The 135,910-nt window shown below is 47.5% G+C and overlaps 1 protein-coding gene across 6 annotated transcripts; it reads right to left on the reverse strand.

The window, feature by feature from the left end:
- Positions 1 to 3,401: 3,401 nt before the first annotated feature.
- Positions 3,402 to 81,819, reverse strand: IQSEC2 (IQ motif and Sec7 domain ArfGEF 2). Of its 6 annotated transcripts, XM_037061648.1 has the most exons (16): positions 80,900 to 81,819; positions 57,722 to 57,751; positions 45,043 to 45,138; positions 23,357 to 23,618; positions 21,836 to 22,237; positions 17,859 to 18,754; positions 16,320 to 16,481; positions 15,705 to 15,827; positions 14,565 to 14,731; positions 12,377 to 12,516; positions 11,467 to 11,592; positions 9,315 to 9,414; positions 8,603 to 8,764; positions 6,812 to 6,985; positions 6,278 to 6,327; positions 3,402 to 5,674 (listed from the first exon to the last, which is right to left on the reverse strand). In XM_037061648.1, the coding sequence occupies exons 1-16, from the start codon at positions 81,577 to 81,579 to the stop codon at positions 4,709 to 4,711; spliced, it is 4,536 nt and encodes a 1,511-aa protein (XP_036917543.1). In that variant the 5' UTR covers positions 81,580 to 81,819; the 3' UTR covers positions 3,402 to 4,708. The 6 variants fall into 6 exon arrangements, with proteins under 6 accessions (XP_036917543.1, XP_036917544.1, XP_036917545.1 ...); XM_037061649.1 differs by lacking the exon at positions 45,043 to 45,138; XM_037061650.1 differs by lacking the exons at positions 57,722 to 57,751; positions 80,900 to 81,819 and adding an exon at positions 47,046 to 47,171.
- Between the last annotated feature and the right edge of the window lie 54,091 nt (positions 81,820 to 135,910).

Genomic DNA, 135,910 nt, shown 5'->3' on the forward strand with positions numbered 1-135,910 from the left:
CCCAGTCAGGGCACATGCCTGGGTTGCAGGCCAGTTCCTGGCAGGGGACCCATGAGAGGCAACAGTACATTGATATTTCTCTCCCTCTCTCCTTCCCTTTCCCTCTAAAGATAAATAAACGAAGTCTGAAAACAAATTTAAAAGAAAAAGGATGATATTACTGGATCATATATAACCCATTGAATAAAATAGGCAACCATGAGTCCATGAGGATATATACAAATACGTAAATATAGGGGAGGGGAGAACTCTCCCTTAGAGTGGAAAGCCAACTAACAGAAGTCAAAGGAATGATGGCATCTGAAAATCACCATTTGGCTGCCTGGAGAATCATCAGTGAGTGCCAAAACTGGTGGGTGAAAATTTGAGGAGTAATAGAATATCGATATTGTTTCAGTGTATCTCTCCGTAAGATACTCATTAACTACAAAGGGCAAGATAGTGATTTTACAGTAGAAATATTATGTGGCCCAATGTATCACCTGGTCTTACTCTTGCGCCTACTGAAGTCTCGGGGAGAAAACCTGTGGCAGCAGAGGGATGAGGATGCACGCCCCGCCCACCTTTGTGCCGTCACCCCGGCTGCGCTCTCCTGTTCCTTTCTTACTAGTCCACGAACACACTGCGGACTCCCACACCTTCATGCCTTTTCATACGTAGTTCCCTCTGACAAATGCCCTTCTTTCCCAGGTCAATTCCTACTCAACCTTCAAGACTCAGTGAAAGGGGCAGTTTCGGAGACACTCCCCCAACCTACCCCACCCCACCCCAAGTTGGGTTTTCCTCATCTTTGCACTCCCATCACGCTGCGCTTCCTTCCGGGCCCGTCCTGATTATACTGTATCAGCACAGTCCCACCAGCCTGCCCAACTCCTCAACACCTCCACCCCGTACTGTCTAATAACGGTAGCCACTACCCACATGTGGCGACTTCCATTTAAATGTAAACATTTGGCTCCTCAGTGGTGCTAGCCACATTTCAAGTAGCCACATGTGGCTAGGGGTTCTTGTATTGGGTGGCACAGTTACAGGACACTTCCACCATCATAGAAAGACCATTGGACAGCAATGGTCTGGGACAAAGGTAAGAATCTCAGGCTCTTTGAGTTTCTAGGACCTTTGTACTTTGTCATGTGCTGTCCCTCCCCATCCGCATTCCTAAAGAGACTGGGAGTAGAACCTTTGATGTGAGAACAGCCGAGGGGCTTCTCGACTCCAGCCCCTCAAAGGTCAAGGCAATGTTAAAGAGGTGAGGAGCTGAACTGTGCCCCCACAGTCTGATCAGTGAGAGTGGGGAGACGGAGCAGCAATAGCCCGGTGCTGGGAGTGCAATGCGGAGGGGAGGAGGAGAACATCAGACAGAGCAAGAGGAAGCATGAGGCTGTTCCAAAGGGGCCCCAAAGCTTGGTAGACGGGAGCATCAATCAAGAAATCAACCAAACTTAACTTCCTCTAAGGTTTAGCTTAAAAGACCTATTCAGTCATTCATGCAAATCAGCCGCATTGCAGTGTCCTCTGTGCTGTACCAAGCACCGTGCTGGGCAATGCTCTGGACAGAGATGATTTCAGACCAGTGATGCTCTTGAGCCACTTTATATAGCCCAGTGGGGGAGACAGATAATGATGTGAGGGGTCTCAGAAAATGTGACCAAGGCCACATTCTGTGAGGGATGGGTTCTTGAAGCCCATCTCACGAGAGTGAGAAAACCTTCATCAGGGATATTGAGGAGAGCACACCTGGCAGGGAGCTGGCACAGGTAGAATACAGTTGACCCTTGAACTACGTAGGGGAGAGGGGTAAGGGTGCTGACCTACCGCAGATCAGAAATCTGCATGTAAATGGACCCATGCAGTTCAAACCCATGTTGTTCGAGGGTCAGCTGTGCTGAGTTGGGAGGTTACACGCAGGCGTTTTCGGGGAGCTAGTGGATGTCCAAAATGTGGGCGAGGAACGAGAGGACTACAGAGATTGGCTGGGGCCACACGGTAGAGAACCTCCAACATCAACGCAATGAGCTCACACTTCTTTCTGTAGGTGGCTGGAAACGGCTAGCCGTGGGGTTGGCAGGAGGTAGGCATATCACATGCATCTATTAACAACTGCCCTGTGAGATTCCGATCCCTATTATACAGGTGAAAGATCAGGTTGTAAGGGGCCAGCGGACTTGCTGAAGGCAGCACAGTCAAGTGTGTAATGGAGCCAGGATTCAAGTGGGAAAACTGAACTTTGGGAAAACAAAACCAGCGTGAAACTGAAGGTGGGAGAAGAGGGGCACGATCAAAGGCAGTGCTGCGTGGTCTACCAGGGAAGAAACAAAAGAGTGCGGATTGGACTTAATTTCTGACTCTCCAGGTCGACGCTCTTCAAACGCTTAGGTCTGTTCCTCGAGGAGGCATGAAATGCTCAGATGGCCCCAGCTGCGGCTTTTGCTTAAATGTGCACATGAAGAAGAAAACAGGCACCAGCTGAAGATGCTATAGACGAGGGTCAGCCAAACCACACCCTCTTAGAGGCCATTCCAGACTCTAAAAATGCACCAACATTGTTACTGATTGCTGCTTCCAGGGACCCCCTGCTGTCGCTAACCAAGAGCCATTGCTTTGCCCTATTCCTCCTGGGCTCTGTCGAGGACCAGGACATAATCAGCAGCGCTGGAAACGTGCCCGTTTCATAGGGAGGCCATTTGGGGGACTGGAAAAAAGTCAGGAACCCCCATCTTAACTTGCTTTGTGGCCTTGGGAAAGATCCTTCACTTGTCTGGGCCTGTCCCCTCCTCTGTAAACAGAAGGGAATCCAGCTATTCGTTATCTAACATTCCAAGCCTATGCGCGGAGCTCTTAGAATGTATCCAGCCCTTGCCTTCCGGGCCCAGGTCACCATCCCCCTCAAGGGCAGAAATGTGGCCAGCTGTGGGGAGGGGAGAGGACTGCAAGGCCTAAGCCAAGCCAGCCACAGGAAGGGTAAATATTGATGCCGCAAAAGTAGAAGGAAGTATCCAGCCTGTGAACGGAAGAGAAGGGAACTAACTTGCTGAGCACCTACTCCATGCTGACTGCTTGGCATTTGTTACCTCTGGGTGGCAACGGCTCATCACCCCAAGTTTTAAACTGAGACACCCACTCAGAGAGGGTATCTTTCCCAAGTGCACATACCTAGCAAGGAAAACCCCCAGCACCTGAACCGGATCAACTCCACAGCTCAGAGCCTTGTTACTTTCTTATGCAGACCTTTAGTAAAAGGAAAACCTGCCTCACCCTTACCTCCCACTCAGTCAGAGCATCTCACCCACCCAGTTGCCTGAGCGTCTCCCAATAGGGCCTCACCTCCCAGGGCTAAGACCTCTCTCTCCACGGGCTCCACCATGGGGGAGGGGGCATAAGGAGGAGGCAGAGGCGGGAGGTGAGCACAAGGTCTTTTATGAGGCATCAAATATACATTCTTATATACAAGGAGGAAAAAAGACAATGCCTGAACCCCAGCTCCTCTCCACACGGCCCCTCCCGCTGCCGCCCTCCCCTGTCCCCAGGCCCCACAGTGCCTGGCCCTTCATACAGCCAGGGTCTGTCTGTCTCTACTGCAGTCCATGGTGGAGAGGGGAGAGGGAGGCAGGAGCTGAGAAAGGAGCTGGAGATGCAGGTCCAGAAGAGGAGCTGGGGCTTGTAAAAAATATATTTATAATAAATAAACAGGGGTGTAAAGGGGCTGGAGAGGCAGCGGAGATTTTGATGGACAGAAAGACTCAGGCATCCTGGCTCCCAATCCCCACTCTGATGGCTTCCCTCTCTGCCCCAGGAAGGACCATCTTGGGCTCACGGTGGCCCTCTGGAAGCCTCTGTCCCCAGGGCTGATGCTGGGTGCCCTGCCCCGGCGAGGTGTGTGTGGGCAATGTCTGTAAAGTGCATTGTCTTCCGTTGTAGGAGGGGGAGGTGTCAGGGAATGGGGGGGCATGCAATATGGGTGAGGGAGGGTAGTGCCCTCCTCATCCCAGACCTGAGCCCCCCCCCCACCAAAATATGACTGGACTTTGATCAGGGTAAGAACGTTGCAGAGAGGCAAGGTCCTGAAGCTGAAGAAGCCAGGGCTGGGGCAGGGACTGGCTCTGGAGAGGAAGCACTGCCCCATCTGGGGATAAGCATAAGTGGGGGCCCACCCACCTAGTGCGTGGACAGTCCATGTCCTCCGGCAGGCGGAGAGACGCATGGAAGGGTGTGGTCAGGCCCTGAGGTCAGAGAGAGGGCCCAGCCCTAAGGTTTGGCCACAACTCTACAGAGCTCCCTTCTAGGCCTACATGGCCCGAGGCGCCCTGGGGAAGCCTTTGCCTTCACCCCTCCTAACACCTGCCCTTCCCTACAAGCCAGAGCTGACAGGAAGCTCACACTGGTGGGGCGGTCTGAGGTCACCCAGCTAGACCTGGGTGTGGGGGAGGATGAAGAGAGGAAAAAGAGGACGAGGATCTCCAAAAGGTTCCCCCTAGAGCTCGAACTCTGTGTTCAGGCTTCAAGTGGCAAGGATCCTGGAATTTGGAAGGAAACCCCATGGTGACTGTTAGGGTTAGAGGAAGGGTCCCAAGGCAGGGAGGAAGTGGGCAGGAGGACATTTCTATGTGTACATATATTTTGGAAAAACTGAGGAAGCAGAGAGGGTGCAAGGCCCTTCTCCCGTGGATTCCCCAGACCTCCTTGGGTCCCAGCTCACACTTTCCATTCATCACACCACGGTGCTGATCCGACTTGGCTTGGCCTTAGGGTTTGCAGTGGGTGGGTTGGCTGCGCCAGGGGGCCCAGAGGCGTGCAGTGGGCCATGGGGGGAAGTGGGTGGCAGCGGTGAGTGTGGGGTATGGGGTGAGGGCGGGGGCAGGGGTGGGTAGGAGGGGTGGGGTGGGATGGGTGAGTGTGGTGACAATGGTGACTGAGGGTGGTGGGGGTGGGAGTAGGAGCCCCCTGGTGGCCGGGATCCTGGGCCCCCAGAGGCCCCTGATGCTGGCATCATCTGTGGGTGGTGGCTGAAGATGAAGTGCTTGGGGCCCTGTTTGTGAGCTGGAGGGTGCTGGGGGGCAGGACTGTACAGGGGCAAGGGGGATGTGGGTTGGTGCAGGGGGTGGCGGCCATGTGGAGCAAACTGAGGGTGGCCTCCAGCCCCCCGTCTGGGAGCTCTGCCTGGCCGGCCCAAGGTATAGTGCTGGGGGCCCGGAACTGGACCGTGGGCGTGGAAGTGGCGATGTGGCCCCACAGGTGGGGCTGAGGCGGGAGGTGGTGGAATGGAGCCCAGTTGGGGCAGGGGTGGGGGCTGCTGAGGAGGTGGGGGGAGAGGGGGTTGCTGGGATGGGAGGTAGGGGGGTGGGGCGGGGCCTGGTCCTTGGCAATACTGGGCATGCAGGGCCTGGAGCTTGGACTGCCCATCAGGCAGCACCCCCAGGCCACCGTGGCTGTGACCATGGTGGTGGTGGTGGTGGTGGTGGTGGGTGGAAGAAGCAGATGAAGAGGAGGCAGAGGCCTGGCCTGTTGGCGGTGGTGGCATCTGGAAGGGCCCCTTGCCCCGCTTGCTTCCAAATAGGGAGCCCAGGAAGGATGAGGAGTTGGAGACGGGCCTCTGGCTCTTGTACTCCTCTGGCGGCGGGGGTGGGGGCGGAGGTGGCATCCTCTGGTGAGGGCGTGGACTGCTAATAACGGACCCCTGGAAGGGGGAGGGGGGGAAGTCAGGCCAGTCTAGACGTCCTAAATCCCCAACCTTAAACTCCCCCTGGGCCCTGAGGGCTGGAGCTGGGGAGACAGGAAACCCCACAGCATCATGAAAACCGAGTAACATCCTGTACTTGTACATGGAGCTCCCAGGCTCGCAGAGCTCCGCTGTCACATCCACTATCTCATCTGAGCCTCAGCTGGGAGAGGAAGAGGAAGAATTAGCGGTTCCTCCTCCTCATCCCCATTTTGCAGGCAGACAGAATGTTAGGCGCACAGAGACAGAGTAACTTGCTCAGGCTCCAAGAGCAGGAGTCGGAGGTAAGAGCTCCTCGTGGCCCAACGCCAAGGGCCTTACTACTCAGAGTCGGCCCAGGGGTTGAGAGGGGAGGCTCGGGAGAGTGGAAGACAGACTGAGAGACAGGCAGAGTGAGGACAGACAGAGTTGAGGACAGATGGAGAGAGTGGTTGGCTGGGAGAGGCAGCAGCAGGGTTCCCAGCAGGGAAGAGGCGGGAAGCAATAGGGCCCCTCCTCCTCTGGGGTCCAGGCAGGGCAGGGCTCATGCAGAGGACGAGTTGGGCAGGAGCTGGCACTTACTTCGATGGTGCTGTCCAGCGATCCCACGCTGTTACGCCGCCCCCGCTTCCCTGCACCCACAAGCAAGGAGCCCAGCGTCAGAGTGGCCACCCGCCCTCCCCACCCTGCTGGGCTCCAGAGCTGGGCCCCAGGCCTGGGCCCCTCCCAGGGACAGACACCCCTATTCCCTTTCCCCCCCGTTGAAGAGGGGGGGTGGGGAGGAGGAGAGGTGGAGGAGGAAGAGGAAAAGGAGGAAGAGATGGAGGAGGAGTAGAGGTGGTACTGGAGAAACAGAAGAGGAGAGAGAGGAGAAGTGGAGTAGCAGAGAGGGGCTAAGACTGTGGCCCCACTTCACACTCCCGGGCCCAAACCCTGGGCTCCACCTGCTCTGATCTGGCTCCCAGGCCCCCTACCGCACAGTGCCCGGGCCTCTGGATGAAGGCAGGGGCATGCGTGCGTGGCAGATGCAGGGAAGGCTGGCGGTCAGTGAAAGGAGGCAGAGAGGACACCGGGTCCCACGTCTCCCCAGCCAGGGCAGGGGCCCAGAAGACTTGCCTGCATCCGAGAGGTCTCGCAGGGAACTGCTAAGTGCGCCCCTTTTGAGCCCATCGCCTGCTCCATAGGTGTCCTCCAGGCTGCTTCTGGCCAGAGTGCCATTTACTGAGTCCTTGGCCCCTCCTGGCTGTGACGCGTTAGGCCGCATCATCCCTTTCTGCTTCTCCAGCTCAGCTGGGTGGCAGTGGGGGCGACAGGGATTGAAAGTCAGGAAGAGGAGTGACAGGCCAGCTGACTGACCCAGCTCTCCACGGGCCTTTCCCCTCCTTGCCCACTGTGTCCCCAGGGCTTCTGGTCCGCCCCTTGGACCTCCAGCGCATCCCCACAGCTACATGTCCCAAGCCCCCTATAGCGTCCAGCCCCTTCTCGCACCATCTCCTCTGGCTTGGTCTTTCTTTCCTCCCTCTCAGTGCCTCCTCCTCTCCTCACCCTTCTTGCCTTCTCCGGCCCCTGCCCACTCTCGATTTGGTCCTCTAAACCAAACCTGCCCTTCAAAGCAGAGCTTTACAGTGGCTGGGTCGCAGGAGGGGCCCTTCTAGACTGTGGCGAAGGGCAATCGTTCCAGAATCTGCTCAGTTCTCAGAGCCTTTTCTGCAGAGCAGAGGGCTCCTGGAAGGGCAAGGGCAGGAAACGGACAGGAACCATGGCCTCTAGTATGTGTGTGAGCAGTGTGCTGGGCACTATGTGTCCTCGATCTCTTGTCAGTCTTCACGAGAGTTCGGAGGTGAGTGTTATCATCCACATTTTTCAGAGGGAAAAAACTGAGAATCCGAGAAGTCATAGGAGCTTACCCAGGGTCATATAGCCGGAAATGGGGCAGTCGACATTCTGGAAGCAGGTCTGCCTGAGTCCTGAGCCTGTGCTTTCAGCCTCCTTACACCCCCACCACTCCGCAGAGGTCATGGAGCTGTGTGTCTCCCCTCCCCTTATCTTGGTACGCTTATCCCTGTTTCTGAATGTCTCCAGGATCTGGTGAGCTAAAATGTGTGGTCCTGCCTTGCTGAGGAGTAGAGGAGCCCCTGGAAATGTGAAGGCCTTACCCAGAAGCTGTCTTCCATCTCTTTCTCTCCGTCTCTCTCTCTCTCCCCCTCCCTCCCCACTTAATACCATGTTATGTAACTGTAACTGCTGTGTTTGGAGGAGAAACGACTTGGACAGCATTGGGAAGAGTGAGATGTAATCACACTATTTTCCATTATACATGGTCAAAATGACTTGGTGTGGTCCCTGGGGGCTGGGAGGATGGGTCACTGGGGCCCAGCTGAGGAACTGGCATGTGGGGAGAGGAGAGGAGAGGCTGGGAAGAAGAATATCATTTGCTGGTCACCTAGGATATTCAACACCAGTGTCCTGCTAGCATGGAGGGCACTCTGTTGGCCTTATCTCATTGAATCCCCATAACTCTGGGAAGGAGATTTCCTTATCCCAATTTCACGTAGGAAGACAGTCAACCAATCTGCCCCAGCTCACCCAGATAATAAGTACCGTACCTGGGATCTGAAACTACAGTCCTACCTCCAATACCCTGATTCTTCTCCCTGACGCCTTTCATTAGCAAGAAGAGTTGCTCATAATTAAGGCTTGGAATAATAATCAGAAGTTGACAGGTAATGAGCCCCTTGTCACTGAAGGTATTCAAGCAGAGGCTGAAGGGTTCCTGGAATGAGGGTAGGAACGTTGGGCAAGCTAACCCTCAGCTCAGATTTTCAGAGGACAGGATTCTTGGTGTCGGCATGGTTCAGTATCAGGACAGGGTGAGGAGGGGGAAAGAGAGATGGCGGGGCTACTCACACTCCACGCGGTATTTCTCCATCTCTTGCACCTCAGCGATGGACTCACGCAGGTCAGATGTGAAGCGCAGCCGATCCTGGAGGCTGGGGGCGTTGAAGATGATGAGGACTTTTCGTTCCCCGCCAGGCACTGCAGACAGCAACTTGATCCCAAACTGGTAATCTGTGGGGCAAGGGGGGGGCGCACCCCTCTGTGAGGACTAAATCATGATGGCCCCTATGCAAAACATGTTCTTTCACGTCCAGCTCTGACTGAGCCTCTTATCTGTTTGAACCTCTTCAGTGGTTCCCCTTTGCCCCCAAGAGCCATCTGGGAGTCATGGCCACGTTACTCTCTCTACTCTGGGATGTAAGGGTAAACTCAACTCTGGCTGCCCTCTAGAACCTCTTCCTTTACACCTCTACCTCTACTCACATTGCTCCTCCTGCTCAGGAGGCCACCCAAAAATGGCCTCTGGCTCAGTCTTTTAAAGCGCAGCATCACCGCGATCTTTTCAGCCCCCCAGAAACCATTCACACTGTAGGACCATGAGCTCCCCAGGACACAGAGCCGAGTCATACTCCACCCTATCCTACCCTGCATCCCGGGACCGAGTAGGTGACCTCAGCGCAGTTATCCTGGACTCCCAAACTGGAGGTTGGTCTGGATGCAGGATGAGCATGGGGGCCACGGCATAGACTCTCGGGATGATGGGGTTCAAGGAGGGACTCACATGAATTCTGGAAGAGTTGCATGTGCATTTCCACCAGGGGAAAAGACTGACGGAAGCTGTACGTCACCAAGATCTTCTTCTTCTGGAAAATTTTGGTGACCTTTGGCAGGGGTGGGAAAAAGACAAGAGGCAGGGTTTGGGGTGGGGAATTTCCAAATGGCACCTGTTTCTCACCACCTCTCTCCCCTCCCACTGCCACTGCCACTGCCACTGCCACTGCCACTAACCAGATGTATACACACAAACACACATCCCCACAAACTGGGGAGAAGTGAAGCTTGAGGAGCAGAACAGGAGACAAGAGAAAATGCAAGTTCCTGATGTAATGACTACGCACAAACAGGTGTTTGCAGCTTTCACAGGAAGTAACTGCTTCCTCCAGGAAGCCTGTCCTAACACCCCACACGGATCTGCCCCTGCCTCTCAGAGAGCTGGTTCAGTGCCTTTCACTGTCCTCAGCCTTGAGGAGAGCACTCTGAGTGTGTGAGCACTTCTCACTGGACCAGGAGCACCAAGAGGCAGGAGTCTGGTTTTCATCTATCTCGCCCACTCACATGGGGCCCAGCACACAGTAGTCATCTCCACTGAACCAACATATATAGTTAATGTCTTCGTGTGAACAACACAAGGTCTTTATCAAAACCTTGATATAATCCAGGGCACTCTGGACTCAACGAACACAGGTTGTGAACACCCGAGACCCTCTGCAAGCAGAGAAGTCTGCCATTTGCATTGAAAAGCCAATTATTTGAGCCCTGACTGGTGTGGCCCAGTGCGTTGTGCTTTGCTCCACACACCCAGTTGGGGGGGTGTGAGAGGCAACGAATTGATGTTTCTTTCCCTGTCTCTCCCTTTCTTTCCTTCTCCCTAAAAAGAAAGAAAATCCTTTTTTTTCCTAAAAGATTTCAGGAGGGTTACAAATATTTTGCAGGTAGGCAAAATATTTGTTTAGTCCTTCGGACTGTGAGCTCCCCAAGAATAACAACTAAGGCTCAGCGGTCTCTGTGAACCCAGTGCCTCTTACAGGGCCGGACGCACACAGGGACCAGTGTCTGACAGACGTTGAAACATTTACTCAGCCACTGTACGGGGCCAGGCACTCCTCTGGGTCGGGCTATTCCACATCTGACCTCTTATTTCATCCATAGGAAAACCCTATGAGATAGGAAGTAGCCCAATTTCACAGAGGAGGAAATTAAGGCTCAGAGAGGGCATCGGAGCGGCTTCATCTAACGCAGCAATTCTCAAGTGGGAGTGACTTCGCCCCCCAGGTGACATTTAGCAATATCTGGAGACATTTTTAGTTGAAGAAGTGCTACAGACATCTAGTAGGTAGAGACTAGGGTACTACTAAATATCCCGCAAAACACAGAACAGCCCCCACGACCAAGGATTATCCAGCCCCAGATGTCAGCAGTGCCGGAGTTGAGAGACCCTGCTATAAAGGAGAGAAGATCAAGGGAGACAATTCACTGTCCTCAAATCCCCGAGTGGAGGGAGAACTTGCTCTCTGTGATCCCAAGGGCTGAGTGACCATCGTTGGAGGAAGCCCACCGGGAGACAGACTCCAGCAGTCGGAGCTGTCTGACTGGGAAGCAAGCTGCCGAGGGAGCCTCCTGTCCTCCCAGTCACGCCAGCAGGGCACCGGGCAGGACGCCGCTGTCTGCCCTGGGTCAGCGGTTGAACAGGAGACCCTGAAATTCCCTTCCCTCCTGCAGAGTCCTCAGAGTCCCAGCGGTAAAAGACTTTCATGGTCACTGGAGATGAGCTCAGTTTTAAGAATCACTTCAAGCACCCTGACCACCTGAAGGGCTCAGACTGAGGCCAGGGTCACAGGTTCACCTTCCTCCACCCAAACCTTCAGGTTACTGAGGCAGATAGGGACCTTTCCCACCACTTCGGAGACTGTAAGCCTATCATCTCCCCTGATCCTCACGGTTTCTGCCCTCACGTGGCTGTCACTACCTCCGAATGGATCCAGGAGGTAAAGCGGGGGAGCAGGGGGAGTCTATACCTCGCCCAGGACCGCAGAGAGAGAACACGTGGCGGAGCACCACACCCACCCTATCCGCACTACTGTTGCCGTGGTTCCCAGCGCACAGGGGCCCAGTTCACCACCTCCTCCCCACCTCCTCTCCTACAGTGCTCTTACCACGAGGAGGTCATTGAAGAGGAAGACTTCCCGCTGATGCAACCCTAGCCTCTGGGGGCGGTTTGGATCTGGCACCTCATAGAGCTGGCAGCAGCAAACCAGTCTACGGTGAGGAAGAGACAGGACCTAGACAGGCACGAAGAAACAGGTGTCAGCAAGGGCAGCACGGCAGCTTCAGGCACCTTAACATTGACCGCAAGAGGACATTTCCCCCTGATGCACACAAAGAGCCTAAGGAACAAAGGCCCAGGCTTTTCTGCTGCCTTGCCTTCGTCCCGGGAGCTCCCTCTGTCTGGAATGCCTTTCTTGCCCAGTTTCATATGGGCCACACCCCACTCTTCCTCCAAATCCCAGCTCCAGTGCCGTTTATTCCTAGAAGCCATTCCTGCTCTCCAAGGACTGAAAACGACCTCTCCCTCCTTTGTGCTCCCCTCAACTAACTGTAAGGCAGGCGTATTGTGTCTTTGTCTCACACCCCCTCTCCCCCACCCCGCTCCAAGCCTGAGAACGCCCCCAAGGACAGAGGTATGTGATTCATACCTGCATCCCTGGTGCCCAGTGAAATGTTGGGCTCAGTGGAAAGGCATCCGTCAATATTTGTTGACTAAAAAACTAGAGAGTGTTCTTGACTTTGGTTATCAAGTATTGGCTTGGCTCATCACTTGGGATGGACAGACAAAACCAGAGGTGGGAAGGATGCTAAGATTTAAGCAGCACCCACTGTGTGCCCGGCAGCGCACTAGATGCGTTCCCACGGAGTGACTCAGTGCACCTCGTGACCCCTGAGGAATGCATCCTCGCCTACTCCATTTGGCAAGTGAGGTGGGCCCAGAGAGGGACACTGACTTACCACTTGGTGGCAGAGGCCAACCCAAACCCTGTCTCCTTGGAAGCCACACAAGTCACTTACCGGCTTCTTGCCCACAATCATGCGCTCCACAGCCTGCACCTGGGACACGTGGTCATCATTGGTCCGCAGTTCACGCCCCTGGATCCGCTGGTAGATGCCCACCAGGAGGTCTCGAGGGATGTCTTCACCGTTGTCAACTCCTGTGTAGGGGGAGTAACACAGATATACGGCATAACTGTGGGGAGTGGGTGGCAGGTGTTCTTCACAGCACCCCACACGCAGGCCCGGGCCATAACAATAGCTAGGAGTAGAAGGAGCAGGCACCCTCGATCCTCCGGTCAGGATCAGCCAGGAAAGACGTTGCTCAGCGAGAGAGGCAGTTGCTTTCCTCCCTAGCGTGGGGATTTTGTCTAAACACATCAGATCATATTATGATTAAAACAATCTGATACCTTTTTTTTTTTTGCCTTTCCAACTGGCAAAAATAATGTTGAATGATAAGATCTAGTGTTAGAAAGAGTGCAAGGAAGCAGGCACGTATATTAACATAATTATTTTGGAAGCTAACCTGGCAGGAGCCCAAGCACTCGGTGATTCCTGTTCTGCCCTAAGAAACTCCACAGAGACGTGTGCAAGGACACGTGCAAGCGCTACGGAAGGGAATGTTTTGAAACAATGGGGGAACAGCTAGGTAAAGCGGAGCATTTGTTTAATCAAATAATCTATAGCTATTAAAAAGGTGACATTTACAAAGAGCACGAGAAAATTCCTCTAGTAAAGAGCGGGGTAAGTTGCGTGTAGGATCTTTACTTCATGAAAAGTTACATGAGCATAGGAAAAAAGACTGGAGTACACCCAAATGTCGACCATGATTGCCTCCAGGGGGCACAATTTGGGGAAATGCTGGCCCTGGCTGGGTTGCTTCATTGGTCGGAGAGGCGTCCTGGGCACCAAAATGTTTCTGGTTCAATCCCCGGTCGGGGTACGTGTGGGGCCCAATTGATGTTTCTCTATCACAGGGATGTTTCTCTCTCTTTCTCTCTCTCTCTCCCTCTCAAATCAATATATCCTAGGTGACGATTCAAAAAAGAAAAAGAAAGAAGAAGAAACGACAACATGCCATGCCTGCTCCTTGGATAGGTGCTAAAGGAACATCCTTCATCACACCGCCTTTTGACCTCAGCTGTCAGAAGGGTTAACTCATCGACTGTGAAAACCCTGAAGGTCAGCAAATTTGTCTTATCTGCTTGTTTTTCTGCAATTCTATTTCCCTCCTTTATTTCTGTTTGAATAATCCTAACATCTGTGCCATTTTTAGAAGGCTTCTCTTTGGTGAGGGGCTGGGCCTGACCAGCCAAGAAAAAAGGTGCCATCTTTAACCTGGCACTCAGGGCCTTTGTGTATTGGTTCCAAGTGACCTTTCCGACTGGGTCATCTACCCCACCTCTGTTATTAGCTGGACAATGTTCCACTTTCCTCCTCGGGTGCCTTTGTTATTCTTTCTTTATCGCCACCGTTCTGCCACATTATCTGTGCTTTCAAGCACAGATGACTATGCTTCCTTAAAATGAATACTGCTTCCTCCAGGAAGCCTGTTGGAGATGGGCCCTCCCTCCTCTGAGTTCTGACCGTGCTTTTTGGCCTGCTTGGCATCACGGTCTGATAGCTCTGTTCACTTTCCGCCTTATGCTGTGTCTCTGGTACTGTAAGCCGGTTTCTCCCACAAACAGGAGCTCTCTTAGGGCAGGGACTGTGGCAGATGCCGCTGCACTGCCCTCCGCACCGGTCACAGCACCTGGCACACCTGAGGCACTCGATTAGTGTCAACTGGCTGGCTGGCTGGTTGAGTTCAAAAATAAATGCATAAGGAGGGGAAAGGATACTAAAATAATTGAGTGAGTCTTTTGGGGGGATAAATAAAGAAGAGAAAAAAAGGAGGGAGCGATGAGTGAATGAACACATGAATGACTGGGTGAGTTAGTATTTAGCTCTGTAAGAGTCGGAGCTTTTTTTTCTCTCTCTTGTTTAGGACCCGTTCAGTCAATATTCAGTGTGGGAATGAGTAGATGGACAAACAATTGAATGAGTTCATGAAAGAATGCCCTGGGAACATCCAGCCTTAGCAGAAAGTGAGGGCATCACAGGTTAATTTCAAGGGACCCTTCCCCCCACCCCCCACCCCTCACCCTGCCCACTTTTCCTTCCCAGGGGAAGGACAGGAAAAGCTGACAGGGAGGTGTAGGGTCACCTCTCAGGTTCTTGATGAAGTCATCTAGTTTCATCTTGCGTTCAGCCTTGACGCTGGGACTGTACATGTCAGTATTGAGGAGGATGATGGCAAAAGCAAGGATGAAGATGGTGTCTGGGTTCCGGAACTGGCGCACGAGGGCTGGGTTACACACACAGTACCGCTGGCTGCAGGGCAGGAGGGGTCAGGGCCAGGGTCAGGCACCAGTAATCTCTACCTACCCACCATCCTCCAAGTCTGGCACCACCAACCCTCTCCTTTGAGAAGTAACCCCAAGCCCTCTACGCCTGTCTTTTTTTCTTCAGAGTTTCCCCAAGCCCAGCACATAAAACTCATAATCACTACCTTTTATTGAACTCTGCCAGAGGATTTACGCGCAATGTCTTATGTCATCCTATCATAATCCTGCAAGGTAGCTATTAGCAGCCCCATTTTACAGCTGAAGTGACTGGAGACCCCAAGTGACAAGGAAATTTGCCCAAACTAATAGAGCTGGTAAATGGGGAAGCCAGGATGAAAATCTAGATGCTTCTGGCTGCAAAGCAAATCCTTCTCCCATTATGGGAAACAAGTTTTTAGCAACTCTGTTGTGTCTCCTCTAAATACCCCCAAAGTGGTGGGGCCAGGGTTTATTCCCAGAGCTGCCCGAACCCTGCAGCATTCATAGTAGAGGAGAAGAGCTAAGGGTCATGGAGTCAGACACACTTGAGTTCAAATCCTGGTTCTACCACTTCCCTACGCTGTACAACTCTGGGAAAGTCACTTCACCTGTCGAAACTTCTAACTTCTCATCTGCAAAATGGAAATAATAATAGAGGCACCTACCTTATAGGGTTTTTGTATTCTGTGAAATAATCATGGAAAGTGCTCTGAAACCTGGTAAATACCCAACAGCTATTGTTGCTGATGTTTTCATCACTTACTGGAGGCCCATGTCCAGACGCTAAGCCCGATACTTCATGCACATTACTTCTGATCCTCACAACTTAACTGCCTTGCAAGACAGGATTTATAACTGCCCTTTTTCTGATGAGGAAACTATGAGGCTCAGAGAGGGGATCTGCAGGCACATTATGCTGCCCCCGCCCCCGCCACCCCGAGATAGGGAAAGGCAGCTTCAGCGGTGGGAAACAGGCGCACCTGAAAGCTTCGATGAGTCGCTCCACTTTTTGGGCTTCGCCCTGAACCCGGATATGGGACTGGAACTTCCTGAGTGCATCATCCAAATCCATGGAGGAGAAGTCCATCTCATCCACCACACAGCTGAGGAGCGAAGAAGGGGGGGGTGGCACTCTTAATTTCCTCTGCAGAAAACCTCTGACCCACCCTGACCGGCTGAAATGGACAAACTCCCCCACTGATAGACATCCATGCAATATGGACCCGTGGCCCACGTAAGCACATACGGGGGCAGAACATTTGAAATTAATCCACCTCTGAAAAAATCAGGTCCAGACACATGGTTTCTAAGAGTCTTTTCCATTGACCCACTCACTTCAGAGTGAGTGGGAAAACTGAAGCCCAAAGAGGGCCACAGGATAAGCATGCCTCACCTGGGACCACCCAGACGACTTTAGGAATAGGGTCAAGAGAGATCAGGCCTCTCTGGGGCACAAGGCGTCTAGGAGAGGGAAAGGCTATTTTTCCCATTTTGTAAATTTATCTGAGCAGAAAGGACAGGCTGCCCCCTTCCTCCCCCATGCCCTCCTTTTCCAGGAATCCCTGGCCCGGGCTGCCCCATCCTGGGGTCCTCACTCCAGCACATCTCTGTTGAACTGTTTCTGCCGGTTCCCTAGGAATTCCCCTATCATCTGCCGGCTGAGGCCTTTCCGTTCCAGGATGAAGTGAGCCACTCCCACCGGTGTGTCTGACAGGAAACCCCGCTCGATCAGATACTGGATACCCTTCTCTGGCTTCCTGCAGAAAGAGGGGAGATAGATGAGATGACTGTCCTCCTAGAATGCGGTGCCCTCTGTCCCAGTTCTTGAACTCATTTGGGGCCCAACCATCAGCTCGGAGAAGCAAGGGAGTCAAATACATAATTTGGTTCAATCCCTTTCTCGTACATGGAGGAAAAGGAGAGGAAGCCACTTTCCCATTTCACAGAGCTTCAAAATTCCAAGGCACCCTCAACTCAACTTCCTCCTTCACTAGAGCTACACTATAATGGAAAAAATTTTCAGATTTAGGGAGAGCCTGGTCTGGGCCGGGAGCTTTGACCTTCCCAGTAGGCACTGAGGACTCCTGGGAGAGGGCCTGAGCGCCAGGCTAAGCCCTTTTTTCTGAGTCCTAGACCATCAGATTAGGAAAGAAGTGAAGAGGCTACTTTGCTCCTTATCCTACGTCCCCCCTACACAGGTATTGGCCAGCCTCTGAGCGTGTCTATAGACAAGGCACTCTCTACTTTCCTTCCACTCAGCCAAATCTACGTCTGAACTATCCCATATTCAGAAACCAGGGTCTCAGGATCCCATGATGCTAGAATTTGAAAGACACTCTGGTGGGACAGGAGTCTTAGACCCACCCCTTATCACGCATGACTCGGGACAATGCCCTTTACTTCTTCAAGCCTCAGCTCCCTCTCCATAGAACAGGAACACTACCACTCACCTTGCCGAGTTATTCTGAGAGTGAAATATAGGTGGCAGTGTCTAATAGGCTACATGTAAGGCATTTATTTTCTATTTTCAAGTCACATGCCAGACTCCCACCCCACTCCTAAGCACCTGGTACAGGACTAGGCATCTAGAAAGAGCTTGGTCCTGGTTACTGACTAGCCTAGCACTCCACCATGCCCCCAATACTCAAATATACACACCCTACTAGCTGATAGATGGAAACACTGAAGCCCAAGGAGGGAACCCACCTTGCCCAGGGCTACACAGTGAGTCTGGCCGAAGTCAGGATAGGGTCCAGGTCTCCTGTGTCTCAGAGCAGGGCTCTTTATGTAGCACATTGGCTCCCCACCAAAAGGGGAGGCAGGGGACCCCAGGTTCAGAATCCATTATATAGATAATGAACTGGGGCCCACAGAGGGGAGCATCTCACCCAAGATCACACAGCCAGCCAGAAGCAGTGCTCAGACTAGAAGAGCCTCTGATGGGTGTGTTGGGGGACTTCCTACTCTGCCACCTTGTTTCCAATCCTCCTCACTGAATGGCTGGGGAGAAACACCATCCCCAAAATAAGAAGATGGCAGAGGCAGATCACTGCTTGGAGTTCAGCCCCAGGAGTCAAAGTGCCCAGGGGCAGGGTAGGAAGGGGCAAGGGGGGGCAGGAATGGGAAGCACATACTTATTGAAGAGGTTGAGGCCGATTCTGTAATGCCGCCTCTGCACCACGTCGTTGTTGAAGGCTGGTGAGTCCCAGCTGTGCCTCGTCTCTCGCTGGTAAGTCTGCTTACACAGGCCGGTGGCTGGAGGCTCCCTCAGGCTGTCCCTCGAAGAGGAGCCAGAGCTGCAGTTGATGGTCTCGTTGGAATTGCTGGAGCTTTCAAGGCTCTCGTTATCTCCGCCATCAGAGTTCTCCCCTGCTGCCTCACATTTCCCCAACCTCCGACCCCCAGCCACACCACTGGGCCCAGTGCCACTGTTGGGGGCTGGTGGCAGGGGCCCTGGTGGGGCTGGGGCTGGGCCCTCCGGGGCTGGATAGTGGCGGTGTGGGATCGGGGCCCTGCCTGGTGGCCCCTTGTGCTTTAGGGTCCCATGGGGGCTGCAGCCATCAGCCTCATACACCAGCTGGCGGTGGACAGAGCCGCGATCTGAGCGGTCACTCAGGTCCACAGAGCTGTCACTAGGGGGCTCAATGGTAAGCAGGGGAAGGTGGGCGGCCCGCAGCCGGAAATCTCGACACTCCAAGCACCCAGGCCCCCTTCGAGTGCCTTCCTCACGGCTACCATCTTCCCGGGTCCCTGATGGCCCTGGTGCAGGAACTGGTGGGAGAGGGGCCTGTGCCCAGAACTCAGGCCGGCCCTGGGGTGGGGGCTCTGTGCTGGGCAGCCGTTCAGGGGATGGTGGGGGAACTGGGTCATCCAAGTAGAGGGGAAGGTCACTGAAGGATGTGGCTGAGCTGTCCTCTTGCTGTTCCTTCGACTCTCGCTTCTCCAGTTGGGCTGATCCTGTCTCCTCAGACATGGGCCCCGATGGGTGGCAGTTCAGGGCCTCATCAATGGATTCAGCCAAAGACTTTACCTGTGTTTGGAGGGAAAGGGGAAGAGGGAAAGGGAGAGAAAAAAAGGGAAGATGAAGGGAAGGTTGGTGGGACGGTAGAAAGGTGGGGATGAGGGAGGAAAGGAAGGGAAGGGAATAGGGGAATGTTCTTGGTTGGTCAGCCAAGAAAAGGGATTCCCCACCCCCCACCCCCAGCTCCCAGGCAACCATTGTGACCTCACAAGAGCAGGGAGTAATGGCCACAAGTTTCATCCTCAGATATCCCAATACCTCTTCAATGTCCATATAAACCCAAGCCAAATGCCACGTCCGCCCTCATTCAATCCACATGTCTGCCTCTGCCATCCCATGGGAGAACCAAAATCCCAGCTTCCTCTGGGTTTCCAAAGCCGTCTGTCTCATTCTGTCTTAGGAAACCCATATGATTTAGCCTTGAGAATCCAGACCATGGCTGGCAAGCTCTGCCTCCCTGTGGTATTCAGCCTGTCAACTGGCCTCAATGATTCCTGCCTCCTGGTATTCACACCCTTGTGTACCACACTGTCCTGGGGTTGGTCTATGGGTTTGGTAGCATATGGCAGAAGTGATGACATATCACTTCCAAGAATAAGTTAAGGAAGACTGCAGCTTCTGTCCTAAGGACTCTCACTGGCTTGCGCTTTCTCTCTCTCAGACCCTTCGCTCCAGGGAAAGCCAAGCTGTGCGCAGTCCTATGGAGTGACCCATGTAGTCAGAACCTAAATCCTTCCGCCAACAGCCAAGCGAGTGAGCTTGGAAGCAGATCTGTCAGTAGAGTCTTCAGTGATTGTGGTCCTGCCCTACAGCTTCATTACAGCCTCATGAGAGACCCTAAGCCAGAACCACCAGCTAAGCCACTACCAGATACCTTGCCCTCGGAGACAATATTTGCTGTTTAAGCTCAGTCTTTAAGTTCCGTTTTAAACTACTAACTTTGGGGGTCATTCGTTACACAACAGTAGATAACTAATACACTTCCCCATCAGACTTGGATAGCACTGAGAGCTGGGCCTAGGCCTGGTTCCTTGATCTTCTCACCAGACTGTGAGTCCCTTCTCACCTCTCCTCCTTGAAGGATGGGTTCAGGCCCAGTTTCTCTCTTTCTAACTCAGCTCAACACATTTCTTGACAAAGAAGAGATGTTCCACTGATGTTCATTGTATGAGTGAAGAGACGAGTGAGTGACTTAGATTTTCCTCTAACACTTCTTTCCTTCCCTGTATCCCCCATCCCAGCGCACATCCCTTCACTAGCTCCAGGGAGGCACGCCAGGCTGACGGCAGGGCCAGATCACAGAGGTTAGAGCAGACCGATTTCCTACAAAGCTGTATTCATTCGTTCATTCATTCACCAGTTTACCTTCCTGGGTTTAAGAAGGAAACTAACATGTACTTTGTAGCTTTCACATACCAGGGACTTTTGTATATATTACCTAGCGGAACTGAATCTCCAGAGCAACTCTAAAAGTCAAGTTCTTCCTCCGTTTTATCGGTCATGTTTCAGTGAGGTGAAACAGCTTGCCCAAGGTCACATGGCTGGGAAACGGCAGAGCCGGAATTTGCACCTGAGCAGCTGTACCACCACACGCAGGCCCAGAACGCTCTCCCACTACCATCCCTCTACACTCCCACCTTCCCAGGCTTTTGCTGTTGCAATGCCCGTGTGAGCAACACCCTGCTACCTAGCTTGAACTTGCTAAACCTCATCTGTCACGTAAGGCCCAGCGCCGTTGCTGTCTTCTCAAAGAAGCCTTCTCTGGTCCTCCCAGAAGAAAATTTCAACCTAGTCTTTTGGGTTCCCGTGTGATCCTTCCTCATGGCTCTGACCACATTCTATTTTAGGAGACAGTCATGTGCACATGTGTTGGCCATTAGATCCCTGAGAGCTACTGGCCTGGTGGTTCCTCTGTCTCCCCGACGGTGCCCAGCACAGAACCCAGTCTGTGGCATTGTGGTGTGGGCTTTGGAACCAGACAGAGCTGAGTTCCAATGCAATTCGGAGGAGTCATTGCACCTTTCAGGGTCTCAGAGCCACGGTTGGGATAAGCCCCCATCTCAAAGGTCGTTATGATGCACGCACGGTAAGTGCTCATGACCTGTTAGTTAGGCCTTAATTTGATAGTAGATCAAATTCCAAAGAGTGAGAATTTTAATGTTTTTACATGTTCTATATACCCAGATTTTTTAAAAAATATTTTATTTAGCCCTGGCTGGTGTAGCTCAGTAGATTGAGCGCAGGCCTGCGAACCACACGATCACGGTTCGATTCCCAGTCAGGGCCCATGCCTGGGTTGCAGGCCAGTTCCCTGCAGGCCAACTCCCAGCAGGGGACGCACAAAAGGCAACCATACATTGATGTTTCTCTCCCTGTCCTCTTCCCTTCTAAAGGTAAATAAATAAAATCTTTTAAAAAATTGTAAAAAAAAATAAATAAAAATATTTTATTTATTTATCCTTAGAGGGGAAGGGAAGGAGAGGAGAGAAATATCAATGTATGGTTGCCTCTCGTGCATCCCCTGCCGGGAACCAGCCTGCAACCCAGGCATGGGCCCTGACTGGGAATCGAACCGTGATCGTGTGGTTCGCAGGCCCGCGCTCAATCTACGGAGCTACACCAGCCAGGGCATACACCCAGATTTTTAATTTGCTTGTTCTAACTATATAATTTTTGGTCTTGCCAATTGTTTTCCCACCCCCAACAAGTACCCAGGAGTTTCTGCTTCCCTATGGGCAGGCCCCCTCCCAGAGGGCTTCAGGGTGCGACACTCTGCCTTGGAGAGATGCGCGAGGCCTCCCGACTACCCATGCCGATGAACCACCCTGACCCAAAGGTGACCCCCAAGGGTCTTTAAACTTCTGGCCCTAGGTACCTGAACCCTTGAAGGCCGCAGCCTCCACACCGACCCGTGGTTCCCGCATTTCGCCAATTTGCCAACTGTTTTTCGTTGTTCTCGCAGTCCCTACTGGTCATTGTTCTTAAATGCTTGTTGGGCAACACCTTCTAGTTTGAACTATAGGTAAAAAGTGGTAGGAGTAGCCAGAACATGGGGATGGGAAAGAAAGGCCCTTCCCAGGGATGGCTGACCTGCTTAGAGAAGGAGTCCTCGAGCTCTGTGATGTCATTGGAAAACTCTCCAGATGTGGTGACAGAGCTTCCTCCCCCATCGATGCCCCCTCCACAGGAGCCTCCGTATGGGAGTCCCCGTTCAAGCCGGTGGCTCCGGGCACCAGCCATGGCACCCTCGTCCAGCGAGGCAGGCTTGCCCTCGAAGTACGCAGGGTTCTGTGCCTTCTCGTACTCCTCGAAGGAGAACTGCATCCTCATGTTGGAAAGGATGATGCGTCGGGACATGCGGCTTTCTGAAGCTGAGCTGCGGAGCCGCTCGAAGTTCTTGTTCATGCGGTACTGGCGGAAGGCCGTCTGGATGGTCCTGGCAGCCCTGCGGCTCAGGAAGGAGCCCCCATACTTCCTTTCCAGCATTTCCACCTGGCAGGGGAGGTTCGACAGGAACAAGGTCAGACATTCACTACAGCCTCATCTCCCCAGACCTCAAGGACACCGCCGCTGCCACCTCTGCCACCTCGCAGCTAACTGCCTACAGCTGCCTGAAGGCGCCAGGCTGCCCCCAGAGCATTGTCTTTCTCTCTAGTCTCAGATAGCACTTGTTACATGGGACGGGACTGTGGTTTTTCTCTCTCTCTTTTTTATTTTCAAGAAGTAGACAGTATTCAAAAAAAAGTTAGACAAGATAGAGAAGTCAAAAAAAGGAAAGAAGGAAGGGAGGGGGAGGGAGGGAGGGAAGGAAGGGGGGGGAGAAAGAGAGAGACCGTGAGAGAGACAGAGGAAGGAAGGAAGGAAGGAAGGAAGGAGGGAGGGAGGAAGGAAGGAAGGAAGGAAGGAGGGAGGGAGGAAGGAAGGAAGGAGAAGGAAGGAAGGAAGGAAGGAGGGAGGGAGGAAGGGAAGGAGGGAAGGAAAGAAAAGAGAGATAGAAGGAAAGAAAGAAAAAAGCTGGAAGCAAGAAGGAGGAAGAGACAGAGAGGGGAGGAGAGAGAGGGTGATGGGGAAGGGGAGAGAGGAAAGGAAGGAAGGAAGGAAGGAAGGAAGGAAGGAAGGAAGGAAGGAAGGAAGGTTGGGTCTCTTAAAGTCCCAACACCTAGGCATAACCACAATTAACATTGTGGTATATATCCTTCCAGTTTTTTTCTATACATAGTATTTTGTGCCCCCCCCCCAATTCAGCCAAACACTGTCTTGTGTGCTATATGTGATGCACTGCAGCACACTCTTCCGAAATTGTCGCTTATGTGTGTGCTTCTCCCCTTAGACTGAGATTTTCGAGAACTGGGTCCAGGGCGCACTCATTTTTACATCTCCAGTGCTGAGCATGGAGCTCAAGCAGTGCTGGCTGAGGGAGTCAAGGCTTGGTGACGAGGCGGTGAATGCGTCCCCAACAGGGTGAAGGGGCCTGGAGCCAGTCTTCTCCCACTCCAGTCTCACTATCTCTCCCTGCAGACCACCCCCGGGGGTCACACCCCAGTCCCTCCCGTGGTTCTCTCCTTCCTCCACTCCTACTTTGATTCTCAGCCACAGTCACGTCCGCTGTACCTTCTTGTCCTGCAGGTCTGTGGAGAGTTCATAGCTGTCCGATAGGGCCTTGGAACGCTTTATCTCCTCCTCCTCCTGCTTCCTCAGGGCAACACTGGCTGGCTGGAGGCGGGCCCGCTGAGCCCAGGGAAGGCCCACCCCAGCAGGGGAGCCCCCCATGTGGCTGCTGGTTGGGGGCAGCTGGCTCAGCCGGTAGGGGGGTTGGCTCCCAGGACTATCAACCGCTGTGCTCAGGTCACTGCCTGGGGCATCACCCTCCACACTGCGGGGATGAGATAAGATGAGCCAGGATGTGGGAACAAAGGACAGGTCTGCTGGGCCAGACTGAGCACGTGGACCACATCCCTTCCGGCAACCCCACCTCCTGAAGCGTCTTCACAGACACAGAGACCCTAACAATTAAAGACCGGAAAGGAGTCCTACCCCCCAAGCTGTCTCCTCACTGCCCTCATGTGGTCCCTTCCTTTCAGGCCCCCTTGCCTTTATAGTCCTATCCTCATTCCACGTCGGCCCCATCCTCTCACGGCTCCATCCTCAAGTGTCCTCTCCCCCCTCACAGACCCCATTCCCTCACAGCTTCATCCTCTAGACTCCTTTCCCTTAAGGCTTGGTCTTCTCAGTCTTGGCCCCAGTCCTATTCACCCCCTTCACTGCCTGCCCGCCCCCCTCATGGCCATATCTCATCACAGACTTATCCCCAGACTGGTTTCTTTCTTATCATGTTCCCATAAGCCCCGTTTTCTAATAGTCTTGTCCTAACAGTTCCATTTCCAAATCCTCCTTTCCTTCAGGGACCCGTTCCCTTAGAGCTCCATCCCTCCCCCACACCCCCTTCCCTCATAGCTCTACCCCTCACGGCTCTGTTCCCAACACAACTGTTCTGTGCTTTCCCTCCCTGCCCAATCCCCAGCACGATCCCAGGTCAGCCCTCTCCCCACACCCAGGGCCCACTCCTGGCATCCTGGACACTCAAACTCTCCCTTCCCTGCCCAGCCCTGCCCCCCGCAGCCCCACCCCTGCCTTTAGATGCCTGGACTTGGGCCTGGCCAGTTCCCAGGGTTCCTTGGCTGCTAAGGCACAAGGCTCAGCGACAGTGGGCGGTGCCTCGCATCCAGCATCCTCACAGGTAAAGAGCTGCCCTGCGGGGCAGCTTCCTTTTTCTCCTCATGGTCTCCTCTGCTCAGCTGGGGGAGGGAGACAGGGGTCTCAAGGCTGAATAGTGGCAGGAGCTGGGCACTGGGCCTTGCCGCCCTGGTTACCCAGAGCTGTTGTTCCACCTGACCCGCTCCCACGGTGCCATGGCAACCAGGCTGCCAGGGAACCCAGGCAGCGACAGAGCTCAGACGCCCTGAGCCCAGAGGGCATGGTGCAGAGCCACAGAGGTGGGCAGACAGGGGAGGGACTTGGGAGGGGACGTCTGCTGAGGCCGGGAGGGGGCTGTGGGATAGGGGGAATGGGTGTGGCTGGCCCAGGTAATGGTCTGGTTTGGGCAGGCACAGGGTAAAGGGAGCTATTGGCTGGTGAAAGGATTAAGGGGCCACTTTTCAGCCCCTACTCGGCAAAGGCCAGGGTGCGGGGCAGAGGAGAGCCGAGGTGGGTGTGGGGGAGCTCCCTACCAGTGCAGGAGCTGGAGCTGCAACAGGCCTGCCAGCCTTGCAGAAGAGCAATTTGGGTGGGGTGCTGGGCTCAGTGGGGAAGCTGCAACAGCGAGGCTGAGTCCTGGGCTGCTGGGGAGGAGTGCTGCTTCTCCCTAGCGGGAGCTCCCGCCCACTATTCATCTTCTGTCCTTGCAAGCATTAGTCTGCAACATTATTAGGAGCCAGGCAGAAACAAACTGGAAGGCTGCTCTTCACCCCAAATTGTCTTTCCTCCTGGGCCTCGGGGGCCTGTGCCACCCCCCCTCTGACTCCCCCAGGAGTCAGACTCAGCCCAGCCCCTTGTCCCTTCCACAGGCATCTAAGATGCTTCTCTCCTCCCCCTGAGGACTGTAGGATCTTGCCCAGCACCTCTCAAACCTCTGTCTCCCACTACAAAGCTCCAGCTCAGTTTCGATCAACTGTCTCCTGTGTGCACCAGCTATCCAAAGCTCCCACTGCCCACAGGAGATAGCCCCAGTTCCTTATGGTGGCATTTGAGGCCTCTCTAAGATAATAATTGCTAATGCCTAGAGAGCATGTAGTGTGTTCATGCATTGCCCTTACCACTTCACATATAATAACATGCTTACTCTTCAAAACAACCCTACGAGATAGGCAGTGTTATTTATCTTCATTTTACACATAAAGAAACTGAGGCCTAGAGAGATTGACACATGCAGCTACTAACAGCAGAGCCAGGGTCCAAATCCAGGCAGTCTGACTCCAGAGCTCACACTCGAAAACATTAAGCCGTGCTTCCAGGTTGGCTGCCGGCCCCCCAGCCCATCTACCCTCCCCTCCAGCCTGGCCCAGATCCTGTTTCTTCCCAGTATTCCTCTGCTTTCCACCTCCAAAGCCGCTCACACGGTACCTTTCACCTGGAATGCAGTCCCTATCACTTCTGCCATCTGCAATGTGGAAAATCCCCCATGGGTCCTACGCCACCACTAAGAAGCCGTTCTGAAGCCGCCTCCAACCAGAAATGATGCCTGATCCTGTTCTGAGCTCCCCCACGCAGCATGCCTATTCTTCTTTTTTTTTTTTAACATTTTATTTATTTATCTTTAGAGAGGAAGGGATGGAAAGAAGGAGAGAAATATCAATGTGTGGTTGCCTCTCATGGGTCCCCTACTGGGCACCTGGCCTGCAACCCAGGCATGTGCCCCGACTGGGAATCGAACCGCGATCGTGTGGTTCGCAGGCCCGCGCTCAATCCACTGAGCTACACCAGCCAGGGCTCCCTATCCTTCTTTTATGGTGCAGTTTAGCTTTGGCAAAGCATGACTGCTGTTTGTGGTCATGACTCCTAAAATCCCAACACAAGAAGAGAATTTGAGAATCTCCTAACGAACACAGAGCTCAAGGCCTGGAGCAGACTAGGTGCTCAATAAAAAAACTCCCAGAGTAAGGAAGTCAGTGAATGAGCTCTGTCGGGCTTATCAGGTGAGAGGAGACACAAGCCCTCTCACCTAAATTTTGACCACAGTACCCAATCTCTATCCTGTGGTCAGAGAGAGAGAGAGAGAGAGAGAGAGAGAGAGAGCTTTCTGAAGTACGAATCTGACTCTTTTGCTCTCCCACTAAAACTCTTCCAGAGCTCCCCATGACTCATCCAGCAAACAACATTGAGCACTTTCGCTGTGCCAGGCACGGTGCTGGGGTGCTGCAAATTTAACAGTGAACAAGATGCATAAGATTTGTTCCCTCGGGGAGATGACATTCTAGTGGGAGAAGCAGACTATAAATACACACTATGGTTGCAGGTAGCGGTAAAGTGCTAGGAAGGAAACTACAGCACGATAAGAAAAAGTGCTGTCTTAGATGTGGTGGACAGGGAAGGTCTTTTTGAAGAAATGGCATATAAGCAGAGCCCTGATGGAAGTGAAACTGAGCTGTGTGGTTATCTGAAGCAAGAGCAGTGCAGATGGTTGCGGGGGGCGGGGGGCGGGGGGGAGGTAGGGAGAGTTAGCGAAAAGCCCCTGAGGTAGAACTGCGCCTGGCATGATTGAGGAACGGTTACTCCTCTGCTCTGGTTTGGCTGGAGCAGCGTGATAGGAAGGAAAGTGATATGAAATAAGATCAGAGGAGTAACGAGGGGCCAAATCATGAAGGGCATTGAGCCCACGATAAAGACTGGCTTTTAGGGACACGATCTAACAGGTATTTTAGGAATTTTCATTCATGGGATAACCTCCGGCTTCCTCACCACAGCCACGGATGGCTCTCTTAACCTGATGTCTGCCTCATATACCCTCTGCCCCAATGCCCCAGTCTGGCAACCTCCTGCTCGCCCTTCAGCATTTAGCTGAGGTGTGCCCTTCCATGCCTGCCTTCCCCTTTCACACAGCTTGGTTTACAGGTCCTTCTTTGTGCTGCCGTAGGGCCCTCTAGTCAGTTCGATCCTTAAGGCAAGGGCATTCATTAATTCACGGAAGCCTTGCAACTTACCGAGGCAGGCACCATTGGCACCGTTTTCTAGATGAGGACACTAAAGCTCAAAGAGATGATGTAAAATGGCTCAACGTCACAGAGTCATTAAGTTACGAGAAAGTCAGGATGCAAATCCAAGGTCCAGACTGTCTTTTCAGAAAGTCTCACTGACTCTCTCCACTTCTGGCTCTTTGCTGCCCCCTGGCTCTCCATTCTTTGGCAATTCCCCCCTCGGGAGCTTGCCGCGCAGTTTTGGTTGCAAAGGGAATAGCAGCGGGGAAGTCAGGCTGTCAACTCAGGCTCCCTCTAGAGGGCCTGGCAAAAAGGACAGTGCTTGATGGCAATGCTCCCAACTCTGAGACTTGGGGGCGTGAAATGCCTTAACTCACAGCCCCCCAAACACTCAGGGACATGCTGATCACATGGAAAATCTCTCTCTCTCTCCCTCTCTCTCTCTCTCTCTGTCTGTCTGTCTGTCTCTCTCTCTCTCACACACACACACAGATATGCACCCTCTACTGGGCTATATTCTGCAGGGGAAACTGAGAGCGTCCTCTGCGCTGGGGGAAATAAACCATGTGTCACAAATAACCACAGTACAAAGCTGAAAGTTCTCAGGGCTGGGGAACAGAGGAAGTGTTGGGGGAGCTCAGGAGAGAGATTCCTTCTGCTTGGGGGTGGCTGAGCGGAATAAAAATAAACTCGCACTTACAGCGCACCTTCCCTGTGTCAGGCATTTTCTGCACATTATTTAACCTGCATGGCAAACGTGAAAAAAGAATTAGGATTCCTACAATGCAGGTGAGGAGAAAGGCTCTGAAGGGGGGAACTGACTGCCAAAGGTTGCTCAGCAAGAGGCAGAACAGGGACTCAAAGCCCAGAGCCCTGCTAGTTCCTCTATTGCCTGAAGGCATCCTGGGGGAGAAAGCTATTGAATGGGGACTTGGCTAAGAGCAGTTGATAGAGATGAGGAGTAAAGGACCTTGTGGGTCAAGGCACTAAGATGGGGAGAAGCAGGGCAGGATGTTCTGTCTGGATCCGCGGTAGCCTGCTCATGGCAGAGGCACCAACCCTCCCTGGCTGCTGTTCCTAATGGGAGGTCTCTCTCCCTCCTTCTCTTTATTGGCACTGCCCAGAGCCAGGCAGCCAGCAGGGGATGGGATGAGGATGCAGTTGCCATGGAAATGAATGGGGGCTGTTGCTATAGATACCATAAGATGAGGGCAAGAGGAAGCCAGGGATGCTGAGGACTATCCCCATGACAACTTGGGCTGGAAGGGGGGGGGGCGGAAGTGAAAGACAAGAAAACAAGATGAGGAGATCAGCACACCTAGATGAGGCCATGGGCTGCACGCTCTGGAAGAAGACCGGACAAGGAGATGGGACCTAGCCAGGAGCCGAGGGACTCCAGTCACCTCCGTCTTGTCCCACAGCTCTTTTGCAAACAGTTCCTGCTGTCCAATCCCAGTGCCACAGAGCTTCCAAACCTCAGGTCAGCCTGGCTTGGCACTGGGGCTGGCAGGGGAGAAGGAAGTCATCAAAGGACTAGCTGGGCAGACAGTGGGCAAACAGTCTGGCAAGCACACAGACATGGGTTTGAATCCTAGCTCCACTTCTTTGCAGCTCTAAAAATAATAGTTGCCATTTACCAAGTACCTGCTTTTTTCTAGGCCTAGCAACCCCGCAAGGTCTGGGTGGTTCTCCTGAAGGGGATAACACAGATGAGGAAACTGAGGCGCTGAGAGATGGAATAGCTTGCCCACAGTCTCAAAGCCCAGCAGTGGTGGAGCCAGGAGTCATACCAAGGTTCCTGCTCTTACCACCCCACGCTGAACGGCCCCTCCAAAATGGAGTCCCTGCATTCTCTAGCTCCCCACATCTTCCCACGGGGGCATGCAGAGGGCCAGAGACTGGGTAAATATTTGTGGAGTGTGTGAGTGAGGAGGGTACCCAGGAGGAAAGCCTGAGGTGAGAAGGCAGAAGTGACTGGCTGCGAAAGCAATGGCCCGTGGGTTTGGGTGGCTGAGGGTCCAAGATCCACAGAACTGGGATGGACTTTCTGAACCCCCCAACCCCACCAATCCAAAATGAGGTGCCAATAGTCAAAGTGACTTACCCAGGGTCCCACAGGATGAGAACCCAAGTCCCCTACCTTCCAGGCCAATGCACCCCTTTTAGCTTTTTAGCTGAATCTGCCCAGCCTCCTCCTCCCCAACCTTTAAGCTCCTAGACAAGAGCAACAGCAGGCTAGGTGTACTTCTTAGGATACCGTAAGCTGATCCACACTGCCGTGCCTGGGCTCAGGCTCTTCTTTGGCTTCTTCCTTGGCTTCTTTTGTGCAGGATGCCCTCTCTCTCCCCATCACCTGCAGACTCCACCAGTCTAGGGAAGCTCATCTGCACCCTGCAGCGTGCAGGGCAGGCAAGCCCTCCTGGGAAGTCAGTTCTGACTCACAACCTGACAGGGTCAGCTACTTCTCACTACACACGGTCCTGTTGCAGGTGGTCCTCATCTCCAGCCAGCTTCTGATTATCTACTGAAGTATCCATTCCCCACCCTCTTCCTGTTTCCCTAGGGCAGTGGCTGGTGTGGTTCATCTCTCTGGCTCTTCCAGGCCCAGGCCTGGCACACAGCGAGTGCTCAGCAGCCACCTTGGAAGCGTAAGAGTACAGGTAGTTTTCATGTGTGTCTGTGTGACCATCTTGCGCGACAACTATCATTCTAGAAGCCACAGTCCCATATGCGCAAAAGCCACCCACACACAGTCTTGTGATTATCTCCACCAGGTACCTAAAGTCGCCACCTCATGCAATCAGCCTTGCCCACTCAGAATTCCTCACACCCAGCCTCACACAATCATATTCCCTCAGATATATAGCAGTGCACAGTCTCTCTCACTTCTGTTAGACCTGCCAGGCTCACGCAAAGACATGCACACGAATGCACAGGCACACACATTTCCCTCACAGCTGACAGAATCCCCCCCCCCCTCTCTTTGCACAGCACAGGCCCTCAGCCAATTCAGTTGCCTACACAGGAGTCTACGCCACAGCTCCCTCGATGGCCATCTGACCTTGACTTGCCTTGTCCCTCCATTTAGTTGGACCCTTGCCCCCCTACTTCCTTCTGTCTCCAACCAAATGAAGAATAGAATGTTCTCCTACTCCTCAGACACAGGTCACCTGGACCCAATGCCCAGGAAAGCCCAACAGAGCAATCTACGCAGCATCGCCCAACACAACCCTAGAACTCCCCACCAGGTTTTTGTCCATTCTGTCTCTCTCTCATCTCCTGTAAGATGACTTCTCACCTCTCCATGCCTATTCAAACCCTTCCCAACCTTCCACTCTTGCTCCTTCTCCTCCAGCAAGCCCTCTTGGATACCACCCCCCAGCCCACCTTGATATCTCCCTCCTCTTTGGGTCAAGAACCTATTTTGCTCATTACTAAAGCCGTACCTGCTTAATCATTTCAACCCTTCATGGCCTGCCTACTTTCCCAAAGGACTTCTCACCTCCCCTGAGAGATAGAGGACTTACAGCGAACACAGCCAGTCTTACTTTTGATCCCTCACAGTACTTAGCCTGAAGCCTTGCACACAGTGCCTTCTGGAAGAGTAAATAAGGGAGAGACAAAGCAAGGCAGGGAGGAAAAGAAGAGATAGGTGAGAGTTTGAATGAGCAAATGAATAGATAAGTTGAGTCAGAGTGAAGTCATGAGAAAGGGAATGAGGTGAGCCTCTGGAAAAACTATGGGATCAATGTAATGAAGATACAGAGGGAAGGAGGAAAGAGAGGGGAGGAGGGACTCTCACGTGGGCCTTAATCAGAACAAGAGCCCCGACCACGGTGCACTCGCCCAACCGCCCACCAGACCCTATGCTGGGCTCCTCGTTTTCTTGCTATTCTTCATGACAACCCAGAGAGGTAAATACATTCTCACTGTGATCGGGAGCTTAATCAAGCGCACACAGAAGCAAGTCCTTGCTCCAGTTTACACAGAGAGTAAGTGGCAGAACCAGAGGCAAACCCGGATTCGTCTAACGCCAAAGGCTCAGAAAGGGAAAGTCGGATACAAGCCCACTTAGGGGGTCCCCTGGCTTTGCTGCTAGCACAGACACATGACACAAGACGCGGGTTCTACAGCCCTTAAAGGACACCTTCCATCCTCCTGCCAACAGCCTCCAGGGATTCTTAGAACCAGCTTCTGGCAGGCGCAGGAAACATTCAGGGTCACTGCATCTGGGATGAAAGACAGAGCATCCCCTCAGATTCAGATATCCCGAAAACTGCAGAATCAGAATCTTGAAAGTAGAGAACCAGAGACTCTTAACATCTCAGAAGATTTAAATCACCCCATCAGAACCTTTTTTGAAATGGTAGAATCATGGAATCTTAAAACCACAGTATTGGAAAATCCAAAATTATTCTGGAAACAGAAACACAGCATTGCATGGAATATATCACTGAATTCTATCTTAAACCCATAACTTCTTAAAACTTGTAGCATCTCAGACTGACAGGATGTCAGCGCTGGAGAAGCCCTTGGAGACCCTTCGAGCAAGCCCCCCTCCTCCTTCCCCACAGGGGGGAGCTAGGTGGCAGAGAGGCCAAGTGACATGTCCAAGTTGGCCAGCTCACACTTCCTCAGGCTGACGGGCTGTAGAAGGCGACAGGCTTGCTCGTGGTGAGAATGCCTCACCATTCCTTCATGTATTGGGTGCCTTTGGGGTGTTAATAACACCACAGATTAAACCCTACTCTCTCTCTCCCAGCCTGTTCCCAGCCCCGGAGAGGAAAGCAGGTAAGGCCCTGGTGAAGACAGGGAGAGGGAAGCAGAGGTGGGGTGGAGCATACATCAGACAGAGAGAAGAGATCAGCTTTTATTGATGGAAATTCCTTTGTACACAGCGACACATACTCTGAAAGGCCTTTTCCTCCTGATCATATTTACAGAGCATTACGGGAGTGGCAGGGGGCATGGGACAAGGCCTTCAAGCAGTGGAAGAGATGGCAGCAATGGCCGCAGCAAGGGAACGAGCAATGGGGAACTAGGCAGGCTGGGTCCTGCCCCATCTGGTCCTCTGAGCCCTAGGCACCCTGCATCTCTGTTTGTGCTGACAGAGGACAGAGGTAGGTCCTTGGGGTGTCATTTGGAGACCTCTCCAGGAGTGGCAGGCTCCGGGGTGCCTGGGAAGTGGGGTGCAGGTGCGGGAGGGTCCAGGTTCCAAGCTCCAAGCTTTGCTGCTCCCACATTTGAGGCAGACCTCGGGCTCCAGCATTTCTAATTTGGGGGGCTGGAGTCCAGGGGAGGCAGCAGTAGGGGGTAGGAATTCGAAAAAGGAGGTGGGGGAGGACAGGGCACGATGCTTGCCCATCCGGTTCTTGAAGCAGGGATGGGGTCCCGTGGGGGATTGCGGGAACGGGGACATGGGGGACTGGTTAAGGCTTTTGCTTCTGCATAGAAAATGACCCTTGTCCTCTCAGTTACCGAGAGGAGGGACTGCTGCACTCGGAGGCTGGACAGCAGAACTGATGAGCGTCTTCCTCTTCCTCTTCCTCAGTCTCCTCCTCCTCTTCCCTGGGACCAGGAAGGGCAGGGTAGAGGCCACAGGCGGCGGGTGACAGAGAGAGGCAGAGGCATTAGTTTGCAGAGCAGGGGATATACATGAAGGGCTGGAACCAGGGAGTCGGGACTAGGATGGGGGTCAGAATGGGGAGGCCAGGGCGACGGATTGTCTAGGGCCGCACCAGGCTAGGTCAGAGGATCTCGTGGCTGGTTCCCTCCTAGGACAGCTCCCTCCACCAACACCCAGGCTGGGCTCAGTCTTCAGGTCTTATTCGGAGTATAGAGACTCCACTTGTGACCTGACTGGGGCCCAACCTTCATTGGAATACATAGTAGCCACGTGCTCTCTAGGGCACTTTGCATATACCATCTCATTTAAACACCACCCACCCACCCCCAACTTGCAGCAATGTTGCAGCATTCTAGAGATGAGGGAATTGAAGCTCAGAGAGGGTAGAGAACCTGCTCAGGTCACATACCTGGAGGGTATGTGGAGAATCAGCGTTTAAATCTGGAGTCCCTGGAGACCCAAGTCTCAGACTCATCCCACCAGGGTCTTTGGGCGAACTTGGCACTAGCTCTAGAAATCCACTATGCCCTTGAAGGACAAAGATGTGTACAATATTTCCGGAAGGCTCAGGGTTGGAGAAATAGAAGATGCTTAGAAATGCAGTGTGGAAAAAGCCCACAGCTTTGGACACAAACAGACCTGGCTTGCAATGCCAGCTCTACCAGTGCTTCCAGGTCGTGTCCCCGGGCGTACTCTCGCCCCTCTTGAAGCCTCAGTTTTCTCGTCTGTAAAAATGGGGCTCATACGCCAACCCCACTGGACTGTTGAAAGGACTGGAACATATGTCAAGCGCTTTGCAAATAAGAGCAATGGGAACACGGTGGTGGTTATTGTTCACTGCTCATTAGCTGAATCTAATTCCCAAGGTGGCCGCTTGTACCCACACAGAAGTGCCACAGAGGCAGGGAGAAGTCATTGCAGACACACGGTACCCTAGGGTACTGTGCAGCGGTACCAGGGGCCAGTCTGCATGTGGCAGTCACTGGAACTCCACCACAGCTTCACGGGGTGGGTGGCCAGACAGTGCAGCTGGGAGCGGTGGAGAAGGAGGGGCAGGCGCCTTGGAGTGATGAGCCTGATCTTCTGAGGAGACCCAATGAAACATTATCACCCCACTCCCCAGACCCCTGGGTTTGGGGGAGGCAGTAGGTATGGAATCTAGGAAAGTGGAGGATTAGGAAGAAGTGGGAAGGAAAGAGGATAGGCAAGGGAAGGCACTGCTGTCTGTCTCACAGACAGACAAGCACGTGCACACAGGTGCACACAAACACGCACACACGCACGCATGCACGCACAAGCCTCCTCGTACTCAGAGTTCCCTCTGACACACTGTTCCACAGAACCCCTGAGTCAACCAAATCACATGAACCAGGGCTCATATCCCAAGTAAGCAGCTCCCCCTTTCTGAGTCTCCCATTCCTCATCTATAAAAGGAGAAGAAAACTCTGTACCTCTCAAGGCTGTCATGAGGAACAAATAATCTTCCAGGCCCACTGCTCACTTCCCTCATATCCAGGCCAGGCCCCTGACGCTGCAGCCACTTCCTGATTTCTTCTCCCTACCCTCTCGGCCTACATTAGCCTTCCTAAAGCCCACCTTCCACCATGTATCTTCTGCTCAGACACCCACCTTGGCTCCCCATTGCTTCCTGGATAAAGTTCAGACTCCTCAATTTGGCATTCAAGGCTCCCCCACATTATGGCTTCACCTGGCCTTCCCTGTCAGGTGAAAAAAGCACGGGCTTTAGAGTCAGACAGACCTGCGTTTGAATTGTCAGCCCCACCACCTACTAGCAGGATCAACTGGGCTCCATTTCTTCACCTCTCTAGGACTTACTGTCCTCATCTGCAAAAGGGGGGAAATACCTCTCCTGCAGCGCTCAGCAGGAATAAATTCAAGTGTGCAACACACCTACCACTGGGTAGGTTTGGTGCTTCACCCATGGTAACTGTTGTTAGTACTGTCATCGTCAGTGGGATCAATGCTATCCTGCTCACTCATGCCCGGCCTTCACCAAACTGGCTTGTTCACGAATCCACCAGTATGCCCAGCCTCTAGGCCTTTCCTAATTCTGTTTCTTTCTTCTGCACAGATCTTTACCTCAGGAAATCCCATCTGAACTTCATGGCCCAGCTCCCGCGCCACTTCCTGCAGGAAGTCCTCCCTGATTCCCAACCAGAAGTATTGTTTGCTTCCTCCTAGCTCCAGCAACCATGCCCTTGGTTAGGGATCTCCATGTATTGCTTTGAACCTTCCGGAAGCATTTCTTTCACCATCCCCTCAGTGCCCTTGTATCCCCCCCCCCCCACCACCTCTGCTTTCCTTTCCTATGCTATTTAAGGCCAGTCCCTCCGCCCGGGCTCGGGAGCCCACCCCTGCTACCTCCTCCAGAGCAATCATCCCCCCTCCCTCCTGTATTCCAACCTCTCCCTCTCTCTGCCTCCTTTCTACCAACATTTATAGAAGCTCAACTCTCTTCCATCTGGGAATAAAAAATCCTCTATCTGCCCCCACATCTCCCTCCAGCACTCACTGCCCCTCTCTCCTCTTCACAGCTAAGCTTCTTGAGGAATTTGTCTCCACTGGCCATCTCCATTTCGGTACCTCCCACAAGCTCTTCAACCCACTGCAATCTGCCTCATGTGCCCACCAAGCCATGGAAACTGTTCTCAGTAAGGTCACCCAGGACCTCCTAGTGGTTAAAACCAATAGACTCTCTTCCACCCTCATCTTACTTCCCCAACTGTAACATTTGCCACTCTTAACAAGCCCCGCCCCCGCCCGTGCACAGAGGGCTCTTTCCTTCCTCTGCTTCAGCCAGCCCACTCCCTGCTGGCTTTCCTCCTACTTCTCTGTCCACCCCCAGCTCCTCTTCCTCTCCCCGTTCCTTATGTGTTAGTGCCTCCTACCCAGTTCTGCTCTGGTCCTCTCCTCTTTCATTCCACATGTCCCTGATCTCATTCCACTCCGTAACTGAGGTGTGCCTGAGGACCCCTGGAGCTCTCTCTCTAGCGTGGACTCTCTCCGCGGTCCCCAGACCCATCAAGACGAATGCTTGCTGGAAGCTCCGCCAGGATGACCCTTAGGGACTTCAGAGCTCACGGAACCTCTAACTCCCCATCTGACCACTGCAAACCTATCCTCCTGCATTTCCCCCCTTAGTGAAAGGCACCACCAACCATTCAGTCGCCTGAGCCCAGAACAAGCCTGAGAGTCACCCCAGATTCTCCGTGCTCCCTCAGCAATTCCAGTCACCAAATCCTTCCCATTCTACCTGGTAAATAGCTCCCAAAGGCTATCTATACATCATCTGGCCCCTACTACTTCATTTTCTACTCTTCTTGCCCCCTGTTCAGTCTCCAATCAGACTGGCCTCTCTGATGTGCCTCAGACGCAATGAGCACACGCTTGCCTCAGGGCTTTTGCACTGATGTTCTTTCCCCAGGTGTTGCACCAGACACAGTCTACATATTCAGTTGCTTATTTATGGAGTATCCGTCTCACCCACTGCAAGATCTATGAGGACAGGCAATGGCTTGGTTCAGTGCTATATCCCTAATCCCCAGCGCAGTGCCTGGGACTCAGTGAATATTTTCTGAAGGAATGAATGCATTGCTAGGTCTGAACCCTACAACGTACTGTGAACTCCACCCTGGGTCATCTCCACCCCCCCACCCATTATCTTTTTTTAAAAATCATAGATAAAGTCTTTATTACTTTGTTAGCTGATTGAAATACACCGTTTGTTTGTTTGTTTGTTTGTTTCTTGGAATCAGCTACCTGGGGTGTTCCAAGACTGCTTTAACAACCTCTTGGTGTCTCAGCTAAGAAAGCCCACCTCAGTTCTGCCTGGACGTCCTCCGCAGGTACCTGCTGCTGCTGAGATTGCCAAGTACAGCGGACACCCTTGCTTGCTCGGGGAGGCCGTCCTCCTACGTTCGACCTGGACTTCCTGCTGGGGTATGTGCTGTTCCGTAGTCCTTCTCGAGTATAAGCAGTACCTCCCTTGACCTCCAGCACCCCCCCCCCCTTCTATGTGCCATTCCAGGCAGGCGGGCAGGCACCGAATGTACTAGTCACCCCCTGTGCAAACCCTGACCTCATCGCCTTCCGCACTCCACTGCAGCCCTGCGGAGCGGGGGCAGACGCATGGCAGAGGCTAAGCAAATGGCATGTCCCTTCTCCTCCTTCCCATAATTGCAGCACGGCGGGAAGGGACAACAACTATAACCGACAGGTGAAGGAGGTGGCTGCCAGCCGTGCTAGGCAGAGGCTGAGCCCCCATGCATTAGCTTTTTAGTCTCTAACTCCAGTCCTCTCTTCCTCCCAGCCGCCTCTCAAATCCATCTCCTCTGCTCCATCCCCCCGGCCACTATTTTAGCTTCTCTCTCTCTCTCTCTCTCTCTGATTACTATAACAGCCTCCTTCCTAGTTTCCCTTCATTCTAAAGTGCTCATTTGATCGTGTCATTTTCCCTACTCAGGAACTGCTTGCGGCTCTCCAGTGGCCTACCACAAACAAGAAGCCTGAACTCCCCAGACAGCTGTTTAAGGCGCGTCTGACCTCCGCACAGTCCAATGCTTCGTTTCACCATTTCTCACCTCCAGGCCTTTGTTTATACTCTCAGAGCTTCCTCTCCTGCTTCTATCTCTCAGAATCTTTATAGACTTCAAATGACCAGCTCAAACACTACTTTCTGCAGAAAACTCACAAAGCAGAAGTCATGCCTCTCCAGAATTCATAGAGAAACAACTGTCTGCAATGTCCCTCGGGATCTGCAAGTATCAGGAGCAGAATGGAAGGTAGTAATTATGTCAGGGACCAAAGACTTTGGGTACCAGGCGAGCACTAACAGGGGTACCTTTTTCCTTCTGCATGATTACCCTGGACTCATGTCCCCCCGGATGTCTGCTGACACCGACTCATCCTTGCCTCCTCCTTTTCTCTCACCTTCTATTGGATCTATCTCATTAACAGCTCTCAAAGGATTTAGAGTCCCTAATTTGAAGGTGAAATGCTTATCTGTGAGTGCTTCCCACTGGAGTAGCACAACGGCAGCCCTGTTTGAAGCCGTTTCTTTATTCTAACACTCCAGTTTGGGTCTTCCCACTGACCTCTATGCGTAGAATCCACTTTTTACACTGCTAATATGATGTCTCTAAATCACAAATTTGACTCAACATCTCGCTTATTTAGAATCCATTCACATGACAGTTCTTCACCAGAAACACTGGTCCTTAACCTTTTCTGAGAAACACAAACCCTTTATGCATTTAATGAGTCATTAACCATCTTCCTGACCCCCCCCCCAAAAAAAAACAAACCATACACACATCTATACCCACACAACATTTTTCATTCAATTTCAGGAGGTTCATGGGCCATGAAGCCCAGCTGGGATTCATACACCACAGGTTAAGAACCTGGCCCTACCAAATAACATCCAGGTTCTTTTGCATATGCTGTTCCTTCTGCCTGGAATGTTCTTCCACACTTTACCCTTCTGTCCCTGGCTAACTCTTACTCATCCCCTAAGGCTTAGCACTTAGGCTCGGTTGAGCTGCATCAGACCTAGATGGGGCCAGATCCCTTCCTGTGGGCTTACACAGCCCCCTCTTCTCTCCTTTGTTACAGCCCTTCGCAGTCTCCCCTACTGACTGGGAACTTGTCAGAACTTGTCAGAAAGGCAAGAACCATTACTCAGCATAGGCTGGGGCCACAGCAGAACTCCATGTGTCTACTGAAGTGCATACTAATAACCGCTATGCTTTTTTTAGTACCCATTGTGTGCCAGGCACTCAGCAAGGTGAATTCTATTTATGATCTCATCTACTCCTCTATAAACAAACTCCATGATGTTGACGGTATTGTGTATTTTTTTTTTTTCACAGAGAAAGAGCTAGGCGCAGAGGTGTGAAATGAGTTGTGTAAGGTCACTCAGCTAGTGAGTAACGGGGTTGGGATTGAAATCGAGATGTGCTGGCACCAGTGCAAGTACTGGACTGTGGGATTCAGAGATGGCACCAACAAATGAACAGGACCAAGAACCAAGGCCAGAACGCCCTGCCGGGGCTCCATTTCCCAGAGCCACCTCCTTTGGCTTCCTCTCCTGTGTCACCTTCACACAAGGCTAGGCACCTGGCTCTCCCTTCTCTCGCTGCAATCCCCCTCCATTCCCATGTACCTGTCTCAGCTTCCTCCTCCCAAAGCCCCGCCATGGTCCGCCCCACCCTCTTCTCCAGAGCCGTCCCTAGACACGTACAGTTTTTAGATCCAAGCTAATCTAATGCTATGCATTTGGCCATGAGGAAAAGAAAACACAGATAGTCCTTGCCCTTCGAGAGTTGAGAGTCACCCAGGAGTTTTACATATATTGTTTCCAATCCTAAAATCAGCCCTGCGGGGTAGGTAGGCATTGTCCTCATTACACAGATGAGGAAACAGAAGCTCCGAGGTTAAATGGCTTGTCCAAAGTCATAGAGTTAGCAAGAGGCCAAACTTGGACTTGAATAAAAGTACTGACTCAACCATCCCCCCCCCCATTAGGTCATCCCGCTTCGAAGAGCCAAACGTGGGCAACTGTTTCTGGCAGGGCTGGGGGAAGAAGGAGAGCTATTACCCTTTCAACACTCAATACACACGTCCCGTCCCCCTCTGTAGGTGGACGGATAGGGTTAGGTGCACCTTCTCTGGCAGCTCTCTGAGCCTAGTTGTGTCTCATCCCAAACCACACTATGCTGTCATTGTCTATGTGTCTCTCTCCCTTCTAAACGTAAGCTTCCTAACGGTAGAACCAGATACACTTCATTCCCGTATCCCACTCAAGGTTCAGTGCAAAGCCTAACAGAGAGCAGGAAGGACAAATGCTTGCTAAATGAATGGGGCGGCCTCTGAGCTAGTTATTCAAAGAAAAGGCAAGATCAAAACACTGGATGCGGGGGAAAAAGAGGAAGAGGGAAATAAAAGGGCCAGTACTTTTGACACTGTGACAGGGTATGAGAAAGCTATTGGCATTGTTGTTTGGGGGTTGTTTTGTTTTCCTTACAAGAATGGGCTCATGTCATAAGCCCCGTTTTGCAACTTGCTTTTTTCATGTAACAGTAAGTTTGGAGGTCCTTCCATGCCAGTATACGGAGATAAATCTTCTGCTTTTCATCTGCGGCAGAGTAATCCACAGTATGGATGGACCATGAAGGGAAAGCAGTTCCTTACTGATGGACATTTAGGTTGCTTTAATTTTTCACTACTACAAACGATGCTACAATGAGTATCATTGCATATGTCTGCAAGTAGGTTTTTTTTAAAGATTTTATTTATTTATCTCTAGAGGGGAAGGGAAGGAGAGAAGGAGAGAAATATCAATGTATGGTTGCCTCTCGTGGGTCCCCTGCTGGGAACTGGCCTGCAACCCAGGCATGTGGCCTGACTGGGAATCGAACCGCGATCGACTGGTTCACAGGCCCGTGCTCAATCCACTGAGCTACACCAGCCAGGGCTGTCTGCAAGTAGTTTTGAAGGACAGGTTCCTAAAGAATGAACTGCTGGGCCACAGGAATGTACATTTTATTGAAAATGTAGACAAAAGTCATTTCTATTGCTTTAACATTTTTACAAACGAGTGAAAACTAAAGAGTATTTCTACTTATATAATCCTGTTTTTATTTTGAGAGGGATATGGCAGGCAACCTTTTCATTAAGAGTTGGCTGAGAATGCTATCCTACAAAGCCCTATGATAAGGAGTTGCACGGTATGATTTATATTTACAGTTGGAATTGAGGTATTTCAGGAAAGGCCTCTGCTGGCCAAACTGGAGTCCACCTAGTAGTAAAGCGGTGGCAAAATCTAGCTTCCAGACACGGTTCCCTGCGTGGAAGTATATGCCATTTAAGATTCTGGTGACAACTAACAAATTGTCCTATTTTTTTAAAATGGTACCAATTTGCACTCCAATCAAGGTGAGGGGTTCTGTTTCCTTACAACACTTTCAATAGTTGAAATTTTGGCACTTTAAAACCGACACTTCATTGTTGTTTTAGACACATTTCTTTAGCTATTAGTAAGCTTGAACATCCTTTCTCATTCATTAGCTAGCTGTCTATTTCTTCCCTGAGTTGCCAAATCATGTTATTTCTCTATTTTTTAATATTTTATTTATTTATTTTTAGAGAGAGGGGATGGGAAGGAGAAAGAGTGGGAGAGAAACATCGATGTGTGGTTGCCTCTCACGTGTCCCCTACTGGGGACCTGGCCTGCAACCCAGGCATGTGCCCTGACCGGGAATCGAACCAGCGACCCTTTGCTTCACAGACCCGTGCTCAATCCACTGAGCTACACCAGCCAGGGCTTATTTCTCTATTTTAAATGGGTTGCATGACTTTTTCTTATTGATTTCCAGGAGACCGTATAGCTACAGACAGAAATATTAACCTTTGCCTGATATCTGTATAGCAAATACTTTCTCTTCGCCTGTTGTTTGTGTTTTAACTTTGTGTATAGTATCCTTCTATCCACAGAAGTTCTTAATTTCAATGTAGTCAAAATTATTGCTCTTCACTTGATGGCTTATGCATTTTTAAGTCATGTTCATAAAAGCTTCTCTACCCTAATATTATAAAAAATATTCTGGCCCTGGCCCTGGAGAGAATCATACATTGATGTTTCTCTCCCTCTCTCCTTTCCTTCCCCTCTAAAGAGAAATAAATAAAATCTTTAAAAAATATGCTGGATTTTCTTTTGGCACTTGCGCATCTCTTTTTAAAAAAATATTTTATTTATTTATCTTTAGAAGGGGAGGGAAGGAGAGAAATATCAATGTATGGTTGCCTCTCGTGAGTCCCCCGCTGGGAACTGACCTGCAACGCAGGCATGTGCCCTGACTGGGAATTGAACCGAGATTGTGTGGTTCGCAGGCCTGCACTCAGTCCACTGAGCTACACCAGCCAGGGTGCGCATCTTATTTTTTGTATTTGTTTATGTATGAGGTAAGGGTTTAACCTAATTTTTCCCCAAGTAGTAGCCAATAATCCCATCCCATTTATTGACTCCCCACTGATTTGAAATGTGTTTTTATCATAAATTCAACTCCTATATGAATATATGGATGTTTCTAAACTCTTTACTGTTTCACTTATGTATTCTTCTATTTCTGTGATGATAAAATATTTTAATGACTGTGGTTTTACGATAATTTTTTATATGTAATAGGGCAAGAACCCCTCACTGTTCTTTTAAAAAACTTTCTTAGTAATTGATGGGCATTTACTCTTCCAAATGAACTTCAAAATCCAATTGCCCAATTCTCAAAGAAAATATCACTGAAAGTTTAATGAGCAATGCATTGAACCTTTTGACCAAATTGGGGGGGAAATGTCATTTTTACCATGTTGAATCTCCCCATCCAGGAATAGGACAGGACTCTTGATTTACTCAAGTCTCCTTATAGCCTTTGATGAAATCTTACAGTTATCTATAGAAAAGTATTCTACATTCCTTGTAAATTCCTAGGAATTTTATTTTTTTTGCTTTTGTGAATGAGATATTTTTCTATGTATTATGTCTTCTAATTAGTTATTGCTAGTATTCAGAGGAGCCAATACTTTAAGAGTTTACTTATTTTGTATCTACCCATCTCACTGACTTTTCTTATTAGTTCTAATAAGTTTTTACCTTATTCTGCTTGATTATCTAACTAGACACCCATATCATCTTCAAATCATGCTAACTCTGACTTTGTTCCCAATATTTATACCACTTATTTCTTTTTTAAAAGATTTTATTTATTTTATTTTTAAACAGAGGGGAAGGGAGGGAGAGAGAAACATCAATGTGTGGCTGCCTCTTGTGCGCCCCCTAGTGGGGACCTGGCCTGCAACCCAGGGATGTGCCCTGACTGGGAATCGAACCAGTGATCCTTGGTACGCCCAGGCCCGTGCTCAATCCACTGAGCCACACCAGCCAAGGCTTATGTCTTTTTTTAATCCCATAGGTTAAACTTCCAGAAAAACAATGGTTAATGACAATGATAGCAGTCATCTTATTTGTTCCTGAATTTAATGGAAATTTATCTAGTAGTTCCCTGTTACATTTGATGATTGTTTTTGATTTCTGACAAAAAGTCTTTAGCAAGGTAAGGCAGTTTGCACTGATTCCTTGTTTACTGTACTAGTTATCTCTTGCTGTGTAACAAATTACCCCAACACAGCAAGACACTCACTAAGACTTTTTAAATTAAAAATGAATATGTAATTTTATCAGATGATTTTTTTCAGCATTTATGAAGGTAGTTACAGGATCTCTTCTGTTTAATGTATTAATGTAATTAATTACAATGACATCTTTCCTAATGTTGAAAAATCCCTGCACTTCTGGAACAAAGCTTCATTTGTCATGACACATTCTTTTCATACACTGATGGGTTTGGCTTGATAATTAAAATACTTGTTACTCTATTAATATGTGAGATTAGGCTATAGTTTTCCTCTTTTTTTATCAATATATGGTTGCTTCTCTTGCATCCCCTGCAGGGAACTGGCCCCTGCCGGAAACTGGCCTGCAACCTAAGCATGTGCCCTGACTGGGAATCGAACCACGATCGTCTGGTTCGCAGGCCCGCACTCAATCCACTGAGCTACACCAGCCAGGGCTTTCCTCTTTTTTAATTTTTGGTCTAAACCTGTCCGGTTATAATAACCTTATGGCATGAAGTGGGAAGCTGTTGATCTTTTCTTGTCATCTGATCTTTCAAGATTCAATAGAACTTCCATAACACCAAATGGGCCTGGTACTATTTCTGAGGAGAACACTTGGGCCATCTTTCAAATGTATTCTATACTGTTATATTCTGCCACTCCTTAAGTCATTTGGTAATTTATATTTTCCTAGAAAGCCACCCATTTCATCTAGATTTTATTGGCATAAAATCACACAAAGTATTTTCTTATGACTTTTTTTTTTGTCTCCTCAGATTCTGTAGTTAAATCCTTTTTGTCACACTTTATTTTATTTATGTTTTCTTCCCTTTTTCTCAGACATACCTGCCAGAGGATGGTCTGTCCAGTTTACTGGTCTTTTGAAAGACCACCTCTTAGTTCATGAAATCTTTTGTTTTCTATTTTATTAATTTCTGGTTTTATCTACAATAATTACTTTATTCCGCTTTCTTATACATCCCCTGCTGGGAACTGGCCTGCAACCCAGGCATGTGCCCTGACTAGGAATCGAACTGGGATCCTTTGGTTCATAGGCCAGCGCTCAATCCACTGAGCTACGCCAGCCAGGGCTATTCTGCTTTCTTTTGGTTGTTCTTTTTCTACATCTTGAATGGAATAATTAGTTCATTGAATGTGAACTGTCTTGTCTCTAATAGGAGCATTTAAGACTACATATTTTCTCCTGGGACCCCCATTGGTCGTATACCATAGGTTTTTATATGTAGTGTTGCCCTCGGCAGTTATTCTAAACAGTCCATAAATTCCATTCTTATTTCCTCTTTAGGATTAGGATTTTTAAACTTTCAAATGGACCTAGTCTTTTTGCCACTGATATTAATATTTCATTTTATTGCATTATAGTTAGAAAATGTAACACGTGTTTTCCAATTAACCTGGCAATAATGTTGTTTTGCAAAGGTGTGAGCAGATTTTTCCTCACGCTTAACGCCCTTCCCCATCCTATCTAACTGGCAAACTCTTACTCATCCTTTAAAACAGTTCAAACATTACATATTCTAGGGCCAACCACTCCTGCTTTTGGCAACAGGTATCTAGGGAAGAACTTTTAAGGAAGGACCAACTATGAACAGGTTCTGAAAGTCCTCGTTGGTTTCCTGACCTGCTCCCCCAGTCATTCTCCTCACATGCTCAGACACCCATTCCACAGTCACTCCAGGGGCTAGAGGGAGATGGGGAGAGGGTCTGGCAATGATATCGCACATTTGTCTGAATGGGTGAAGGATTGGGGGAGGGATGGGTCTAGCTCTTACCTGCTCTCTGCCAGCCTGCCTGAGGGGGGAAGCTTCATGGAGTCAAGGACCTGAGTAGGACAGCAATACTGGTGTAGAGTATGAGACGCTGTGGACCTGAGAGACAGCGAGAGACAGAGAGAGAAAGAGAGACAGAGAGAGAGACGGGGGGAGGGGAGAGGCAGGGTCGGGGATGGGGGACAAGGATGTGAGAGTGAGTAGGGGGGGAAGGGAAGAGTGAGAGGAATGGGCGGTAGGGGATAGGTGGAGGAGGGGGAATGGAAGAGGGGGGTTGGGAGGTAGGGAGGCAAAAAGGAGGGAGGAAACGGAGAGAGGAAGGGAAGTAAGGAAACGAGGAAGGAAGGAAGGAAGGAAGGAAGGAAGGAAGGAAGGAAGGAAGGAAGGAAGGAAGGAAGAAAAAAAGAAAAAACCACAAAGTCAAGAAAGAGAGGACGGCACTCGAACCACAAACAGAACACAACGACAACAGGGGGCAGCAGAGACAAAAGAGCTGGGCTGGGCCTCCTGTGTTCCAGGTGACTCCGTGGGGACCTTGGCCACGGAGACACTGGCACACCACAGCAGGAAGGGGGAAGGGAGCCCTCCTCACACCAGACGCCACACGAGTAGGGAAGAGGGATGGAGGAAGTGGGTATGAGAGAGAAAGGCAAAAGATGTAGGGGGGCTCCCCCTTATAGAATACTCCTCACAATAAGGGAGGGAGGGATGGAGAGAGGCAAAGCTCTGGGTCAAAAGAGGGGGATGAGCCCAGGCCAGGTGGGTGGAAGAAACACTGTAGGGGGAGAGGAAGAGGACAGCCAGAAATCGAAAGAGACAAGGAAAGGGTGAGACAGAACTGGAGAAAGACAGAGGAAGAGGAAGACAGAGAAAGGGCCAGACAAAGGACACAGAAAGAAGACAGGGAGAGGCAGAGAGTGCAAGACAAGAGGAGAGGAGAGGAGAGGAGAGGAGAGGAGAGGAGAGGAGAGGAGAGGAGAGGAGAGGAGAAGAGAGGGAGGAGGAGAGCTGACAAGGTCTCAGTGGTCTTGGTGACAGGATGGGACTAGGGAGTACGGGCAGGTGGAGCCCAGCTAACCAGAGGACAGGGTAGTTCCAAGGAGCAGAAGTGTTTGCTGCCAAGGCCAGTGCTGCACCCCCACCCTAGGAGAGGGCCCACGTTTTGCCCCCCAGTGCTGTGTACCCACCCCTAGTGCAGGGTCCAAAGGCCCCTCTGTCTCCTGCTCCTCGTGATTAAAGTCCAGAGAATGGAAAGGGAGAGGAGTGACAGCAGGGGAGTGAGGCTGAGGGCCTGGTCCCTCCCCTACCCAGCACCGGGCAGATGCTGGTAGTGGGGCTGGTCCTTCCAGGTCAGCCAGCCCCTGCCCCCAACAACCTCTGAAGGGAGCTTATGGTCAGAGCCCGGCATCCAAGAGCCCAAATAAAGGCCTGAAGATGTGGCTGCAGGCCAGGCCGGCTGCCCGCTATCTCACTTTCTGCAAATGTGAGGATACCCAAATCTTAGAACACTGCCAAATCTTGGAATCTGAGACTTCTTATCAGACACTCTGAATCATCATCATCATGAAAATGACTGTTTCTCAACTGCCATCTATGTGCCAGTCACAAGCCCAAGTCCTTGACTCATTATCTCATTAAGCCTGAGAGCCACAGAGACCCTAAGGCTGAGGGAACATTGGTATCAGCGAATCTCTGTGGCTATCTGGAGTCCTGCAGCGCTGGGCCACACTGCACCCCAGGGCAGCCACCAATCACACTTCTCCCAGGCCACGGACTGCGCTACTCAAGGCTCCAGGGTCTTAACGGTGCTGGGCACCCTGATGGCCAAGGGCTTACCCACTCCAGCTGGCTCCCTCCTCCAAGCCAAAGGCCCTCCTAGAGTCCAAGAAGGGAGCCAGGAACCAGGAAGCCAGGAGGCTGCTGAATCAGCAGCACAGGGACTAGGTCCAGGCCTGAGCAGGGAGGGAGGGGGTCAGGCTGCAGGGGTTGGGGGGCCAGATTCCTACCTGCTACTCCTCCTCGGGGGCTCCATGGGTCTGGACCTCTCCCGCGGGCAGGCCCCCTGGCCCTGGCGGGCGGTGCCTCCACCGTGTCACCAAACCCTCCTCCCCAGCCCGTCCCTAGAAGGAGGAACCGAGGAGGCGGGGCCAGGCCAGCTGGGCTGTAGGCCAGACTGCAACTGGAAACTTTGCTCCTGCCCCTGTTCCCCCAGGAGGGCTGGGAAGTCCTGGTAAGAGGAAGCAGCTATGAGAGCTCGCAGTGACTCCTCTGGGCCAGACCGTGGGCTGGGCTCCCTATGTGCACCTCCACCGGAATCACCCCAAGCACCCTGTCAAGTACGTGTCCCTAGCCCTGAAGATCTCCTGAAGACGAAACCGAGATGGAGAGATGTTAGGCAACACAGCACAAGGACTACAGCTGGTGAGTGGCAGCACTGCAAGATGAGGACCTGCTTTGGCCATTCCCAAACCTGTAGTCCATCCCCTCGGCCATATTGCTGCCTCGTGCACACAGAAACCTTTCCACAGAAGCTTTTCAAAACATCCAGCTATCGGAACCATTTGGTTGTTGTTCTGGGATAGAACAAAATTCAAATCACTCATCTTGGGAAATCAAGATGAGGCCCTGGCCAGTATCCCTGACCACAGCAGAAGTTCTCACTCTATTATTCTGTGTTGCTTTCTGGACTGCTGAGAGAAGAGCTCCCTGAAGAGAAGAGCAAAAATCGGAAGAACCGCCATTCACAATCAAGAGGCTGTTTTCCCAAGGACGTTTCCCTGCCTGAGTTTACGGATGGGGAAATTGAGGCCTGGAGAGGGGAAGTCCTATTGGAGTTCATGCAGCCACTCGGACTAGAATCCAGATGCCCTGACTCCCCAGCCACCGACTACAGTAATCTCTCCCCCCCGCATGGGTGGGGCTGGCAAAAGGAGAGAATGTGGAGGATCTGAGGGATGTGTGGGTCCTGAAGAGTACCCCAAATCCAGCTCACAGCATTCTTGTCCTTTCATGGCCCCAGAGCCCAGGCCCCTGGCTGTTCTGAGCAGAAGGCAGCCCTGGGAGGGGCCAGGGGGCCAGTGATCTAGAAGGAATAGGAGCTGACAGGCAACAGGCCAGCCTTCCTGCCTCCCTGCCGGGGCAGCTGGTTCCTCTCAAGAAAGCCAAAGCTGCGGAGAGAGATAGGCTCTCCGGACCACCACAAAGTTGGCATCTGTGGGCCCTTTGTGGCCTCCTCTGCCCTCCTCCTAAAGCCCCCTGGTCCTCAGGACTTTGGACTCAGCCCCCGCTCTTTCCTGTCTCCTTCAGTACCTCTCCTAGTTCCTGCCGCAGCTGCACCGGGTGCCCATTTACAGTTTTTGTGTTAAGAGCTACACCTCTGGCCCAAACCTTCCTCTTGGCCCGGCAGGAGTTGAGAGACAGAAATTCTAGTCCTGGCCCTAAGGCTGCTGCTGTGTGACCTTAGGCAAGCCCCTTCCCCTCTCTGGTGAGGTCAAGAGCCTTCACTTTGGTGCCTGGTGGAGCCAAGTGCAAGTCCCAGGTTGGCCACTGTTCAACTGGTAACCCCTCTGAGGCTCAGTTTATAAAAGACAAGTGGCAATTCCTCCCTCACAGGTTCTCGTGAGGATTCAGTGAGATGAATGTGCACATGATGAAGGTTCTCGGCCCCAGCCTGACAGAGTCTGACCCCTCTCCCGCAGAGGCAAGGGACAACCATGGGAAGGCTGTTGGCTCCAGGGAAGTTTCTAGGAAAACATCTCAATCTGGACCATTCCTGGAATTTAGACTGTCTGAATAGGTTCGGGAGACTCACGTGAGGAGGGCCCACCAGGGACGGAAGGGAAGAAGGAGGTGTGGATGGGGAGCTTGACCTGGCCATGGGGCACTGCCGAGGCCTTCATTCACTGAGTTACAGATGCTGCGGGCCAGGCACTGAACTGGGGGATGGACACAGCAGTGACTAAAGGTAGCCGACGTCTTGATCTCACGGAGCTTATACCCAACTGAGAGGAAACAGACGTTCAACAACTAATGGAATTAAAGCTGGACAAAAGTGGAGGTAGCAGGGGAGAATGTTCCAGGCGGAGGAAACAACTTGGGCAAAGGGCCCGAGGGAGTATCTGTCTCCCGGAACGGCAAAGAGGCCAAAGTGGAAGAAAGCAAAGGGAAGAGAGGTGAGACTAGAGATGTAAGCAGGGGACCCAGCTTCTGCAGCCTCAGAGGCCACAGTAAAGTTTCAGTATCCATACTAAGAACAATTTGGCAGCCAGCGGTTCATGAATAGGCACAGGGAGTGTCTCTGAAGCCCCTGAAGTTGTATGACAAATATTCATGAATGACGGTATGTATCTGAGGAGAGCACGGCTTTCATCAGATCCTCAGGTGGCTTTGTGATCCCAAAAGAATAGGCAAGCTAAGCTCCTTGTATGAGTCAACGCACAGGTGCTTACACTGAGCTAGTGGCAGGCATCCTAGAACCTTCTCTGAGCTGGCCCCTCCCCCTCCCCTCCAGCCAGTCTCAGCTGCCCGCCCCATCTTCACCCTGCGCTCCGCCCAGGCAGAAGTGCTTGCATTTCTCTCTTGCTCGGCTGTCAGCCTGTCTTTGCCCGTGCCGTCCCTCTGCCCAAAAGGCCATTCCCCATCACCCTGTCCCCACTTCCACCTGCCCACGTCTTTAGCTCCCCCTCGCTCTTTGCAAGCTAGCTCAGAGGTTGTGGGCTCTGAAGCCGGCTCTGACCCCTCCCTTGTGTCTTTTCCACCGTGTGCTTCTCTCAGCACTGTCTGTTGCCTCTTCTGGGCCAGGAACTCTGTGAGCAGGGACTGTGTCTTATTCATCTCAGCGTCCCCAGCATCCAGTACAGGGCACCTAAGTCACACAAGTCAGTGTGAGGAGGAGACACACAATCCACATAAGAGGTGCAGGCTGCAAGATGGGCTGATGGACACTCGAGGGCACTGTGAGCACGGAAATCATGGCCTGATGCTGGCCGGGCTGGGCCCCAGGGCCTGACATGCAAACTGCCTGTCTCCGGAGCCCAGAAGCAGGGAAAATGCTGTTGAGTCTTGCAGCTCCTCAGCTTGCGGAGTAACTGACCGGGGTCCCTGTTCTAGCTTCCCAGTGTACTTTCTGCCCGCCTTCCAGATCACGTGTCATGACAGGGCCATCACACTGCCCATACGGCCTTCGCAGGTCACTAACACAAGTGCCAAACACCACTTCCACCGACCTGGCATACACTTTGGCTCTGCCTGCAACACTCTCCACTTTTCCTCATGCCACCCCGCCCCACCCCTCACCTCACTAACTTCTACTCATCTTCCAACTCTCAGCTTAGATGTCAGCTTGGAGAAGCCTCCATGACCCTCAGGCTGGGTGGGGTATACTTCCCGGTATAGCACCCTATACTTTCCCTGTAATTCTCTGTAATTGTTTCCTTGCCCATTGTCCTCCATGACAGTGAGTTTCCTCAGAGCAGAAATCTGTTATTACTCGTCATCGTTATCCACCGCAGTTAATTTAGCACATCCGTGCCTGCTGGCACGTCTTCCGTGAGTGAACGATTGAATAAATGGGTGGACGAATGGATGGATGGCCTCTCACAAGTCCCTTTACCTTCTCTAGCGTCGTTCCCTGTTGGTAAAGTGGCTGTGACCATCACTACGTGGCAGGGCGGCCAGGAAGATCAGAGACAATGTGTGTTCAGGACTCCTGCACAGTGCCTGATACATAGCAGACACTGTTTGAACGGAAGCAATTCTTAACATTTGGAATTGTGAAAAAAGGGGAGGAGCGGAGCTGGAGACTCTGCCACGAGCCTGGGGTGATCTCGCCCACTTGGGTTTACCATGTACATGTGGAAAGATGGCTTTAACAATAATCTAAAAAGTATCGTTTTTATTAGAAATAATGGCAGCAGCTGCTACGTGCCACAGCAGACACAGGAGGCCCCAGAGAGGAAGGTGGGCAGCCTCCAGTCTCGGCCAGGAAATGGGAGGCCAGGACTGAGGCCAGAGCCGCGGGCACACTGCCCCTGCGTCTGGAGAGCAGTTATTACGGCCGCAGCTGGTTCCCAACTCTTTACTCACAGGTGAAAATTTGTCTAAGGGGTCATTAATGCCCTCTGTAATTAATGGAAAAACTGCAGGGTTTGTATTAATGGAAAACTAAGCTCAAGCGTCAAGCTGATAATATTGATAATGTGCGCTTGTAATTATAGACTGCAGATAACTATAAATTCAGTCCTGGCACTCATAAAATGTAAAAATTCCCGAAGCAACCAAGAACCTGGTGGCAGGTGCACCATGAGTAGCATTATGCCAGTTGTTCTGAGGCTCTGAAAATCCCCACATACTGGGAGCAGTGGTAATAGTCACTGTGCACTTAAAAGCACAAAATAAGGGGAAATTTTTAGATAAAACAGGGCGTTTTGATGCAAGAACATGAAATTTGAAAGCACTGTGAGCAAAGGTCAATTTGCATTACAGTAGGAAACAAAACCTTGATGGAATCTTACAATAATGGGCCTCTGAGCAGACTGCCGCCCAGGCTCCGACCTTCCTGTGGGCACAAAAACTGCGCTCACGGCAGAAGGCCAACCATCAGGTATTTGACCTCTCTACCCTCGTCCGCTTTGAAGGGAATCGACTCCCACCTACAGCGCCTTGCCACCTCGTGTTCCCACAGGCCTGACAAAAACGCTGCAGTCATGTGGCAGTGGACCCTGAAGCTGGAAGGTCACGTTGCTTCCAGGTTGGTGGCCACAGCAGGCTGTGTGAAAGCAGAGGAAGCCAGTCCAGAGACAGGAGTCAATGACAAAGAGATGACAGGGACCAGGCAAGCCAGGAGAGATGACAGAGATAGAGAGAGGTGCCAGAGATGGAGAGACAGAGATAGAGATAGAGATGATAGAGATAGAGATGATAGAGATAGATAGAGATCTCTTGATTTCTTGGTCCCATTTCCAGTGGGTGAGGCCTGGCTATACTTCATTTACTATTCTTAGATTCTGTGAGATGTAGCTTCCTAATAGTTCCCCCCACCCTTTATTCTTGAGCGAATTTGAGCGGGTTTGTGTTCCCTGCCACAAAATGCACCCAGACTAAGACAAGGGAAAATTGGAGATATAAGTGCAGGGCTTGCATAAGCAAAAATGCAAAGAGAACACTTATGTAGGGAGGGGTGAATGTAATTATAAAGCATTTGTGTTTGTTCACCCAAATGGTCCCTCATTTCCTGACACTGTCTACCACAGACAAACACTAAGGCCACACACACACACACACACACACACACTGTCTCTCTCTCTCTCTCTCTCTGACATCCAGTGGTACACAGAAACAAAGGCAGCAACGACCAGATTTGCTCCTATGCAGACACCCTGACACGCACGGACACGCACTAGCCTGTAGCGCTGCCCCTGCACTCCTCACACCCGCATGAACAGGGCTGGCCAGCCGGCAGCAGTGTACCCACATGCGTGAACACAGTGGCGTTGCCCGCAAGGCTCCGTTTGAGCCAGGAGTGGAGGCTTCACTGGGCGCTGAGCAGCCTCCCTCCCCAGCTGCCAAATGACTCATCCCCAGGGCTGCTAATTAAAGCCAGGACAGAGGGGACAGAAGCAAGGGGAGGGGAAGAGGGAGTTTATTTTGGTGCCAACCAGGCACTCAGCCAGCTTAGGGGTCACCTACTTCCTGGGGCTGGGCCAGGTGGGGGGCAAGGGAGTGCAAACAGGAAAGAGAGGGAGTACCCTCTTGCCCCTTCTTGTCTCCTGCGAGCTTCCTGGAAAGGTACCTTCTTTGGGAAAATTACCCAACTTCCCCCGCCTCCCTCCTCCTCTACTCCGCTGTCAGATTCCAGCTCCACCCCTTCCAGACTCTTGTCCTCACAGCTGGCTTCTCCGCAGCAGCACACTCCCCTTTGGGCTTGCCAGAACCGGCTTATCTGTGTCTCTACCCCACTTCTGCCCCAGCTCTCTCTTGCCCCAAGGACCACACAACACAGGCCTGGTACGTAGGGGAACGCTCTGTGGTACTTCTGGGATATGACTGGGTTAACTCCGGTGCAGCACCACGTGGTGACTGCAATTCTGGTGGCCTGGATCCCTATCCTGGTTCCACCACAGGAGGAATCATTTCAGCTTTCTAAGCCTCAGTTTCCTCATCTGTAAAGTAACAAGAATATGTACCCTAGAAGGATTATCGTGAGGATGAAACGAGAAAATACAGAAAAAGTGCCCAGCATGGGGCCCAACATATAACATAGCTTTAGTGATCAGCTGCTAAGCGCCGCCGCTGACACTCACCCCAGGCCTGGCGCGGCAGCCCTTCCATGGAGCCAGGTTCCAGGCTTGGCTCCACCACATACTACCCAAGGGACTGCAGACAAGTCACATAAAGCTCTCAGAGCACTGTCTCTTATGTACAATGGGATTTGCGACATGACACCCTAGATTTACTGTAAAGAACAGGTGGCAAACACAAGGCCCGTGGGCCTCGGCCCTCCACCTCGTTTCTACCCGGCGGCAGTGATGAGCTGTTACTTAACTGTTAAGGAGTAGTTACATGTATAGAGTCCTAGAATTACCTTCGGCCCTTTGACAGCAAGAGAGAGGCTGATGTGGCCCCTGGTGAAAATGGGTTTGACACCCCTGCTGTAAAGATTTCAGCCTGTCAAGCATCCTGCGGGGAGCCCAGCTCTTAGACACAGCTTGACAAACTGCAGCAGTGATTACAAAGGATAGCAGGAGGAGCTCCGATCTTTGCAGCCAAAGAGGCCCAGGAGGGAGGAAGCAAGTGGGGAGGTCTTCCCACAGTGGGCAGGACTGGAGTCGCGCCCCCCAGGGTGCTTTGGGCAGGTAATAAATGACAAGGTTCCAGACAAAGGAAGTGATTGCAACAGGCAGCTGGACAGGGCAGGCACGCAGGCTGTTGCAAACGGGAGGCAGCACGGGAGGGGAGAGCCAGTACCGCTGGGGCCGCTCTGGGGACGGCTAGCGCCTTAGACGTGTGAATGGGGGAATCATGGAAGGTCGTCTGTGAGCTCTCAGCCACCCTAGATTACCAGGAGGTCAATACAGGGAAGAAGTTTAGAGATTATCTAATCCAGACTCCCGATGGACAGATGGGGGCACTGAGGCCCAGAGTGGGAGGCCTCCTCTGGGAGCAGAGCCAGCAGTGGCTCCTCCTCCCACCTCTCCTCCTGAGATTGCAGCGGCTCCAGTTGCCATGGGGACATCCCTGGCTCCTCAGGGTGTCAGCCGCTCCCCACACCCTCTCTCCTTACCTAGCAACAGGCCACCTCCTCCAGCTCTTATCTTTGTGTGCCTAGCAACCCCAGCCTCGTCCCTAGTCCCCCCACTACTCACTTCCAGCCTGACCCTAACTGCAGAGGCGGTCGCTCTAGGACTGGGCTCCTGCTTCTGGTGGCCGAGGTATGACTGGCCCCTCCTGCCCCCTCTGTTTTCAAGTTCTACACTTCACATTCCTCAAGCTTGACTATTCGGCATAGGCAATGGATTGGGTTAGGGGAAGGCAGAGAGCACTCCAATGTGTTATCCACTATTTTATGCTGAGCTTTGCTTTACTGTACAGGTTGTCTCATCACCCCACAAAAGTCGGAATTATTGTCCTCATTTTACCAATGAGAAAACTAATAAGGACCGGAGAAGTTAAGTGACTTCACGAAGCACACACAACTAGGAAGCAGGCTCTGCTAAGAGCTAGCTTCGTGACCTTGAGCCATCGCCAGTCTCTTTCTGGACGTTGGCTTAAGGTGCCTGGAGGTTTGACAACTTCTCAAGAATCTACAGGAAGTCCAGGCACCTTCCTCTACCCACAGCCCTCCCGCAACACAAGCTGTTCAGCTCTAATTAGACTCCACACTTCCGCTGGCACCTCGTACTTGGAAGCCCTCAGGCCTGGGCCTTGCCACGGGGGTTTTGAATCCACCAATTCTGCTCACTCCTCGCTGTTCTGCTCCCAACACGGCCACCGCCTAACGCTTCTCCGTGGTGTTTCTTCTATCTGTCTAACCTTTCCCCTTCACACACACAGACATGTTCATTAGAGGGAGACACTGGGGTTCCAAGGGATGAACAGATTTCTCCAAAGTCATGTATGTAGAAAGTGACCTAGCCATTAATGGAGCCCTTTGCTTCCCTTGCTATGCTGCGGAGCCCAGCCTCTCCTCCAAACTCCCTGGGCTCCTCACTGATGACAGAAGGTATCTGTGACCCAACCCTGACCAGCGTTCTGATCTTTAACATTCGAGCTTTTTCCCCTGCCTCTTCCACATCTGTTTTAGCTCAACCAACTGCCAACATTTCTAACCCCACGCTCACTCCCTGGGTACAGCGGTTCTGCTTCCGGCGATGCCCTCCGTATGCACAGTCCTCCACAGCCCCGCTTAGATGCCGCCTTCTCCCGGAAGCCAACCCTGATCCCTCACTGAAGTAAGCTCAAGAACTGAGAGCATCCTCCGACAGTCCCACCTGTCTCTTGTTCCCAGTTAGTCTTCCTGCCATGTTTGCAAGATCTTTCCCCACAAGTGGCATGTTTTAGGTCTCTCCCAAGTCTAACCTTTACTTCTCCAACTGCCGAATCCTCACGGCCCCTGTAGCTTCCGTGACTGTGGACCAGCATGGATGCTGGGAACACACACACTGGCTCTGGATCCGGAGAGCCCAGCGCGTGAGTCAGAGTGATGCCACCAGGCCCCATGGCTCTCTTTGGGGCAACTCACTGACCCTCTCAGGAACTTCATACTCCTCATCTGTAAATCAAGGATCCTAATATACATCTAATGGGGATATTGTGAGCATTAAATAAGAACATGTTCAGAGTTCTTAGAATGGGAGGAGCAAACGATCACTGCTATTATTACTAATATTAGGATGAGGAAGAGGATAATGAGTACTATTATCTGCAAGGCTTCCAATAGCTCCCACAGGGATGTGGGCTGGGCTCTGGGCTTTGGGCCAGGCAGTCCCGGGTTTGAATCCAGGCTCAGCCAAATATTAGTTGTGTGGCTGTAGGCAAACCAGGCCAGGCCACAGTTTCCTCAACTGTAAAACAGTGATGACAAGGCCAGCCCAGATTCCACCTACAGTGTCACTGGGAGGGTCAAATGAAAGAAAGTCCTTGGCAAGTGCAGTACGTAGTAAAGGCCCAGCGTGTGTCACCATACGACTTATGATAATTACTAAATACCGTGGGCTACACGTCTCAGGAACTGCTCAGAGTTAGAGACACCTTCAATCTGTCCCTCAACGAGTACCAGGCATATCAGCAGGAATGCCTGGGGGCCTGTGCTGGGGGTCAGCCCAAATTGCCTTTCTCTGAACCCATGGTGGGACAGCGGGATCCGTGTCCTGTTTGAGACTAGTCCGTCCCTAAATGCTAGAACAGGCTGTGCCCATGTCCCATCCTTCACTGCATGCATGGGCAGGGATGAACTGTGTCTTCTCAGGGACACTGGGCCTGACATGTGGTCATCACATGCCTCTTGGTTGCCTACTGGCCCAAGGGTGCTCCCGCTCCCACAGCCCCTACCGTGGCCCTGGGCCCCTGCCTAGGATGCTAGGGTACAGTGTATCTCATTATGCACCTCTGTCTGTATGCTGGGTTCTTCTGCCCCCTCCCATACCCACTGCCTGGATGCCAGAACTCGGGCTGCTGCATTCGGTTGGACAAGCTGTGCCCTGCACAAGGGTTCGCAGCCAAGAGGGCATGCGTGGGGGCTGAATCCAACCTGTGCTCTGCTCACTGAGCCAGAAACCCTATTGATGGGCTGCAGTAGCCCATGGAAAGGGAACATTCCTCCAACTGACACACTCAGTGGATTCTGCTCTTCACGAAGGTGCTGCATGTGCTAGTCACAGCCCTGCCCGGGGCCTAATGCACCCAGCACCTGCCTCTGTTGCCTGGGCCCATCTCATCTTACATGCCCACCCCGTCACCCCTGACCCGAATGCTAAGACTAATGGGCCCTCTTCTGAGACCCCCCTGATAATTCTCGCTTTGTCCCTCTACTTGTGAGGAACTGCTTCCTGATGGGTTATTGCACAAGAAATGCACAAACAGCCCTTGTCTCTAACCCAGTTTTATCCCTGCCTCTTCAAGTGGCAAATTGATCGCACCCTGAAAACGTACTGAAGCTTGTAAACCTTTTTACCAAGCAAACAAAAAAAAAGTATGTGCCCTTGTCACCATGACGTACATTTCTAATATGTACAATGTGTCACACCGAAAGTCCATCCAAATCCCACTACCCAGAGCTCCCGTTGTTCAGGGTGGAGCATGAAAGCCAGACCAGGGAAGCCCCACATTTATCGTGCCCTCTTCTCCTAGGAGGAGACAGTTGGAAAGGTCCCAGGGCCGGAGCTGGACTCTCTCTGCAGGTCAGCTTTCCCATCCGGGCAGCTCCCGCGAACCCCTCCGGGGTTCAGCGTAGCCCACAAGTCAGCTAGGGTCAGAAAGACTGAAGAACCGTTCCAGCCCCTCCCATGCCTGCCCATTCACCCCAGCCCTCTCACCCCACTCCATACCCACCCCTAATAGCAATGGGAAAAGACCCTTGGAGTTGGTCCCCACCCCTACCCACGGACCCCGAAGTAACAAATCAAAGACCCCCCACCCCACTCCCTGCCCCATCTCCCAACTACTAACCAAGAAAGGAGGTACTGACCTGACTGTTCTGGAATTCTCACCATCAGATCTGAATGGGAAACAGAGAGAGAGAAAAAAAAAAACGACAGTCAGCATACAGTCTCACCTCTTCTCCCTCTACCCTGTGCAGCGGCCTTGAGTCCTAACACACAACATGACAAGGAGGAGTAAGGTATTTCAGGCAGAGCAAAGAGCTGGTGCAAACGGCTTGAGATGGCAAAGGGTCTGCACAGTTGTTGAGACAGGGAGGAGGACGGCATGGTTGAAGTGGAGGGAGGGAGGGGAAGAGTGGTCAGAGGTGAGGTCAGGGAGCTGCCAGGAACCAGCCATGCGGATCTGGTGGGTCAAGGTGAGGAGTGAGGTCTTCCATCCGTGTCGCTGAGTGGCAGCCGGCAACTGTGGGCAGGGGCAGAGTTCAAGCTTTGAACTCAGACAGACTGAGCCTCAGATATCGGCTCTGCCACTTTCTAGCCCTGATACCCAAGCCAGTCACTTCTCCTCTCGGAATCTGAGCCTCAGTCTCCCCTCTCGTAACATAAGGCCAGTTCTCACAGGGCTGTTGGGATGATTAAGTCCTTCAGAATTCAGCAGACAAATGTCAGGTATTATTAACAACATAGAAAAGGCTTTGGCAATTGCCTGGTCCAACCTGCTTATTTTCCAGCTGAAGAGGACCAGGCTGAGAGGGTGAGTGAGTCAGCTGCTGAGCTCCTTTCTACTACATTGGTCTGCCTTCTTCATTGTGAGCCCTCTCGGAGGCAAAGGAAAGGCAACAAAAGAGAATGGGATGGGGAAAATGAGGGAATGAGTGAAATCTGAACCACACCCCTCCACTGCCCTTCCCAAGGGACTGTGGGGGGGGGCAGGGCTGTGCAAGCAAGGGAGTGGGGAGTAGGAAGAATCTTGGTGCATTGTTGCTTTGGGGGTGGACAACAGCAGGAAGAAGGACCAGGGCACCTGGAAGAAGTGGGAGACTCTGGGAAGCGCCTTCCTCATGCCCTGCCATTTTCCTTCTCCCCCCTTTACTCCCTCCCCCAACCATTACGCACTGCAGAGGGGAGAGACATGAACACATTGCAGGCCCTGTTCTCAGGTGAGAGAACCATGATGTGACCTTAAGTGAGGAGAGCACCATCTACGCTGAGTGCAAAATGAAAGAGGGATACACAGGAAGCAGGTGGACCTCAAAAGAGAGTATTTGTTGGAAGAATGAGTGGAGGTGGGGCAGGCAGGCATCAGGGTGCTGGAGCTCAGACGGTGGGTGAGTACAGTACTTCCAGTTCTGCTACTTACTAGCCACATAATCGTAGGGGAGGCACTCCCCTCTGCCCAGCCTCAGTTCTTCCACTTGTAAAGTGGGTGTGGGATGGTAAGAATCCCTCCCCTTGTGGGCGAGGCTGTGAGGCTTGGCCTAGCACAGTGCCTGACAGTGGGTCACACCTACAGGCTCCACAGCCTTCTCCGGGGGGGGTGGAGGACCAGAGCCACAGAGCGCCTTTTCACATTTATGAAAACTTTCCATCTGACTCTACAGCAACAAGATTGCTTCTGAGGCCTGGCCCAATTATTCACAGGTACTAGGTCAGAGGGTCCTAACTTCAGTGACTCCCTACCTACCAACAGAATGGAGGCCAAGCCCTTCAGTCTTTCTCCCTAACATTAACCCTCTTCTCCAGGCAGGCAGGTCTCCCGGCTACCCGACCCCACCCGCAAACCCCAGCACACACTTACGCAGTCTACGGTCACCAGGTCCTGACTGGGGAATACAAACCCTCAAGGAGCTCTGGAATTGGCCCCCCGCCCCAATCTACTTTAGAGTGACATACATACTCATCTCCATTCCCACGCAAACCATCCCTAAGCACCTACGGAGTACTGGGCAAGGCGTCAGGCTCTTTTTGTATGTTATCTACTTTAATCCCGTAAACTGGAAATTACCCATCCAATTTTAAGATGATGAAATTGAGACGAAGAGAAGTTCAAATGACTTGTCCCATGTCACACAAGTAAGGGGAGCTTGGTGTGAACCTACCAAAGCTCGTGCTTTTACTACGCGTTCCACTGTACTTGGAAAGGGGGTGGGGCTTGCACACGGTTCAGGAGGCTTTCCTTACCCTGGTTCCCCCATGTCAAGACGGACCCTTCCTCTCCAGGGCCCTTTCTTCTGAGCAATGTTACCATCCTCGAGATGGCAGCTAAGGGGAGCCATGACACAGAGTGAATTAGTCCGTTCTCCCGGCAAACTGATTTTTACTAGTTTTAGGGGTACACCATATCATGTGACCCTCAATGTGGGGTGCTTCCACCCCAGGGGGTTGCAGCCCCTTGTGTACTTGCTATATTTTTAGCTCTGCATAGATAATCATCATCACGAACACCTCTGTGGGGCTCATGCCCGGTGGTCAATCCACCTCTTACGCCAAGAAGCTACACCGTCCTCCTGTTGGGGGGGCAGCATAGACTCGTAGAAAGAATGCTGGGTTCTATTATGGCTCCTTCCCTAACTGGCAGCGTACACAGACTTGGACGAGTCACTGCTCTCTGGACATTCGTTCCTCATCTATAAAACAGCGAAGCTGTGTTAGCTGAGTTCCAAACGATCTTCGGGCCTAAAACATTTCGTTTCTTCAGAACCCTAAAGTGTCTCTCTTTGATCAACCGGGTTCAGCTGTCTAACATGAAGAAGCTAAGACCCAAGTAGCAGGCCTCGCTTTATCGATCCACGCCAGGCTTAATTCACAGACGGATTTCTCCTGCTAGTCCCACAGCTTTCTCCTAAGGAAAGGCCACTCAGGTCCTCGGGCTTCTCAGAGGGTCAGCTACGCCAATTCCCATCCTGAGGAGTGATGCGCACTAAACAGCAGTGTGTTGAATCCTGTGAGTATGGCGACCATCTTTTCTGAACTAAGAACACAGGCATGTAACCTGACCAAGGACTTCGATGTTGCTACTTCCAGATACAAGGAACAATCTGACAGATGGAAGAATAAATGGCAAAATATAGAAAGCTCCTGAACCTTTGGGGGACTTATGGGGACAACAGGGCAGAATAATTGAAAAGAATGTAGGTCTGTGAACCCCATACTGGGGTTTCTGTCCTCGTCTCCTGACTGGATTCCCCGCTTCTGGTTTTGACCCTCTACACGACCCGTAAACAGGACCTGGGGAAACTATAAAGCACTCTTCCCCATAAGCTTGAATTAGATAAACAACGTTGTCCTCCGAGAACTCAACTATTTTTTAAAAATAAAGTGCATCAGAAACAAGATGTGCATAGTGACCTAAAAGAAACAGACTGGTCCTCTAGCCAGGATTTCAGTAACCTGTCTAAAAAATCAGGTGTCCACCGGAAAGGAGATTGGACACCAATGAAGGTCGATTTTCTAAAGGAGACTGGAAAGGCAACCGTGGACTGGACACCTCCCAGAAGTGTCCCAAAGAGAAAGAGGTGGACACCCTGACCCAGGAGTCACGTAGGTCTCTCCAAAAGCTGACAACCAGTCCGGGGGCAGGCCGGGCAGCTCCGCTCCCAAACATCACTTTATCTGACTGCAAGTCTCTTCCATGGACAACTACCTTCTCGAAAGTGCCAAGCAGCTGGTGTGGTTCTCCTGATTCCTTCACTTGGAAATTTCCCCCCTGACGTTCCCGCGGGTCAAGCCCAAGCTGCCCAAAGCTCTAAATCCCACTCGGCCCCTTCCATCTGCTTTTCTCTTTAAAAAGCGCATTTAATATGTGCTACCTGGAACAGTCTTGGTCCTTTTTAGAGTCTTAGAATTGGTTTTAATTTATTAAAGTGATACACGAAATAGGCTAAAAAGCCAAATTGTAAAAGGATCTTAACAAAAATAATAGTCTTTTTGTGAACTATTTTAGTTCTTTTTTCCCCTGAATTCATGTTCCTACTTCTAAAGTGGATGCTCATGTTGCTAAGCCGTCCTTGAAATTTGTGTGTGTGCTTTTTTGAAATTTTATTTTTACCAAAATAATACACGTATATGGATTTCCATGTCACACTGCATCACAAGGATTATAATAAAACCCCACAAATTCCCCGCTCTACCTGTCCCCCCTTCCACTCCCACTCTCAGAGACAGACAGTTTTCAGATCTTTCAACTGCTTGTTCGGTATTTACCTCCTTGTTTCTAAAGAACACACTTGTACTTCTACATCTTGATTTATGTCTTCGTTGTATGTATTATTACGGAATGCCTGCTATTCAGGGAGGGTACAGCTCCGTTACACACACTTCCACCTCCAGCCCCCAGTACTCACGAAGGCGTACACATCCCCTCCTCTCGTTTTCTCATTGTAGTCCTATCACAATGTTTTGATTAAATCAATATGACTGTTTTCCATTATTATGACTTTCTCAATTACTAATAGTGGATTAATCGCATCATATGCCATGATTACATTTACTTTCCCATACAACGTTTTCTTTTCCCTGGTGTTGAGTAATATTATTTTTGCTTGCAGAGTTTTCTTCGCACATATGATCAATTCTCCCCAAATTCTGTCGCAAATGCAATTCTTCCGTTTTGACATAGGCAATCCATCAGATATATGTGTTTTTTTCATTCAAGACATTGTTCCTGTTACAATCCCGACTAGCTGCTCTCTAGACCTGTACAAGGTTGCCCTAAGGTCTTCTCCATTCCTCATAACCCGGGGGTTCTGTGTTGGATTTCCTGTTTCCTAGATTCCTTGGCCTTTTTTCTGAGTTCAAGTCTGCATTTCGCTGGAGCCCTTTCTCCAGTGCTTCCTGAGGAAGGAGGCACAGGACATAAAATCTTTACATCTTACGTGCCTGAGAATGTCTTTCTTACACCCTCATCTTTGATTTGTAACAACTGAGTATAGACTTCTAGGTTGGAAGTTACATGCCCTCAGAATTTTGAGAATACTACTCCATTGTCTCCTAGCTTCTAGTGTTGCTCTTGAGAAGTCCAATGTCACTCTGTTTCTTTATCCTTTGTACACGACATGGTTTTCCTCCGGAAGCTTTCAGGATCTTCCCTTTGTCCCTGGTATTTCACAGGAGCTTACCTCGGTATGGGTCTTTTTTATCATTTATTTTGTGGGTTACTCAGTGGGATTTTCGTTCCTGTGGTTCTGGACATAGTCTTGCCTCATGGCTATGATCATTTCTTTCCTGCTGTTTCTTCCATTCTCAATTTCTGGAACTCCTATTGTTGGATGTTGAACTTCCTCAACTGATCCTCCAATTTTCTCATCTTTTCTCTTTCATTGTCCCATCTCTTCATCTTGTTATCCTGCTTCCTAGGACAGTTCCTCACCTTTTATTTTCTGGTCCTTCTGTTGAGATCTTTATTTTGGCTCTATCTTTTATCTCCCAGGTTTCTTCTCCCCCCCTTCATTACCTCTGTTCCCTCCAAGTTCTTTTTTTTTTTTTTAATGTTGGCTTGCTTGCTTACAGGTTGATGATCTTCCTCAAACAGCCTTGGACTAGCTGATCATCTCGGGCTACCTAAGGTTTGGGGTTTTTTAATGTCAGTTTAATTTACAGAAAGTGAAATATACCTATTTTAAGGGTCCTTGAGTGATGTTCCTTGGCAATCAGTCCCCATGACACTAACAAGCTGATGGGAATCTCTGTGGGTAGATGGTGTTTGCCAGGTGGTAGGCTTCACTACGGGGTTACTGAGTTGCAAGCCTGTTGTTGTTGTTGTTGTTGTTGTTGTTGGAAGACTGGCAAATTTCATCTTTTGGAGGCCCTTTAGCTCTCCAGAGAAGACTCCTTTGCCCTTTCCTGTGGTCCTGACTTCGGGGTCCTGGATGTAGATCCCTTTGCTTGCGGCCTTGTTTCAACCCCTCCTCCATCGTGCCTGGTGTCCCCAAGCCTAGAGCTTCTTCAATTTCTCCAAAGAATCGACTGCCAGCTGCAGAGTTAGGGGTGGGGTGGGAAGAGTCCCTGACTGAATGGGGTTGGGGAAGGGCCAAGAGGGTCTGCCAACAGATTGTTAATATTCTCCCTGTTTTCAGTTCCACACCTCACCCTACCTTGGGAGTCATAGCATCTCTGAGTCCTGAGCATTTATGGAGCTTTCTGGACGGAATAGTTTACTTCCGATCAGCATTTCCAACCTGACGCATGTCTACCGTTTTTTATTCTTGTACTCATATTTCAATGGGACTTAGGGAAGCCACAGAGATAAATAAGCTAATTTCACTTGTATTTAACAGGAAGTTGTGCCTTCTTATTCCAGCCAACTCCTATTCATGCTCTGGTGACTTATTTAAGCAAGACCTTCTCCAGGAAGCTTGTCTTAATGTCCCTAGGCTGGATGAGGCGCCTTTCTTCTGTTGTCCCACAAGATCCTTTTCTCGACTCTATCACAGCCTTGATCAAACTGTTCCAAAAGTGTCCATGTTCATGTCTGCCTCTTCCTGCCGACTGGGAGCTCCTGGTGGTCTGGGGTTATGTCTTCGTCATGTCCATACTCCCAGTTCCCAGCATCTGGTCAACAGAGGTGCAGAGCAAATATGTGGTGATGGAATGAAGGAATAAATGAATGATTATAAGGATGAATCAGAGCAGCCAGAGGGGCCACCTAGGAAGGGAAATAAGAAGCTGAATACAATTGTTCCTATACAAGGTCAGTTTCCAGAAAGTTGTAAGTTCCCTAAAAGCAGTATGTACAGAAGTACCCACTGTAGCACGATTTAAACTAGTAAAAAAAAAAAAAAAAGGTGGGTCCAGCTTCAACACTCAACATTCAGAGGATGGTTAAATACATATGATAGATCCTTGCCATGAAAAATTATGCCATTAAAAACTATGAAGAATGTGCAGTGGCATGGAGGAATGCTCAAACAGGAACGGCAAGCCCTGACCAGTGTGGCTCAGTTGGTTGCGTGTCATCCTGCAAAGTTAAAGGTCACCTGGTCAATTCCCGGTCAGGGCACAGGCCTGGGTTGCAGGTTCAGTCCCCAGTATGGGTGCATGTGAAAGGTGACTGATCAATGTTTCTCTCAGACATTGATGTTTCTTTCCCTCTCTTTCTCCCTCCCTTCTTCCCCTCTTTCTGGAAATAAATAAATAAAATATCTTTAAAAAGGCAACAAAATATTGTATGTGCTATGTCATTTCAATTATATGAAAAGAAGGCAGAGAATGAGGGAAATGCATGAAATGTTCCAAGTGGCTGCTTTTGTGTGTGGTAATGATGGACAACATTTTTCTCCTACACTTTCCCAAGTTGTCCTAAATTTTCTAATGGAAGAATACATTAAATGTATAATTTTAAAAAGTCCCCTAAAAAGGAAGATAAGTTTCCTGAGAGTGCCATGAACAAAATACTCTGAAGGGGACCGAAGGGTCTATGTGCACATCTAGCAGCGCTTGCTGGGAAGGCTCAGTTCTTCACCGGCCAGAGACCCTGGAAGCCCTGGCCCATGGAACACCACCCCATCCCCGCTGCAAAGCAGGACCTAGCTCAGGAAGCCAATGGGGCCCATGAAGCCCAGCCCAGGACAAATCACAATGTCATACGCTATGCTGGGAAACAGAGGCTGCTATACCGGTCCCCACGCTTTAGAGGCCCTTCTCCATGAGCTAAAGGGTCTTGTGGGGCACAGGGAATATGTCCATCAGGATCTTTGGCCCTCTCTCTTCCAGACTCCACTCCAGACACCCAGGACCCCAGAATTCCTTGTCCATGGTTCTTGAGCTTACTTGAAGAAACTGTATGGTCTTATTATCCAAGTGCACTTGTGAAGCCCAACGGGTGGCCAAGGGGAAGGAGAAATAGATGGGGCTCAGCCGTGGACTAGGGTGTCCATATACATCTAAGGGTTCCATATGAACCACAGGTGGGAACAGAAGTGTGGAGGGCCAAGGGCCTTCACTGTACCCTGCCTGGCCCCCCAAAATATAGATGCAGGCAAGTCCATAGGTCCCTGCTAAGCCCCAGGGTTTGTAGAAAGGCCTAACCTTGAGTGTTGGACAGATTAGGGCTCAAATCCATTTATTTGCTATGCAACAGTGGATGAGTCCATTCCCCTCTCTGAACCTCAGTTTCCCCAACAATAAAATAGGTATAATAATTCCAACTTCATAGAGCCATTATGAAGCTTGCTGGGAGCAGAAGGGCTTACGGTCGTGAGCACGGGCTTTGGGTCAGACAGGCTTAGGTTTAAATCCCAGCTCTGCCTCCTCCTAACTATGTGATTCACATCTCTAAGGCACAGTTTGTTGATCAATAGTATAGAGATGATAATATCACTAACCAGATAAAGTTGTTGGAAGGATTATGTTTGTAATGAATATGTAATAACATTGGAACATGCTTGAATTTTCTTAGTAATGGTCTTGTGAACACCGGCTACGGTGGAGCTGGCCGAGCATCTGCACTCCCCACTCCCCCGCCCAACCTTATTTTTCTCCATAGCACTTACTGCTACGTGACATATTCCGTAGCTTCTTGTTTGTTTCTTTTCTGTGCCTGCCCCCTACTTTCACACACTGGAATGTGGGCTCCTGAGGGCAGAGGTTTTGTCTGTTTGGTTCACTGTTTCCCAGTGCCTGGAACAGTGGGAGTGTGAAGGTGTTCTTCAGTCGCCGAGCAGATATGTGCCCTGTAGACAGGGACAGAAGGCATTCTTGGCCTGGGAAACGGCTGGAACACAGGCATGGACGCACAAAGAAGTCCGCCACGCTTAGGAAAGCCTAGACAGCTCAGCGCAACTTGAGTGCAAGATCAGGAAGGGAACAGGGTGGCTACAAAGGTGTGGGGGGCTGCGGTCTGACCCAAAGGTGCTCACAAGAGCTTTCCTAGAACCACAAGAGGTGTGGAGACCTACTTGTGATGGCCAGGAAGTGGGAAAGCACTAGGGGAGAGGCAAAGTTGCCTCCCAAGTTTAAGTGCCACCTAGATCGTGACTATGTGAAAGGTAAAAGTAAAAACCGTGGGAAAGATAATTCAGGTGGAGAAAAAGGCCCCTTTCTAGGGGGCCCATCTGAGCTGGGAGTCAGACCTAGAAGTGACACATAGGCAGGTACTGAAGTCCAAGTGGAAGACGTAATGGTTCCGTGCATGAAAATCTTATAAAGATTCACTGAAAGAGAAGAACAACTCCATGGACCACAGGACCAATCAAAAAGCTTGCTGACACTGCAACTGCTTTCAGCAATGGATCCGCACAAGATCAAGACTACGAGGACGGTGGTGGTGCAAAATGAAGGCCATGGTGCTTTCAGCTGCGGCTTGTCTGTTTGCTTCCGACTACGCTTCCCATAGTCTCTGTGACCACTACTCAATGGGCAAGTTCTGGGATGGTAAGGATGGTGCTGCTGCTGCTGCTAATGACTGCTGTACATTTGAAAAGAAACACTTGTCTATCACTTTTTAAATTTCCTTCTTAGTAAATAAAGAGGCAAGCATCACTTCACATTCTTTTACAGAGAAGAAAGACAGGCAGAGACTATAACAAAAAGAGCCTTGAGTAGCAGGCAAGACGGGAGCAAACTTCATTGGGTAATTGCTGGGGAGCCTTTGGGGGGGTTGGCCCAAGGAGTGATAAGGTCAAATGCTGTCTTCCCTACCGCCCCGCCCACTCCTTTCAATCACTAAAGCAAGCTTTATTTGGTCCTTTGTATATTGTGCCTTTTAATAATCCAAAAAGAATACAGTGACTATTTATTAAGCATTTACAATAGTCCAAGACTTGTTATTACTTCCTAACAGTTGTGCTTGGTAGTTATTCTTCTCACTGTATACATGTGAGAACTGAGGCTCAGGGTAGCAATGTGATTTACCTAGAGTCACACAGCTAATAAGCAGGGCAGCTGAAATTCAAGTCTGGGTTTGTCTGACTCCAAAGCCAATGCTTTTAACTGCTCCAGCGGTGGCTTCCTTTTGCCACGTCAGAGCTAAGCGGTACTTTATCTCTCAAAGCAGCCTGTAGGCTTGGCCCCTCTTCCTTGCCTGGCTCCGGTCTCTCCTCCACACAGCACAGCCCATGGTCCCCCATACCATGAGCATTCAGGGAAGGCTTCTGGAAGAGAGAATCATTCCAGGGTGGAAGCGGGGAGCACCAGAAAGGAAAGGTGGGGTTAGGTACAGGTACTGCAGCCCAAATCAGCTCAGCACTATGACAGAGAGCTAGAGATAGATAGATAGATAGATAGATAGATAGATAGATAGATAGATAAGGAGGAAGGGAGGGAGGGAGAAGACAGGAAAACAGAACTGGCTTTTGAGCCCTCCCTTCCTGCCTCCCTCGGCTGGAGGAAGAGGGATGGAGGTGCAGCCATGATGGGAAAGAGAGTGGGTGGAAGGGGGAGCAGCTAGAGCAGCCTGCTGTTGCAGAAGCCTGGGCTCAGCCTCAAGGCCCCCTCCTGTGCACTTGGGGTCCGTCTCTGCCCCACCTGCTCCCCGCTGCCTGAGCAGAGGGTTTGGGCTGCTCTTCCAGCACTCACCCAAATGCTGCCAAGGCACAGCTCACAGCGGACCTAGACCCTCTTCAATCACAGCAAGGGCATCCTGAGAGGTAGCGGGGCTGGCCCAGAGGTCCAGAGGGAGGCAGTGGCAAGGCAGGGGTCAGGACGCAGGTCTCCAGTTCCTCAGCTGAGGACTCTCCAGTCTGCCTGGTCTAGATGGCTGAGGGTGAGGAAAGGGGGTGCTCCGAAGGCTGCCACAGAACACGCATGACAGGGCTGGAGCCAGAGGCAACACGTGCCAAAAGGAGGCCACGCAGCGTTGGGTATTTGGGGGCTTCCTAATCATTTCCACTCTCAGTCCGGATTGAGAAAACAGAACAACCATTTCTAAAGGTAGCTTTAGTCTTAGCTTGGACCTCGAGAGCACAAATGTGTGTATCTCCCCTCCTTCCCAGGACCCCACTAACATGGACGTAAAGGAATAAAATGGGGTATGAACTCCGAACAGTGAAGCAGATGCAAGGGAGAGGGTGATTATCAATGGGTGCGAGATGTCCACAAATTTCTGGAAGCAAAAAACAAGCAGAAGACTTTTTACAGTCGGAGGACAGCGAGGGACACCACTCAGGGGCTTACAGCTGGGGAGGGAGCCAGTCGGGCCACCAGAGGCCGGGGAGACTCCAGACTATAAGATGGTAGGTATGAGGGAGGGGCTGAAAAATGGTGCGGGGGGTGGGGGTGATAAACTGAAGGCAACTACAATCTCCGGAGCACAAACCGCCTGGCACTGATCCTCAAGCAAAATATCAGAGGGCTTTTAGCTAAAGAAATGAAACTACCTGGGATGAATTAGGGTACCCAGTGACATGTGGGTACCCTCCAAGTAAAGTGCTTTTTTATTCTGCCGTTTGGAGGACCCACATTACAACAACCAGCTCCCTGGTGATCCACCTAAAATAAAGCCAGTGAGGGAACAAACCAGCCCGGATAGACGGACATCTCAGTCAGACCTTCTAACTCATTTGTAAAGTATACAATGGAAAAAATGAGAGAAAAGGTGAGTGGCCTAGAGGATCAATCTAGGAAGTTCAACATCCAACTAAGTCGTTCCAGAAACAGAAAATGAAGGGGAAGCAACTATCAGAGAAATTCTGTGAGAAAACACAAAGTGCATCAAAAGGCAAGGCCTCACTGACCACCAGGTGGGGCGAATGACAAGCAGACCTTGAGCCGAATGCTGGTTATATAAGGAATAGTCGGCAGGTAAAAAATTGACCAAGTCATTCATTGGTGATGGGACCACTTTTCTATGTGCATGGTATATTTCAATGTGAAGTTAAAAAATGCTCTCCTAAAAATCTCCAAGTCAAATAGCTCCCCAGAAGATATGTTATGATTATCTCGTAGATTCAAGAACTCCACACAGCAGTAAGCAACCAAGCAAATAAATAAGAAGAAAGGAAGCCCAAGAGGGAGGGAGGGAAGGAGGGAGGGAGGCATAAAGAGAGTCCTGGTTCAAATATGAAACAAAATAGAGAGTGGTGTCATTTGGAGCAATTTGTAGAACATAAGAAAGGAAATTTCATTTGCTCTTGAAGCTACAAACATTTTCCTGGGAGTACAGAGGTTGTGACAGTGGACCTGTGGGAAGTGATGTGTAATTACAGTGCATTTACTGGGTCCTGCGATGAATAATATTGACATAGTCATCATCATATAAACACAGTGTCTTGGTGTTCAAGTTTTCAAATCAATTTGTCTAGCTAAAGCACTTGAAACCTAATTATTGTTACAGCACAGGATACAAATGTCACCAGCTTCACTGGATGCAAAGCTACTGAACACAGAAAAGCGGGAGGTGGAAGGGCCGAGGAGCCGTGGAAGGAAGGATGGGGCCCTGGTAACTACGTCTTACAAACGGAGTGCTCAAGACATATTATGGAAAATTGATGGAACAACTAATCACCTATTAAAATACTATTTAAGCCCTGGCTAGCGTAGCTTGGTGGATTGAGCGCAGGCCTGCGAAGCAAAAGATCGAGGTTCGATTCCCAGTCAGGGTACATGCCTGGGTTGCAGGCCAGTTCCCAGCAGGGGACACATAAGAGGCAACCACACACTGATATTTCTCTCCCTCTCTCCTTCCCTTCCCCTCTCGCTGAAAATAAATAAATAAAATATTAAAAAAATAAAATACTATTTAATAAGGTAACAAGGGTCACTGATAGAGGAAAACACAGTAATATAATTATCAAATTTTAGGAGGGGGATGAGAAAGAGCCAGTTGTTATAAATAAGTGAAATTCTCATTTGTCATAGCAGGAAGAATGCAATAGATAATGTTTACAGTTGATAAATGAAGAAATAACCATTGGAACATGTTATTTAGAGACTGGAAGTTACCACCAGAACACTGAAGTAGTGAGAATGGTACTTCTGGGGACTGAGAAGTGGAGGCATTGGCATTTTTTACAATGTATGTCCTTGTGTACTATTTGCCTTTTTAAAAAATTATTATACCTTTTTAAATTTACTTATTTATTTTTAGAGAGAGGGGAAGGGAGGGAGAAAGGGAGGGAGAGAAACATCGATGTGTGGTTGCCTCTCACATGGCCCCCCACTGGGGACCTGGCCCACAACCCAGGCATGTACCCTGACTGGGAATCGAACTGGGGACCCTTTGGTTCGTAGGCCAGCACCAATCCACTGAGCCACACCAGCCAGAGTATTTGCTTTTTAAACAATTTTTATTTATCTTTAGAGGGGAAGGGAAGGAGAGAAGGAGAGAAATATCAATGTATGGTTGCCTCTCATGCATCCCCTGCTGGGAACTGGCCTGCAACCCAGGCATGTGCCCTGACTGGGAACTGAACCAGGACCCTTTGGTTTGCAGGCCCGTGCTCAATCCACTGAGCTATACCAGCCAGGGTCAGAGTATTTGCTTTTTAAAAAGTGTGTACATAGACTGCTTTGATTTAATTTTAAAAACAAGTCCCTCCTCTTTCTTTGGACCTCAGTCGCCCACACGGTACTCGCCAAAGGAGGAGGAGGAGGAGGGTTCCAGAGGGAGTTGACAAGAGGACCTGTTCTCCAATCGATGCTTCTTTTCAGAGCAGGAGCAAGACAGGGGAGTGAAGGACTGGCTCTTCCCTAACTAAGCCCTCAACTCCTCACGGGACCACAGTCACCCACGCAGATGCAACCTTCTCACTGCCCCAGCCTGCACCATCCTCTGGTCCTCTTCAAACCCCACCATTGCCAGTCTGGCCTCTCCAGCCTTCCATTCATTCAGCTATTTACACCCATTAGTTATTTATACCCGCCTGAGTCATTTGAGGTGAGGGAGAAACCAAGATACAATGAGCCATGACAGAGTCATATTAGGAAGGAGGAAATACACCAGTTTTCAGAAGAAGCAAATCTTTGCCAAGCACTGGATTCTTCAAGTCATTGTCCATGGGAGATTTCACGAAGAAGAAAATGACTATTTTTGTTTTGTTGTGTTGTGCTTTGTTTCTTTTCAACTTTGTCTTATTTGAATGATATGCTATTTAAATATTTGGATGAGTTATCTCATTAAAACTGAAGAATTCCTGCTAATACCATGATTATGAAATGAGGTACAAGAGCATATGCTTTAGCATAATTGTGGATTTTGTCACTGGTGTTCTTCCCCCCTGAAATAATTCTTTATTGAACACCCGAAAGACCATTCCAATGATCTTGGGTAACCCTGAGAATTGGGCATTGGCGTCCCATCTTACAAATGAGGGAACTAAAGCTCAGAGGAGGTAAAATGACTTAGCTGAGGTGGTCCAGCGCGTTGGAGCAGAGCCCAGATTCAAACCTAGGATCTGTCTGCTTCTAACACTCATTCTCTATGTCTCACACCATGGGGTCTCAAAAACAAATGCACCCAGGCTGAAGACACCCTGCCTAAGGTAATGGGGACACACTGATGACCGATACAGGCCTGCCCTCTCCCATGAAAACAGAATAAAGGGGGGCGGGGTGACAGGTTGGCTGTGGGGCCAGAAACTGCCTCTGAGCTGCCTCACTTACTTTTACCTACACGAGGATGTGTAAGGCAGAAAGCAGCAGAAAGAAGGCTGGGCCTGAGTTGAGGAAGGGAAACCATTAAGCCCAGCTATGAGTCTAGCAGGTCTGATTTCGGAGGGGCTGAACCAGGGCAGAGGGTCTGTCTGCTGTGGCAGCAAGAGAGCCTTTATTTAGGTGACGCCTCCTCTCCATTGCTTCCTCCCCCACAAATCAGCTAGCCTCCTTGAGCCCCGGTTTTCTCATCGGTAGAACACAAAGATAATGATCCCTGCAACCTGCATGGCATTTCAAGGCACAAAATCGTTCGTTTAAGGGATGATGCTTTGATCACTGGCATTAATATGAGAGTGACTCATCTAATCAGAGCTCCTCTGCTCACACACGCAACAGCCTTTCACAAATCCTTCCTCTATCTGGGCCTCAGTGTCCTCATCTATGAAATGAACAGCCTCAGCTAGATGATTTCCTTTTAATTTAATCCTTACCTGAGGATATGTTCACTGATTTTAGCAAGAAAGGAAGAGAGAGAGAGAGAGAGAGAGAGACATTGATGTGAGAGAAACCTCAACTGGTTGCCTCCTGTAAGCAGCCTGACCTGGGATGGAACCCGCAACCTAGGTATGCGCCCAATCAGGAATCGAACCCACAACGTTTTGGTGTGTGGGACAACACCCCAACCAGCTGAGCCACCCGGCCAGGGCAACTGAGACGGATCCTTTTTCAGAGTCCTTCCAGCTGCAACTTTCTTGACTTTTATGCCAGTGTTATTAAAACTCTTCTGGTCATGAACGGTCACCACTCCTCTGGATTCTGGAAGTGGATTGCACTTCCCTCTGTCGCAGCACTTGTCATTGTGTTGTCACGGCCTTCCCCCCTCCCCAATACATTATCTTTACTCCCACTGCCCAAGCTCAGGCCTTAGCACCTCTCATGTAGACTCTCACATCAGCCTCTTCCCTGGATGCCCTCCGAGCTACCTTCCAAATCGCCCTCTTAGTGCGATCTCTCCAAACATGATTCTCAGCAGTTCACCCCATACTCTACATTGCACACCTTTCCCCTCAGCTGAAAAGCCGACGTTGGCTTCCAATTCCCAACAGGATAAAGCGCCTGACCCTGCTCTTCAACCGTCCTCATGATCTGGGCCGGCCAACTCTTCGGACTCTTCTCCAGACACTCCCTGCCTCCCTGTGTGTGCTCTAGTTTGTACTGACTGGGTAAAAGTACTCCCTCCCCCCAACCCCTGCTGCTTCCGTGCCTCTGCTCTTCTGCTCATGCTGCCCCCTCTGCATTCACCTCCTTTTTGCCAATTCCCACCAACCCACACACACACCCCATCCTTCTTCACCTAGCTAGCTCCTACTCATCCTCCAAGCCTCAGTTCAGGCATCACCTCCTCCAGGAAGCCCCCCGCCCCCGACAGGATAGATGTTGCTCTTTTCGGTACCCAGAACCCCCTAGCTCCCCTTTGGCATAGCACACCTAATATCACATTGCAATCACCTGTTTCCACGACAATTTTCTCTATCCAAATGTGAGTGCTTTGAGGCCAGGAACTGTGTGATGTTAATCAAAGGACCCCCTGCCTACAACAGCACGCGGTGTGCCACATACTAAGCGTACAGTGTTTACTGCACTGACCTCTCTCTCAGAGATGCGGTAAGTTCCTACATGACGTCTCCCTCCTGCTAGTCCATGGCAGAGTTTTACAAAGTTATTATTCATCATAAAAAAAATGCCTGGAACTGCTGAACACTTCATATGCGTCATCTCTTTTAATTCTCACAACAATCAGGTTATTTATGAATTGGCCAGCACATCAGATGTGCACAGGTCTTTGCGATGCCTCCCAGTTCCACATGAACATTTGGGGGGAGGAAGAAACTAGGTGCTTTTTATTACAGATACAATGACCATAATTCTAAAGTGGTTTTGTAGAGGAGAACACTGTTTTTACTCAGGTGAATGCAGGATACTGCATTTCGGAATCCAGTAGGAAATCATTAAGGCCCAGATATACAATCACATTGTCCCTTTTAAAAAAAAGGCATAAAAATCAGCTACAAATAAATGCACTTGATATTAGTGACATGGCGCTTCCAGAGTGATAACTGTGATCGACTCTCTTCTAACACGTTAAAGGAGTCACCCCGGTCAGCATCCGTGTACCTCTGGTTTGTTATCTTTGTTTTGAAAAAGCAGTGATGCAATGATCTTGGCTGGGTTGTTTGGGTTGCTACACTCCACCTCTAGGGGGCAGGGCAGCCTCACATACTATTTTCCATCCTTGTCCCTCAGCTTTCTATCCTGACCAGGAGGAGCCTGAGGAGTGTGCTAGGCCGCCGCGGAATTTTCTGATACATTTTTGTAGGGGGCAACATGAGTCTTGCGTGTCAGAAAACACACTTGCATCCCCGCCTCTGACCTGAGAAAACAGAGGCCCTGAAAGTTAAGTGACAAACTCCTTTCCCAGCAGCACACTTTCTGTGAACGCTAAGTTCCCAGAAAACTTCAGTTTCTAAGTGCTTGAGAATGGGCTTCCCTGTGTAAATGCTTCCAACATGGGTGCTCGGAGAGAGACCCAATGCCACGAGGAAGTGAGAGTGACTAGCAAATGATCTTGCTCGAAATGAGTTACCTCAGAAGAGGAAATAAGTCACGCATTCTTCATTTTCCCCTGGGACCAGTGTTGACTATTCTTTCAGGAAATACAGCAGGGAATGAGCCACAGGGGCCGAGTCTTATTCTGACTCCAAGATACTGTCCCTGGCCCAGGGTCTGAGCCCAGCAAAGATCTGATGGACAAATAACTAACTTCTTGCTGGACTGGAAGGACTGTACGGAGGTCCTATACAGGTGTCTTTGCTCCTTTCAGAACAGAATATTCTTGCCTTGAGGGTCAAGACCATGATAGGACATGGCCACAGCACGAGACGAAGAAGTAACCACAGGAGATGGGCCTGAATGTCTCCAGAGTCTCATCTGCCTCTGTGGCCCTGACAGTCTATGAACAGGGAGACTGCTGAGTGTGAGGAGCATCAGAGAGCAGAGGCCAAACAGTATCAGGGAAGCTTGAGGGAAAAGCCACAGGGAAGCCAAGAGAATTCTGAAGTTGAGTCATCTCTCTCTATAAAAGTCCTGGAATGAAGAAAAGCATAGGCACCTATGGCCATTAGTGCACCAGGACTTAATCCGGCAGTCACTTGTCTACTCAACATTGATCAAGCAGCTACTATGTGCTCTGCTACGTGTTTACAAGCCTCTAGCTCCTTCATTCATACCCAGAGCACCTAGCATAGATACAATATGCACCCAACGTATGTCAGTTACATCACAGTCTGAAGGGGCTCTCGATCTAATAGAGAGGACACAAAATGTAAACAAATAACCATCAAGGTATAAAAAGGGCCAAAAGTGCTCATTTCAAGGGACAGGGACAGAGCAAATATCAGGAGGGACCCTCGAACAAACATGGCAGAGATGCCAGCAGAGCCAAGCCTGGGAACTGAATGGAGGAAACGCAGAAGAAGGGAACAGCATGAGCAAAGACCCGGGGGCTAGCAGAAGGCCCAGTGAGCTAGCAATAGGGAACACAGGCCAGTCTGGCTGGAGCGCGGTCTGTGTGAGGGGGGCTGTAAAGAGATGAGAGGTGAGAGGTAAGCTGGGGGCTCATCGAAAGAGGCAGAAGAGTTTGAACATTTCAATTCTCCTGCAGGCCGGAGAGAGAGTGAAACCACAGGAGCCCTGTGCAAAGCCTAGCCTGACCACACTTCATCAGAGGCTTGGCGAAGCAAGAGCGGGAGGGGTATCTATAGGGAGACCATGGCAACAATCAGTGAGCCAATTAAGAGAGGGAGCCGGACTGAGACAGTGGTCCCGGGAGCTCTGCTGCGGGAAGCCCTGAGCCGGACCCGGACTGTCTTGCCTTTACACCCTGCCAGCCTCCGGGAGGTAACTGTGGAGCACAGGCTCGGGAGCCAGACGCTTCCGGGCTCCAAGCAGTTGTGTAACCTCAGGCAAGTAACCACATCTCTCTGATCCTCATTACCTTGTCTGAAAAATGAGGATAATGCTAACATCCACCTGGCAGGGACCCTGTGAAAATGAGGTAAGAGGCAGTACTGGTTGATGGGTAAGAACACTGAGGACGGACTCTGGGCTCCTAGCTCCTTCTCAGTTTTCCCCCTTATTCATTGCGTAACCTTGGGTGAGTTATTCAACTTTTGTGGGCCTTGGTTTCCTCATCTGTAAAATGGTTTTAATAACAATATCTACATCAAAGGATTCAGGTGAAGACTGAAGGAATTCATGCGTGGAAAGCACTCAGACCAAATAATGCTTGGCACACAGTAAATGCAGTAAAAGTATGATAACTATTATTACATAAAGCCGCATAGGGTGGCGCCTGGCATGCAGAAGGCTGAGATTCACTGAGCACATGTGTGGCCCCCTCTCCAGGTTCCAGGACTTGACTGTGCTCCCGGGAAATTCGGAAGCCACAGCAGGCAGGGGTGGGACAGATCGAAGACCAGCCAGGGCAAGCTTGCATTCAGTCTTCTTCACACCTGCCCCTCCAGGAGACACCCACTCTCTTCAAAGCTGCCCCCCGCCCCCCCTCACCCCATCTGAGTCCTTGACCCTGGCCTGGCCTATCCTGATCCTCTGGAAAATCTCCACACCTCACCAGCCTTGCTACGCATTTTGTCCTGGGCTCCGTGGTGATGGGGGGGCTCCATGTCTCAAGCACAGAGAGCATGGCGTTGGCTCAGCCTGGTGGCCCCTCCTGCTGTGTGCATGCTGCTAAGAAATGTTTGTGGATGACAACAGCCCCATTCTTGCCCCAGATCTAGACAGAGGAGGAAGACTCCTCTAATTCTCATTCAACTCGACATTATCGTTTCCTCCCACACGAGTACAATGCTCCCAACACAGTAGGGGGAACATAAACGGGTTTCCCTCCTGAGAAGAAGGAGAGACCCTCCTGGGAAAAGCACCAAAGACTCCACAGGAGACAGACTTCTCCAGGGCCCCTCCCTGGGCTTGCTCCCTTCCTCCCAGTGCTCTCAGTCCCTTTGGGGAGCACTGACACCCCGCTGTATGTGGGAGATAGCTATATGGTAGACCAGACGTTTCTCTGGATGTTGGGAACACCAGGCCAGGCCTCTGGCTGCTCTTCCCTAATGTGATGCAGCTTGTGGGGTGGGCAGGAGGTGGGAGCAGAGGACGGAGATTTACCACCAAACCAGCTTCAGCTCACCACCGCCTACAGCAGAGTCAGAGCTGGGCCCGTGCACAAAGCGTGGGGAACGCAGCTCTCTTCAGCATGGAGCGGCTCAGCAGTGGCCCCCAGCACGCCTGTAAATCATTCCAGGTGCCTGACCTGCAAGGGGGGCCGGGCCAAAATCAACAAAGAAAGCAGGGCTCTTTTCTAGTCATCTGGCGGTGGGGGGTGGGAGGGGTGCAACAATTCCAGGGAAAAAGATCTGAGCATTGGTAGCAACCTGCAGCTACTAAAAAAAAAACAAACAAATAAGCGAAGCCCTGACATGCAGAGGACCAGTGGCCAGAAGGAGGTCGGGCTTTATCTCGCTCTCTGCTGTTCTTCTAGAAAGGCCACACCCAGACCACAGCAGAAGGCATACTGGCATCCGGGAACTTGTCCAGAAGAGACAGTGCAGGAGGATGTGGGAATCCTGGGGGTGACAGGGGTGGGGGTGGACGTAACAGCTGCTATCAATTGCAGCAGAGGGAAAGTTCACAGGATTGGGAGACTGTCTTATGGGCAGTGTGATTTCTGCTGTGTCGCTTCACATCTCTGAGCCCTCAGTCGCTTCAGCTGTAAAATGCGGATTGTGTTGACAGACGCACAGGGTCGGTTGGTCGGTCGTGGGGAGGACTCAGTAAGTCCCTAGGCAGAGGGGGCCCTCAACCAGCAGCAGCTGGGTCCAGGCCCCTCTCTGCCCTCTTCCTCCACCAGAGGGAGCCCGGGGACCAGGAGCGCCCAGCCAGTACCAGCATCTACCTATCCTCCCCCAATGCTGCAGCCTCTGCTGCTCAACTCCCACCCCGCCTGCCCTAGCTTCCAGAGGCAGCCTTCTCACCCACTCTACAAACCCAGAACAGGCCTGGCAGGGGAGTCGCTTGCAGCAGCTGTGGTGACAGCAATGGCTACTGCATCAACAGGCCTTCCTGACGCCTGACCGGGAGGGAGAGTGGAAAGGAGGGGGACACAGCCTTCTTTCCTCCCCGTCGACCCCCCCCCCACTACTCCCAGAGTCATTTCCTCCTTCTCAAGTCCTCTAGATACCTATGGCTCTCCTCACCTCTCCCAGTTCGTAACCCAACCAGGTCCCCAAGGCCAAGAGATTCTTGTGGGTTGGAAAGCTCCGGTGGAAAAATAATGGGCATTGAACACAGGTGGACTTGAGTTCTAGTCCCACATCCATCGGGAACTAGCAGCATACCCTTGAGCAAAGTCTCTTCATCCTGGAGCCTCAGTTTCCCTATCTCTAAAATGGAGTCACTAATGTTCACTGCACGGGGCCTGTTGTGAGGACCAAATGAGAAAATACTGGATGTGCAAGTATTTAACGTGTGGTTAGGAGGAATCCGAAGAACTATGCAACCCCTCTTATTAATCCAGTAGGAAATGTGAACCCAGGAAATCCAACAAGAACTGGGGAGAAGCGAGAGGCTGGCTTGTGTGGATGGCGGGAGCACAGAGCTCAAGAGCAAACGGCCTGCCAGCCAGCCAAGAGATTCAAACCTACGTCTGCAGGATGGAGAGTCTCAGTGTCATGGAATCCTGGAATTGAGGGAGGCCCAGGTCCCTTCGTTGGGCTTTACACCGGATTCAGGAAGTGTGCTTTCTCCGGCTCTCCTCGCCCCGCACTGGGCCTCTGCTGGACAGGTCCAGCCAGCTCCCACCCCCACCTCTTGAGGCAGCCCACTGCATCATCAGACAGCCAGGTTGGAAAGTTCTTCCTGATTTAGCCCCAATTTTTCCCACTGCTCCTGGTTCTGCTCCCTGGAGCCACACACAATGAGGCTGCCTCTTCTGTCACAGGCCTGATCACCCTAGAAGAGTCCACAGCCAGACTGAGGACCACAATCCAGTCTCCCTCTGCCTCCTCCTACCGTGGCCCTCTCCTGAAAGAAGACTAAGACAGTGCTTAGTTGATCCAGACCCTCCCTCCAGGGGGTGGCCCCAAGCCCCATGCAGTCAGCCCTGCAGCAATGGGCTCCCAGCAGCCCCACCTGGTCAGGAGAGCCCATTTCCCTGGCCCCCCAACTACTCTGGGACAGTCCACAGCAAAACTCAGCCAAGGGTGCACTGCAGTGGAGCCCAGCCGGGCCCTCAAGCTGCAGCTGCTGCTCCTGGGGCCCAGCCATCTCAACCCAGCACCCCAGTCTGCTGCCTCACCACGGGGGAGTTGCAGAGAGCTGTCTCCCGGCAGATTTCCTGAGGCAGAAGGCTTCCCCACCCCCAGCCCAGCCTCCAAGAGACACTCCACTGGTTGTGGCACATGGTAGGACCAGCTGAGCAGTGAGAAGGAGGGGGAAGGCTGTCCATTCGCTAGAGGACTTCAGACTTGCTCTGTAGTGTGGCTGGATTAGTGACAGAACCATCCAATTTAAGCCGGAGTGGCCCCTAAAGAACATTCAAGGCAGACCTTGCCTTTGAAAAAGATATGGGCAGAGAGGGGAAGGGACTCAGTCAAGGTCACAAAGCCAATCTACAGCAGAGCTGGAAGGGGAACCTGGGTCTCCTAACTCCCAGTTCGGTCTTCTTTTCAATCCAGCAGAATCGAAATCAGGGAGCCTTTAGGGCAGCCCTGTGAACCTGCATGCCCTTGACATTTATCAGTTTAACATCTCTCAGCCTGACATTTACCTGCCCAGCAGCTTTACTGTGGTATCTGCTTGGAAGAAGTGGACCTAGCCCATGTCCCACCAACCCAGGAAATAATGCCAAGGTGTCCCAAATAGGCAGGCACACAGACCCCAGCACAGACACTGGCCCTGAGCCAAGAAGAGGGAAGCTCTGTAGACTTCTCTTCCTTGCCTGCTCTTTGGCTGGGTGCTGTTTTTCTTTAGGTGGAGAGGGGGGTGGTCTTTGAGGAACTAGCCACGGACTAGGCCTCCATCTTTGCTCCCCAGGCCAGGATGTACCGCAGTTCCCCTCAGATGGATGTTTCAGCTTCCAGCAGCCATTCTGGTCCCCACCTGCCTCCCTGAGAAAGGATGGGGCTGAGGCTGCCAGAGGAGACAAGATCAGGCCTGCACTCAGGACCTGCAGTGGAGACCCCAACAGGCACACACACACACACACACACACACACAAAAAGGAGGTGGGCTTTCTTTTCCTGGGGGCTCTGAGTTGGCACCTTCACACACAATAAACACATCCCAGATAAATAAATAAATAAATGGAAAGCCATCCCCTGGCAAGACTACAGCCAGGGAGTGAAAAAAGTGGAGGGGCGATGTCTGCTGTAGGCTCTCCCTGGCTGCGGTTCTGAGCAAGAAGAGGTGCCGGCTCCTATAGGGCTGACCCAGTCTCGGGTGGATAGACAAGGGGCCTCTGCCCCATGAGGGGTCCAGGCTCTTCCTAACAGAATGGGACAGGAGAGAAGGACATGGAATCAGGCATCGGGTTCTGACTTTACCAACTGGCCAAGTTGGACAAGGAATAAAAGGGGAAGAGGCAGGGGTACAAACACGTTCCTTACTTTCTCTGGAGGGTTGTGGCCGGGCTGGTGCTGGTACTGGTGCTGTGGCCGCCACCGGCCCCGGGACTGGAGCTCCTGGATGCGCCACGGCTTAGTTGGCCCCGCTCCCGAGCTGAATAGCCGCCTTCCTTTTCGCGGCCCGGGTGCGTCGGTCCGGCCTCCCGCCCTCCCCGCTCGCGACCTAGGGCTGGGTTCTCGTGGTGCAGGTGGCACTGGGCCACGTCGCGCTCTCGGGCTGGGTAACCAGTAGTGTCCTGGAACGGGTAGGAAGCGTCCCGCTCCTTGTCCCGATACACCGCCTCCCGGTTCTGGTAGGCGCCGTCCCGGTTCGGGTACCCCACGTCCCGGGCCGCCTGGTGGAACTGGCTCTCCCGCAGCTCGCGGTGGTGGAACTGGGTGTCCCGCAGGTTCTGGTACTGGCTCTCGCGGCCCGGGCTGTCCCGTGCGCCGTGGGGATCCCTGTGCAGCTCCCCGCGGTGCAGCTGGCTTTCCTCCCTCAGGTCGCGGTTCTCTTGGGTAAGCTGGTCCAGCTGGCCCTCCAGCTCCTCGATGCGCCGCCTCTGGGTCTCCAGCAGCTGCTGCTGGCTCTCTATGATGTTGTTCAGCTCCAGCAGGTACTCCACCGCCCGGTTGGGGCTTTCGGATCCCGGGCCGCCCGGGGGCCCCGACCCCGCCTCCATCCTGGCTGCCCAGGGACAGGGGAAGGGGCAGGAAAGCCGGGTCCCCGCTCTCTCACGGCGCCACCCTCCCCCGGGCCCAGCCGGGGGAGGGGGCCGGCGGGACGCGAGGGCGCGCACCGGGCTCGAGGGCCCGGGGGCCCGGGGGGGCCCGGGAGACAGCGCTGGGTCCGGAGGCACGGGGAGCAGGAGCTGAGGCTACCGCTTCTGCCGCCACCGCCACCACCACGGCACCGGAGGACGCGGCCCACGGCGCTCCGCCCGCTGCGGAGTGACTGCGCAGCGCGGCCGCGCGGGACCGCCCCGGCCGCCGGCCCGCCCCCCGCCCCTGCCCCCACCCCGTTCTCCCGGCCCGCCCCCGCGCGCCCCACCTGCCACAGCCCCCAGCGCCCAGAGCAGACCCGCCCCGGGCACCCGGGCCAGCCCCGTCACAGGCTGAGGGAGATCGCTCCCTTCACGGGTCCCAGGGTCCTCACCCAACGCTGCCTAACGAAGCCCTCCATGCCAATCCGTCCGAATGCATCTCGGGTCCGCCAGGCCCGAGACAGTCATCTAAGACATCCCAGGAACCCCCTTCTCAGGCAGCCCTCCGCCCCCCCCCCCCGCCCCCGATCTAGGCATACCATGGACTCCCTATCCCCTTTGGGTCTTCCAATCCCAAGTGTCAGATAACCCCCCAACTTAGTCAGTGCCTGGGGTCCTCAAACCAAAGCAGTCTCAGCATCTCCCATTCCAATAAGCCCTGGGACTCACCATCGCAGACAGACTTAGGATCAAAGCTCCGTGTATTCCTTCAACCCTCATTTTCTGCTCTTCTTTGGAAATGTCTCCCCCATTCAGCCCATTATCTCCATGCAGTGAAACTGTACCCATCCTTCAAGACTTAAATGCCACCTTCCTGAAGCCAGCCCTGATTTCGCCATCTAGAAGTGCTCACTTTTCCTCCCCTCTTGACTTCCCACTGCACTTCCTCCACACTTCTCTTGTGGCATTTGGAACTGGGACAAGTGGAACTGTGCTTCATAGTGCACTCGTTTGCATTCTTGTTTTTTGTCCTCTGCCGGACCGAACTCCTTAAATCCAAAAACATGGCTTCATTCCCCTTTGTGAGCACATTGCGGTAGAGGAGAAAGCGTGAGTTTTCTAATCAGAAAAAAAAAAGCGATTTCAATTTCATCTTCTCTCTGAACTTTCATTTCCCTACCAATAACACCTACCTCACAAGGTGGTCTTGGAAAAAAGCATGCAAAAATGTCTGGTGCAGAGAAGATAACCCACAGAATGGGAGAAAATGTGTGCAAGTGATATATCTCCTAAGGGCTTTGCGTCCAGATTATGTAAAGAACTCTTACAGGTAAACAACCCAACACTGATGTGAATGCACATTTCTCCGAAGAAGATGTACAAATGATCAGTGAGCACGTGAAAAGATTCTCCACATCATTAGCCCTCAGGGCAAGGCAAATCAAAACCACAATGAGCTTCCCAGGGTGTTTTTCTGGGCTCCTGTTGTGACTGAAAGGGGAAGTTTCACAATGTCCAGATGCCTTGCTGTTCTGCAGATGAAGGAGGGGGACGTCCTTAAATTCCTTGCAGCAGAAACCCACCTAGGTGGCACAAACCTTGACTTTCAAATGAAATGGCACATCTACAAAAGGAAAAGTGACGAAATCAAAGGAGGGCAGGGTCAACGGTGGGAAGAGGGGACGGCTGGAGTGGGGGGAGCAGTGGGGGGGGATGGACACCACTGTACTTGAACAACAATAAAAAAATGAAAAAGGCAATCACGCACACACACCAAAAAAACGAAAAGTATTTAAAAGGAAAAATAGGAAAAGTGATAGTATCTGCATCATACATCTGAAGAGAGGCTGGAAGAAGCTTCTGCGGGCAGATCGTGCCACTGAAAACCCTGCTGATGTTAGTATCACATTGTCCAGGGACACTGGCCAGCGAGCCGTGCTGGTTTGCTGCTGCCACCAGGGCCACTACTGCCGCTGGCTGCCTCGTTCCTGGAACCTTCACTAACCAGAATCAGACAGCCCGCTAGAAGCCACTGGCTTCCCGTGACTACCGATCCCAGGGCTGGCCATCAGCCTCTCACAGAGGTGTCTTATGTTAACCTGCCTACCGTCGCTCTGTGTCACACAGACGCTTCCTCTGTGCTGCGTGGACATTGCCATCCCTGCGACAGCAAGGGAGCTCACTCAGCGGGTCTGTTTGTTGTGCATGTGCAGGGCCATATCCTGCGAGCATCCATGGGAGGTCCTGCCTGATCTTTACTTCCACAAAGATCCTAAAGAGATTGAAAGGGGAGGGCAGGCTGCCGCTGAAAAAGGCTGTGACCAGGGAGGAATTTCAGGGTGCATAGAGACTGCTCCGGCTCCCAGAGTTTTTACTGCTGCTCAGCCCGAGTTCACTGAAAGGGTAAGAATAACCACTGGGTGGTCTTAAGCTGTTCTTCCACATGCTCCTAAATGGAAAATGGAAATAAGGTTGTTGAAAAAGAAACACCAGCTTCTTAAAACACACACACTGAGATACCATTTCACACCCACCATGAGAGCTAAAATAAAAAGGACAGACAAAGAGAAGTATTGGTGAGCAAGTGAAGAAATTGGAACCCTCGTTCTTTGCTGGTGGGAATGTAAAATGGTGCATCCATTTGGAAAACAATTTGTAAGTGTCTCAAAATGTTAAACACAAAGTTACCATACGACCCAGGAATTTCATTCCTAGGTAGATGCACAAGAGAAATAAATACATGCTTCCACGCACATGTTTGAACATGAACGTTCATAGCAGCCTTATTCATAATCGTCAGGGCATGGAAACAATCAAACAGCCATCTATTGATGGTGAATAGGGTGAGAAAATGTGGCACATCCACACAGTGGAACATTATTCAGCCATACAATGGAATGAAGTCTTGATGCATGCCAAAACACGGGTGAACCTTGAAAACAGGATGCTAAAAGAGACTCAAAAGGACACATATTGTATGATCCCCTTTATCTAAAATTCCAGAATAGGCAAATCCATGGAGACAAAGAGTAGTGATTTCCAGGAACTAGGGCATGGGTTGGGGAAAGAGGAGTGACTGGTGATGGGTATGTGGTTTGGGTTTTTTTTTTTTTTTTGGTGGGGGGAGAGGATGAACATGTTCTAAAACTGGATTGTGGTGATGGCTGCACAATCCTGTTCACTAAGAGCCACTGAATTAGACATTTTTAAGAGAGAATGTAATGGTATGTGAATTATACCTTGATAAAGCTGCTTCGAAAAACACCTTGCAAAACACAGAGTCCAGCACCTAACAGCGATCGCAGTAATAATAACGAACGCGTCTGCGGAGCTTCCTACGCGACAGGCACTGCGCTAAGCTCTTTCCACGTACAAAGTCCCGTGATCCTCATGGCAGCCCAGTGAGGCGGGCACCGTTATTACCTCCCTTTTGCAGTGAGAAAGGAGAGCCCAGAGTTTGAATGACTTGCCTACGTTCACCCAGAGGCCTAGCCAGGATGCTCGGATGTTTCCTTCTCACTTCTTCATACCTTTCCTCACACATTGGACGAAACTGTTGCTCCATAAGTGTTAAATCAATACAGCCATCAAACTTCTATTCATCCAGAGAACACTTACAGAGCATGTGTTATGTCCTAGGCAACTATTGCATTCTGCCCTTATCTCTGCTTCTCTCATTCAGATTCCCTGTGGGTAGGGACAGACAGATGCAAAGACTCGTTCACAAAGTGTTTGCTGAATGCCTACTATGTGTCAGTCACTATCCTAGACACTGAGAAGACAGCGGTAAACAAAAGAGACAGCAATCTCTAACTTCAGAGAGCTCACGGGGGGAGAAAGACCATAAACATAGAGACTATAGAGAGCATGTTAGATGGTGTACTGGGTTGAATAAAATTCTCCAAAACTTGATGTCCATCCTGTGGATGTAACCTTATTTGGAAATGAGTGTCTTTGCAGATTTGTTCAAGTTAAGGTGAGGTCATACTCTATTGGCGTGGGTCCTAATTCAATGATGAGTGTCCTTATAAGAAAAAGGAAATTTGGACGTAATAGACCCAGGCACACTGAGAATGCCACGTGAAGGAGGAAGCAGCATTGGAGTCCACAACCCAAGGAATGCCAAGGTGGCCGGCAACCACCTGAAACCAGAAGAGGCAGTGAAGGATTATTCCCTAGAACCCTCAGAAATTATGGCCCTGCTGACCTTGATTTCTCACTTCTAACCTCAAGAACTGACAGAGAATAAATATCCACTGCTTTAAGCCACCCAGTGTGCGACACTTTGTTATGGCAACCCTAGGAAACTAACATAGGTGGAGAAAAACAGAACAGGGAAGGGTGATGGAGAGCTCTCAGTGAATCAGACGTTGCCTGTGCCCTTAGGGAACTCCCAATCCGGTCGGAGAGCTACAAGCATAAGTCACACACAGGGCTAACAAGACAGAGTGGAGGCACCCAGACTGTGGTGCTGGGATATTTTTTATAGATGTCAAGGTATTTGAGCCGAGCTTAGGATTTCTACAGGTAGAAGTAGTAGAGCTGAGAAATACCTGTGGAAGGGAGCCATGTCCAGTGGGAGGAAAGGAACAATCAGGAAAACAGTGCTTGTTTGGGGAACCACATACGGTTTGGTTGAAGAGAGTATGAGAGACGTGTGTGTGTGTTGTGAGGGACAGGAGGAGATGGGAAGACGTGGCTTGATTCAGTTTGGAGAAGACTCATGAACAAACTGGAGCATCAGATCTCTCTCTCTCTCTCTCTCTCTCTCTCTCTCTGTGAGGGGGGGGTTGATTTGCTGCCCCACTCATTCATGCGCTCATCAGTTGCTTCCTGCATATGTCCTAACCGGGAATCAAACTCACAACCTTGGAGTATCAGGACGATGCTCTAACCAACTGAGCTACCCGGCCAGGGCTGGACCTTTTTTTATAGACAATGAAAAGTCATGGAAGGTTTTTTGTTTTAATGATTTTTTAAAGATTTTATTTATTTATCTTTAGAGGGGAAGGGAAAGAGAAGGAGAGATATATCAATGTATGGTTGCCTCTTGTGAGTCCCCTGCTGGAAACTGGCCTGCAACCCAGGCATGTGCCCTGACTGGGAATCGAACCGCGATCCTGTGGTTCGCAGGCCCACGCTCAATCCACTGAGCTACACCAGCCAGGGCCCATGGAAGGTTTTTGAGCAAGAGAGCAACATGGCAGGAGGGGAGGGGGTTCACCTGGACACTGTATATACTGAATATTCCACACTACGAGGTGGGTCTTGTGTTGGTTACTTGTTGTGCCTACTGCCTCCCCAAAGGCATTTCCCAGAAGCTTGGGTCCCTGGTATGATTACCCTAGAGCCAGCTTTGCCAAGGCGTGCAGAGCTCAAGCAGAAAAGAGCCCTGAAAACCACATCTTCCCACTGCCGGTACCCAGTCAACAAGAACTTGTCATGACAATGAGAGCCATGAAATATTTTCCTCCCATGCAAAGGTGGCATCTGTTCAAATTGGGTTTTCCTATTGGATTCTCACAGCTCTTCTCATAAGCAGATCTTCTGTACCTGTTAACTGCCAGACACACGATGGGAAAATCAGATTTAAAAACAGAAATCATTGGTCTTTCCCTCAAAGAGTTTATAGTCCCAAATATCAGAGCTGAAGCGACCTCAGACATGAACTCGATTTTCACATGAGGACACTGAGGACTGGAGGGAAATAATTTGCACAGACTTGCTGTGTAACCACTAGGCTACGATTTCTTATTTGGGTTATTTGCTGAGGTTTGGTGTTCCAAAGAGTCTTAAGATTGCAGACTTTAGAAGCAGAGCTGTAGGGAAGTGACCATCTGTGAGAAACATAGGAGAAGGAAAATGGGAGGGAAAAGGAAGACGCTTATCTCTGTGGGGATCCCTAAGGAGATAGCAGTACTTAAAACTGAGACAGCATTTGTCTAATTAATTAATTATCCTTCCAGTCCTTTTCTCCCTACTGGGGGAAGGGCCAAGATGTAGCCAAAGTGCCTGTCAGTCTTGAACAGTCTCACAGAAAGCCATCCTACTAGGCCAGTCAGGAGTTTCGTTTTAGGAACAATTTTCTCTGTGAAGATGATTTGTAAGCTTGATCCTGTCAGAACATAAAACCACACAGCCCAATGCGTTTCCAATTTTGTCCTAGCTGCCATAAAACTTTGAGCCAAATGCAGAGTCCAATTATAATCCAGTTCATTTTAGGTACCTGGCAACATCTATTCGGGCTTCCTTTACATGGTCTCTGCTCTGTTTTCTTCCACATTTTTAGTCCCAATTGTCTTTCTTTCACGTCGCAAGTGATGAGTTGCCTAAGATCCTCTTTAAAGTAGGCAGGATATACATCTTACATAAACTAAATTATATTTACCGGTGCTAAGGGGATTCGAACCAGTAAAGAGCATTGGGAGGAACAGGTGCTATTTGGCCTTGAGGAGAGCTGGCTCAGGAAGACATGATTCCTGGCTTCAAATAGCCAATAGGCTGTCAGTGGCGGTGGGGGGCGGGCAATGTAGTGGCATTGTTGTGCTTCGCTCCAAAGGGTACAGCCAGAAACAATGGATGAAAATTATGGGGAGAGATTTCCTTCCCTTTGGGAAGGAAATCTCCTCACAGGCGAAGCTCAGCAAAGATGGGGAACTCCCCATCACTGGAGGTCTTCAGATAGTGGCTGCGTGGCCTCACTGGGAGGCTCTATTGAACAGGGAATGTGAATACCGGATGGGGCGGTTGGATAAGATGATTTTAAGGGCTCTCCCTGATATATGCAAAAACAGTTCTAGATGTAAAAAAGATGACTGGGGGTGGAGTGGGAAGAGGGGACAGGAAAGAAAGAAACAAAGGTTCATCGAATGCTAGAACATTCTAGCCCAAAGCAGTGAACTGTTACTGTTCCCAAGACTCTTGCAAAAGGACAAATGGTCCGTAAACAGAACCCAAGCCTGCATTTCTCCAGTCCTAGTCCACGTGAGTCCTATAGAACAGGAGAAACAGAAGAATCAGCCTCGTTGTTCCCATTGCCATCTAACCGGCCGTTATTCAAGGAAGAGCAGATCAAGTCTGTTAGAGCTGGAAGGGGCCTTAGAGATCCTGTAACCCTCATCTCTCGTTGTCGAAGTGGAGAGGAGGAGGCCCAGAGAGGGCAAGGGGCCTGCATGCCTGTCGGGCCCTTCACCTGATCGCATGCAGCTGCAGGGAGCTTTCAACCCCCTCAATAGGCCCGGCTCGAGGTCCTTGCGTATAGTGGGCACCCAGCGAACAGGTAGAAAATGGGACTGAATTGCCCAGAAGGGCTGGAGCTAGAAGCTAGGTGCTTTGACCCTGACCTATGAAGCTTTCCAAGACAAAATGTTATCCAATTCAGTTCCACAGACATTTATTTGGCATCTCTGTGTGCCAGGGCTAGAGCTATAGAAAGAGGCGAACAAGAGGCAGGCTGTGCCTTCAAGGAGGAAACAGCTCCTCCAGGGAGCTGGGCTTTTCCCTTCTCGGGCCCTGTGCACCTGCTGTTCTGTTGGCGTGTAAAGCTGTTTTCACTGCCTACTTACCGCCTATTCATCCTTCAGATCTCGGTTCAAATGTCAGTTCATCAGTGGCGCCTTCTCTCCCAGACGTCGTAGAGCCCGCTGATATAGCCTCTCAGTGAGTCTTTCTTCCTTAAACTTAGCAAGTGTGTAATTATATATTGATTTGTGAGGTTCTTTGTTTGCTTCCCTCCTGCCTCCTTCACTAGACTGTTGGCTGTAGAAGGGCAGAAACTCTGTCTCTTGCTCCACATTGTAGCGCAAGCCTGGCCAAAAAAAAAACCAAAAAAACCCTGGGACGTGGTAAGTAAGCCATAAGCTATTCGTATTTGTTGAATACCTAAATCAACAATCTAATGGGATATCTGACAGATAAATTATAACTACAATTCAGGGTGATAAGGGGTATAAAGTTGTATAGAAATCAGTTCCTTAGGAAGGAGGAAGCCAGCTCCTTGATCAGTGCAGCTGGCCTTGCGGGATGTGCACGCTGCCAGACGCCAAAGCGCGGGCCGCACAGCACAGCCTTGAGGCAATGCCTGTTGTATTCAGACAAACCAAAGCTGTGTGTCAGCCTTTTTCTATGTCTCCAGCCCCCTGAGAAGCGGGTCAGTTCTGCCATAGAGGGACAGACTGGGGGACACCTGAGTGCTGAGTGGGGTTCTAGCACGATTGGCAAAATCAGACCACATGCGGCTGGCAAGGCAAAAAGAAAGCTCCTGACATCGGAGGTCCAAGGATGCCTCTGTTCTCCAGCGTTCTCCTCTAGAAGAAAAGGGCTGAGAGGATTGGTTGGTCCTGGAATCAGGGGACAGCTCTGTGCCTTTTGGGTGGAGTTAGACCTACTGCCAGGCCTAAGAGAATGTTGCCCTCTAGTGGTGATGATGACGATGGTGATGATGGTGATGATGGTGGTGGTGATGACTAGTGGATGAGGTCCTTGCTAGGGTGACAAACTATCCTGTTCTGCCCGGGATTGTTTCAGCACTGAAATCCTGCTTCCCAGGGGGCCTCTAAACCCCAGGCAAACTGGGACCGTTGGTCCTCCGACCCCTCTATGGCGTCCAATGCACTCTGCGTGCACACGATTCCATTAGATGGCTCATAACCCTCAAGGGCAGGGATGAGGGCTCCGGCTCCACGAAGCTGCAGAGCATTAGACATGCAGCCCATTTTCCAGAGGAGGAAAGAAAGCTCAACAGAAGGGAAATAAGGTCCTTGTTCAGCAGCACATTGTAAGCTGATGACGGAACTGGGATCTAGGTCTCCAAACCCACAGCCCAGTGCTCTTTGCCTCTGCCTGGCATGCCCTCACCTATTTCATCATTGTGTCTGGGTCCCACGCCCTCCAGGAAGCCTTGCCTAAACTACCCACTCCTTAACCCTTTCAGAAAGCTTCCCTCACTTAAAGCCTGAAACACTCATTTGGCACTTAGCACGAACTATAGGTACTGGGTGTTTTTTTTAAAATCCTTCAAACGTATAACTAGCAAAAACAAACAAACAAACACAACAGTTCCTTGGATCACCCAACCCCCTCAGAGATACTGGGGAGGAGAGCACCCTGGAGGGTGAAGAGTCTCAGGTGTGCCCACAGTTCATCCAGGGCCCTGAAGCCAGGGCATTTGGCATTACACAGCAAGGAGAGGCTTTTGCAATCACCACGTGGGATGCATTTGAGAGCCAAGAGCTGAGCCCAGATGAGAAGCATCAAGAGGAGAGAGATTGAGAGCTTTTCTCACCCTAGTGTCGCCATCAGAGAACGGATCCTAGGGTTTTTTAAAAAGATTTTATTTATTTTTTTAGACAGCAGGGAAGGGAGGGAGAAAGAGAGGGAAAGAACCATCAACTTGTGGTTGCCTCTCGTGCGCCCCCGACTGGGGACCTGGCCTGCAACCCAGGCATGTGCCCTGACTTGGAATCGAACCAGTGACCTTTGGTTCACAGGCCAGAGCTCAATCCACTGAGCCACAACAGCCAGGGCTAGATCCTCGTTTTCTTGCTACCAGAATTGCAGTGTCCTTCCCTGTTCCCCTGGCCCTGATGAGGACCCCCCCAAATCAGTTCTTGTCTCTCCCCTCCACTGAGACAAATTTGCAAACTCCCACATCTCTGTGGAAACGGCAGAGAGCAGGGGAGAAGAAAAAAGGAGAAAAATCCACCCACATGCCAACAAACTGGAAAAAAAATAACCCAGGCCTTGTCTCACTCAGCTGTTGGCTTGCTGCTCCCTCCCACTGTGGCGGCTGCTCCTGCCTCCTGGACAGGGACCTGGCTCTGTGCGGCTTCCCTTTCCGTCATGAGTTGACTTTTTTCAATACCCCTCTCCCCGTCCCAGGTACAGGAGGAAGAGTCCTTGAGCCCAGGGGTAGGACAGCTGTAAGGAAGGACGGACAGAACCACTAAATGCTTGTGGCCAACCACAAACTCAGTTTCCATCAGTGTCCCCCAAACCATGCAGGAGATGAACCCTCCTCCCATCCCAGGAAAAGAAGTCAAGGAGCTCTCTCCTGCCAGGCAACTTCTTCCTCGGAGGCTGCCCCCTGCCTGCCCCCCCCCCCCCCCAGCCCATTTCCTCTGCTGCCTCTCTCTTCCATTTCAGTTTTAGGCTCTGTTTTCAGTCGAACTCCCTGTACTTTTTGTACTCTATGTTTTTTCACCTTCTGTCCTGGTGTGGGGCGCCATATATTTTTTTAAATAAAATAGAGTGTGTTGATAGGAAAGGAGGGCTCTGGAAATCATCACTACCAGAAACTGTTGAAGAAAATCGAGAAGCTTAGGCTGTCGGAGAGAGGATATGGACTGATAGAATCATGGAAGGATGACACCACAAGGAGCATTTTAGAATAACCATGTCCAACCCTTTATTTCATAGATGAGGTATCGGGTCCACAAAGAGAAGAAGAGCCAGGCTGTCACACAGAAGAGGGGAAAGCTTCGGTCTGTGGACCTCCAGGAAACAGAAGGAGAATCAGTGGGTAGAAGATAAAAGAAAAGCAAAAAAAACAAAAAACAAAAAAAAACAGACACTTTTGTTTCTTCCTTCCAAATCCTTATTCCTGTTATTTTATGTCCTTTTCTTATTGCGTAGGATCTCCAGTTCAATGGTGAACAAAAGGGGTGATAAAGGATAAATCTGTTTTCTTACTCATCTTAAAGGGAAAACTTTCAATGTTTCACCATTATACATGTTTACTGTAGGATTTTGGAGGGTGGTTTTACCATTTTAAGAAAGTTCCTTCTCACTCTGACCAGGTGGATCAGTTGTTTACAGCACTGTCCAATACACCAAAAAGATTGTGGGTTGGATTCCCAGTAAGGGCACATGCCTATGTTGCGGGTTCGATCCCCAGTCAGGTCAGAGCACATAGGGGAGGCAACTGATTGATGTTTTCGTCTCACATCAATCTCTTTCTCTCTCTCTCTCTTCCCCCCCCACCATCCCTCCCTCCCTCTCTCTCTCTCTCAAATCAATTTAAAATATATATATCCTTGGATAAGTATAAAAACATTTTTTTAAAGAAAGTTCCCTCTTAGTAAGCTAAGAACTCTTGTCACAAACGAGAGTCAAATTTTAAATGCTTCCTCTGTATCGTTTGTAATGATCACAAATTTTTTCTCTTCTAATTGGTTTAGGTGGTCAAGACTGTAGTATTTAGCTCGAGAGAAAGATGAAATGTCTAACATAAAAAGCCATTCAAAGAGACATTGGCTACCTTGTGGGTCAGAGAAGGCGGCTCCAAGTCAGCGGCAAGGTTCAAGCATAAGCGTGGCCATTCAGTCAATATGTGGCCGCCAGGCTCTGTTCCAAGTGCTGACGACTCAGTGGTGAAGAAGGTCCCTCCTCTCCTGAAGCTCACGTTTTAGAGAACGGATGACAGGTCCAAACAAACAAATACATGAACAAGATAATTTCAAAAACTCAAAAGTGCTCTGCAAACAAACGAATGTGCAAAGGTAGTATGATTGGGTGGAGATGGGGATTAAGATTAAACCGAGTAGCCAAGGAAGGTCTCTCCAAGGGGGTGACGGTTGAGGGGAGTTGAATGACAAGAAGAAGACAGTCATTTTAGGAAGTCCTAGAGTCGTGTCATTTCAGACAAGGGCAAAGGCCCTTGTGTGGAAATGAGCTCGGTGTATTCAAAGGACTTCAGGGTGAAATCTGACTGGAGGGACCAAGAGGCACTGGTATCGGATGAGGAAGGAAAGGAGTTCTGGAGCAAGACTGTGTCGGACCATGTCAGTCACGGGAAGGTGTTTAGATTTTCTTCTAGGTACAATGAAAAGGCATTGGAAGATTTTGAGCTGGGAATTTGAGGGAATTGGGGAATGGAGTAAAGTGGGCACAGAACGGGAAACAAGTAGACCAGTTAAGAGGTACAGGCAAGAGGCCATGATAGCTTGGGCTAAGACAGTGATGATAGAGAAAGATAAGTGGACAGACTCGGGATATATTTTTACCCAAACACTATCAATCAGCTTGATCTCATTGGCATTTGTAGACCATCCAACAACAGCAGAAAGTGCATCCCTCTCAAGTTCACAGTGAATACTCACCAAGATAGACCATATTCTGAACCATATAACACATCTTAACAAATTTAAAAGAATAGAAATCACACAAAGCATGCTCTCAGAACACAATGGAATTAAATTGGAAATCAGTAAGACAAAATTTGCTGGGAAATCCTACATGTTTAGAAATTAAACAACATGTTTGTAAATAATATATGGGTCAAATAAATCTCAAGAGATAATTTTTCATATTTTGAGTGAATCTGCAAACCAAAGGATCGCGGTTCGATTCCCAGTCAGGGCACATGCCTGAGTTGCAGGCCAGTTCCCAGCAGGGACCCATGAGAGGCAACCATACATTGACATTTCTCTCCTTCTCTTCTTCCCTTCCCCTCTAAAGATAAATAAATAAAATCTTAAAAAATAAAATCAATTAAATTTTTAAATATTTTGAGTGAAATAGAAATGAAAATACAATTTATCGAAATGGGTGGGATTGTACAAACTCCCAATCTGCAAATAAGCCCTCCTGTAACTAACAAGAATATATGTAGCAAGGTTTTAGAACACAAGGTCAATACATAAAAATCAATTGCTTTCCTGATACCAACTAACTTTTAGAATTTGAATTTCTAAGAAAACAGTTATCATTTACAATAGCTGCGAAACAATGAAATACTTACATATAAATTTAATAAAAATATAAAGAGTTAGCAAGATCTGAATGTGGAAAACTACAAAACACTAGTGAATGATATCAAAAAAGAGCTAAGAAATGGAGCGATATTCCATGTTCGTGGACAGGAAGACTCAGTACCGTGTTGTAAAAATGTCAGTTCTTCCCAAACTTGATTTCTAGATTCAACATAATTTCAATGAAAATCCCACCATGCTATTTTGTAGATATAGAAAAAGTAATTGTAAAGTTTATGTGCCAAGATTTTTAAATACAGTGTGTTTTCCAGCTTCCCATCTTCACACCGAAATAAAGTATTTCGACATAGACGCGCACACACACACACACACACACAGTTTATGTGGGAAAGCAAAAGACCTAGCACTACCAAAATGATTCTAAAGAAAAAGAATAAAGTTGGAGAATTCATACTACCTGATTTCAAGACAGCCAGGGTACTATAAAGCTACAGTACAGAAGAGAGTGGTATTGGAGAAAGAATAGACTCAAAGATCAATGGAGCAGAATGGACTATGTTTCAGAGTAAAGCCAACAGAACTTGTTGATGGTTGCATAGGGTGAGGAAAGAAAGGAATCAAAAAGGACCATCTGGCCCTGGCTGATGTAGCTCAGTGGATTGAGCGCGGGCCTGCAAACCAGATGATCGCGGTTCGATTCCCAGTCAGGGCACATGCCTGGATTGCAGGCCAGTTCCCAGCAGGGGACTCACAAGAGGCAACCATATATTGATATTTCTCTCCTCTCCTTCCCTTCCCCTCTAAAGATAAATAAATAAAATCTTTTTTTAAAAAAAGGACCTTCTGTATGAGATGGAGGAAGACTGGGTTAGATGCCTTTTAAAATTGCTTCCAAACTGTAAATTTTAATAAAATTTGTAGAGTCTATGATTCCTTTACCTGACCCCCATAATTATCTGGACCTATGATAGCTATACTTGGGGCTGAGGTCTCCCTATTAACTGACCTCACACCTCCAAGCTCAGTGTCCCCACTCCCCCTCCTGTTCTGTGTTGGGGGGGGCTATTAGGGACTCTCTGCAAGTGAGAGCCCACGAGCTGGGTGAATGCTGCCTGCAGTTTTGGTTTTAAGAGGATCAAGCTATGTGTGTGAAAGATCTGATTACCCTATAATTAGTGTGTTAATGAAGCATGAGGAAGAAGCTGGGGAAGGCAAAGAAGAAGGGAAAGAAAACGAGGGAAAGAGAAAAGGAGGAGATGAAGAAGCAGATAGGGAGGGGGAGAAAGGGGGGGAAATAAATGATCTGTTGGCCTAAAGCAGGGAGATGAGCAAGCCACTGTGGCACACAGGAGTCCCCTGGGGCAGAGTGCATCCAGCCCTGCTAGCCTCAGCTCATGTCCGCAGCAAGATCCCTGCTCATTCACAGAACTAAGAGAGCAGAGAGACCGTTACTAGAGATAGAGTCTTCTGTAGTGACTACATCTGGTCAAAGTGGGAGGATGGATGAAAAATAAATGTGGTGCCCTGACTGGTTCCCACTGAAGTCGTGCAAGAGGGACCGATTGATGTTCCTCTGGCACATGGATGTTTGTCTCCCTCTCTTTCTCCCTCCCTTTCCCTCTCTCTGGAAATAAATAAATAAATCTTTTTTAAAGAAATAAATGTAGTTAGGGCTCTTGACTTTTTGTTGAATCACAGACCTATCTGAGAAAAATGTTAATATACACGATTATGCCAAATTTTGCCTGCAACTCAGTATGTCCATGGATTCTTTGAAACCCTCCAGAGTCCATGAACCCCACGTGAAGAATCTCTGAGTAAGAGAATATTTAGGAGGTAAATGTCAACATGATTGGTGAATGGATTGTATGTGGTTGTTAAGAGAGTAACTCAAAGAGGGAATCAGAATTTATGGCTGCGGTGGTTGGATGGACGATGGAATAATTCACTGAGACAGAGAACACCCTAAGAAGTACAGGTTTCAGGGAGAAAGTACTGAATTAAATTCTGGACTTGTTACCCTGACTGGTCACTCATTGGGTGGGAGTGTTGTCCCATACACCAAAAAAGAAAAAAAAAGAAAAAGAAGAAAGAAAGAAAGAAGAAAGAAGGAAAGAGAGAAAGAAAGAAAGAAAGAAAGAAAGAAAGAAAGAAAGAAAGAAAGAAAGAAAGAAAGAAAGAAAGAAAGAAAGAAAGAAAGAAAAAGTTGCACGTTCAATCCCTGGCCAGGTCACATACCTAGGTTGCAGGTTCAATCCCCTGTTGGAGCACATACGGGAGGCAATCAAACAGTGTTTCTCTCTCATATCAATGGCTCTCTATATTATATCTATGTGTCTCTCTATCTCCTCCTCTCTCTCTAATCAATAAACATATCCTCAGGTTAGGATTGAAAGTAGATATAAACTTTGGACCTGCCAAGTCTAAAGTGTCTATGAGATATCCAAGGGGAGATATTTGGGAAGCAGTTGGGTATATGGCTCTTGAGTTCAGGAAAGAAATGTAGGCAGGAGCTATAGAGATGGGAGCCATCAGCGTGTATATGACTATTAAAGCTACACGAATAGATAAGATCACCCACTGAGACTGTGCAGAGTGAGAAAAGGGCCTCGGCCATAACCTCATCAGACACCAACACTTAAGGAAAAGGTGAAGAATGATGAAGCCAAAAGAGGGAGGGGGAAGTGGTGGCCGAAGAGCAAACAGTAAAGCTAGGAGAGCGTGGTGTCACAAAAACCACGAGTAAATCATCCTCCAAATGGAAGGAATGGTCAATGTGCCAACTGCTACATAAAATAAAGTCCAAAAACCATTCACTACATCAGCAAAATCAATATATAAAGTTAGCTCGAAAATCAATACACACAAATCATTTGCATTTCTATACACTAACCATGAACTCTCAGAAATAAAAATTAAGGAAACAATTCTATTTACAATCACATTAAAAAAATAAAATACTGAGGAATAAATTTAACTAAGAAGGTGAAAGATATGTACAATAAAAACTATAAGACTGATTATTCCCAGTCAGGGCACATGCCTGGGTTGCAGGCCAGTTCCCAGCAGGGGACTCACGAGAGGCAACCATACACTGATATTTCTCTCCTTCTCTCTTTCCCTTCCCCTCTAAAGATAAATAAATAAACATTTTTTAAAAAAACTATAAGACTGATTAAATACATTGAAAAGACACAAATAAATGGAAAGATATTCCATGTTCATAGATTGGAAGAATTAATGTTATTATAATGTCATACTATCCAAAGGAATCTACAGATACAGTGCAATGACTATTAAAATTCCAATGGCGTTTTTTTTCAGAAATAGAAGAAACAATGTTAAAATTTTGGGGACCACAAAGGACCCTAAATAGCTAAAGCAATCGTGACAAAGAACAAAGCTGGAAGAGTCACACGTCTTGATTTCTAACTACGTTACAGAGCTGTAGTAATCAAAATAGTATGGTGGACCATAGTATTTAGGACCATAGTAACCAAAATACTATGGTCCTAAAAGTTCTCATCATAAGGAAAAAAATCTATTTTTTGGAACTATATGAGGTGATGGATGTTAACTAAACTTACTGTAGTAACCTTTTTGCAATACATGCATATGTCAAGCCATTAAGCTGCACACCTTAAGCTTATACAGTATTGCATGCCAATTATATCTCAATAAAATTGGGAAAACCAGTATGGTTTTGGCATGAATACAGACACATTAATCAATGGAAGAGAATAGACAGGCCAGAAATAAACACATGTATATAACATCAATTAATTTACCACAAAGGAGCCAAGATAAACAATGGGGAAAGGGTGAAAGTTTCTTCAAAAATATTTTTGGAAAACTGGACAGATACAGGTAAAGTAATGAAACTGGATCCCTATCTTACAACATATACAAAAATCAATTCAAAATGGAGTAAAGACTTGAACATAAGACCTGAAACCATAAAACTCCTAGAGGAAAATATAGTGGGGTGAGTTCCTTTAAAAAAAAACACATATATTTTATTGCTTATGCTGCTACAGTGGTCCCATTTTTGTCCCCTTTATTCCCCTGTGCTCTGCACTCCCTCTCTGTCCAGCATTCGCCATCCCCTGCCCTTAGTTTATGTCCATGGGTCGTATATAAAAGTTCTTTGGCTTTTGCATCTCCTATACTATTCTTAACCTCCTGTCTATTTTGTACTTATCATTTGTGCTTCTTTTTTTTAAAGATTTTATTTATTTATCTTACAGGGTAGGGAAGGAGAGAGAGAGAGAAATATCAACGTATGGTTGCCTCTCATTCGTCCCCTGCCGGGAACATGGGAACTGGCCTGCAACCCAGGCATGTGCACCGACTAGGAATCGAACCACAATCGTGTGGTTCGCAGGCCCGCGCTAAATCCACTGAGCTACACCAGCCAGGGCCTTCTTTCTTTCTTTCTTTCTTTCTTTCTTTCTTTCTTTCTTTCTTTCTTTCTTTCTTTCTTTCTTTCTTTCTCTTTCTTTCTTTCAAGTTTCTTAAAGTTTCACAACTCATGGTTTTTTTTTAAGATTTTATTTATTTATCTTTAGAGCGAAAGGGAAGGGAAGGAGAGAAGGAGAGAAACATCAATGTACGGTTGCCTCTCCTGGGTCCCCTGCTGGGAACTGGCCTGCAACCCAGGCTTGTGCCCTGACTGGGGATTGAACTGCGATCATGTGGTTCGCAGGCCCGCGCTCAATCCACTGAGCTACACCAACCAGGGCTGTGCTTCTTATTCCCTGTACCTTTTACCCTACTCTCCCCATTCTCCACCCCCCCCCCCCCCCGCTCNCCCTTCCCCCCCCCCCCCCCCCCCCGGTAATCCTCCACGTGATCTCTATTTCTGTGATTCTGTTCCTGGTCTAATTGTTTGCTTAGTTTGTTTTTGTGTTTGTTTCTAGCTTCAGTTGTTGATAGTTGTGAGTTCGTTGGCATTTTACTGTTCATACTTCTGATCTTCTTTTTCTTAGGTAAGTCCCTTTAACATTTCATATCATAAGGGCTTGGGGATGATGAACTCCTTGAACTGGACCTTATCTGGGAAGCACTTGATCTGCCCTTCCATTCTAAATGAGAGCTTTGCTGGATAGAGTCATCTTGGATGTAGGTCCTTGCCTTTCATGACTTCAAACAGTTCTTTCCAGCCCCCTTTTGCCTGTAAGTTTTCTTTTGAAAATCAGCCGATAGTCTCACAGGAACTCCTCTGTAGGTAACTGTCTGCTTTTCTCTTGCTGCTTTTAAGCGTCTCTCCTTATTTTTAATCTTGGGTAAATGTAATTATGATGTGCCTTGGTGTGCGCTTCCTTGGGTCCAACTTCTTTGGGACTCTCTGGGCTTCCTGGACTTCCTGGAAGTCTATTTCCTTTGCCAGATTGGGGAAGTTCTCCATTATTTTTTCAAGTAAGTTCTCCATTTCTTCCCCTTCCTCCTCTACTTCTGGCATCCCTATGATCTGGATGTTGGAACATTTAAAGTTCTCCTGGAGGTTCCTAAGCCTCTCTTCTTCTTTTTTTTTTTTTTGAATTCTTGTTTCTTCATTCTGCTCTGGTCGAATGTTTGTTTCTTCCTTCTGCTCCAAATCGTTGATGCGAGTCCTGGATTCTTTCTTTTCACTGTGGGTTCCCTGTACATTTTCCCTTATTTCACTTTGCATAGCCTTCACTTCTTCCTCTATTTTGTGACCATACTCAATTATTTCTGTGAGCATCCTGATTACCAGTGATTTGAACTCTGCATCTGATAGGTTGGCTATCTCTTCATTGCTTAGTTCTATTTTGGAACTTTGATCTGTTCTTTCATTTGGGCCAATTTTTTTTTTGTCTCAGGGTGCCTGTTATTATAAGTGGCAGAGCCTTAGGTGTTCACCAGGACAAGACAACCCAGTGTTGTAGGCTGTATGTGGGGGGTAATCTGAGAGGGAACAGTGCTGCTTGTTCCATTCTCAGCCAGCTTTTAGTCACTTCCTCTGCTACCCACAAGCAAATTGGGCCCTTCTGGTGCTGGTTCCTGAGTGGGTGGGCTTGTGTATGTTCTAGGACCCTGTGGGTCTCTCTAATGAACTCTCCTGTGAAGCTGGGAGTTTCTCCCACTGCCACAATTCCCAAAGGTTTGTATAGGCTTTATTTCCTGTACAAAGGCTTTATTTTGAGGCTTTATTTTCTTGCCCTGGAACCCTGGGTTTCACGGTCTGTCTCACTCCCCAGTTTGTCCTCCTAGTTTATCCACATGCAAATGTGGGACCGCCAGCAGCCGACTTGCCCATCCCGGTCCTTTAGCTGCCACGTTGTCGTGCACCCTCTCTTCCTTGTCGTGCATCATCTCTGGCCTCTCCTACTGATCTGAGTAAATGTTTCTTCTTTTAACTCCTTGTTTGTTGGATTGCCATACAGTTTGATTTTCTGGCAGTTCCAGTTATTTTTTGTTTTTAAATTTGTTGCTGTCTTTCTTTTGGATGTGTGAAGTGGCAAAGTGTATCTACCTATGCCTCTATCTTGGCCAAAAGTCTGGGTTTGCATTTAATCTTTAGATAGTTCTGAGTGGTACTGCCATATTAACTATGTTAAATCTTCCAATCATGAACATGGGGTATTTTTCATTTACTTAGGTCTTCTTAATTTCCTCCTGCAGTGCTTGGTAGTTTTCAGTATACAAGTCTTAAATTTCCTTGGTTAATTTAATTCTTAAGTATTTTATTCTTTTTCATGCTAGTGTGACTAGGTAGTGGGGTTTTTCTATAAGATGCAAGAAACTTGAATATATATATATATATATATATATATATATATATATAAAGTCTAACTCAGTACAGAGAAAGAGACTGAGGATATAGGGGAGAAGAAACTGATAGATCAAGGTTCCTGAGAAAGTAGTAGGAAATGGGATATAGAGGACCAACTAGAAAGATCATTCGAGAAGCAAAAGGGCTCCTCTTCCACTGTGACAAGAGGGAAAGAGCAGGGTTGTTCAGGTGGGTACATGAATTTGCACGTCGTTTGTGGCAAGGAATTGAGAACATTGCTGCCTGGGGCCTTCTAGCGTAAGTGCAGTGGGAGGGGAAGCGAGGGGAAAGGAAGGGGAAGGCGTAGGAAGGCTGAGGAAGAGAGGATTTGGCAAAGGTTCTGTGGAGTCTTGGAGAACTGAACAGGGAGACGGGATTGCAGACAGCGTGCAGGACTGAGTAGAGGTTGGGGACCATGACTTCTCAGTGGCTCCCATCTGAGCAATTGTGTGAGACCAGGATTGCCATAAAGAAGGTGGAGTGTTGTACTCATCCAGGGTTGGGCTGTGATGGAAGGACAGCAAAACACACGCTCGAGGACATTATTGGCTAGAGAACAGAAGATGGGATGCATTTCCACTTTTCAGGGGAGAGGCAAGTGTCAGTTCAGTCAAGGAGATAAAGGTCTGCCAGTGAAGAAGCTGAAGAGTGAAGTGAACATTCATATTTTGGCTGCTCGGCATTCACACACTCTTGCTCTTTCGTGAGAACCCAAGACAGGTTTGAAGGGAGGGCCCTCCCATGTGCTACTGAAACCAGGGAGGGGCCACATATTTCTTCTCTCTATACCCTGGGAGCTAGTGCATGGGCTCGTGACCTCAGCATAGCAAATCACACGAGTGCCTACCTGGGACTTTGAATGTTGAGGGAGTGACAGAAGGTGTGCAGGGGTATTAGAGATATTTCAGGGCAGCTACCACAGAGTCAAAGATCTGACAGGACAGAAACAGTATCAAGAAACAGCAGGATACAGTTGTAGTGACAAGTGTTATTGGCAATGGGGACAAAAGCCCCGTCCTATCAGACCATCCCTGCAGTACAATCTTTGCTATGTCACGTCACTGTCACCCTGGGCTCCTGACCCGACCTGGCTCTCCAGGCTTCTCCTGGATCACATGGATTTACCTGATGCTCTTTTCTCTTAGTTGCGATAGGGTGGTTTGTGCTTATCAAAGCATAGCAAACTCCACATCTCAATGACTTACACACACAAGTTTATTTCCCGTTCACGCAAAATCTACTGCGTGTCCTGTGGATTTTGAAGACAGCTCCTTTCCAAATGGTAACTCGGGGATACAGGCTGACATCTTGTGGCTGTCTAATCTGGCATCTGAACCCTCCCCAGGTGCCACAGCTGAAAAGAGAGAGCAGGAAGATTGAGCACCAGTTCTTAAATGCACAGCTCATTGGCCAGAACTAATCACGTGGCCCCATCTATCTGGGAGGACTGGGAAATGTGGATTTTGAGCAAGCAGTCAGCCACCCTGCCACACTTTTCAATCATTTCATTATCTGTTACATTAACCCAAGTCATCACTGACGTTCCCATTCAAGTACCCTGACTAGTAAAGGATATGGGGGTTACAATATTTAAGAAAGCATATATTTCAAAATTGTTGTTATAAATGATACACGTACTTTATAAAAAGTTGAATATTCCATAAACATTTAATGAAAAATGTGAAAGGTCCCTCACGACTCCACGTCCCCCAAGATAACTATGGTCAGTAGTTTCGTAGTGTTTCTCTACATGTTTTCATGCTAATAGTAATGTTTTATCAAAAATAGGATCATTGTGTAGTCACTGGCTTGCCAGTGGTTTCTTCTTAACACCATATATTTGACATTGTTCCAAGTTATATACATTTATACTTTTCTTATTTTCTCCCGTGTTTATTTTTAATAATTTTTAAAATTCTCACTTGGGGATATGGTTTTTATTGATTTTAGAGGAAGAGAGAGAGAGAGAAACATTGATTGGCTGCCTCCTGTATGCACCCTAACCAGGGATTGAACCCGCAACCTACGGATGTGCCCTGAGCGTGGATGGAACCCTCAACATTTTGGTGTACAGGGCCATGCTCCAATCAACGGAACCACCCACCCCAGGGCCTAATAATTTTTAATTACACAAGTATTGTAAAAGTAGGTTTAGTTTAAAATTGTGTAAAGCTTTAAGGTGAGGCTCAAGTTCTTTTTACCATCTCCTAATCATAATTTCTTCCCTTTTTAAAATGTGTTTGAGTGAGTATAGTATTCCATTTTATGAATCCAAAATAATTTACTTGAGAAACCTCCTTCAGTGCACAATCAGCTTTTCCTTTTTATTGGGTGTTCCATGCAAATATTTTTCCAACTTTATCCTTTGACATTATTTATTTATTTATTTACTTATTTATTTTTCAAGGTTTTATTTATTTTTTTAGAGAGAGGGGAAGGGTCTACGGCCATACCACCCTGAACATGCCCGATCTCGTCTGATCTCGGAAGCTAAGCAGGGTCGGGCCTGGTTAGTACTTGGATGGGAGAGAGAGGGGAAGGGAAGGAGAATGAGAAGGAAAGAAACATCAATGTGTAGTTGCTTCTCATGTGTCCCACTTTGGGGACCTGGCCTGCAACCCAGGCATGTGCCCTGACTGGAAATCAAACCAGCAACCCATTGGTTCATAGGCGGGTGCTCAATCCACTGAGTCACACCAGCCAGGGCTAAAGTTAAATTTTCATACAGTTAAATGCATGTTTGCATTGTTATCTGGAAAACAGTGTGGGGCACGAAAGTATATATAGTATATTATCCTTGTGTAAGAAACGAGGGAATAGGAATAATATTTATATTTGCTCATACTGGCACAAAGAAACATAGGGTAACAAGAAGTTAATATTGATTATCTATAGGATTCATGGGAGAACAGGTAGATGGGGATGGGGTTTAGACTATATATATGTCAGGGTACACTTGTTTGTATAGTTTTGATTTTTTAACTATGTACATTAGACTTCCTATCGCTAGTATAAAATATTACCACAAACTTAGTGGCTTAAAACAATATGAATTTTTTATCTTGTACTTCTGGAAGTCAGAAGTCAAAAATGAGGCTTAAGGGGGTAAAATCAAAGACTGCATTCCTTCTGCAGACTGTAAGGGAGGATTCAATTCCTTGCCTGTTCTAGCTTTGACTCAGGGTCCCTCCTCCATCCACAAGGCCAGCGGCACAGCATCTTTAAATCACCTTGAAATCTCTTTAGATCTGTGTGTGTTGTCATATCTTTCTCTGACTCTGACCTCCTTCTTCCCTTGTGATGACATCGATCCTGCCCAATAACCAAGAAAATCTCTCCATGTCAAGGTTTTCCATTTATTTCTTTTTAGGGCTGAATACTATTGCAACCAATGTCTGTAACACATTTTGTATGCCCACTCAACTGTTGGTGGGCATTTGGGTTGTGTCCAGGTTTTTTGGTAGTGAATGAATGAAGTACGAGTAGTTTTTGAACATTAATATTTTTCACACATTTACAATTTGTTTTGCGGTAAGAAATAGGAGAGGGGTCTGACTTTATGTTTTGCCAAACCACAAGCCAATTACCCCAACACCATTTATTGCATAATCCATCCTTTCACCAATGAATTAAAATATCATCTTTCAATATGTTAAATTCTCCATAGACTGGATGTTTTTCTGAACTTTCTATAGTGTTCCATTCATCTAGTTGTCAGTTTTGAACCAACAGCACTGTATTTAATCCCCACAGCCTTACAATGTCTTTCAATAAGTGGTAACGCTGGTTGGTACTCACCACTCTTCTATTTCAGGATTTTCCTGGTTATTTCTAGATGCTTATCATCTATGCATTTTCTATGCTAATATTAATGTTGTAAAGCAGGGGTATCCAACCTTTTGGCATCTCTGAGCCACACCGGAAGAAGAGTTGTCTTGGGCCACACGTTAAATACATTGCAACCCATAATCACACACAATAAACCTCATCAGCTTTCAAGTAAATTTATGATTTTCTGTTGGGTCACATTCATAGTCACCCTGGGCTACAGCAGGGTGGACATCCCTGTAAGGGACAAAATTTATAAATTTCATTTGAATTAAAATTATTTTGGTTGCATTACGTGCATAAATTCATTTGAATCTGGCCATCCAGGAACTAAATATGCCTTTTTGTTTATTCAAATATTTTATATGCTATAGGGGAGCTTGTTAAGTATAGAATGAGGGTTTCGGAGCATGCAGTGGAAAGGTTCTGGAGAAAAAGAGGTAGTTCAACGTTGGCTTAAGGTAGGGAAAGCACAGAGTTGTAGGAAACACAGGAGAGAATGGATGATTACAAGAGTTCATGTAAAAGATGGTTGCTGTACTGGCTATCTATTGCTGAGTAAAAACTAACCACACACTTAGTGTCCTGGAACACGTATTCATCTCATGGTTTCCCTGGGCTTCGCTGGGTGCAGGTCCTCTGCGGGGTCCTCTGTTCCAGGGTCTCTCACAGGGCTGCAGTCCAGGTGTTGGCCAGGGCTAGGGTCTCCTGTGAGGGTCTGAGAGTGCAAGGACCCACTTCCGAGATCACCTGGTTGTTGACAGATTTTCAATTCCACAAGGACTGTTGGACCCAGAGACTCAGTTCTTGGCCAAATGCTGGCCTTCACGTGCTTGACACATGGACGGCCCTAATGTGGCAACTTACTTCATCAAAGCTGGCAAGGGGAAAGTCTACTAGCAAGGTGGAAGTCAAAGATTTCTGTAGCCAAATCCATCAGTGACATCCTACCACCTCCGCCCCATTCAATCAGTTAGCAGTGAGTCCCTAGGTCAGCCCACACTCAAAGGAAGGGTGCGAATGCCGAGTCATGGATCCTTAAAGGGTCATCGGAGAGACTACCTGCCACAGTTATTCAGAAATGCAGGCTGTGGTAGGTTCAGTAGCATTAGCTAACTCAAAGTTTGCCAGAGGAATGTCCCAGAAGCCCCCTGGCACATGGGGATAAGTAGGGACATGGGTCTGCAGGATTTTCCTATAACCTAGGTTGCTTGCATTTCCAAGAGAACGGTGGCCTCTGGTGGAAGAGGAGACTCCAGACGCATTGGGCCAGGTAAATAACAACAGTTTCCATATGTGTAGCACTTCCAGGTTTACAAATATGCCTTTGGAGTTATTAGTTTGATTCTAATAAGCACCCTGTGAGGTAGCCAGGCAATGAAACTAAGGTTCAAAGAGACGACATAATCACCTGACATTTCAAAATCAAAGGGTGGCGGAGCCGAGACCCAAGCCTCAGCCTTCCAATTCCCAGCCTATTACTCCACAGTGCTTTTCTCCTTCTGTGGCCTCCCCCCCATTTTCCTCCCTCTTGGGATTCAGACTGTGGCTCCTCACTACTAGCTAGTCAGTCCTCCTCACTGCACCTTCAGGACTACTCTGGGGTCAGACACAACGTTTGTAATGTGTGTCGGGCGAGCAGCCCACTGTATGGCACATAGTAAGTTCTCACCAAGGGGGAGCTATTCGCTATTATTATTCCCTCTACTCTTCCAGGCCAGCCTCATTGCTACTCAACTTTAGTTATGCTCCTTCCCTTGAATCTCTGAGGTACCACATTCCAAGGTGCAACTTGCTTTCAAAAGACACAAACACCCAACAACTTTTGCAAGCAGACATTGTCCACCTCCCAACACTCTGACCAAGAGCATTTGATAGTCAGTGGTTTCTACTTATTAAGTTTGCTGTGAAATAGTATGCTTGTTACACAGGTAGCAGCCTCATATATCTCGTGTTCATGTCTCTTGATTGCATGAATTCCCTTGTGCTTGACTTAATCCCATGTTGTTTTATATGGTAATATGCTACAGACTTGTAGCCCAGGAGCAATAAGCTGTACCCGATGGCCTAGGTGTGTATCAGGCTGTATCACGTAGGTTTGTGTAAGTGCCCTCTACAAAGTTTGCATAATGACGAAGACACCTAAAGACACATTTCTCAAAGTGCATCTCTTCATTAAGAGGTGCCTGACTATATATATGTATATGTATACTATACATTATATATCACTATATTACATTTATGTTTCATAGAGAGGCTTTGTCTGGGCCTGGCATCTAGCTCTGGGTCCTCTATGGCCAAACTCCACCCTTTCTTTCAAAACTCACACCCCACCAGGGCCCTCCTACAGCCAGTCCACTCTCACCCCTGCCACTCTTGCCCCCCACCTTTGTGGAAGCCAAGATCTAATTTGCATGTGAGCCCTGGCTGCTTATTAGGTGCCTACACTTAAGTAAATCGCTTCTTCTCCAGGAGCTGCACTATTTCAGGGATGACATGGGATAATAGTTTCCACATTAAGGGGCTGTTGTGAGTGTTAAAAGGTTGTGTAGAGAGAGTCCTGAGCAAATAACACAAGTGCATGGATTGTTTAAGCTCCATCCCCTGTCCCTCCACCCCACTCCTCTTGGTGTCCACACAGCACCAAGGTCATGGTAGGTGCTCAGAATATGATTTCTTCTCTCTCTTCTGCCTTGACAATAGTTACTTGAAGTCTCTGGTTCGAAGCACAGCTCCGCCTTTCATCCAAAGGGAATGTTGGGAAAGGCTGAGACAAGGTAGAAAGTGATGGAAGTTGATCAGACTTGAAGTCCCACCACGACCTTATTTAGCTGTGGGGTTTTGACAAGTGACAGAAGCCTCCTTGTGCCTCAGATTAAGTACATACAAGTGGGGGGGATAAGAGCACCTACTTCAGCGGGCACTCTCACTTTCTATCCCTCACCGCACCTCTTCCCATCCCCCTCGCTCCATCTTCCAGCTCACCACTTGGCTGCTTGGGCCTCACCCTGTTTCAGCTGACCCAAGCCATGCTCCAGTCCAGAGAAACCATGCCCCCAAAGGGATTGGAACCTGTGAGGCAACTACTGACTCACACACCCTTTTGTGCAAGAGTGCACGAGGACAGAGCTGAACCCAAATTTCATTCCTTATTCAACCATTCATGCACCTGAATCGGTGCAATAAATATTCGCTCACCTTCCTCTTGGACTGACCAGGTGTTGAGTTTTGTTGCAGACAGAGGTCCTGTCTTTTGGGAGATTCCGGTCCGATAGGAGAGAGAAGCCTAGACATTCATTCCACGTGGGGCAGGGCTAGAGAGTAGTCCTGGGGGCTGGGGGAGCCCAGAGACAAGATCAAGACAGGTGGGTTTGGTCCAGTGTGTAGTGAGGCTGGGCTGTTGCCATCGGCAGGAGGACACACATGCAGAGGAAAGAGGTGTGTGGGGAGGGGCAATGTGACCTGAATACATGCCTGTTGCTTTTCAGTGGGGTCAAAATGCAAAGAAATCTAATGAATTTTACCCTGGGAGGCCCTATGTTGGCAGTTAGCAGTGAAGGGTTTCTCTGAGCTGTGAACCCTAGACTACCACTTCCTCAGGAAGTACCCAGGCCTGGGAGGCCCAAGGGCTCTGGGTCCTGATCTCAAGTCAGCACCTCAGTTGCTATGTGACCCTGAGTCAGTTCAAACCCACTCTGGGTCTCTGATTTGCTATGTGAGCAACAATGACAATGAAAGCATGTGTGTTGGTGGAGAAGTGGATGAAATGTTTCCAAAGGACCTCTCCAGGTTTACTATGCTTCAGTTCTATGACTATGACCTTGAGTCCTTTTTGAAAACATCTTGTCCTGCCTCTGTCCCTGACTTCCTGGGTGCTCTTGAGTCAGCTACTAAAGCCCTCTGGATCTATGTTCACATCTGGAATCAGGAGATTGGGCAGGAGGGTCTCCAACATCCAAGGATTCTCCCTGGAGGATGCTCACCTTCGTCTCCAGCTGAATGCTTTAGACGAATCAGAGGAAAACGAGGCACTGGTCGCAGACGACCCCCGCTCCAAATCTTCTGTCTTTCCCCACTGCCCTCCCCTCCCTGCTGCCAAGAGCTTGTAGCACTGGCTCACTTGCCAAACTTGTTTCTATGACGACGGTTACAAATAACTCAGATGCAGACAAAGATTTTAACCCAAGAGCTGCTGAGCCAAGGGCTTCTTTGCCAAGGGCTTCTTCCCCACACTCCACACCCAACCGAAGGAGCAATCTCACCAATTCCTTGAGATCAACTCACTTCCCTGCTCACAAGCCTGCCAGGGTTTCTCAGCGTCACAAGACTAAGTCCTGGCGTCTGAGACACTCCTAAAACCTGATTCGGATCTTTCTGGTCACATTTCCCACTTGCTCCCATTAAAAAGTGATCACTTGAATTGTGAGCACCTACTGTCTGCCAAGCTCTGTGTTGGGTGCTTTACATGTAAGAGCTAAGGAAATCTTCCCAGAACTCTATCAGATAGACAGCATTATTCCCATTTTGTAGAGGAGAAAATCGAGGCCCCTGGATGTGGATTGAGTAAGGAAGTCACCGAGTCAGAATTCAAATTCAAATTCATCAGAATCCCCAATTCAGGCTTTCCCATTGCCAGTGGTTCATGAAAGTTTGTCTACATGCTTGGGGCTTATCCAAATAATCTAGGGCTGTTAAAAATTCTTATTCTAACTTCTATTCAACAAGCTGGAGTGCATCTGTCTTGTCTAACTCCAGATACCACATAATATAAGAGTAAGGGAATCGAGTATACAAACTCACACCTCCAAACAAACTGGAGGAAGTCCCATCAGTGGGGAAGAGGCTTCGACAACTTCCTGGCAAGCAGAAAGGGGCAGAAGGGATGGTAACTGAGAAAGCAGGGCCGGGAAAGCTAGAGGCACAGTCCACACGAGGGAGGAGATCTGCGTGAAGATCCTTGGTCTGCTTGCAAAATCCTGGTGAGGCTGTGGTGCAGAAAAGGTATCCTGATGGTGGGAGTGAGATGTAGAGACCCCACCCTCCCTCCACCATCCTCTGTGCCTGTGGGTTGAAACTATAACAGCCAAGCATCCACACTCGAGCAAAATGCGGACTGCTCCTAGGAGAAATCAAACAGTCTCAGAACAAAGCCTTCACTTTCTGGACTCACGAGTCCTTCGGCAGAATGCGCAGGACCCCACCCAGTCACCTTAAAGAGAAGGCTGGCAATGAACTTCACAACCCCCTGCCCCTTACACAGGCTCCCAACCAATCAAATTTTTACTGTTTTTTTTTCCTACATCAATGAGCTGAGAGGTTTGAACATTTGTGAAAAAATCATGCTAATGGGGTTATAAAAGAACTGATTAAGCCAATGGGAAAAACTAAGGCTGGGAACGTTTCAAGGCGGGGGGACCAAGGAATTATTAAAAACAGAAATGCAAAAAGAAAGGTAAAAGAAATACAGGTAATTATATTACAATTCTTGGCTCTGTAGCAACTACTGATTTATTAGGAATTGGGATACAAACATATTAGAAGAGTGAAGGGAGGGAAAATGGGGATGTGTGTGGAGGGGAGGGGGTAAAAATCTCCTGTAACAAGATAGCCAAAGAGAATGTCTCCAATTGTTGAGTTGAGAAATAGTAGCATCAGCATACTATAAAGAAACATGCTGGTTCTTCATGTTAAAATTCTGTTAATAACAACAACGATGACAAATAATGAACTGAAAAAAATAAATAAAAAATAATGAACTGAGAGTGTCTTGATACATATGGCATTAGTGCCTTCTGTCCAAGATGGAGGTGTAGGTAGATACATTTTGCCTCCTCTCACAATGAAAAGAAGAACAACAACAAATTTAAAAACAAAAAATAGCCAAAACTGCCAGAAAATGAAACTGTATGGAAATCCAACAACCAAGGAGTTAAAGAAACATCCATCCAGACAGGTAGGAGAGGTGGATATTCTCAGCCAGGGCAGAGAAGACAGGGGGCAAGGCAGTAGCTGGCAGACTGGGCAGTCACACTTTTCCATGTGGATCACTGGGAGGAACAACTAGTGTGTGACAGACCACCCAGGGTTCCAGTGCAGGGAAATAAAGCCTCAAAATCTCTGACTGTAAAAACCTGTAGGAGTTACAGCAGAGGGAAAAACTCCCAGCTTTACAGGAGAGTTCTTTGGAGAGACCACAGTGTCCTAGAATGTACACAAATCCACCTACCCAGGAATCAGCACCAGAAGGGTCCAATTTGATTTTGGGTAGTGGCAGAAGTGACTGAAAGCCAGCCAAGAGCTGAGCAAGCGGCATTGTTCCCTCTCAGGCCCATTCTCTACAGACAGTACCAAAATGCACCAGTGTGGGTTGCCCCATCCTGGCAAATACCTATGGCTCTGCCACTTACAATGTTACAGGTGTGCTCACACACACACACACACACACACACACACAAATGGCCCAAATGAAAGGACAGATCAAAGCTCCAAAAATAGAACTAAGCAATGAAGAGTTAGCCAACCTATCAGATGCAGAGTTCAAAACACTTGTAATCAAAATGCTCACAAATATGGTTGAGTATAGTCACAAAACAGAGGAAGAAGTGGTTATGAAAAGCAAAATCAAGGTAAATGTATACAGGGAACCAACAGTGACAGGAAGGAAACAGGGACTCAAAGCAATGGTGCAGACCAGAAGGAAGAGAGAAACATTCAACCAGAACAGAATAAAGAAATAAGAATTCAGGCCCTGGCTGGTGTAGCTCAGTGGATTGAGCGAGGGCCTGCAAACCACACGATCGCGGTTCGATTCCCAGTCAGGGCACATGCCTGGGTTGCGGGCCAGTTCCCGGCAGGGGACACACCAGAGGCAACCATACATTGATATTTCTCTCTCTCTCTCTCCTTCCTTTCCCCTCTAAAGATAAATAAATAAAATCTAGAAAAAATTTTTTAAAAAAGAAAGAAGAATTCAAAAAAAATAAGGAGAGGCTTAGGAGCTTCTGGGACAACTTTAAATGTTCCAACATCTGAATTGTGGGGTGCCAGAAGAAGAGGAAGAGCAAGAAATCAAAAACTTATCTGAACAAATAATGAAGGAGAACTTCCCCAATCTGGCAAAGGCAATAGACTTCCAGGAAATCCAGGAAGCTCAGAGTCCTAAAGTAGTTCGACCCAAGGAGGAACACATCAAGGCACATCATAATTACATTAGCAAGACTAAAATGAAGGAGAGAATCCTAGAAGCAGCAAGAGATAAGGGGACAGTCACCTACAAAGGACTTCCCATGAGACTGTCAGCTGATTTCTCAACAGAGACCTTGCAGGCAAGAAGGGGCTGGAAAGAAATATTCCAACTCATGAAATCCAAAGACCTACATCCAACATTACTATATCCAGCAAAGCTTTCATTTAGAATGGAAGGGCAGATAAAGTGCTTCTCAGATAAGATCAAATTCAAGGAGTTCATCATCACCAAGCCCTTATTGTGTGAAATGTTAAGGGGACTTATTAGGAAAACAAGATGATAAAAAATATGAATAGTAAAATGAGAACAAACTCAACTATCAAGAACTGAACCTAAAAAAAAAACAAACTAAGGAAACAATAGAACAAGAACAGAATCACAGAAATGGAGATCACATGAGGGTTTTCAGTGGGTAGGGGGAGTGGGGAGAATGAGGAAGAAGGTACAGAGGCTAAAAAGCATAATTGGTAGGTAGAAAATAGACAGGGGGAGGTCAAGAACAATATGGGAAATAGAGCAGTCAAAGAACATGTGTACGACCCATGGATATGAACTAAGAGGGGCATTGCTGAGGGAAAGAGGGTACTGGGCAGAGGGAGTAAAGGAGGAAAGTTTGGACAAGTATAATAACATAATATAACATATATTTTAATAATGGCTAGGGCTGACAGGGACAGAGAGGAAGCAGTCCCCTTCAGAGGGCATGACTGATACTGTTTTATAGAGGTAACATCTGATATCCATTTCCAATTTTCCTTTCTGACCTGGTAATTTTCTTCTATTATGCCCCAAACTTTATTACAGTTCTATTAAGGACACATAGAAGTTATTTCATCCAGAAATGAAAGAAGATAAGGTTGCTATGAAAAATCACTTTTGGAGAATAAAGAACAGTGCTCTTAAAATTTAAGACATTTTTAAAATAAAAAGTTCAATGTAAGATAAAGTCAAGATAAAGTCTCGGTATTCAGAATTTAATAAAAAAGACATGAGATACTTCTAGTTTCTGGTATGGTATGTAAAGAACTTGAAAGTTATTACTCCGTACACACAACAAACAAAGAAGCTAAACAAACTAAAAATCATCAACTCTTCTTTGATACCTTAGAGAACTGTGGTCATAACACAATTTTCCACCCTACCAATTGAAGAGATATTCTGACAGGTCAATATAATAACAGGTCCCTGGACTAAAAGCCCAGAAGCAGAAAATTCTGTGGAAAATAGTACTAGGTTAGGAAAACCTAAGCTGTAATTGGTGAATTGCTGGAGGTTTAGTGTGGATGAATTTGAAAGTTAGTCTCTGACACCCTCATGAGTTTTACTTGCAGGCCACCTACTAGGTTTTCACAATGAATATTTGAGAAAATCCTCTCCTTTATTTGGTAGGGGGAAAGCAGTAGTGGTCATTTTAATTATGTTCACAGCATTATGTTGTCCTCAACAAGACCTACTCTTAAGAGGACTGCATTTACCAAATACTGACTGACCTGAGTTTTACCAGAGGCGAACTAAACTGAGGGAATGAAAATACTCAACTCTACCCCTTTCTAGCACTTCTACCTCACCTTAGGGGAGAAAAAACTGAAAAGCACTTTTGAAATTCATAGTCTAGGGGCCAGGCCAGCTGACAAATGATGATCTCATCTCAAGACAAAAGAACAATTTCCCTCCCCAGACACATTAGCACAATAGAACTCCTGTATAATATCAGAAGACTACAACTGAAAGAACTACAAGGGCAGATTCCCACCCCCCCCAAAACAGATTCATTTTCTGGAGGGAGGGCCTCTTGTAATACAGGCTTCCTTCACTAGGTGAGTGTTCTAGGAACCCATCTGAATCAGTGTGCCAGCTGGCGTTGTTGTAAGAGGCTGTATTCAGCTTCATTGAGTTTCTTTGAAGTCTCTTTCAACATGTTTGCCCATTTCATGATTGGTCATTTACGAGCATACCTACTACACCATGCTGAGTATTCAGCAGCTATTGACCAAAAATGGCATGACTCCCATGCCCCACCCTCCCTATTTACCCAATCTCTCCCCAGGTGACTGGTTTCTTTTTGTTCCCCCAGATGCAAAAATGTTCTCAAGGGAAACGGTTTGCCAATGTGGAAGAGGTGAAACAAGAAAAGGCAGAAAAGGCAGAAGCACTGAAAGGCATCACTGAGTTCAAAAACTGTTGAGTAGTGAAAAAACATCTCAGTGGATGTATTGTATCAAATAGAGAGTACTTTGAAGGTGACTGAAGTTTAAACATGTAAAAATAAATACAGATATTTTAACAAATAAATTCCTTTATGGGGGTCACCCCTTGTATGCATCTCAGATATTATTTAAGGAGAGAGGTCTCAAGGGAAACTCAGAGATATCAGAGGAGATGAAAAATTATTATTAATTGAGCTTACAGTTAACAGTTTGTTTAACATAGTAATAGCAACAATGTATTTGGTAGTTGTGGCTTATGGATAAGTGAAATGAATAGCAGCAGTGTTACAAAGGATGGGAAGGAGCAATTGGTAATACTCTCTTTTTTCCCCTGTCATTTAAAAAATTTTTATTGTTTATGCTGTTGCAGTTGTCCCAATTTCCCTCTGTCACCTTCCTCCACCCAACCCCCCCATTTCTGTAGTCAGTTCCCACACCGTTGTACATGCCCATAGGTCCTTCACATATGTTCTCCCTTCACCTTTTTTCAGTCAGTCCCCACCTTTTCCCTCCACTCTCACAAGCTGTCAATCTATACCCTGATTCTATGCCTCTGGTTCCATCTTGCTCACTTTATTTTGTTCATCAGATTCCACTTATAAGTGAGATCATATGGTATATGTCTTTCACTGGCAGGCTTATTTCATTTAGCATAATAGTGTCCAATCCCATCCATTCTGTAACAAAAGGTAAGAATTCTTTCCTTTTTTCTGCTGTGTAGTATTCCATTTTGTAAATGTGCCATCTTTTTTTTTTAATCCACTCATATACTGATGGGCAGTTAAGCTGTTTCCAAATCTTGGCTATTGAAAATAGCACTGCTATGAACACAGAGGTGCAAAAATTATTTTCAGTTGGTGTTCCAGGGTTCTTTGTGTATATTTCCAGCAGTGGAATCACTGCCTCAAAAGGCAGCTTCATTTTTAGTTTTCTGAGGAAAGTCCATACTGTTTTCCACAGTGGCTACACCAGTCTGCATTCCCACCAACAGCGCACTAGGGTTCCCTTTTCTTCACATCCTCTCCAACACTTGTTTGTTGACTTATTGGTAATAGCCATTCTGACAAGTGTAAGGAGATATCTCATTGTGGTTTTAATTTACATCTCTCTGATGATTACTGACATTGAGCATTTTTTCATATGTCCATGGACAATCTGTGTGTCCTCCTTGAAGATGTGTCTATTCAGGTCCTTTGCCCATTTTTTAATCAGATTGTTTTTCTTCCTGGTGCTGATTCATGTGAGTTCTTTATATGTTTTTTTGAGATTAAACCCTTGTCCAATATATTGTTGGCAAGTATGTTCTCCCATATAATTTGTTCCTTTTCCATTTTCATGATGGTTTTCTTTAGCTGTGGAGAAGTTTTTTGCTTTTTTTGTTCAAGTACAGTTGTCTTCATTTTCACCCCACTCATCCCCACCTCCCACCCTTGAACCTACACCCTTTGGTTTTGTCCATGTGTCCTTTATGGACCTTCCTCTCTTCCCCCCCCATTATCCCTCTCCCCTTTCCCTCTGGTTACCATCAGTTTGTTCTTTATTTCCATGTTTCTGGTCATATTTTGCTTGCTTGTTTGTTTTGTTGATTAGATTCTAGTTAAAGTTGAGATCATATGGTATTTGTCTTTCACTGCCTGGCTTATTTCACTCAGCATAATGCTTTCCAGTCCCATCCATGCTGTTGCGAAGCTTAAGAACTCCTTTTTTCTCTCTGCAGCGTAGTATTCCATTGTATAAATATATCATGATTTTTTTGATGCACTCGTTTATTGATGGGCACTTAGGTTGCTTCCAGCACTTGGCTATTTCTATCTGCTGTGCAATATTCTGTTGTGTAAATGTACCATAGTTTTTTTTATACCCTTGTTTTATTGATTATGCCATTACAGTTGTCCCATTTTCCCCCCTTCATTTCTCTCCACCCTGCACACCTCCTCCCCTCCATTCCCCCATTTTAGTTCATGTCCATGTGTCACAAGTCTTTTAGCTTCTACATTTCCCATACTATTCTTGCCCTCCCCCTGTCTATTTTCTACCTACTGTCTATGCTACTTGTTCTCTGTACCTTCTCCCCCCTTCTCCTCCTCCCATTCCCCTGTTGCTAACCCTCCATGTGATCTCCATTTCTGTGGTTCTGCTCCTGATCTAGCTGTGTGCTTAGTTGGCTTTTGTTTTAGGTGTGGTTGTTAATAACTGTGAGTTTGCTGTCTTTTCACTGTTCATATTTTTATCTTCTTTTTCTTAGATAAGTCCCTTTAACATTTCATATCATAAGAGGTTGGTGATGATGAACTCCTCTAACTTGACCTTATCTGAGAAGCACTTTATCTGCCCTTCCATTCTAAAGGAAAGCTTTGCTGGATAGAGCAATCTGGAATGTTGGTCCTTGCCTTTCATGACTTCAAATACTTCTTTTCAGCCCCTTCTTGCCTGCAAGGTCTCTTTTGAAAAATCAGCTGATGGTCTGATGGGAACTGCTTTGTAGGTGACTATCTCCTTATCTCTTGCTGCTTCTAGAATTCTCTTCTTCATTTTAATCTTGGCTAATGTAATCATGATGTGCCTTGGTGTGTGTTTCCTTGGGCCCAACTTTTTTGGGACTCTCTGAGCTTCCTGGACTTCCTGGAAGTCTATTTCCTTTGCCAGATTGGGGAAGTTCTCCTTCATTATTTGTTCAGGTAAGTTTTCCACTTGTTGCTCTTCCTCTTCCCCTTCTGGTACCCCTACAATTTGGATGTTGGAACATTTAAAGATGTCCTGGAGGTTCCTAAGCCTCTCCTCATTTTTTTGAATTCTTATTTCTTTATTCTTTTCTGATTGTATGTTTCTTTCTTCCTTCTGATCCACTCCATTGATTTGAGTTCCAGTTTCCTTTCCATCACTATTGGTTCCCTGTGCATTTTGCTTCATTTCACTTATTGTAGCCTTCATTTTTTCATCTAATTTGTGACTAAAATCAACCAGTTCTGTGAGCATCCTGATCACCAATATTTTGAACTGTGCATCAATAGGTTGGCTACCTCTTTGTCAATTAGCAGTATTGGCTCTGGGGCTTTGAGTTGTTCTTCTGTTTGAGCCATAATGTTTTGGTCTGTTTGCACCTGTTATGTATGAGAGGCAAAAGCTTAGGGGTTCAACAGGGCAGGTCAACCCAATCATTGGTTTGTGACTGGGGATGGGGTCAGAGAAAGAGAAATGGCATTTCTTTAGGTCCTCTGCTCAGGGTTTCACCAGGCTGAGTTCAGGGTGTTGCCATAGGGGCTGTGGTTCTCTTCTCATCAAAGGCTCAGTGTTCCAACTTCATCTGGTTATTGGCAGAATCCAATACCAGATGGCTATAGCCCTGAGGCCCTATTTTTTTCTTTGCTGGCTTTCAGCCAGGGCTCACTATTAGCTCCAAGAAGTTTCATTCAGTTGCTATCCATACAGCCCTCTTACAACATGACATTGTAGCTCACCTCGTAACTGTGTGCTTCTACAAGGCCAGTAGACTGTCAGAGAGCTGTGGGATCATCAATAGCATGACATAATCACAGCAGTGATTGTCCCCTTATTTTGTCTATATTAAGAGCAAATATTTATCTATCCTCAGTCTTGACACATTCAGTAGGAGGGGATTACAGGCTGTGTGTGCACCAGAGGCTAGAGTCTTAGGGCTCCCTCAGGATTCTGATTCAACACAACCTGTTTCCCACATCTGTTTTTCCATGGCATTGGGATCCTTTCTGTTAAATTTTTACATTACTTGTGAGAGAAACTTTTGAGCTCAAATTTGTGAAGACCTGCAGCTCAGTCTTTAGATCATCCCCTGCTATTTAATAATATTTCATGAGGATATTACCTGCTTTGAATTTGGGTTTGCTGAATATATTTACTCTCCACCAGAAATGGCATATTTGGAATGTGATTTTGTTTTATATCATCTACACCCACAACTGCCAGTCTCTCTTGAGGCTGCTAAAAGCCGTAACTTTCCTTTTTTAAAAAAATTTATTTTTCAATTAGAGTTGACATTTAATATTACATTTGTTTCAGGTGTACAACACAGTGGTTAGACATTTATATAATTTACTTAATCCCCCACTATGTCTAGTACACACTTGACACCATATACAGTTATTCCAATATTACTGACTAAATTCCCCATGCTGCACTCTAGATCCCTGTGACTATTTTGTAACTGCCAATTTGTACTTCTTAATCGTTCACCTTTTTACCCTGCCCTCCAACTTCCTTCTCATCTGGCAAACACCAGTTTGTTCTTTGTATCTATGAGTTTTGTTGGTTTTTTAAAAATTTTTCACTTATTTTCTTTTTTAGATTCCACATATAAGCAAAATCATATGATATTTGTCTTTCTGTGTCTGAATTATTTCACTTAGCATAATACCTTCTAGATCCATCCACATTTTCACAAATGGTAAGATTCATTCTTTTTTATGCCTGAGTAATATTACATTGTATATATGTACCACTGCTTCTTTATCCCCTCATGTATTAATGGACACCTATATTGCTTCCATATCTTGACTATTGTAAATAATGCTGCAGTGAACATAGAGATGCATGTATCTTTCTAAGTTGGTGTTTTGGATTTTCTTTCAGATAAATACCCAGAAGTGAGGTTACTGTGTCTTATGGCAGTTTTACTTTTAATTTTTTGAGGAACATCCACATTGTTTTCTTTTTTAAAATTATTATTATTTTTTAACGATTTTTTATTTATTTATATTTAGAGAAGAAGAGAAGGAGAGAAGGAGAGGAATATCAATGTATGGTTGCCTCTCGTGAGTCCCCCTGCTGGGAACTGGCCTGCAACCCAGGCATATGCCCTGATTGGGAATCGAACTGTGATTGTGTGGTTCAAAGACCCGTGCTCAATCCACTGAGCTATACCAGCACATTATTTTCTATAGTAGCCCTATCAATTTGCAATCTCACAAATGGTACATGAAGGTTCCCTTTTCTCTACATCCTCAACAACACTTGCTTTTTGTGGATTTGTTTGGTGATAGGCATTTTGACAAGTGTGAGGTGATATCTCATTGTGGTTTTAATTTCCATTTCTCTTATTAGTGATCAGCATTTTTAATGTCTATTGACCATCTGTATGTCCTTTTTAGAGTAATTTCTTTTCATGGCCTCTGCTCAATTTTTAATCTAGTTGTTTATTTTTTGGTGTTAGGCTGTATGAGTTCTTTTTATATATTAGTTATTAACTTCTTACATATATATCATCGGAGAATATACTCTCCCATTCAGTAGACCATCTTTTTGTTTTGTTCATGGTTTCCTTTGCTGTGCAAAGTTTTTTTTTTTACTTTGATGCCCTAGTTGGGTAAGGCGGGATCTCAGAAAATCACCAGGGTCAAGGGAGCATGTTAGTTAGAATAATGGAGACTCACATTTGGTGCCCATCTGCACCTGCAGGCTGGGTGGAAATTGGGTCAACAAAAGAATAATGGTGCCTGTCAGCACTTGTTTCCTGGAGAGAGCTTTCTCTGCATCCTTTTCCCTGATGCTAGACAACTCAGTTCCTTCCCAGACATCTCTGGAACTTTTTTTAGCTATTGTTCCTTTGCTGGAGATCTTAGGGTGAATGTTTGTGAGTGAGTGAGTCTGTAGTTGGTTCTTTTAAGATGATGTCTGGATAATTTCTGGATCTACAGCAGCCATCTCTTTTACCCAAAGAGAATCCGTACTGATTTTCACAGCCAGATATTGTGGGGACTGCTCTTGCCAGCACTGGTGCTCTGGGCTAGGGAACCAGATGTAGGTCTGGGACCCCTTGCTCCTCGAGGGGTACCTCTGTAGCCAACATAGCTATCTTGATTCTTAACCATTTTTTGCATATTTTCCCTTCTTACAATCTTAATGTGGTTTCTTCTATATATCCTTAGTTATTGGGGTTGTTTTCAGCTAGTCTTCAGGGGTTTCTCAAGTGCGGTTGTTCCATGATTTAGTTGTGATTTTGATGTGGTCAGGGGAATAGGTGAGCACAGCACTTACCTACTCCACCATTTTGACCATAAGTCTACCAAACAGAAATTTTAGAGTTAAACAAATACTGTGATGATGTTAACTTAATTGGGTTGTGAAGTGTCAGATATTTGCTTAAATATTACTTCTGAGTGTTATATGTGGGTGTTTCTGGAAGAGATTAGCATTTGAATTGTAGACTGAATAAAGCAGGTTGCCCTTCTCAAAGTGAGTGGGCATCATTCAATCTGTTGAGCACCTGAATAGGCCAAAAAGGCAGCAAAAATGAGAATTCTCTCTCTCTAACTGACCAGTTAAGCTGGGATGTTGCTGTTTAACCCTCAGATTGGGACTTACAACTTTGGTGTTTTTGCTTTTCAGAGCTTCAGATTCAGACTGGAGCTACACCATTGGCTTTCCTGGGTATCTGGTTTGCAGATGACAGATTGTGGAACTTCTCAGCCTCCATAATCACTTGAGTCAATTTCTTATAATAAACTCATAGATAGACAGATAGATAGATAAAGATATGTATACTATTTGTTTTCTGGAGAATGCTAACTAATACTATAATACAATTTCGGAATTAAAAGATTTACTAGAGAAGTTCAATAGTAGACTTAAATAAATAAAAAATCAGCGAATGTGAAAAAGGTCATTTCAAATTATCAAGTCATAGGAGCAAGAAAAAAAACAGAAAGAAAAGTTAACATAGTCTAAGATACCTATGAGAGACCATCGGTCAAACCCATGCATGCATTTTGGAGTCTCAAAGGAGAAAATAAAGGGCAGAAATCTTATTTGAAGAAAAATGGCTGAAATTTTTCCAAATTTGGGAGGATGGATATACCCATACCAAAAACTAAACTAATTTCAAGTAGGAGAATCCAAATGACCTACACTGAAATATTATAATCAAACTGTGGAAGGTCAATGAAAAGGAGGGAATCTTGAAAGCAGCAGGATAAAAGTGACTTGATACCTACAAGGGAATAGCCATAAGATTAAGCATATATCTCACTATAAACCTTGCAGGCCAAAAGGCAGTGGACTAATATATTTACAGCGCTCAAAGAAAAATATATGTCAAGCAAGAATACTGTCAGTAAAGCTGTAATTTAAGTATGAAGAACACATTACAACTTTCTTAGATGAAAGTTAAAGAATTTTATTAACACTATACCTGCGCCACAAAAGTGCTAATGGGATCTCTTAGAGTTTAAACTAAAGGATGCTAAACAGTAACTTGAGGCCATTAAAAGTAAAAAGTTATTCTGTTAAAGTTAATATTTGGACAGATATAAAATGTATATTATTATAATTTTGATTTGTAACTTCTCTTTTAATTATTTTATGGGATTTAAAGGCAAAAGTATAAACATAATTATAAATCTATGTTCATGTGCACAAAACATATAAAGATGTAACTTGTGATATCAATAGCATAAAGTGAGGAAAAGAACTATAAAGAGACTTCCAGCCAAGATGGAGGCATAGGTGGAAACACTGTGCCTCCTTGTGCAACCAAAATTAAGGACAACAAAGATTTAGAAACAAAAATACAATCAGAACAGACAGAAAATTGAACTGTATGGAAGTCTGACAACCATTTAACCAGATTGGTAAGAGGGGCGGAGCCAGCAGCCAGCTGAGAGGGGTCACAGCAGGAAAAGGCAGTAGCAGCCAGACCCGGGAGTGCAGGCAGTGCAAGACTGACAACAGTCACACATTTGCACGCAGATAAACTAGGCAAAAATGGGCAGCAAGACAGACTGTGCAACCCAGGGCCCCAACGATATGAAATAAAGCCTAAAAGCACCAAAGCCTAAAAGCACTGATTCAAAAGGTGCCTGCTTGTAGGAAGCGGCAGAGGGGACTGAAATCTGAGAGAGAGCAGAGCAAGTGCCATTGTTGCCTCTCTAGCTCTGCCCCAACATATAGCGTCACAACACAGCAACTGAGTTGCCATCCCTTGGTGAACACCTAAGGCTTCGCCCCTCACAAGTAACAGGCAAGACGGGACCAAAATTTATGTATCAATCAGAAGAACAAATCAAAGCCCCAGAGCCAATACATTTAAGCGACCAAGAGATAGCCAACCTATCAGATGCACAGTTCAAAATACTGGTGATCAGGATGCTAACAGAATTCTTTGATTTTAATCACAAATTAGATTTAAAAATGAAGGATACACTAAGTGAAATGAAGGAAAATGCACAGGGAACCAATAGTGATGAAAAGGAAACTGGGACTCAAATCAATGGAGTGGATCAGAAGGAAGAAAGAAACAACCAAACAGAAAAGAATGAAGAAACAAGAATTCAAAAAAATGAGGAGAGGCTTAGGAACCTCCAGGACATCTTTAAATGTTCCAACATCCAAATTATAGGGATACCAGAAGGGGAAGAGGAATAGCAACAAGTGGAAAACTTACCTGAACAAATAATGAAGGAGAACTTCCCCAATCTGGCAAAGGAAATAGACTTCCAGGAAGTCCAGGAAGCTCAGAGAGTCCCAAAAAAGTTGGACCCAAGGAAACACACACCAAGGCACATCATAATTGCATTAGCCAAGATTAAAATAAAGGAGAGAATTCTAGAAGCAGCAAGAGATAAGGGGACAGTCACCTACAAAGGGGTTCCCATCAAACTGTCAGCGGATTTCTCAAAAGAGATCTTATAGGCAAGAAGGGGCTGGAAAGAAGTATTCCAAGTCATGAAAGGCAAGGACCTACATTCCAGATTGCTCTATCCAGCAAAGCTTTCATTTAGAATGGAAGGGCAGATAAAGTGCTTCTCAGATAAGGTCAAATTAAAGGAGTTCATCATTGCCAAGCCCTTATTGTATGAAATGTTAAAGGGACTTATCTAAGAAAAAGAAGATAAAAAATATGAACAGTGAAAGAACAGCAAACTCACACTTATTAAGAACCACACCTAAAAGAAAAGCAAACTAAGCAGACTCCTAAAATAAGAGCAGAGCCACAGAAATGGAGATCACTCCCCTGTTGGGGAGTGGGAGGAGGAGTCGGGGAAGGAGGTAGAGATGGTGGGGAGAAAATTACTGCCCAAGAATTGTATGGGAAATGTAGAAGATAAAGAACTTATGACACATGAACATGAACTAAAGAAGTGTGAATGTGGCTGGGAGGGGGTGTGCAGGGTGGAGGGGAATGAAGTTGGGAATGGGACAACTGTAATGGTATAATCAATAAAATATATTTTAAAAAATTGTAAATAATTTTTGTATTGAATTGAAATTAAATTTTTATTAGCGTATCATAGATAGTTATAACTACAAGATGTTTTATGTAATCCCCATGGTAACCACAAAGAAAATATCTATAGAATATATAAGAAAGGCAATAGGAAGGGACTTAAAATATATCACTAAAAAATATTAACTAAATACAGACTTCTGCCAAGATGGAGGCATAGGTGGAAACACTGTGCCTTCTCCCACAACCAAGTTTGAATACAACAAAAGTTTGGAGAACAAAGACACAGCCAAAGGACAGAAAATTGAGTTATACGAAAGTCCGACTACATCTTACCGTTCAACGGGGACGGTAAGAGGAGCGGAGCCAGCAGTGAGCAGGGTCAGGCAGGACAGCTCCCCCGACCTAGGCACGCATGCAGCCCGGAACCAGTTGGGGTGCAGGGCAGACTGACCGCGGGGGCACATCAGCGCACGGTGAGACAGACCACGCAGGTCCCAGGGGGCGAGGGCTGACAGCAGTGGCACACTCGCCTGCAGTGGGACGAAACGCTTGGGCCCAGTAACAGTGGCAGCTGCAGCACCTGTGGGGGCCGCGGCGGGAGGTGGCAGACGGGATGCCATAGTTCCTCGTTGACTCCGCCCCCACATACAACATCACAACCCAGCGACTTAGTTGCCCTGCTCTAGTGAACACCTTAGGGCTCCGATCCTGCTACGTAACAGGCACGAACAGCCCAAAAGATGGTGCAAGAAGAACTCAAAGTCCCAGAGCCAATAACTCTAAGTGACCGAGAAATTGCCAGCCTCTCAGAAGCACAATTCAAAACACTGTTTATCAGGATGCTAACAGAACTGGTTGATTATAGTCACAAATTAGAGGAACATATGAAGGCTAAACTAATTGAAATGAAGGGAGATACACAGGAAACCAATAGCAATGGAAAGGAAACTGGGACTCAAATCAATGGAATGGACCAGAAGGAAGAACAAAACATCCAACCAGAAAGGAATGAAGAAATGAGAATTCAAAAAAATGAGGAGAGGCTTAGGAACCTCCAGGACATCTTTAAACATTCCAACATCCAAATTATAGGAGTACCAGAAGGGGGAAAGAAACAGCCACGAATGGCAAACTTATTTGAACAAATAATGAAGGAGAACTTCCCCAGTCTGGCAAAGGACATAGACTTCCAGGAAATCCAGGAAGCTCAGAGAGTGCCAAAGAAGTTGGACCCAAGAAGGAACACACCAAGGCATATCATAATTACATTAGCCAAGACCAAAATGAAGGAGAGAATCCTAGAAGCAGCAAGAGATAAGGGGACAGTCACCTACAAAGGAGTACCCATCAGACTCTCAGCAAATTTCTCAAAAGAGACCTTCCAGGCAAGAAGGGGCTGGAAAGAAGTATTCCAAGTCATGAAATCCAAAGACCTACAGCCAAGATTGCTTTATCCAGCAAAACTTTCATTTAGAATGGAAGGACAGATAAAGTGCTTCTCAGATAAGGTCAAATTAAAGGAGTTCATCATCACCAAGCCCTTATTATATGAAATGCTAAAGGGACTTATATAAGAAAAAGATGTTGAAAAATATGAACAGTGAAAGGACGGCAAACACACAGTTATTAACAACCACACCTAAAACAAAGGCAAACCAAGAGGACAGCCAGATCAGGAGTGGAACCATAGAAATGAGGAACACATGGAGGGTTAGCAACAGGGGAGTGGGAGGAGGAGAAGGGGGGAGAAGGCACAGAAAATAGCATAGAGGGTAGGTAGAAAATAGATGGGGGAGGGCAAGAATAGTGGGGGAAATATAGAATCTAAAGAACTTGAGACACGTGGTTATAAACTAAGGGGGGGAGAATGGTGGGGGAGGGAGTGTGTGGGTGGAGAGGAATGAAGGGGGGGAATAGAACAACTGTAATGGTATAATCAATAAAATATATTTTAAAAATATTAACTAAATACAAAGAAAGGCAGTAACAGATGATAAGAAGAAAAAAAGGTATAATAAGTATAGAAAACAATAAACCAAATGGGAATAATGACTCTTTTTCCATCAATAATTGCTTTATATGTAAGTAGAATGAACTCTGAAATAAAGATATAGATGACTGAATGGATTTAAAAAACAGGATCCAACTGTATGCTGTCCTAATGGACTGACTTTAGATCCAAGTTGATCTGGGTTACAAGTATAAAAAAAAAAAGAGGGGAGAAGATATTCCATATAAACACTAAATAGAGAGAAAGCATGAGTATACTTACATCAACCAAAATAAACTTTAAAGTATTAACTGTTATAAAAGACAAAGAAGAATATCATACAAAGATAAAACGGTTAATTCACCAAGAAGATATAACATTTAAAAACATGTATGCTTCAAACAACAGTGTTCTTAAATATATAAAACAAACATTGACAGAAATGAAGAAATAGATGGATTTATAGTAATAGGAGAGTTTAACACTTCACATTCAATAATAGATAGCACAGCCATACAAAAATCTAATAAGGAAATAGAGAACTTGAGCATCATTAGAGACCACTTGAACCCTACAGACATGTAAACAACACTTCATCCAACGATTACAGAATGTATTTTTATTAGGTGTTCATATCACATTCTGCAGGATAGACCATATATTAAACTATAAAAGAAGTCTAAATAAATCTTAAAATATTAAAATCATGCAAAGTATTTTTTCAATCACAATAAGATGAAAACAGAAATCACCAGAAGAAAACTGGAAATTCCACAAATATGTGGAAATTTAAAAGTTCACTCTTCAAAAACCAATGGATTAAAGAAGAAATTACAAGGGAAATCTGAAAATACTTTGAGACAAATGAAAATGTTTCAAAAAACCCAAACCTTGTAGGATGTAGCAAAAGCAGTATTGACAGGGAAATGTATAGCTATAATCACATAAAAACAATGATCCCGAATCAACAATATAACTTTACACCTTAAGAAATTAGTAAAAGAGGGAGATACATTTGGCCAAAATGGAGGCATAGTTAGACACATTGTGCCTCCTCACACAACAAAAAAAAGATAACAACAAATTTAAAAACAAACAAAAAAAACCCAGAAGTGCCAGAAAATAGAACTGTATGGAAGTGTGACAACCAAGGACTTAAAGAAAAAAACATTCATCAAGACCCGTGTGCCAAGACAAAAAAAATGGCCCAAATGAAAGAACAGATGAAAGCTCCAGAGAAAACACAACTAAGGTGAAGAGATAGCCAATCTATCAGATGCACGGTTCAAAATATTGGTAATCATGATACTCACAGAATTGGTTGAGTATGGTCACAAAATAGAGGAAAAAATGAAGGCTATGAAAAGTGAAATTTTAAAAATGTCAATGGAACCAACAGTGATGGGAAGGAAACCAGGACTCAAATCAATGGCCTGGACCAGAAGGAAGAAATGAACAGTCAACCAGAACAGAATGAAAAAACAAGAATTCAGAAAAATTGAGGAGAAGCTTAGGAACCTCCAGGATATCTTTAAATATTCCAACATCCAAATCATAGGGGAGGAATACCAAGATATTGAAAATTTATTTGAACAAATAATGAAGGGGAACCTCCCCAGTCTGGCAAAGGAAATAGACTTCTAGGAAGTCCAGGAAGCTCAAAGAGTCCCAAAGAAATGGGACCCAAGGAATCACACACCAAGGCACATTATAATTACATTAGCCAAGATTAAAGAGAAAGAGAGAATCTTAAAAGCAGCAGGAGAAAAGGAGACAGTTACCTACAAAGGAGTTCCCACAGAGTATCAGCTGATCTCTGAAAGGAAACCTTGCAGGCAAGAAGGGGCTGAAAAGAAGTATATGAAGTCATGAAAGGCAAGGACCTACATCCAAGATTCCTCTATCCAGCAAAACTATCATTTGGAATGGAAGGGCAGATCACGTGCTTCCCAGATAAGGTCCAGTTAAAGGAGTTCATCATCACCAAGCTCTTTTTATATGAAATGTTAAAGGAATTTATCTAAGAAAAAAAGGTCAAAAATATGAACAGTAAAATGACAACAAACTCATAGCTATCAACAACTGAATCTAAAAAACAACAAAGACAAAAAGAAACTAAGCAAATGACTAGAACAGGAACAGAATCACAGAAATGGAGATTACATGGTTGGTTATCAGCAGGGGAGGGGGAGGGGAGAAAGACGAAAAGGTACAGGGAATAAGTAGCGTTAATGGTAGGTACTAATTAAAAGAGACAGGGTAGGTCAAGAATAGTATAGGAGCCCTGGCTGGTGTAGCTCAGTGGATTGAGCGCGGGCCTGTGAACCAGACCATTGCGGTTCGATTCCCAGTCAGGGCACATGCCTGGGTTGCAGGCTGGTTCCCTGCAGGCCAACTCCCAGCAGGAGATGCACAAAAGGCAACCACACATTGATGTTTCTCTCCCTCTCTCCTTCCCCTCTAAAGATAAATTAATTAATTAATTTAAAAAAAGAATAGTGTAGGAAATGGAGAAGCCAAAGAACCCATATGTGTGACCCATAGACATGAACTAAAGTGGTGGGGATATGGGTAGGAGGGGTGTGCAGGGTGGAGAAATAAAAGGGATAAATAGGACAACTGTCATAGCATAACCAATAAAATATATATATTTTTAAAAAGACATTAGTAAAAGGAGGGAGATCCAAAATGGTAAAGGAGTGAGTGGAAATTCCACTAACCTCCTCCCAGGAGCAATCTGGAATTGCAACTAAATTATGGAGAAATTGTCAGGAATAAACATCTGAACAATAGTGGGAGAGAAGCCTTATAGCCCTGGACAGAAGAAAAAACTTCAGCACACAGTGACTGGTAGGGGGTGTATAGAAGATATGAGAGGACTGACTGGGCACCCATGCACAGCAACTGAAGTATCAGAGGGATATCTCAGTGGTCTTGGGGATCCCTCTGAGAAGTGTGAGGTCTAAACCCCAAGGTGGTCTACTCAGTTTATAGCACCAGAGCCTAAAAAGTACACAGATAACATCCAGCCGCGAAAGGCAACAGGGTTGCTCTCTACCAGAGATGGATGGCTGGAGTCACAGAGAGCCATTTAAAGGGCCAATAGATAAATTTTCATATGCAGCAACTTACTCTGGGTTCTGGCAAAGGGGGCCTCAGAGTGAACTAGAGATGCTTGAAGAGAGACTGGGAATGGTGGCTTTGGGGAGAGACTGAGAGAGCAGCCACCAGGAACCTGGGGCTGAGTCATCTTCCATACTGCAGGAGCTATCCTGTTCACACAGATCACTCCCCTCCAAGTGACATCAGCCAGAGGAGAAGCAATAGCCCCTCCCCCATGAGGGATTCTGCCCCACCCTGTGGTGCTTAATCCTGACTGCGGAGTGCAAAGTGACTAGATTAATAACTGAAGGAGACAGCCACACACAGTAGATTACTGGTAGTATTGAATGGGCTACCTAAGGCCAGGTCAGGACACCATCTGACATTACCAGAGGCAGATCCAAAAAGAAAAAACAGTGGTATATATTGGATGCTATCAAGACAAAACCCACCATGGTCTTCTCCATAATTTGTGATACTTTCTTTACTGCATAGTTTTTTTAACATTCATTTATTGTCCTTAAAATTTTAAAGACGTATTAAGTCGCTAGATTTTATATTATAGTTTATTTTAATTGACATAGTTTGCTCTTCCCTTCTCTCACTCCATTCTACCTTCCTTTTTCCTCTTATTATTTTCATTTAAAATTTTGTTTTCTCTCTTTCTACAACTTGTTTCCATTCTGCACTCTTACTACTTCTCCCCCATCTAGCCTCTCAAAAACAACTTTCTTGTCAATGGTCATCTCACATTCCTTTTTCAGCAATTAAAATATGCAAGTTTTCTTTCCACCTTTAGCAATCTTTGGTCATTGGTTGTGGATGGAATAGCTGTTGTTGCATTTTTCAATTTATCTCTAGATTTTCACTATTCTTATATTTCAAATCTCCAAGTTTACTGTTCTCCTCTCCTATTCCATTCTACCTACATCCTGTCCATTTTTTTTGTCAAACTTTAACTTTTCCCTGTCTTAGCCTATTTTTCCTTTTTCGATTCTTTTCTCATTCATCCAGCCTTTTATTTCTTTCATGTCAAATTTTAATTTTTCCCTGTCTATCCAGGTTTTGTTCCTCACTCTTAGTATTGCATCTTTCTCTATCATATCAAAATCACTTCTGTTTTCTTTAGACATCTGTCAAGTTTTTCTTTATTCTCTCTTAGCCCCATCCCACTTATATTAATCTTAGCTTATCTGTTATGATAGTGTTGTGGTTGATCTTTTTCACCAAATTGGTTCCTACATTTTTATTACTTCAGGTTTTTTTCTCTTTTTCTTTCTCTCACTTTATTTTTTATTTTATTCTCTTATTGATTTTCTGTTTAAACTTAATACTATATGCTTCTCTTACTCCATCCCACCTTCTTAATTCCCTTTTATATTTACAATATAAATTTTACTTTCTCTCTTCACATTGCTCTAATTCCCTACTCTTATTAGTGTTCCTCACTTTACATCTCAAAATCATTTTTCCTTCAGTTAGTCATCTCATATTCTCTTCTTCTTTCTTATAATAGTCTTAACCTCTTTGCATCCTTATTAATACTGGTTCATTTGCTGTTGATAGTGGGATTGTGGGTGGGAGATATTTCTGCAAGTGTGGAATTGTTTCCTGGGATTTGTGGTTTTGTTGTGGCAGCACCTGCACAACAACACACAAGAAGTGGTGGATGGAGTGACCCTCAGTCAGCCAGCTGGATGGCAGAACCTACCAAAGAATGACCCAACAACATCAAAACCCAATTACATTCAGAGAGTCAACATAAATGACATAAAGGGGATCCCAAGAGTACCCTGATAGGAGCTCGAAGAGACTGCACCACTGAATCCCACCGGTCTCCTACCACGTAAGGCCACCACACTAAGACATGGAGTGAAAGCAGATCAATTTTATATGGAGAAATAAACAAGAATAGTCACCTAAAATAGGGAGACAAACAAACAACACCAGTCAAAAGGAGGAATCCCCATAAAGAGTGCTAAATAAAATAGAGACAAGTAAATGATCAGATGATGAGTTCAAAACAATAGTTATAAGAAAGCTAAATGAGCTCAGTGAGAATTACAAAGAAGTACATGGAAGCTATAAGGAACTTACTAGTAACTACACTGGCATGAAAAAGGACATAGAAACTATCAATAAGAGCCAGTAGGAATAAAAGAATACAATTTCTGAATTGAAGAACACAGTAGGAGTCAAGAGCAGGCTAGATGAAGCAGAAGATTGAATCTGTGAGCTGGAGGGCAAGATAGAAAAAATTCCTGGAAAGAGCAAGAAAAGGAAAAAAGACAGAAAGAATGAGAGGGTTTAAGGGAGCTGCAGAACAACATGAAACATAATAATATTCATATAATAGGGATGCCAGAAGGAGAAGAAGAGGAGCTCAGGACAGAAAACCTGTTTGAAAAAGTAATGATGCAAAACTTCCCTAATGCAATGAGAGAAAAACTCTTGTAAGTCCATGAAGCGCAGAGGGTCCCAATCAAGAGGAACCCAAAAAAGGCCCACTCCAAGACACATCATAATTAAAATGGCAAAGTTCAAAGACAAAGAGATAATGTTAAAGACAGTGAGGGAGAAACAGGAAGTAACATACAAGGGAGCTCCAATAAGACTTGCAGCTGACTTCTCAACAGAAACACTATAAGCCAAAGGGAATGGCAAGAAATATTCCAAGTAATGAAAAGCAAAGGCCTGCAAACAAGAATACTCTACCGAGCAAGGCTCTCATTTTATTTTTTGATGTTTTTGATGTTTAATATCTTTAAAATATTTTTATTTCTTATTTAATTTTTACATTTGAATATTTTTTTAATTGTTCAAGTTCAATTGTCTCTATTTTCCCCCACCACTCCCCCCACCCCAGCTATCCCCACTCTCCACCTCTGATCCTGCCCCTCTATGCTATGTGAAATAAGTCAGGCAAGGCTCTCATTTTAAATGGAAGGTAAAATAAAGAGTTTACCAGACAAAAGAAGGCTAAAGAATACACCTCCATCAAACCAGCATTGCAAGATATGCTAAAGGCTGCCCAAGAAGAAAAAGAGTGAGAGACAGAGGAACACAGGTACAAAGGGTAATAATGGCAATGGATAAGTACCGATCAATAATAACTTTAAATGTAAATGGATTAAATACTCCAATCAAAAGACATAGGGTACCTGCCTGGCGTAGCTCAGTGGATTGAGCACAGGCCTGCGAACCAGAGGATTGCGGTTTGATTCCCAGTCAGGGCACATTCCTGGGTTGCAGGCCAGTTCCCTGCAGGCCAACTCCCAGCAGGGGATGCGCAAAAGGCAACCATACATTGATGTTTCTCTCCCTCTCTCCTTACCCTCTAAAGATAAATAAATAAATTTAAAAAAATTCATTTCTTAAAAAAAAAAAGACATAGGGTAGCTGAATGGATAAGAAAACATGACCTGAACATACGCAGGAGACCCAGCCAACAACAAAAGACCTATACAGAGTGAAAGTGAAGGGTTGGAAAAAATATTTCAAGCAAATGAACAAGAAAAAAAGCTAGGCTTGCAGTATTTATATCTGACTAAATAGATTTCAAAACAAAGGCCAGAGAAAGAGACACAGAAGGACGTTTCATATTACTCAAGGATGGAATCCATCAAGAAGATAAAAACATTGTAAACATATATGCACACAACACAGGAGCACCCAAACATACAAGAAAAATCTGGAGGACTTCAAGAAAGATATAGACAACAACACACTTATAGTAGGGGATTTTCACACCCCACTGTCAATAATGGATGATCTCCCAGACAAAGAATCAGCAAGGATATTTTGGCACTAAAGGACACACTTACTTAACTGATATATACAGACCATTTCATCACAAAGATGCAAAATACACATTTTCTTTCCAATGCAAATGGAACATTTTCCAAAATAGATCACATGAAAGGACACAAAAGAAGTGTACTCAACAAATTCAAGAAAACTGAAATCATATGGAGCATCTTCTCAGACCACACTGGATTGAAACTAAAAACAACCTGAAAAAAAAAACCTAAAAAACAGTCAAAGTCATGGTTATTGAATAATATGTTATTAAACAATGAATGGGTTAACAATGAGATCAAGGAAGTTTCTGGAAACAAATGAAAATAAACACATAACCACCCAAAACTTATGGGACACAGTGCAGGTAGTCCTGAGAGGGAAATTCATAGCAATACAGGCCTACCTAAAGAAGATACAAACATTTCAAATAAAAAACCCAACCCTACATCTACAAGAACTAGAGGAACAACAAAGGAAGCCCAGAGCAACTAGAATGAAGGAAATAATCAAGATCAGAGCAGAATCAAATGACATAGAAATCCAAAGAACAATTTAAAAGATCAATAAATCCAGGAGGTTGTTGTTTGAAAAGATAAAAACAAATCAACAAGCCTTTAACCAAACACATCAAGAAGAAAAGACAGAGAACTCAAATAAATAAAATGAGATACGAAAGAGGAGAAATTGCAACTGATACCACAGAAATACAAAAGATAGCAATAAATTACTAGGAACAACTACATGCCAAGAAATTTGGAAACCTAGGTGAAACAAACAAATTTCTAGAAATATATAATCTTCCAAAACTGAATGAAGAAGTAGAAAGTCTGAACACACCAATAACAGCTAATGAAATTGAAGCACTAATCAAAAAAAACCCTGGCAAGAAAAAAATCTCTGAACTGGTCAGATTCACAGGAGAATTATACAAAACATTTAGGAAGAGCTAACCTCAATCATTCTCAGACTATTCCAAAAAAAACAAGAAGAAGGAAAATTCCAAAACTCTTTTTATGAGGCCAGCATTACCCTAATCCTCAAACAAGATAAAGACACAACAAAGAAAGAAAACTACAGGCCAATATCACTGATGAACATAGACACTAAAATCCTCAAGAAGATGTTGGAAAAACACATCCAGCAGTACATTGAAAAGATCATACACCACGACCAAGTAGGATTCATAAGATGTTGGAAAAACACATCCAGCAGTACATTGAAAAGATCATACACCACGACCAAGTAGGATTCATCCCAGGGATGCAAGGATGGTACATTATTCACAAGTAAATAAACATTAATACATCACATAAACAAAAGGAAAGAGAAAAATCACATGATCATACCAATAGATGCGTAAAAAGCATTTGATAAAATCCAGCACACATTTATGATTAAAAAAATTCTCAGGAAAGTGGGAATAGAGGATGCATACCTCAACACAATAAAAGTCATATACAAGAAACCTACAGCCAACATAATTAGTGGGAAAAAAGTAAAAGCTTTCCCCTTAAGAGCAGGAAAAACACAAGGGTATCCACTATCACTACTTCTATTCAACACAGTATTGAGAGTTCTAGCCACAGTGATCAGACAGGAAAAGAAATAAAAAGTATCCAAATTGGAAAGGAGGAAAGTAAAACTGTCATTGTTTCCAGATGACATGAGAGTGTGCATAGAAAACCCTGTAGACTCCACCAAAAAACTACTTGACCTAATAAGTGAATTTGGTAAAGTGGCAGGATACAAAGTCAATATTCAGAAATAAAAGACATTTTTGTACACCAACAATAAAATACCAGAAATAAAAATTAGGAAAACTTTTTATTTACTATAGCTACAAGAAAAATAAAGTACCTAGGAGTAAACCCAACCAAGGAAATAAAAGACCTGTATTTGGAAAACCACAGAACACTGCATAGCATTCTATCATGTAACCTACCCTTTGTGACAGCATGGATGGAACTGGAGAGCATTATGCTAATTGAAACAAGCCAGATGGTGAAAGATAAATACCATATGATCTCACCTATAAGTGGAACCTAATCAACAAAAAAAACAAGCAAGCAAAATATAACCAGAGACATTGAAATTAAGAACAAAGTAACAGTAACCAGAGGGGAGGTAGGAGGGGACAATGTGGGGGAAGGGGGAAGGAAGGGTTTTCAGGAACATCTATAAAGGACACATGAACAAAACCAAAGGGGGGTAGGAATAAGAGTGGGAAGTGGGGACGGCTGGGGTTGAGGGATAGTAGTGGTGGGGAAATGGAGACAACTGTACATGAACAACAATAAAAAATTAAAAAAATAAATACAATAAAAATAAACAAATAAAATTCACCATAAAAGAAAGATATATGAAATTTTACTGCCTATTCTTTCCCGTAGAACTTTTATGGTATTGCAACTTATATTTAAGTCTTTTTTCCATCTTCAGTTTATTTTTGTATTCGGTGTAAGTTGGCTGTCTTCTTTCATTTTTTTTTTTTGGATGTACCTATCCAGGTGTCCCAATATCATTTCTTAATTAAGCTATTTTTACTCCATGTTATGTTTCTGCCCACTTTGTCAAATATTGACCATAGAAATGTAAGTTTATATCTGGAATCTCTATTCTGTTCCATTAATCCATGTGTCTGTTTTTTTTCCCAATTTTTTTATTTAATTATTTTTCAAGTACAGTTTTCTATTACTCCCATCCCATCCCACCTCCGTGCTCCCCCCTCCCTCCCATTTCCACCCTTCTCAGTTGTTGTCCATGTATCCTTTATATATGTTCCTCTAAATCCCTCCCCTATTTCCCCTGAAATTCCCTCCCCTCTCCCCTCTGGTCACTGTCAGCCTGTTCTCTATTTCAGCGTCTTTGGTTATATTTTGCTTACTTGTTTGTTTTGTTGTTTAGCTTCCTGCTAAAGGTGAGATCATATGGTATTTGTCCTTCAACACCTGGCTTATTTCACTCAGCATAATGCTTTCCAGTTCCATCCATGATGTTGCAAAAGGTAGGAGTCCCTTCTTTCTTTCTGCAGCATAAAATTCCATTCTGTATATGTACCATAGTTTTTTGATCCATTCATTTACTAACGGGCACCTAGGTTGCTTCCAACTCTTGGCAATTGTAAATTGTGCTGCTATGAACATTGGGGTGCATAGGTTCTTTGGGGTTGGTGTTTTAGGGTTCTTAGGATACAATCCTAGTGGTGGAATTGCTGGGTCAAAAGGCAGGTCCAATTTTAGTTTTCTGAGAAAATTCCATACTGTTTTCCATAATGGTTGTACCAGTCTGCAATCCCACCAACAGTGGACCAGAGTCCCCTTTTCCCCACACCCTCTCCAACATTTGTTGTTTATTGCTTTGTTTATGATAGCCATTCTCACCGGTGTAAAGTGGTATCTCATTGTAGTTTTAATTTGCATCTCTCTGATAGC

Source organism: Sturnira hondurensis, unplaced genomic scaffold (assembly GCF_014824575.4).
Source record: "Sturnira hondurensis isolate 20B ecotype Veracruz unplaced genomic scaffold, ASM1482457v3 Scaffold0013511, whole genome shotgun sequence".
Lineage (NCBI taxonomy): Eukaryota > Metazoa > Chordata > Mammalia > Chiroptera > Phyllostomidae > Sturnira > Sturnira hondurensis.

Coding starts and splice junctions, on each gene's coding strand:
- IQSEC2 (XM_037061648.1), bottom strand. CDS start 81,579: ATGGAGGCGGGGTCGGGGCCCCCGGGCGGCCCGGGATCCGAAAGCCCC. Junction 9,415..11,466: donor TCTTCAATGACCTCCTCGTG/GTAAGAGCACTG, acceptor CCCCTGCCAAAG/GTCACCAAAATTTTCCAGAA. Junction 6,986..8,602: donor GGAGAAATACCGCGTGGAGT/GTGAGTAGCCCC, acceptor ACTGCCACCCAG/CTGAGCTGGAGAAGCAGAAA.